This window comes from Anopheles nili, chromosome 3 (assembly GCF_943737925.1).
Source record: "Anopheles nili chromosome 3, idAnoNiliSN_F5_01, whole genome shotgun sequence".
Taxonomy (NCBI): Eukaryota; Metazoa; Arthropoda; class Insecta; order Diptera; family Culicidae; genus Anopheles; species Anopheles nili.
Window position 1 is genome coordinate 8,355,074 of NC_071292.1, and position 135,920 is coordinate 8,490,993.

The following is a 135,920-nucleotide window of genomic DNA, read 5'->3' on the forward strand; positions in this document are numbered from 1 at the left end:
CCAAAGCCCTCCGTTTGTGACCGTGCGTGTGTGTTTGTGTGTGTGAGTGTGAGTGTGTCTTGCGTGAAATATCCTTCGCGTTCTATCGCATCGCATCGCGTCGTTTCCATTCTGTGCCTACGGTAAAAGGATCGCACACCCAACTGGATAGCGTGTTTGAATGAGCCACCCCCATTGGGGGTTCCGTTTCGTCCTTCGCGTCACCCCGATTCGGGCCACCTCAAACTCTTACCACCCCGCCACCCTCACCCGGGGTCGCCCCCACCAGCCGTAGGCATGGAGGAGGAACTTCGTTGTCCGGTGTGCAAGCAGCTTTACGCCAGCCCGGTTCTGCTGCCCTGCTACCACGCACTTTGTCTCGCCTGCGCCCTGGACATTCAAACGACGTCCTCGTCATCCGCGTCCTCTTCCGCATCCTCATCCGCATCGTCCTCATCTGCGGCATCGACCGCATCCGGGGGTGCATCCGGTTCTGCCCAAGGACACGCCGCACCTTGCCATCCAGCGATTGCGGCCGCTCACCTGCAACATTCGCAGCATTCCTCGGCGGCCAGTACCGGCAGTTCGAGCGCCACCGAAAGCGTGTCCTCCGACCAGGATCAAGCCGATAAAGTGAGCATCCTGAGCGAAGCCGACTCGGGTGTCATCTGCTGCACATCCCGGCCAGGTTCGTACGCCGGCACACCGAACCTCCACGGGCTGCTGTTTCCACCGGCCGGTTCAGGTGGGTCGGTTTATTCGCTCGCGTGTCCCGTCTGCCGGAAGCTGGTGTTTTTCGACGAGCTCGGTGCCCGCAATCTGCCACTGTACCGTGCGATGGAATCGATCGTGGACCGGTTCTGCGAACGGGAAGCACTCCGGTGCCAGATGTGCGAAACTGAACCACCGAAAGTGGCCACCGTCATCTGCGAGCAGTGCGAAATCCGGTACTGTGACGCGTGCCGTGAACTGTGCCATCCGGCTCGTGGACCGTTGGCGAAGCACAGCCTCACGAAGCCACGTGGAGCGTGCCAGCTGCGGGAATCGATCTGTGGTGAGCACACGGAACCACTCACGATGTACTGCATGGGATGTAAGCTGCCCATCTGCAACCAGTGTACCAGCGATAATCGCCACCAGTCGCACGATCTCCAGTCCATTACGGCGATGTGTAAGGCGCAGAAGGTGAGTTCGTGTTTTTTTGCGGGATGATTTTGTCCTTTTTTTTTTTTTGGGAAGGAAGAGGGAAAATTGACCACTAAAAGTCACTATGGCGATGCGTCAGCTAATGAGCTGTCAAGGGTCGCTTTATTTGCTGATAGCTCATTGAACCCGTTCTGACCAACGAGGGCATGTGACCGATCGATCCTTTCTCGAGGACCTTTCTCGACGATGGATGATGGTGCCCGTCTACCATTCGATGGTTTCCTTTTCAACGCGTGCAAACGCCTGCCATGGGAGAGCGCAACGAACGAAAACGGGAAAACGTTCAGACGAATGGACAGAATTAAAATGCAGGTCACTCCAACCGCCAAAAGAGAACGAAAGAAGAAAAAAAAATGGAACCAAAAACGGTCACGGGAAACCGGTTTCTCGGATAATTATCGCGATTTCGCAGGTTTGTTTGTCCGTTCCCGCACCCACGGTGCGACAGTTCGATGCACTTTTGGTACGGTGGGTTCGAGATGCAGCGCGTTAGAAGTGGGCAATAAAAATGCACTTCTACCGGGGAGCGAAAAAGTGCTGCAGTTGCAGTTTTGTTTGTCGCCGGCAAACAGTGCAGCGAAGGGTTGCTATGGTTACGGCAGTTGCCGGTGGAACGAGTTGAAATATAAACGAGACTCGTTCACGAACCTGCAAGGACAAAATGGGGGGCTAAAAAGGGCAAAAAATAAACGGTTAAGTTGAATTTTACTAACAAACCACGTTGCCTGCTGCGGTTAAACACGAAACAAGACGCAACCACCCCCCAAAACGAGCTTGTTTGCCGTCTCGTTGTGTTATCATGTTGTAAGGTTGTCACCATTACACCGCGGGCTAACCGCGATCGATTCGCAAAACCAGGCGCCAATACTTTGCTAACATCTTAACACCTTTCCGGCTGTCACAACTGGTTGAGCATCGGCGTCTACCGGCTGATCGTTCATGACAGTTTAATTAGCCCTTTCTTGGCCCCTTTTCCAGCCGCTTTCCCGGACCCGCTTCCGTTCGCTTCACTCACGTTTATCGTCTTAATCTGCACGCCCTCGGGGTGCTCGAGTTCCGTCGGTTGACCGTTGCCCGTGAGAAAGTTTGCCCCCAAGGCGCCAGCAGTCGGTAGGGCCGGGCTTTTGTCTCTTTGCCTTTGTTCGCCCTTTCCCGAGCCGTTCGACGCGCTCATTCAAGCTGAAAGGGCGCACGGGCTTTTCGGAGGGTGCGGTTTTTGTGTCTCCCCATCACCGAGTGCCCCTGGTAACCGTGCGCAACGGCATCTTGGGCTCGGTTTCCTTCAACCCCCAGGGAGGAAAGAATCGATTGTTTCAGCGAGGGAGAAAACTCGCGCCGAATTACTGAAGGGAGAACCGCTGGGTTTATGGTCGATTGTTTAATGATTCCCTCGTTTGTATGGGCCCAATCCGGGTCGGCTGGGGACATATTTTTGGGGGTGGAATTCAGTGCCAAAGACGCGCCCGTGCTTCTCATTGAATTAAGCAATTACTGCTCGTTGCAATTATGACGTTTGACAGGCGTCTTTAGCACCGTGACGCGTGATGATAATTCGAGCGGACATTTAGGTTTCAGTACACTTCCTTTTTTTTTGAAAGGGTGAACTACCGATTTGACCACAACTTCCCAAACCAAACGCCTCATAAGAGATGGCGAAGGTTTCGACTGGGGGAGCGAAACAAAAATGCAAACAAATGTAAAAACGATCATAATTCACCAGCGTTCCGTTGAGCCCGACCCGAAGCGTCTTGTCACATGTGGGGAATGTATTTATGCATGAGTCGTTGTAAAATTCCAACGTGCGTGTTTTATGTCCCCACAGAATGCCACCCTCTTCCCGGGTATCATGTTTGATTTACACTCCCGTGGGAGCGGCGAAGGAAAATCGGAGCTTTTCGCGACGTTTTTGACCTTCTTTCCTACTTCCGCTCAGCCAGTCGCACCATTTCCTCAACATCATTTGGCGTTCGTTTTATAATTTATGTATTTATTCACAACGCGCGTCTCAACGACGATGAAAAACCGGAACAAGGCGTAGGTGGGGGGTGCCGTGTGGGCTTACACATACTTCGCCAGCAATTTCATGGCGAAACGTCGTAAAACTCCATGGACAGTGATTCTCCGTCGTGAACGGGGTTTTGCAGCTTACATTACTTTTCCGGGTACGTTGGGTGCAGTTTTTCGAGTTTATTTCCTTCCAATATTTTACTACACGACCTCGGAACCGAAAGCCCTGCCACGGGCCCTCTCAATGAGGAGAAATATTTTCGCTTATGCCCCATGACATTCGTCAATAAACGGGCCAAAAATAGAAATCCCATCGATTGGCATTGAATCGTAAAAAAAAGCGCCATCAAAGAAGGCATCATCTTTGATGCGGTCCGTCTCGTGATGCGAGACGAGATTCGAGTAGGCTGTGGGGTTGGAAAAACACACCCTCCGGAGCCGTGGAGTTTTTGAGTGAGGCTCATCATTTTGCATACTTTACAGGCGCGTTATCGATCCGCAGCCTCACATTCGGTGGCTGGTTCGCTTTGAAGTCGCCCACGGATAAATAATGCCTTCCGCATCGTTTAGGAATTGATTCGTTACATGTAGCACCCTGGCCGGTATGTCGGTCAGCCGTGTGGATTCAATTTGTCTTCTGGCTGCATACTAATTTGCATAATCGTGCCCGTGCGTCTCGTTGGGGAAGGCGCTCGCTGTTGATGGGAAAATGTGAACCGCATCCAACCGACACGGTATGGGGTTTTTTTTTGTTTTCCTCGCTACCAAAACAGCATATCTTATGCGGAAATTGGGTCGAGCACACCTGCCCCGGTGCTGCTTTGCATTTCGGGCGTTCTTCATACCATACTTCCTGAGCATGTCTGCCCGCCGGGAATGTGGAACGGAATTGGACCAGAGCGGCTGGAAAGGAACGTTACCCTAGAAAAACTGTCAAGCGAGTGAGAGAGAACGAAAATTATGTAAATTTCCGAATCACGGAACACTTGGTCGCCCGTTCGTTCCTGCCGAGATAAAGGACTCCAAACTGCTCGAAGGACGCCGCCGTGCGACTGCCACGGCCGATCCGGTTTGCTTTCGCAAATCCTGTGCCATGTTTTTCTTCGCATTTTCTTCACATTTTCTTTCCTCCCTCCCCTCCCTCCTTTCCCAACTGGGCCAGAACCAACCGGATGTGATCCGGTGGTGTAAACGTGAAATATTGTCTTGTCCTTCCGCGGGTGCTCCCGTTTCACGTGCTGAAGATGGATTCGATTTTGGCGTTTCGCTCGCAGAAGAGCCCTTGACTGGGGCTCGCTTTCGGCACGGATGGTTCCAACCGGAAAGCGGCCTCGGTGACGCATCCGTTGGTCGGGTGAAATTATCACCCGAACGGAGGAGGCCTTTGAGACCAGCAGGAGGTTTTTGGCGGCCTGAAGGGAGGCATTCATTCCACGCCATTTTGCGCCACTTTACATTCTGGTCTTGGCGTATTTTTCGGGAATGTGCTTCGTGTGCCGTTGCGGATTTTTCACTTTTCCCTTCCACCCGTTCACTGGGCGCGTTTGCGGATATCGTTGCCGTCGAGGGCTGGTAGCGGGAAAAAGACCAAAAGAGAGAATGAGATGGCGTTAAAGCAAACGCTGGCAATTTTCCATGCCTTCAAGCGGAAGTTACATCCAGGCGCTGCGCCTTTTTTCGTCTCGGGAAGACCGCACGTTCTTCTTTTCTCGGCCACGACAGAAAGGACTCGTTCCAGGATCGTCGGTAGGACCACCCCGGCTGCGCCCAAGCAGGGAGGTAGAATAATACGCCTAAAGTTTTCTTTTGAATATAAATTTTCCCTTCACCGCGTCGGATGTACATTTTCCTGCTTCCAGTTTTTTTCCATCGCCCTTTATCAAGTGCGCCACAGAAGGCCCGTCTCTGTTTCAAGGCCCCCGTGGTCCTTCCCGCGTGGCGTATGGTTTTCGTCCGATTTTCCGAAAGTTTTCGGCTGGAAAATGAACTAGACTCGTTGCCCTTGGCCGCGCTGGTCTGGTGAGTTACGGAGCAAAAGCGACGCGAGAAGGAAACCCTTTATGTCACATTGCCTCGTTTAAAGTCTTCGTTCGTGTTTTTCCTTCTTTTTCTTTTTATTTTATCTGGTTCGTTTGGTGGCGCGGCCTTTGAAACGAAAGTTACTAGATTGCGTCGCCCGTGCCAAGAAGTCAAGTTGTTTCGGTCTGGATGGCCCGAACGGGGAAAAAGTCGAGCCAAAAGTCAAGAAAGACAATGCCATCCAGCTTGTGGCCATCGGGAACACGGAGATAAACGCCGTCGGATGCACGTTTATCGTTCTTTCTGGGCGCGCGAAGCGATTTAATAAAGTTAACGTGTGGAAGCAGAATTAGCTTCAAAGTGGGTTTACGCGTTTCGTCTCACTGAGTGGCCGCTTTTATCCCGGAGCTGGTAAAGGGAAGGCTTTTAAAAGGATGGCTCCAGCGTGGGGGCTCCAAGTGGTCCGGAAATGTGAAGCTAATTTGGCACACTCTTCGACGCTGATGGGATTGTATATTACATTCGGCTCGTCGCCGGGGGTGGCCAGACAAAAAAAAAGAGAATTAAATAAGCCTCGTTTTACAAGCTACAAGAGGCTCGTTTCGACGATGACCCACAACCGAGCACCGAGTGGGCTGTTGATACGCGTTGAGTACGTACGAACCAATTGTCACCCGCAAGCTGGATCGCGGAACCGGCCAATCATAATTCATAATTGGGTGTAATTGAAAGGATTGCTTTTTAAGTGCTAACGGTCTATAAGAGGTGGTGGTGAGTGAAAAATGTGCATTATTCGGTGAAAAAGGGTTGAAGACGCCGTGGTTCATCACTGTTTTTGTTCGGAAAACTTGCTAGTTGCTGGCGCTGTAGTTATTTGTTCCGTTGAGGGGTGATCATTGAGAGCGCGAGAATCGAAGCAGTTGTTGAGAGCAGTTTTGCCTCCCGGCAGTTGCAGCGAAACTACTGAAGAGGTCTTAAACGCTACAGTGGCTTGAGTTGTTTCGAGTTGGGGTTTATTATTGCTTCAGTGTGAAATAAATTGGCCCTTCTAAGTGCACATATTTCGATGCGAACGGGTTTCTCTTCAGAATACATGGGAATAAAATTATTGCCAAACTGCCGGCCAGACTTATGGCGGGAAAATGAAGTTTCCCGACCATCGCCACTCGAAGGACTTCAGCGACAAGTGCCACAGTGCTGAAGTGCTCCTCCGAGTAGCCGAAGCGGGCAGGAAATTGAACCAAATCAATAAGAGAAATTACGTTTGGTAACGTTTCCGCAAACGCGTCCCTTTCAGAACCATGCCGGCATGGTTCTTGCATCCTGTTTTACATCTCATTACATTACATCGGCATGAGAAAACAAGCATGGTCCAAAAGAACGTTAGAGCAGAGAAAACCATGCCAAGTATTGCACGCCATTCTCCTAACGAATGATATTCCAGGTTGCAGTTTTTTTTCGTCCGCAGGGATGCAACCACCACGATAGGATGAGAAACGGTTTTGAGGAAGAAAAAGCCTCTACCCAAGAATGTCTGGTGTGCTTTTTCGTTTGTTTTTTTTTTGCGAAGACCATCCAGCGCTTCATGAAAGCCTTCTCGAACGTGGTCCAAAAGCAAGAAGTATCGACATAAAAACAGACACTCGGGGCGCGGCTTTGGACACAACAATAGAGTTTGTACAATTTGCAAGGAATCCTATTATGCTCGAGCGTAACAAAAGCCACACCGGAAGGTTGCCAGTGCGCGAGAAAGAAGAACGTGAAGATGTCCTTTTTTTCTCTCGCTTGCTTGCATTAATTTCGAGCCCCCCGTATTCGGGATCCATTCCCACTGTTGGTCGTCCTGGTGGCAGGGAAAACCTCTACCTCATCAATGGTTGGACACCAACACCAAGAGGTAGAGAGAGGGAGATGTAATTTCGGGTCGGGAGCAAAACTCAACCCCTCATCCCATCTCACGTGGGGCTGATAGTTGGCATTTTCTGCAATCCGGAAAATTGTGCTGATTCGGCTGCTGACCGGAAATGGAGTGTTAGTTTGCGAAGGGGAACGCCGATGACTTCCGCCACGCAGCAGCAGCAGCAGCCAGAAGGATGCCGTCTTGCAAGGTTGGCTTTTCGCAAATAATTGGATTAGAGTGTCTGATTGAGTTTTCTATTTCGAGCACTCGGGGCGAAATCGCGTAGGGTTTTCGGGCGTCGAGTGGAAATGCGGATGATAGGGTTTTTTTGTATGGGTGTTTTTTCTCTCTCTCTCTCTTTCTCTCTCTCCTCTTCGAGCAATCAGCGGTTCGGTAGGGGGGCTTAGAGGGTTTTATTGATTGAAAGTGTTAATGAGTTCATCAACGAGCATCTCGAGGGTTGATGGGGACTTTGTTTCCGAGGCAGAATCGGAGGTCCTTTTGGGAAGTGCCTTTTCCGCCTCGGAAAGGGTATTCGGCCTGCAATTGTAGCGCTCCTTTCGTGAGCAACCGTTTTATCTGCAGGTAGGCCGATGCATATCTCAGCAGGGCCTGTACATTATTAATCCACCGGCTTTTGCAAGTGGAAGGTCTCGGCGGACCGATAAACCCTTTAGATGAATGGCAGGAGAATCCTTTTTCGAATATTAGAGCCAATGAAGCTCCTCGGAGGTAGATTGCGCAGATACAACTTCAAATCAATCGTTGCACCGGGTGTGTTTGCGTGGGTGAGCAACAGTCGAGAGTTGATGAAACCGAGGTACACGCCGAAGGGTGGTGAATAAAACAAAAAGTGTGGCGGAGAAGAAGAAAACAAAAAAAACCAGGACACCCGGCATGGAAAGCCAGTCACTGGCGGAAAAAAGGGCGATGAATGTTTGGCTTTCAGCAGCTATTCCGGGCGGTCCCGAGGTGACTGTGTCCTGACGGAAGGGGCGAACACACACACACACATACACACAGAATCGTGTTCGAACGGGACTTTCGGGATGTTAGGGCGTTTTTCCGACAGCTCGACTACACGCGGCGCGCCCGCAAGGGAATTGAGGAAGTGCTGAAGCCCATTTGAAAAGGGTCTCCCGAGGGCCCGGGATCTTCCCCGGTGTGTCCTGTGGTGTGGACGTGTGTTGTGGCCCCGGGAAGGACACGGAGGGAATGTGAAATCTGTTCCGTTTTGTGCCGAGGGCTTTTCGGGTTCGCTGCTGGCCCGGTTACCGCGAGGGAGCCTTAAAATGCACACCCGAGCCCGCTCGCAAAAGACCCATTTTCTTTGGGCACGGGAGAGGAAGATGAATGCTTTCAGGATACGTGCAGGGCGAGTGACGGTGGAAGCGAAGGGTGAACGCTTTATTACCCGGTTGAAATTACACTGGCACGAACAACCGGTAATGGGGTCAATGATCTCGAATCGGCCCGACCCTTCGAGGCAAGCGAGCGGTAAAGTTGCCTGTGAGCAACGACGCAAACGGCACCACCGGAGGAAAATGGCGTTTTCCCGGGGAAAAGTGCATTTTGCATAACATGCTGCGAGGTGTATTTTTCCCTCGACATGCAGATAAGACGCAATAGACCGAGCGGACGTCGTTCGATCGCCAATTTAACAGGGAATTTGACATTCAATCGATTGAGTACGGTGTAAAATGTCATTTCCGTACGTTCAAGTTGTAAAGATGTAATGTTTTAACTGCACCTTGTTTGATTGATTGCTTGTACAAAACAGGTTCCTTACACGTTTATGTTGCGCAAGCGAAAGAACATTCACCGTACCGCAGGAGCTGTAAATAATTCCGCAATGGGTTGTAAACCTCTTGCCTCGTGTGCAATTGCTATACGGCTTCCGGCCTTCGAGTTCCGGGGCTCAAGCGTGGTTCATATTTTCCCTCCTTGATCCTTTTTTCACCGCTCCGCCATTTGGTGCTGCACAAGACGGTGTCCTCGTACGACGTTCCAGACCCGTTCGGCGCGTATGACGTGCTTCCAGAAATTTCCCATCGTACAAGTCGGGGTAGGAAAAATTCCAAACTCGCCTCGCATCTGCCGCTGCTGATTTTTCCGGCCACCGGAGCCGCTCAGGAGGTTTCTCGTTGCCGTGACAAGTGTGTGTGTGTGCGCGCGCGCCATCCTGCGGAGGGATAACATTTAGGTCGTAAGTGGGTTGCCGTAAGGTGCGCCTTTTCGCTGCTGCATTGCGTTTCGGAGGCCGCGTTTCCGGGTCGGTCTAATGTAACCGGGGCCGTGATGCTCGAGAAGGGTGTCCTGAAAGGCGCACCACGACGCAACCGAGGGATGAAAACGGGCCCTCAATTGCTTCGTGCAACACTTGAGGGTGATTATTCGTGGGACATAAATTGTTTGTGTTCGATAGGACGAATGATTGCTTGAAATTCTGCCAAAAGGAAGCGAAGGGTGCCGGTGAGTTGATGTTTTTCGATTCCGTACCGAACTCGGGACACGGCAGCTGGATTGTGTTGTTGTTTCCTTGTCAGTAGAAAGAGAGAGAGAGAGAGAGAAAGAGGGGATGAGGGTGTTTTCTGGGAGTGGGTGGGATTGTTTTGCGTTAAGGACGAAGGATGCGGCCACCCACGTGCCCACGAAAAGATAACGATGACGATTGTTACACGCTCGAACAAGGACGAGTTGGGACAAGATTCCCAAAATACCTCCCGTGCCACGTGTGTTTTATGCGATCGATGTCATCATTCGGGTTGATATTTTCGACGATTGTCTTGGGCGCGTCTCCATCTCCTGTTAAGCTGTGTATGTGTGTGTCTGTCTGGTACTCCAAGACGAATCATCAATCATTATGATGGGCTGAAATGGGAAGTTTAAGCTCTGGTGCACGCTGGTTTCAAGAGAAACAAAACACAAAACCAGAAGATGAAGAAGCATTATCCTTTCCGATCTCAAATTGATTCATTATCTCGTGATGCTTTCCGAGCCCCGGCAGCGACGCTTGGTAGGAAAAATCAAAATAGACAGAATAATCTGCCAAGCATTAATCAACGATAATTGCTTAATAATGATCCTGGCACTGGATCCTCGGGCTGCTCGGCCAATCAATTACTTACCCTGTTCCGGGTGCGGCTCCCCGGAAGCAGCATTTGTTTAGTAGAGCATATTGTTTGCTCGAGCATCCTTGCTAGTCGCCTTGGGGCGGGATTTTGTTTTCGGAGGCACTGGCATTGCCAACGGGCTAGAAGGCTTTCCTAGAACTGGGTCACATCGTTGCAAAGCGAAAGGAGATATCTCGCTGGCGGTCGTAGATGTGTTGTTTTTTTTGTTGTAGTTTTTCCTTCCCTGTTCTAGTTGGGGAGTAGCTCACAAAGGCAAAAAATAAAATAGCTCCTAGACTTGCTAATGCTAATGTGTCGAGGTGGAGCGGGACGTGCGCAATGGGCAAGTATTATCCGGAACCGGTAATGATCTTACTCGCTTTTCCACCGAGACGCTACTGCTGTTGCTCGGCGATGAAGGCGTTCCTATCGGCATGTTGAGCAAGTTTGTGGGATGCAGACGAGCTCCAAACGGGCAGGATATAAATAATATAGTTAGCTGAGCAAAAGGGAAGCAAAAGAAATGAACAGAAAAAACCCCGAACATCCACACAAACACATATATAATTTCAATGAATGGAACCTAACCGAAACAATGCCTAACAAGGCGCAAGGAGACTACAAAAAAGCGACCTCCTCCGGAACAAAACTAATGATGAGCGGACTCGTTTGTTTTGGCTCGTGCAAACCGTCATTTCCGTCTCGACCGTTGTGTTCTTAAGGGATGAAAATGTTTTCGATCGATGGTCGGTGATAAATAAGAAGCCGTTGTCTCCTCAACCTAGCTAGTTTCAAAGCGGGATAGCTTCAAAGTGGCCACCTCGAACCGGCGAGTGGCTTCCTTGGCTATGATGTCACGTACGCGGTGTCACCATTTGCTGCAAAACACGCGTGTGTCTGAGAGAACGAGAACGTGATATTGGCAGCAGACGGGGGATGTAATTTATTTGTTTTTCTTCTTTTGAACTGAAAAAAAAAACACAACATCCCCTCGAACGCGGAGACACCGCGGCTGGATGATAAGAAGCCATTTCCGTTGCATTATCCATCGGTATTTCCCTCCTCAGCAACTGGACCACAAAACAGAGCCGGATTATATCGATTTGTTTTCTGTTTGTGTTTTTTTTTCGGTTCTATTTTGCTTCCTCTTGTTGCGCAGCTGCCCGGGGGATGCTGTGGTAAAGTTCTACTAGCCCCCGCGTTATCAGCCCATTCCGGGAAAAATGTGAGGGAGGCTTACAATCATATTTTACGTCACGCTGCTATTCCGCTTCGGATGGTATGATTAATGTGATTTATTGAACGAAATGTTTCGCCTTCGGATTCCAGCTGTTTTCGCGCTGACTAAACAAAGCAGGCTGCTATTTTTGGAGTGAAATTAAATCGTGGGTAAAAATAGACACCCGTTCTGATTGATAGTCGGTTTTCAATTAGATATGACACCACGTGACAAAGACGCAATCAAACTGATGTTCTTGATTCCAATCGGACAAACGGTGTGTCAACACACTAACTAGATCGCTCACAGATGGGTGTTGATTTGATTTGTTTTGCCCACAACAGCGATAAGATGTTGGTCAGATGAAAACGAATCCAGCTATTGAAATGAGAACTGTTTCAATCATGGCAATTGATTTCCCCGCGATGCGCATGTTTTAGGGGTACGTTTTTTGTGACGTTTTTCTTGCTGGTGGTAGCATCATAAGTTGCCATCATTAATCATCGTTAATGGGCATCATGCTTCAAACGAAGTAGCTTTAAAAAAGCTGATTGCTGTTACGCTTCGTTCGATAAGCATATGAAAGGACATCTCAGTTTCCTTCGCGGACTGCTAATGATCGTAAGAGGCCGATATTAAAGAAACGAAAAAAATACAAACGAAATCAATCAATCCACAAACGCACCCCTTAAGGCGCACACCGTGGTTAACGCAACCAATCGTCAGTCGGGTTTGGTTCGGTTATCTTTATAGTTTTTAATGGAATTTATGTCCTCCTCGTCCCAGCGAATGCACCCCGGACCCGGTACGCAATACCAGCGCGATCAATAATTCATGCCCGGCCCGTTTCTGGCGTCCGATCGTGATTTAATAGCCTCCGTTTTGCGTTTAACGGCGCGTGCAGTTGGCGACTTGGTGACAGCCTTTTGGGCACCACATGGTCGCCTCGAAACGCCTCCCACCGCCCATAAATGACGTCGTATTAACGGTTTTAATCGAGCCGATGATAAATCCCACTGAATGGGTCCGATGGGTGAATGGGTTTTGGCTTCTCGGACGGGTGCCACTTTTGCCATCTCTCCTGCTCTCGTGCTCGGGAGGCGTTATGATTTCGGACTTTTTTCTTTTCTCTTTCTTTTCGGATTTTCTTAATATGATGATTTATTGCATTTGCGGCACGGGTACCCGGGGTGGCTATAAAATCGAATGCGTCCAAAAATCGGGGCTCGTATTGAGACATTTTATTGATTCCTGGACCGCGGTGAAATCGTCGAAGCGAATGCCGCTCCAGTGATGGGATTAATTCTCGCAACAAATTTATCCAATCGGGTTTTATACAACAAAATGGATTTAATGTTTCTCCCGTTTGTGACAATCGCGGCGCGCGTTTGTGGTGTTGGATAGTGAGTGGTGCTTTCTTGTTGTGGTGTTGTTTCCCTTCGTGTGAAGAAGGGCTTCTGAAACTAAATCAAGCAAAAAAACCTTATCCACGCGCTTGGTAAGCTGCATCGTTTGCAGCTGCCAGCCGATGCATCCGGTGCATCTTCGTAAGGGGAAGGCTCGATGGCCGGCACGCGCCGATATTGTCCCGTCAGTGGTGTGTGACCACCACGAAAAGGGAAAAATGGAAAATGAAAAATGAGAAGGACCACAGAAATCCTCGAACGCGTGCTGTTAGAAGCGCCGCAGGCTGTCGAAGAATGTAAAGCTGCAACATAATGTGCGAAAGGAAGCAAAGGAACGCCTGTGTATGTGTGTATTTTCAATTATGCTGCGTCAATAGAGGCTGACGCTGAATTGCTTTCTCTCCACGGTGCCAGATTAATATCACGAGCCCAACTAGTGCGAGGAAACGGCGTTGACCAGGCGTAGAGATTAAACGCCTCGGAAACGCTTGCAGCTGGCGTCGCTGGGAAACGGCTGTTTCGTCATGTTAGAGAGAGAATAATTGCGACACATATCCGCCACATAATGCTCGCGTTCGTGTGGGTTGATTCAGTTCATCTACCACCCTCGGTGCGGCTTAATGGCGTTCGCTTCAAACGCTTGAAGCTTCGCTGTTTGACGTGGCATTCGAGGCTAATGATGTTTACCGGCATAAAGCTTTATAACGGGCATTTGTTTTGAATTTAGCAACGTCGAAACTATAAATATGTATACCCAATTTGATCAAAAGTCGCCCTGCAGCCGGTGTGCTTTTGAGCGTGTTTTATTATCCACCCATAAAAACAAAATCGAAAGCTACAGAAATGCTGGCCACGTATCGATGTGCAGCCGAACAAAAACACCCCGAGCCCGAGCTATTAGTATGCATTATGGAGGTAGAGCGGCAGAATATAAAAAAGCCATTCTGCAATAAACACTTGCAGTTTTTCACCGCGCGCCACGTATAATTGCGAGCTATCATTTACGGTCCGCAATAAACCTCGCGCGCGTCGGCATAGCGATCGCGGAAAGGTTCACTACATCCCGCAGGCATTTAATTAGGAGCTGGATTTACATATGTGTTTATTGAATTTCGCCATAGAAGCGTGAAGCGCTTTCGTTTTTTTTTGTGCTCCCTAAAAATCGTCAAACTATGCAATTCCGTTCGTGTGTGAGGTGTGTTTTTTTTTCTCGTGCGCTTTCATTTAATTCCATCCCTTCCCGTCCTGACCGGTCGAGGGCGAAGTGCCCGGGTTTGCGGTACGAGTAGCGAGTAGCAAAAAACGACTGCGAAACATAAAACGGTTTGAAAATGCAAAACGCGAAATGCAAACGCGCACGGCGAAACCTCGCTAAAAATACCAAAAAAAAACGTTGAAAACCTACCGTGCGATGAAAACAGAAACAAAAAGAAGAAAAACAGGGAAGCGGAACCGTAAACAATTTCACTTAATTTCGGGAAGAATTTTCAATATCCAATATTTCCAATTTGAGTGCACAAGTGCAGCTGGGTCGGTGCCGAAGCCCACACACCGTGGGTGGAATGTGAGGGCCGCAAACACGGTGTCGTGCGGAATCTGGCGGGGAGAGAATGTGGCAATTATTTTCAGTCCCGCAGGTCCTTACCCAACCGGGATGGGGTGTTTTTTGCGTGTGTGTGTCGTATTGTTTCTGTGCTGATGAGCTACGTTTGAAATCATTCTACGTAGCAAACAGCGACAAGAAAGGATGCGTGCTTTAGTCCGCTTTAGTTCGGAGAATAACATTGATGCTGGAAACGTTAGTTTGAGGCCGCTTTTGGTCTGCTGCATCCACAAACGGTGGATGTAACGTTGGAGAGCGAGAAAATTCACGAATCGCTAATCATGCCCTTAATTGACGCGAATGTCAGCTCATTAGCCTCCCGCATTCCGTTGGTTACAGTTTTCCGAAATGCTTCGGCACATTCCGAAGCCCTTCAAAAGCGAGTGGACGGTTTTTAGACACTCATGCAGCAAAAAAACCGCAACATTCTCGCTTGCCGAATGAGTTGCATAAATTCCGACCCACTTGCGATCGCCGGGAGGGAATAGTGGCAGATATTTAGCGCCATTTTCGAACTCATCCGCCCATCGAATGAATAATATATCAGCGCTGCATGTGTGCGACATTCCGTGCGGCGTCGTTAATTAACCACCGCCATTAGTAGCAGCGGAAGACGCACAAAAGAGCGTGATTGAGAAATATCCGTCTGTTAACAGTTTAATCAGTGGATTCGCAAATCGATATCACTCCCGCTGGCCGTTCGGGAAGGTTGAAAGGGCAGCTACTTTCAGGCTACTTCCTCACGGACGGCCTCCGGACGTCCCGTGGAGTCCAGCTCGGATGCGAAATATTGCCGCAAGGGCCCCTAGGGAAGGCCCCCACGTGGGGCTCTATTCCATCTCCATGTGTTGGTTCGAGAGAGCAAAGGTCCGGCAAACCTTTGTGGTCTCATTTGGTATGTACATTTCTGATGAGACAGGCGGGATTTTGGGCTTGCTGGACATCATGCCGCCGGCTCAGGACGGTTAGGTTCCGGGTTACCATGCGAGGTGGCTCACCACTGTGGTTGTGGTCGTGGAGTTGCATGATTTTTTGTCCTTCAGTGCTTCTTCATCGCTCGGTATTAGTCATCTTCAGGTCCTTTCGAAAATCGGACGGATTATGCGAGTCCTCGTGTGAACCGTGGGAACCAAAACTTATGCCGGTTGACAGTCGGAACCTTCACCGCAAGGCCTTCTATAGCCTCTGTTATCGCGTACGGACCGCCGAATGTTCGGTAGAATGGTGCGATTAAATTTTGGAACAGAACACGAAACCCTACTTCCAGTGTGTGTGCCGTGCGTGAGAACAATGACGGATTTCGGGCAATGATTTCGTTTGTGGAAGCAAAACAAAGCACCGCATCGAAGAAAGGCTTTATTAATGCTCAAGTGCGCCAAACATTCCGCTCAGGATCCGGTACCTGTAATGGCGACGACGTCGTCGTCGTAACGCCGGCTCAGGATAAAGGTTTACAAACAAGCCCAGCAGACGTGGCGTTTGATTTTCATCTTCTCGTAAATTCTTACCCACTCGTCACACTGGATGCAGATGTCATCAAGAACAGCGCAATTTGAGCTCAAACGCGTTCGTTAGCTATCCATTCAGATCTCACGGAGGCTCCGATGAAAGTCGGAATTACTGACCGTTTCAACGCCGGCCGGTTTCCCGCGCAAACACTCGCCTTCTAACACAAACGGCGCGTTCGGGGTTTTTTTGTGCCGTGTGCAAACGCTCGTTGAATAAACCTGCACCTGCAGCCGGTCTACAATTAAGTTTGACGTGCCCGGAACTCGACCGATGTCAACCAATGTCGCTTGCCGGAGGAATTTCGCTTCATCCAATAACGGTGGAATGTTTCATAGGATGCAGAAAGGAAAGAAAAAACAAATAAATGAAGAGAAATGGAGCCTTCCTTTTCAGGATACGTTTTTGATGAATTTCCGGCGCTCTAAAATTCGTGAGAGTTGACATGGTTTTTCAATGCACGTATATTTGAATGTGCTTTTCTAGACTATTCTGATGATTCATGCAACTGCAGCCCTGAAAAAAGTACAATCGTTCATGAAAGCTCCCTGCAGAGTGGAGGACAATTAGTTGGTCTGTCTCCCGTGGGCGCCCTCGCTGAGAAGGACCACAAGAACCGACTACGGATTGGAACCCAGAAGTCCCGGTCGATCCAGCTACCGGTGTGGATCGATAATTTGCTGACCGTTTTTCATTGCACCGTGCTTCTTGCCCATATCGAGCCACGGCGTGTTCTACGGTGCATCATTATCGATGGTCAACAGCGCCGCTGGTTCGAAGGGTGTTTTTTTTTGCAGTCTGCCCCCACCTGAAGCGAGTCACGCCGAGTTCGCCTCACTGGAGTGATGGTTCTCGATGCATCAGCCCGGGAACTGTCCGGTTCCATACGAGCGTCGGGAAAGGATATCAGGTTCGCGTGTGTGGAAAGCCCTGCCCGGGATTGGGAGGACATGGAACGGAATCGAAATCACTGCACAACGACGGTGACGGTGCGGTGCAGTCGGCCACAATGCACTCATTAAGCTTTCGTCTCAGCTTTGTCCCGGCAGCTGCCCTTGCGGATCGTCGGGAACGATATTTATCATGCGCCGGTCAATCGTGCTGGGCGCAATATCGTGACCAGGCCGAGGTCCGCTGACCGCTGGTCGGCAGGACACCTTTTATGGGACAACGTTGTCCCTTTCCCTGGCGGCGGTTTGACCGTGACGCATTTTTTGCGCTCTCCGTTAGTGTTCGAAAACTAAACCAATCGGTGCAACGAGCATGCCTCTCGGTGTGCTAGCGAGCGCAGATAAACGGAAAGTGATCCTTGTTAGCTCAACTTTGTGACAATGGCCGAAAGCTGGGATCAGAATCCGTTCGCTCGTGAGTCAGTCCATTCGCGCTGTTATTCACAGGAACAAAAAACTGTACACATTGTACGCAGGTTGCTGGAAATGTGTTGCAATGGGTTATGAACTATATCTAGATGGGTTTATGGTTGAAAATCAATTTATATATGCCCATGTGCAGCTCCATTTATTATATTTCAATTTTGATATATTTGTTTTGCTAATGAAGCCTGCTGTTCGATGCATTTCCACGCCAACGCCATCCGTTGATGGTTGTGGTGCAAATCTGAACAAAATAAACCTACTGGGTGTGTTGGACCACAAAACGGGGGAGACAAATAAATATTTAGTTTATTTTCCGTACCACCCGCTGAGGGTCACTTTCAACCCATCACAATCCCCTTTCAACCCTCATTACGGGGCTTTCGCGAAAGCCAACGCGGCGTGTTGATTTCGCGTTATTGATTTCCATCGACACAAATCGGTAACGGATCTGATCGTCCCACCGCCCATCGGTGTAACCGATCGGAAGGGCGCCTTAAATCGATACCCCATGGTGAGTGTTAGAATCGCGGAATCGCCGAGGTCGATGAAGCGAAAGCATGCCCTGGAAGCAGCGGATCCGTGCCAATCAGCATTGATTGATCGGCGATGATTTATTGCTCACTCTCTCTCTCTCTCTCCTTCTCGCATCCATTGTCACCGCGTGAGGGTGTACTTGGTTCAATGCTGGCCAACCCCGAGAGCGATGAATCCCGGCGGGATGGTTATCCGAAGTTTATGCGGCCATTTGGCTGGCCGTCTTTGCAGTCGTTCCGCGGTCCGTCAGTGACTGGCGCGACCCAGATCGTTGTGATGCGGTGACCGATGGGCTCGCGAGAGTTCGTTTGATGTTGTGCTTTCGCTTGTGCACGTTCGCGTCCGCGGGATTGATTGATTAAAAGCAACCCTCCGGGGCTCCAGATGGGTGTGAAGTTTCTTTAGCCCTCGAGCCCGAAGGCTTGCAGGCCTGCGGACGCGCGTTAGTGAAGATTGATGAAATGGGAATTGGAGTCGCGAGCGAGCGCGTTACTGATAGGGGAGTACCATCCGATATTAATCGACCGAGCAGCGAGTCCGAGCTTGTCGGGAGGGCAAAAAGGGGCCTTGTGAAGGTGTGTCTTGAGTGCGGGAAAGGATGGCAATACCCGACGGAGAGTTATAAATTATGATTACTCCCACCTGAGCTGCTCAATTCCAGGAGATACCACTGGAAGGCATCAGTAATTGAAAGGGAGGATCGGGCATAAATATAACCTTTTTAATCTAACTGAAAATTACCCTCAGGCTACATGAGACTTGCAGTGTTATATTTATTTGGAAAATACAAACTGTTTTTATGGGGAACGTTTTCTCCACAAAAAAAGCTTCAAAAAAAGGGCAAACTTCCCGCATGTTCTAAGTTATGCATTATTGATGCCAAACAGATCGAAATATTTCGAAACATCCGTGAAAAACCGATGGCAGAGCCAGGGTTTTCCTCCCCAGCGCCTGCATTAGCATTCTGTTTGTGGGCAAAACCAGCCAACTTGCTGCCCTTAAAGCCACTCCGATCGATTTCTTGCGTGGTCAAAACTTTATCGAGGGAAACCAGCGATGCGAGGCGAACGACTAAGTTCAAGAGCAATTATTGCAACATCATGGAGCTTCCTTCGGAGTTGCAGAGAATCGAGGATGAAGCTGGACGACATTGCCAGCGGTAGTGTTTGATAAATCATCTTCTTGCTGGATGTCAAGGGTAGCGCGTGGCTAGCATGTGTCCGGTCCGGGAAATGGCTGGCTCGGTGCCAAAACTGCCCCAAACGGGCACCCAAATCGATCGATAATTATGGCACAAGCAACCTATCACCGCTCGCCTTGCTGTACTGCGAAATTTCTTCGATCAATTTTTAACCGACGACCTGAAGCTCAGCTCACAGGTGGGATTTATGGTAGGGCGCAACGTGGATCCCATCCGACTAATGTACGCCTGCGGATGTAGCCATTTATCAGCATCGAAGCGGAGCAAATAATCCGCTCGAGTACACGCTTGCTCGTACCATCTTGAGCCTACGTCCCAGAGGGCGAAGGATTTGGTTAGCGATACGCTTCGCGAGCATCGCTCATAACGCCCCCAATTCTCGAAGGGTCTTCGGCTCGGCGGCGCTCTTTGTGCCTTATCTGCACCGTCGTTATCGTGATAGGCTTACGTGATTTTATCTGATCCATTTCGATTGTTGCGCGAGCGAACGTGTTCGGGATGAAATCAACACCGAAATGGCCCTCCGTGACCGATCGAAAGCCAGATTTTCACTCGAATGGGTTATGATCCGCGTTGGATGCTGTTATCAGTTTCACGTGGATATTCGCCCGTAGAACGGTATGCAGCGCTTATAAATCATCGTAAACATAAACATCCACACCTGGAGGGCTAGCTCGTTGGTCGGTTACTTGCAGCCCTCAAAGGGCTTAAAATCATCCCTCGAAGGATGAGCGTAGACTGATGCCATCATCTGAAGAAGTCGCTGGCGAAACATGAACCCAAAAGAGGACGGTGGCCGACCATTGGACAAATCCAGGGCTCCATTCTTCGCTTCCACGCCAAGGGACCGCCCTTGAGTAATGATGATTGATGCATCTCCGGTTGCCTCGCGTACTGCACCGCGGTGTGCGGTGAAAGGTAAACAATGGATCATGCTGCGTGCATGCTGCTCTTAATGGTGGATAATTTTTCTCCATTTCTACGCTTTCCCCGCCTGTTGAGTGGGTTGCTGGATCCGGCTGCTGGCTGTCGGAAATATTCATCGCCGTTCCACCGCAGAAGTACGCTGGCGAATGAGTTATGGTCATGAATGCAAAGCACCGGTGACGGATGGCTAGTTGATGCGCTCTCGCCCGCTTGTGGGTGGGTGATAAGGATGAGGCACACAACAAGTGGTACGCGGGTGGAAAATATTTATCGCTGTAGGGTGACATCGCGCGTGAGGTTGAAAGCATCCGTGGCTCCTTCCATTCTCGAGTGGATGCACACGATGATCTATATTTGGTTGTGTTTTTTTTTCATTCTTTCAGTTTGGTGTTCCCGTTTTGGCTTGGAATACGTAAGCAAACTTTGGAAAACTCTATACTTTAGCACAACAAATGGAGACGCTGTACACGTGATGAAATGGTAATCATTAAATGGGCATCCCAACGGACATCAATATGCGGCAAAACAAGCCAGCTAGTGTTGGCTGTATTTTCCAGTTTTCCGTTAGCTTGTTGCACGACAACGACTTCTTTTTGGCTTGAGGCGGACCGTGGACTTATAAATAAAAATAGAAACAACCAGCTTCGCCTCCCCCTCGCGACGACATGAGGCATTTTTCTCAGCGTTCTCTGAATGTTTGATCGAATTTCCCAGCTTTTCCTCCAGCTCCGGCTGTGGGTTCGGCGTTCGGTTTATTTATTATTTTCCCAACCACAACAACATTTTCCCATTTGCTTCCGTTCGCGGCAGCGGACCACCCGATCGCGACCGTTTCTTTCGCGGGTAGTTTTCCTCAGTCGCGTGGAAATGGTACCATGTTTTGCGCTAGGACATTGACGGCAGAAGTTATCGGTGGCAAATCCTCACGAAGGCCACCGCCATTCGGTGCGCTTTAGGAAGGATGCTTGCGTGCGATTTTTCCGCGAAACCATTCGAACAAAACTTTCCAATCGGTAATCGGCGTGGCTCGCGAAAAATGCTTTTTTCTTCTGACGGTTTTTTGTATGTCGTTTCCCGCTGATCGTAGTAGCCGGTGCCAACAATTTCGAATGCTTTGTGGAAAGGTCTCTTTGGGGGTCATGGTTTGCAGGGAAACCTAAAGAAGACATTCATGTTTTTTTTTCTGTAAAGATATGCGCAGCATTTAGCTCAAATGTCACCGGAAGACTCGAATAAAATTGGAAAACCCGCCCGAAGGTGGGCTCCCTCCTTCAGTCGATGGTAGAATCGTACGTAAGAAATGGGAACTGGGAACGTATCCAATTTCGGGAGTTTTCCTCTTAGCCATGTGCTGGGGGTGGGTTTGTTTTTCCGGAGCACCGGGCCGAGCGATGGTAGGCAAAGTTGATTGGGAAATTCGATGAAAATGGACTTCGGGATGGTCCCGGGAAAGGCGCACGCTGAATGAGCGGGTGTTTGTTCGGAGGAATCCCAAATATGCTTCAAAACGGATTGGCAGCCGGTGAGATGCCTTTTGCTTTTTTTTGTGCGCCCCCGATTGGGGGGACGATATTTGTTTTTCCCGACCATCCTTCCCCCACGGAACGGGGTGGCCCGCGGTTTGGAGCTGGCTTATTTTCCGACTGCGGCATTAGGACAGTGCGGGAGATTTATTGTCGCGTGATTGATCTTAATAGATTTATGGGCCGATAGTTTGGTGTGATTTAGTGTCCAATAGAGCCAATTAGGGGGGTGGGGTTTCACGGGATGGCGGGTAGTTTTTACAGAGCGCCTTTTTGTCCCCTGCTTCCCTTTCGTAACTTCATTTTTCACTCGCGTGCATCAGGAAGTGAGCAATAAATTTTGGGAGGCTATTTATTGCTAAGTGATCAATGGAGACAGTGCTGGTGGATAGTGCACGAGCAATTAACCCAGTTCATGAGGCGACAGTGATTGGAATGCGGATGAGATTGCATTTTTACCGCTCGCGTTTTTGGCAGCCCTCGAAGGCAAGAACATTAATTCTGGAGCTCCAGTCCGCTAGTAGTCGCATTGTGTCGTGCATGCTTTTCCCAGGACAGAGTGGAAAAATAAGTAATAGTTTGCGCACGGTCCTCATTGATGGTTGGTTGAATGGAATGGAACTACGGCTGAAGGATTCATTAATTTAAAAGATAACGTCGGGCGAACATCCGGCTGATAGCACTTTGCAAGGAGACATTCTACTTTTCTTGGTGAAAGATTTTCGAAATTAAAAAAATATCTTTCCTTCGCATCGAAGCGCGTTAGCGTTCCTTCTTTTCTCGGTCGAGGGAAAGCGTATCGTTTTTCTCGTTGCTCGAAATGTGCCGTCATTTCCATGCATTTCTGGACACGAACCCGAGCGCGCTGATCTAGCGCTGTTTCCCAACCGGAATGGTGTGAAAAATACAACCAATGGGAAGGAAAACATCGTTTGCTTTCCGTCTATTCCTCCCGATGGACCGATGGTGCGGTGGTGTGCAGATTATCCGACCAGTTTCCGTACCGGGTTTCCCGGGTTAGTGCTTCCAAGCGCCGGAGATAGCCGCGTGCGAAAAAGCTGATGCGAACGTTCTTTAGGGATGAAAAAAAAGCAGAAGAAGAAAAGAAACGCTGTGATGCATTTCCGCGTTTTTTTGCTAGTTATTTTGCTCGTTCTTTAGCTTGATCAAACGAAACTGGATGAGATTCGGATTTTCGTAAGCTCGCCTCTAATCTCCAGTGGATAAAGGCGAGAAAAAGAGGAATTGACAACGTTGATGGAATTACTAGCGATTTGTTGAACAGAGGCAGACCGGATGAAAGCAGCTTCGTGGGTTTGTTATGATGGGAAAAACCCGTCGGAAAAATGCATTGGGAAATTTCAATTCCAGAAAAGTAGTTTGACGTTCTCCAGAGTAGTAGTGTCAATGCGGTAAATTGATGACCATTTTGTTGGTTTAGATCTGTTGTGATTTTATCTGCACCCATTTATCAGTATTATTTTCTTTCTCTCGTTTCAGGTAATGTCTTGAAGTTGGTAGATCGTTAGCATTCTCTTATGGCTGTGCTTCTCCGGTAAGACGCTGCATTCCTCTCACTCGAGTGTTTCATGTGATCCACTTGGCTTGTTTACATTTTAATGCTTGAGGTCAACCACGTCAACATAGCCGGAAAAGAGACACAGAATATTAATTTGAAAGTGCAAACAGCGCCAGTACAGTTGCTAATGCAAATAAGCTGACAGATGATTTTCTTGCACTTGCCGCATCCCGTTTCTGCTACGTGATCCCGGCCACTCGGTTCTCGGACGCGTCCAACATGAAACGGCTTCATTGCAACGATGGAACGTGCCGCTTCGCTTCTTATGTATATTAAAATTCCATCAATGCACTAAAGCACTGCACACTACTACTCCTGCTGCTGTGCATTCAAGGGAATGGTGTTTCGGAGGGAATGGGCTTCTTATAGAAAGAGCCACTTTTTCCGGGCAAGATTCTTGCAAGTGTAGATTTTTCCTTGCTGTTTGAGCGTGCTTAAGAAATGCTTGCTTTCGCGACTGCAGGCACAATTGTATTAATTCCAGTACGCGCTGGTAAATTACATCGTCGAGCTTTTCTGTCCGCTGGCAGAAAGCAACGGCATTGTAGCGGGTGGCGTTCAAATTTCAAATTCCATCTGCATCCGTCGGCACATCCGAGTGGGATCTGATGGACGGAAAATCCGTTTACCTCGGTGCGCTTTCCACGCGCCCCGGGGGGAGGGAGACCAACAATCGCGAGTGTCCTCGCGGGATGCCAAACGGATCCCAGCCGACGAGGAAAGAGTTTGTAATTTTTGCTCGTTATGTTTTGCTCGGCTTTAGTTCTGTAGCAGTTTGTATGGTGTTGGGCGTTTTCCTTCTTCACAGTACGCCTGCACGGTGCCCCACGCGGTGACTTTCTTGAAAGGAATCTAATTACGAAAAAGTGGGCCCCCAACTGCCACCCGGTTGCTGTAAATGAAACAGCATCCGGTTGGCTGGCAAGCGTCCTTCCGTTGGCTGCTCGCGAAAGCTTTCCGTTTCCGTGCAACAGCTGGTGGTTGGTGGTGTAAAAATAAAGTCGTCGGGAGCAAAGTTTGCTTGAATAAATCCATTTATTTGATTTTGAATGCATTCCGCTTTCGCTGACGAAGCGAGTGCTGCCTCACTTTCCCAAAAAGTTATTACACCAAGCGGCATCGAAAAGATGCAACTTTTCGCGAAGTAGTTCACAGGAAAAGCGCCATAACAGCGGATGAAGAAGTCGATCGCTACCGCCATGTCTTTAAATATGAACGCCTGTTCGGTCCGAAAGCTGTCAGACATCAAATTAACTGCAGCGTTCTTCACGAACATGACACCACGCCCCGTTGTAGGAGGCACGACGCTGTGTTAACAGCTTCCGGACGGGGTTCGGCACCGTGCCTTTAGCGATCCCATTTGTCTTACTTTCACCGCTGGCGCCAATGCCCGCATGTCCTGCGTGACGTGCCACGGGAGCGCATTAGCTCCTTGCGGTGTAGTACGTTGCCATTTCCGCTTCGCATGAAGCTATTTAAAATTCCCCAGCGATCCACCGGCGCCGGGAAAGCGTGGATGAACAAAGGATAAACTGGTTCGCACCAGAACCACCGGGATGCAAGGAGCCATTTTGTGGCGCAGTGCTGCGTGAAGCGTGTCCATTCTAGTGGTGCCACGTGACAGCAAGCGAAACCGATGGAACGTGTGGTTTGCTCGTTGTGTGCGATCGAAACTGTTGATCAGGTCGGGCTCTCTGCTGCTCGTATGTATCACTTAAGGTGGCGCTTCAGCTCGCACCAGAGGAGATTACTATTTGTATTTGTATTTTTTTGTTACTTCATTCAACCACCGATACGGCAAGGCAAGTCGCAAGAAATATGCGGGTCCTGAAGATGTCGGCTTGCTCGCGCCATCGTCCACGGAACACCGTTTCCGGATGGACTCGAGTTAAACGGTTGGATGTGTGGAAAAGCCATTTTCCCTTAACACACACTCACTCGCACATACAGCAACCCAGCCACTTCAGAACGAGGACGTCTACCCTCTCTTATTCGACCTCATTTTCGCTTCCACGCGATGGCACCGGAAATGGAATGGAAACCAGAATTGGGTAACGGGAGTGAAATTGATGGAGCCGGGCTCTTTCCCGGTCGGTCCGGTTCGGTTACGTTGCCTCTTTTTTGCGCTCGCTGCTGCTTACAGTTTCCACATCATGAATATTTGAGGACACTTTAAAATATCACTTTTCTGAGCTCCCGCCCGGCCCACTTTTGTGGGCAATCGGTTGGGGCGAGCAGATGGTCCTTCGGGTCGCTCATCCATCCCGGGTGTCCTTTCTGTCCCTGCACGCAGTGGAAGAGAGAAAAAAAATCCGGTCATCGAAATGCGGGTAGCCAAGTCCTTTCGGTAAGGACCCCCTCTTTCGGAGGAGCCGAAGAGCTTTGAAGCGTTTTTATCTCGTGTAACGTATCGTGTTACACTATGGGAGTACGGATAGCTTTTTTTGGAGCTAAGTTGGGGTGTCCTGTGTCGATGGGCTTTAATTAGAAAACTTTCCCCGGAAACGTACGCCAGCTCTGTTTGATGGAAACAAGGGTGCGAGTTTGAAGTAGTGTTTTTCATTTCATTAAACCATCAGTAGTGGCCTTTAATGTCGTATTATCGAGCATTTTAATCGCATTCATCGTTTGTTTTTAAATCACCAGCTCGAGAAATAAGCTCGCTGAAAGCGAGGAAAAGCACGCATTCGTCCTTGCGATGATGTAATGAAAAATTCTCTTTATGGTGCCGGTCAGCCGGAGACTCATGAATTAGTGAACAGCAACTAGGGTCATCGGAACAACACTCACTGGAATTGGTTGCCATGGGATCTGGGTGGTCGTAAAGTGGCTTGAAATATTAGTCCAGAAATTATTCGCAGCCGCCTCTCGGTGGAATAATTCGATAGAAGCTCGTTCACCGTTCGTGGATGGCTCGTCGCTCGTTGTAAGGATATACTAGCAGGTTGAGCAAACGACTGTCATTGAAAATTAGCCGAGCATGAAGGTTACCGTTATCGTTGTACCTATCGTCGGCTGTCGTATTTTGTCGTAACGTTAATTTAACACGACTGCTCGGTGAGCATTGATTTAAAAGAACACGACTGAACACTAGGACACCCGGGACAGGCATGCCCTAACTGCCTTTAGTTACATAAAAAGAGCGGCAGAGCGAAAATGATAATACTCCCCAGACAGCAGTCCGCTCGGTCGGGTCCTCACGAAAGTAAAAGTGGTCCTGCGAGAAACCGACAACCTGTCAAACGGCGTCTGTAAATCTCGGCACGAGTGACAGATTCCCGCTGAAAGGTGACCCACAAACCGCTTCGCTGGAAGCGTGCAAGACGAGCCAAAAGCCCGGCGGGGAAAAAGCGTGATACGGCGTACGATCGCATGATCGAAACTCGCCCTGAAAGCACGGTGTGGCCGCGTGTCGAAACTTGATATCTTCTTGACAGCTTCAATGCCACGGTGCATATTGATTATTATCGTTTCAACAACGGATTAGCCGGCATCGACGGTGAAGCCGACAGAGAGAATGAAAAAGCGATAACCATCGGAAAAATGTGCGAACGAGTTGCGCTCGGGTGGGCTGCGGCAGAAAATAGATTACATGCACGAAGCAACTCCGGTTGGTTGCGTGATAAACCATCGGATAACATCGGATAAGCCGGTGGTGGTGATTCACTTTCGATGCAACGCTCGTCTGCACCCGATCTGCTGGTGGAGGATTATGCTACACGATGCGTTTTGCTCGCGAATTTCCCCACCATCGTTTGTGCTCTTCTCTTTTGGCTTTCCGTACGGTTTCTGCGTTACCATGCGTTTATTGCAGACCGATGAAACTCGGTGGCATTTAATTTGTAAATTCTTCACTCAGCGTTCAATCCAATCCATTTGAAGGCTCACATGAAAACATACTTCTCACAGCTTCCGACTTGATGCTAATGGTGCAGCACAATTGTTTCCGGCATTTTCCAATTAGTTTCCCCAAATGAACGCGTCTCTCGCCCGGATGGGGCGATGTTTAAGTCCAGTAATTAAATGACGCCCATCAAAACCCATAATCCGTGATCATCAATTAAACATCTGTACGGCCGTTCGTGAGTTGAGACGACTCCACCGGGAAACCCGGGGCTCATTGCGCCTGCAACACCACTTGACATCGCTTAATTATTGATTATGTTGCATTGCTGCAAAAGGTTTCGCCCGAACGTCGAGACCACCGTCGAGTTCCCGACAACACGGAAACGGGGCTTGATATAATTGCAAATTCACCCTCACCATCGTTTGGGGTTGATCCCCACCAACGACCCCGGAGGTTGATTTCGCACCAGCCTTCACCCCATCCGTGTCCGAGTGCCATTTTGTGTCAATGCATACGGCTCCGGAAACGCATCGGAAACCTACATTGGGCGGAGGCAGGAGCGAGCGTTTTACAAGCCGTTGAGCCCTTGACCATAATTAGACGACGCATCAACATCCGATCGGCTACGGGCTCCCGGATGGTGTTATTGCTGTCGAGAGTCGACTGCAAGGGTTCGATCTAGCAGCCGTATTTGCTGCAGCACGCGGTCAATATTGACCAACGCTCCGCTGGGTTGGGTCGGTTGTCGGGTGGTCCGTGTTGCGTGTGTGGGTTTTGCGGTTTATCGTCCACCAGGTCGATGTTTCGCTTACCAAACAAGCTCTGTGCCGTAGGTTTAGCACGCCGTTTCTGACCATTGTTGAGTTTTGTGAGGCTTTTCATCGAACTTATGATTGAAATTACAAGCACGCTAAAAGGACCATTATCGTTAGTGAGCTTCTAAAGCGAAATTAACACAGTTGGCGCGCGAAATGGATTGACTCGAAATGTAACCTGGAGCGAATTCGGTTCGGCAAGCAAACACCCACCCACATTGAGCAATTTCCCGCAGGTCTTCCAATATTCAATAAAAGATATGATCGAGTGATTCGGATTACTAATGACTTCCCGCGTACACGGGCGCCAGAATGAAGCGCGAGCCTCCAAACTCACTTACCTAATGAAATCGAATTTTGTTTCCATAAAATTTTACGAGCTTCAACACTGGTGCACCGCGCCATCGATAGCCCATGGGGCGCGGTCGTCGATAGGCTCGATTTTTGGTTCGCGTAAAATTAGCCACCCGCCAGGGCTCGAGGCTCGGTGAGCCGATCGGTGAGCGAATCATGCCCTCGAGGCAATCACTTTCCCATTACGGCGGCACTTGGGGTACTTCCGCGTGGTTAGATTTATTTTATTTTGCAATTTTCCATCCCCATCCGGTCCGTTCACCGGTTGTGGGTGTGGAGGAGAATGCAGCACACCTTCCATTCTCCGGGCCCCACGCATCACGCGAGTACGCCGTCACCTGGGAAAACGTAATTATGGGCGGAAATTGAAAATTTCACTTCAGTCAATTTTTGTGCCCCAACGGTCGTTCACGTCCCGTGCGCGCGTTCACTGACCGGAGGACAATGGGGGGACAAAACCCGTCGGCCAATATCCTGGGAATGGCTGGGAGACGAGAAACTGGACGATTTGAAGGATTCGATTCAAGCGGGAACCGTTGTTCTATATCGCGCAGGTTTCCTTAGTTAGGATCCTTCCCTTCAAGGCGCCGGACGGCTCGAATGGATAGCACGAAATTTGCAATTAATTTCGCCATCAAAATGTGATAGCGACTAATTGAATTAAGCCGTCAGCGGCCGCGCGTCCCATCGGCATCCTGGTATGGAGGATGGGCGCGACAAGTCATCGGGACACTTTCGGGTGCGGGAAAGTGCCACGCGGTTTTCCACGCGGTATGATTTCCACCCGCGTACCGAAGCTAAAGTTAATTAGCGTCGTTTAAACGGCATTTTAATGAGCTGAAGAAATTGACGCGCTTCAGCAACAAGCGAACGAGGACACACTCAGAAAAGGGTGTTGGACTGGGTTCGGGTGGGGTGGAAATTTAGTCGAGCGAGATGGAGTGGTGTCCTTGCTTAGGGCTCATTGACGGTTAATGTCCGTAATGGTTTTCTTACTAGAACATCTCTTTCAAGCGGGACACGTGTGCAGATAACGAGCTTAGGATAACGCAAACACATTCGCTACATTGCCCGTAAGTTGCTGTTTTTCGTCATTAGGGAAATTGGGCTATGAAGCATTCAAATGAGAGCCTTAATTAGTTTTCCACCAAACTTTATCGCTATCGTGCATTGTGTGGGCTGGTGGGATGTGAATTTACGCAAACAGTTCCCAATTAGCGTGGCAACTTATGGTTATTCTCTCTGTAGCTGCGTCTCAACTTGTCCTGAAAATGTTATGGGGCTTAAAAACAGGTCACCCAAAATCGGCACGCATTGTTTCCAGTGCGTTCGAAGGTCCTGCGAAGGTATCTGTTCCTTTTGTCCGTTCACCCTTGAACCGTGCTCCTTCAAAATCGTTCATCATGCGCCCTTCATAGCGTTGGTCGATAACAACGCGCCTTATATGTGAATCTCGTCAACCAGTCCCGCCTTCTCGGTGTCGATCGCCATCGGCAGCAAATCTCATACTGCACCAGAGAGTCAGCTGTCATTTGGTGCGTCTTATGTTGAGCGTGCCAGCGTGCCGAATGTTTTAAAAACCGCCTGCGGCATTCGAAGCGAGACCCACGTTCGTTCACCCGACTGGAAATCCATTCTCCTTTTACCAACCGGTACGCTTCCTGCACCGAGTGGATGGTCCTTGGCGCCTCGGGGGCCCCGAGTTTTGGCCCGAAAATTTTTCTTTCACCGCAGCGATAACCGAGCCGTGGAATGGCTTCTTTAAAAAAAATGTCTTAAAATGAAAGCCCCACAAAGAGTGAAACAATGTTGCTTGACCGTTTGGGGTGGCGTTAATGTGTCGTGCAAAGTGGCGTAATCGCGTCTAAGCCGGCCTACATTTGGCAACCAAACTTCTCCTCGGCTTGCCAGAGAGGGAGCCACATGAAAAGGCAAAGCAATGGACCCTGTGCAAATCCCGCGACCGTGAAGGTCGTAAAAAAGTGGAAAGCTTGCGAAAAAAAATAACATCTTAAGGCGATGACAAAATTAAGATGTCATCCCGTCAAGTGCCGTTAATGAACGTCAATGGAACGTGAGCATGAGATAGAAGACGGGGAAAATACTGGTACTTCGATTATTAGCCGTGACGTGAAGTGTACAAAAACAGACGCCAACCACCATATGATATTGGGATAAAAAATGGAACAAGTTTTCGCCGTCACCATCAGGAGGATTAGCTGGATTGTTCCACGCTGAAGCCGCGTTTGTCGTCGATTAAGGCGTTTTAAGTTGACGGAAAAGGTCACGCAACGCTGTTGGAGCTGTGAATTTAATCGAAAGCTTTTCGGAGCAAGCGCCACATCCAAGCACGTTCAATTCACTACGCTTTCGTTGTTGTTTACGACCAATACTTCACGCACATACGAATCACGAACATTACTCGCTGTCTTTATGATGAATGCCTTACAGAGCTCGGACAAGGGAGCGCGATTTAGCAGTGGTTGTTTTAAATTAAATAGCATTATTTATCATCCTCGTCCTGGCTCCGGGTTCATTCAGCCATGCGGATCATTATCCACCTTCGGATGGGTGCGTCCTATATTTAGCGGCCGAGAAAACGATGTTCCTTAATTGATTGATTAATGCGCACTATTAATCTTCCAACGCATGCGAGAAGTCGTCTTTCTGATCCTGTCGGCTCATCCGCACGCTCATGCACACGAATTTCAAAGTGGAAGTCACCCACGTGCCTGACCGTATACCTGTCTGCTGGGAAATGGGTGGCATTTTATGGCACGTGAGATGGTTTAAAGAGGTAGATTTATGTATTTTTTAACCGGAATATGACAGGTTGAATAGTGCTCATTTATTAGCGTGTTTGAGGTAAATCGCACGTATTGGTAGGCTCTTTTTGCAAAAGGATTTGATGATCTGAAATAAGAATAAAGATCGAGACACGGGAAGCTCTCCAAAACGAGCGATTTTAGTCATCGGTTGTTTAACATCAAACAACAAAGCTGTAGCATGCCTTATCAGATGCTAAAGCTGGTTATCCTGTGCTTCAAGAGACTGTGCCGTTTGGAGGAGAAATTAATGCTGCCGAGGCGCCGATGGCGTCATGGCACAAGAGCCCCCATCAAACGGTAGGTCACTTCGTCAACCCAACCGCATGCACGTGAGCCGACGTCTAGATGGCACCACAATGAAGCTATAAAGAGCCCGGACGAGAGCGTGATTAAACGATAATCTTTATGCAAGCGCACGGCACATCGGCTCGACGGTGTGGAGGATCATCGCCTCGGACGAAGGAGAGCCCAACCGATCGACAAAGTCTCCGCACACGGAAGATCCTGGGACGGGTTTTGAGATTATCTATCGCCGAATGAATGTGGTAATAAAACGAGTCATGGCGTTCCAGGCTCTCGGCGTCGTCGTCTTCAGATGAGACGCATGGATGCATATATTTTTGAATGAAGATGTTACGATTTTGCAGAATACGACCGCTGCTATCTCGGCACGTACCGTTTATATGTGCCACCCTCGGCTTGGTGGCTTTGTGTTCCAGGATCCAGAAGCATAGCGAATCGAAGCGTTATGGGAAGGATTTATGCAATTCAACCTGGCAGCGCCTGGTTTAATGACAACGAGATTGAATTGATTGAGTTCATAAAAATGATGTCAAAATGCGCTTCAACAAATCCGATTTTCTCTCCTCGTTTTCCCAGACTGCGTTCGGTGCGATGGCGTTGGCAGAAATGTAGCGTCCTTTGTTTGCGTTTGCTGCAATTCTAGAGTGTTGAAACAGCTCCGGCAGCATGACACCGACATAATAAACCGGCATGTCTTCCGACGCCACGGACAGCAGTGATCTTCGGTGCATCCTTTCGTTTTGTGACGCCTCAAGCCACGCCATTCGCAACGGTACGAATCCGCAAAAAAAGGTTGTGAACTAAAAAATCACTCCTTGTGAGATGGCCAAAGAAATGGATTTCTGCTTGTTGCCTAGTGGATTTTTTTTGTTTCTAACCCATGCCCACTGTTGACAGACTTATATTATCCCTTCGGGTGGCGGGTTCGGGAGCACAACCGGAATTCGTACGGATTCTGGGACACAATCAAAAACGTGCCGAACGGTTCCAGTTGCCATTCCAGACCATCCCGTTCGGAATAACCCTACGGAATCGATAACGAGCAAAGCGAAAAAGCACATAAAAAAAACAGTGAAAACAAAAATAAATAGAGCCCGTGCTGGTGAAGTTTGACGACGGAAATTGAGAAATTGCAACCGACCCAACGCCGCTGCACGGATGACAGGAGTTACATAATACGGTTTGCCGCAGGGCAAAAGTTGAGCGGAATCCGCTCGAGTGGATTCGTCGAACGCTGCGCCACGGATCGCTAAGCATTCGGTCTTATCTCGGTGGGTTTTTCCTTTCCCATTTTGCTGCTGCTCTCGCTGTGACAGAGCGAACCGGAATGAATTGACATATTTTGACGGGTTTGTTTAGACTTGTTGATAATGATGTTTGCTCACCGTGCGTCAGGGTGGTTGGGAAAATGCGACCCACCGTCAAGGACCTTGCCAGGGCAGGTGGCAGGATTGATTTGGGGATTTCGACCCTCGGAATGCTGGCTTGAGTACAGTGCGTCTTGCGCTTCGTGTTTTATGGGTCGCGCGTTAATTTATACATTCCGTTTGTTTCACTCGCGAACGGATCCTTAATCTCACCAGCTGTGCACTCGATTGCACACCCTCCAGGGAACATCCATCCGGTAGGGGTTTTGCAAACGTGCCGGCATTAGTAAACTAGCCATCGGTTGATGCACGCCGCAATCCGGCTGAATCAATCGCAGCAAGCGAATTGAAAATCAATATTTGTGTAATTGGCAAGTCTTACAGCGCGCGCGCGTGCGTGTGTATGTGTGGGGGTATTTTTTTGTTCTTCGTCGTCCTTGCATTCCGCGAACCCTTGCATTTGCGCTTGCAAGGCTTGTCGTGCGTTTGTTCAACCGCGTTCACCGTTCAATCAGCCCGGCGGCCGAAGAATGCATATGCCAGTGCTGGTGGGGTGAGTTATGTTGCCTTTAAGCTTCCGTCCAGCGGCATGTTCGTATAGGGTTGTGCCTTAATCGTATAGGGTTGTGCCGGACCGCCTGCTGCATGGCTACAGCACCGTACGGATGCTGGCCATGGAATCATAATATTTACACTGATTTCAGATGCATAATTTTATTTACATTTCCTGGAGAGGAGATAAAATTATTATTACCGCTTCTCCGCTCGCCCTGCTGGAGACGTGGGTGGATGTGTTTTTGAGGTGGCGAATTGGGGAGGGGTGGGAAGTCGCCATATCGTCGTGGACGCGTATTGCCGTCTGCTTTTCGCGTTTGCGTATGACGATCGTGCTCACCGACGGACGGACTGGCTTCGAGTGATATGCTTTCGGAAGAGCAAAAACACTCGCGTTCCATCGCGGAGCTGGACGGATTCCTTGATGATGATGATGATGATGATGATGATGATGATGATGTTGTTGTGAAGAGCTCGATGGCGAAAATGTGAAGTTTAAACAAATTTGTTCACTCGCCGACGCTGGGCGCTGTACGTCGGGTGGTCTCGAACTGATTCACGCGAGATTTAGCTGAAAACATTCATATGCATTTCGTAATTATTCGCCTTTGATACAGCACAAGCACAAATGGTGATAAAATAAAATACATTTTGCATCGTATAAACCGGCCATAAATTGATGAAATATTTGCCACGTCTTGAAGGGTCTCTCATGACTGTTTATGTTTGCTAAAACTCGAAACCGGTTTGAGAATTCGTCAGCTAATGTGATGGCAATTTAATGTAAAATGTGAAAACGAAACAAAATGTAATGTTTATGGAGCATTTATATACGCTTAAATGGCATAACTTTATGGCTTACCGTTCGGTCTTAAGGAGGATTTTCTACGGCGGCTCGAAAATCCGGGCGGCTACGAAAGTTTTGAATTAATGATGTTCTCACGCGAAGTTTCGCGCTTGTGGTTTTAGGTTTTATCTCACCTTAGGCGCTCCTTTTTGCTTACGCAGCTTTACAGCTGCGTGAGTTATTGTGTTGCGTTTTCTTTTACGGTAGAAAACATAAAAAAACAGCGGAGTAAAGTTGACGAAGCTGTGAGTTTGTGTAAGAATGTTTGCTCTAGCTCACTTCTGAAACACATTTACAAACAAATCTGGAATGAAGTCAGCATGGATAATTTTACGCCCCTTACGCTTTATTCGAGGTCGAGTTTTTCTTTTCTACTTTGTGTTTCTCACTCTCTCTCTCTCTTCCTGTCCTCTTTCTCCTGCTTGGCCGCAACACTTAGCCCATACGACTTAATGGCAATACCAGAGACCCTTTCCGCAGGGCCGCACTAAGTAAGATCGAAGTATACCGTCGCTATTTCAGCTCATGGCCATAGCACACTGGCACAGCGTCAAACGTTTCATAAATCAAAAAGCTTGGCTGGCTGGTTCGCAGTCTCGAAGTTGACTTTGGATGCCTCCGACGGACTAACGAAAGCTAACGCTAGTCGAGCGGCCAAATATGCTGGTTGGGTAAATAGTGCCCTTTTCCTCGAGCAGCATAAGCGCCCATATTTGAATGCACATCGGATGGGGATGCAGGCTTGGAGCTAGCCGTGTGCGAAGGCAACATTTGCGAATGGAGTGAATTATGGTCCGATTGTGCCATTCGACGCACTCCACCAATGAGGGCTTGCCGGTGGAAGGGCCAACGCTGGCAATAATGGTTGTAATATTTGCATGGAATTTAATTACGCTAATGGACTTTTCTTTTGTTGCGGGCCGCAACACGCCTTGAGCTGCCACTCGGGCACCCGAAAGCCACCGGCACTTAATGTTCTTTCGTTTATTTTATTCCTTCTGTTTTTTTGCCGATGTTGCGAGGTTGCCACATCTCCCCAGGGTGGCTTTACGCCGCGCGATCGGTGGCAATGTTTTTGTTAATTACATTTATTGCTTTCAATGTCGCTTCGGCATGGAGATGGATCTCTCCGGGCGGTACACGGGATCATCCTTCCGACAATTCGCAATCCCAAACCTGCAACATTTCGCGTGATTGGGATTCATCCATGAGTGGTTGAGGATCCTGGAAATGAGGGGCAATAAAACGGAATAACTAATCAGGCACTGCGACAACGTGCCTTCGGGCGCAGGTATGAAGCGTCTAGGTTGCTGGGCCTTATAATGTATCAATTAATTGCTTATTCATTAGTTTATTAGCCACGTCAGCGATATGTAGCCAAGGAGTGCCAGTCTTTGGCTCCTATCTACGTGAGATGATTACTGCAGGGAATGATAATTTCTGAGCAATATGTACCATAATCATAATTAGTAACTTGCAAAAATACGCTTTCTCTTCGACATACATGTTTACTTGATGAATTCATTTATGCACTCCAATGCTTCACTGGGCCTTCATCTTTGTTGCGAATGAAAGTAAGCAAGCTGACATGCTGGCAGCTACGTCTGCTTGAAGACGGGTCTGACTATGAGCCACATCAACCATGCCGATGTTTGACATAAAACCCACTATTTATAGCACCGTCCGGGCGCGATTGTGGGCACAACGCGTAAATAATATTTCATCTGAAAAGTAAATACATTGCCACCCCGCTTGCATCCGGCTTTCCGAAGGCGTTTCCATCCGTGCCTCAATCAAGCGGAAACAGCCAGTCAAGTGTCTGATGATGTGCGACGTCACCCACCCATCCACCCACACTCGTACGATGATGACCATGATGAGGAAATGATTCGATCGGACAGGGAGCTAGCTAAGGCAGCTTACAAGAGCACCCGGACAAAGTAAGACAAGAGTCGAGCAAATGTGAGGACTACCTATCCGGCCGGCTGGCCAGCCGAGCCTCATCGATGCTGCCAATTATTATGCTGCATCCCTCGGCAGCACGTGCCGTCCACGGTATTCTGGTTATGGCCCACGTGGACGCCCGTCATGTTTGGGTTGCTTTCGTTCCCTTTGCTGTGTCGCTTCGAGCCCTTTCTTTCCATTGGCGCTGTTTACATCTTATTACATTTTTTCCATATTTATGGGGCCGTCGTCGACGTCGTCGTCGTCGTCGACCGGTCGGATGGTTTCTTCTGTTCAGCCGCGCGTTCAGCGTCGGGATGGTTTTGTTTTTCTATTTTTTTTTTCTTCTTGTGCGCGCGCTTGACTTTCGATGCATCTCGGCGGCCGCCGGACGAAAAATCCCTCGTGACGCCCCATTGTAACCCTTTGCGCATTGCCGACGCCCTGGCTCTGGTGGGGATGGGATATTTGTGTTTTGTGGTTTCTGGTTGCGTAGAACACGAGTGTGTAGCGAATGGCCATTAGGGTCGTCATGTTTTCATAACGCCAGATATTACGGGGTGCTATTGGGTGGAATATCAATTGTATGATGTTGATCCAACGAACGTGAAACGTGACGAGCGAATTCGACGACGCGCGAGAAACCCACTTTTGGAGCCGGCTTTTATTTAGCTCTTTATCATCTGTTGGCACTAATTTTTCGTCACTGTTTTCGTATTTGCGGACCATGTGAGAAAATAATAACCGCATAATGGTATGCTTGGCAAGCTTCCCTCGCGTGGTTGAGGAGAATATATCAATGGGCCGCACCCAATCATCTTGCAAGTGCAGCAATTTGCCTCGAAGAACCGTAGGGAAAAACGCCTTTGGTGGCCACCGGTTTTCCGGCCTGTGGTAGGCGGTGTGCTTTGTTCTGCTGTTGGTTTAGAGTTGTAAATTATCGACCGGTTCGTGTAAACCTTCCTTTTTTTTCCTCGCGACCTATGTAATGGGAATGAAAGGACGGTACTTTTCCATGCATAATACACGGGATCCCTGTTGCCCTGAGCCACATAAAGTACCCTTAGGGCGCCTAATTGCTATCATATGTAACCAGGACAACGTGTCTCGTGTCCGGATCGCGGGCCCGAAGGCAGCACGCGAGTGGAGTGCATTAAGATATCAAAAGGGAGCAGCAGCAACAGCAGACGGACGATCGTCTGACGGCGGCTTTTAACGGCTTAGTGGAGGGGTTTTTCCACTCAAATTCGGACAGGGCTCGTGGCGTGTTAATACCACCGTGGTATGATTTATCCCGCGTGCATTTGTGTCGGAAAAAAAGCGTCAAAGAAGTCGAGGGAAAATTCACCCTCCCAGTTCGACAGCTATTCCAGCGATGCGGCAGACGTTGCACTCGATGAAGACGTCAGGCGAAGCATGAATAATAACTCGCGGCACTTTTCCTCCTGCGGTTGGGTCACGCGACACTCGTGGCATTTCGGAGGACGAGCAAAACGAGAAAAAAAACCCTTCTCAGTGAGGCGTAACTGCAGCGGCTCCAAGGCACGGTCTGGTTTGTGTTTTCCCGATTCGGATAGACCGTAGAACCGTAGGGATTATGAACGACAGTGGAGTGATTCGAGGTGATGCATGAAAACGAAAGTATCTCATCGGCAGACGCCTCAGGGTGGACTTAGACTCGGTAAAGGTGACACACAATGTGAGATCGAAGAAGAATCCATTACAGGACACGTCCTCGGAAATAAATGAAAAATTACACTCTCGACTTGGGCCGATTTTTGACTCCGACATCAGACATCTTCAGACCGTTTCGAGAGGCCGGTAGACCTGATTGACGGCTGATCGGTGTCGGTCCCGCAAACGAACCGCACCGAATCGCGTTTGGTCAGCCTGAGTGGCGGCATTCCTTTGGCAGTCGCGCAGGCTAATTTAATATTTGATTCAATAAATGGCCCCGCTCCGTATGCTGGTTGTCCCCGGTGGTGTACGGGAAGGAAAATTAATGACGTAAATATGGCCGGTTCCTATCGCTTCCTAGCGACCGTAGCTTGGGACATCATAATTTTCCATCCGTCGTAAACCTCGAAAACGACACATTTACACGTCGTTTTAAGCCGATCGACCGGCCAAACCACTGGCAACGAACTGTGGCTAATGTGACCCGGCGTACAGCCAGCGGCTTTCGGGAGCACCATTAAAATATCCGTCTCCGTTGGTACCCAAGTGAGGCAATTGACGCAGCAGCAGCAGTCAACAAAAAAAGGTGCAACCGGACCCGCTTTTTTACGAGTGGTACCATAAAAATCTTTTATGAGCGACGGGTTGGGTTTTTTTACCATTTATTTATTTCGATTGCGGCGCAATTCGTTGCGGAAGGATCGTGGTATGACCGATCGGTATCCGGGAATAACAATTTATTTAAATTCTCGCTGGCGCTGTGTTTGGTGTGGGCTGCAATAAATGGACCATCGCTAGCGCGGACGAACAGAGCTCATTGATGTGATAAATAAAATTAAATAAATGAGTCCCATTTTTGGTGGGAATTGAACGGTCACTCGGACTTTCGTTGGCTAAATATAAACTTACAAACGCTACCGTTGGGCATTTCTAGATAGCATGCGAACGAATTTATGTTGTATTTCTGTGTGTGTAGCTTTCTTATCAACGGTTGCGAAGTGTTACCTTTATCAATTAACGAAATGTGTTGCACATAAAAGCAAGGATCCGGTTTTGATCGAAGTGGCCACCATCAAATTGAAGGAGCGGCTGGCGACCTGTTGTGTGCCCGCCTGCTGGAAAAAGGCCATTTCTAACATTTCCATTAATTACGCTCGATTTTCCCTGGGCACCGATTATCGCTGGCCGTGAAACCAGGGCGCGATACGAGCCCGGCAAGATTAGCTTCGGATGCCGGATTGGTGAGCTGGCGTTACTTTTTCGGGAGGGGTTTCCCTTTTGTGGGCCTAGCTGGTGGGTGAGCTTATCGAAGGGCCTTCAAATCACATCGTCGCACGCTAGCAGTATCGCGAACGACGCTTCGACTAAGATATATTACTCGCTGGCTGAACGGGCGAGAGAAACGAGCATACGAAACCCACCGATGGTGGAATTGTTGAGCTTGAACCAAAAAAAAAATACATGAAAACCGAGCGCATAAATTTGCTCACGATTCCAATTTATTCCATCGTCCCACGAGGGCGCGGGCGGTTTGATATGTTGCCGTGCGCCACAGTGGTTGTGACGTTTCCGAACGACGACCCACCGGCAAGGCAAGATGGTGGCCAGGGAAAGGCAGTGAGGGCGACGATAAGCGCCACGCTTCGCCCTTTCCGTTACAATATCGCACGGGATCGATTATGCTTTATTTGATTTACCTTATTGCATTGGCGTTCGCTTTGGGCGGAATTTCATTCGATTTCGCTTCCCTTCGCGCCCTTCGGACGCCGTCCAATTGTGGTGGGGTAATCGCGTTTGGGTCTTGCTCGAAAGGGCAGGAAGCCCGCTTCGTGGAGACAGTCGCTGAGGATCCGTCAGTCAGTACCGACGAGCCCGTGTGTCTGTGAGTTTAAGGGTGGCGTTTGTCGCGTGATTTACCTACCGGGAAGGGCGAAAAATGGCTCCCGCTTTGTGACCGCACCCTTTGGAAAAGCACGAGTGGCATGGTGAAATAAATTAGAAGAAAAATATAAGTAAAAAAAACAGATAATCAACCGAACACGACCACAATCACAACACACCCCGAGACGTGAGTCGCTTGGAAAAATTGAGTCTCGATTAAGGGTGCTGTTTCTTTTTTCAACCAATCGCTGCGGTGTTTTTGATCGGTCTGTTTCCGCGTAATTTACATGCGACGTCAATTCATTTGCATCGAACATTTTCATTCCCCATATCGGCTACGATCACCTTCAGCCTGCACTGTTGCACGATCGTGCCTGTGGGTTGATCGTTACAGCGTCGATTTATGTAATTTTAATTTGTTTGATTGATGCTCACGATTTCAGTTGGGTTTTGATCGAACGGATCGCGCTGACGGAGCTGATTTAGAGGCCTTACCTTTTTTTTACGAACACACGCTAAAACGGAAAGAATAGCGATCGAATCCTATCAGTTTCAATTATCAGATTAAATTTCCGTTGATAATATTTCTTTTGGTCAACGAATCGGATCAGACAACACGTTCTTGTATGCCTGGAGGAGATTGTAGCATTTCTGTACACTTTTCAAGAGAAGTGTTTTATGCCGCTTGTAGGTTTCCCTATCGTGATACCCCATTTGAAGCCATAAGTAATGTAAGTACTTCGGTGTTATAAAAACATATTTCAGTACGATAGGAACGCTCGAGCCTCCGTTGAACGCTCGTGGTATGTTCGATTGACTGGCATAATGCTAGGGGGAGGCAGAAAAGAACGATTTTTCCGACCGATGGTCGATGGCAGGAAGTGAGACAAAGCCTCCGAAAAGGAAAAATTATACACCTTTTAACTTTTACGACCGTGTGTCACGAAAGCCCGCCTGAAAAGCGAGAACACCGCCTCGTGGTGGGGTGACCCAACGCGTTTACGGTGGGTCATTGCCGTATTTTCGGCTGGCTGGAATTTCGGGCTGGAAAAGCTTCCATCGGTCGGTGTGGTGAAACTGGAGAATAGGGTTCGGGAAAGTTTATCCCTCGGACGATTTTCCCCATATTTGCGATACCGTGCCACGAAGCAAGGTACCGATGGCAGGCGTGTAAACAACCAAACATAGGTGGAGCCTGAGTGGAAATTCCGATGGGAAGGGCATGTTTGTGATTTGTGTTGGTAGCTTGTATGTTGTCTTTTTTGTTCTTCGCCCATTTCTTCAGCCGTACCTGTAAAGCAGCCCCGTTTATCTTCTATCCTATTTACTAACTTTCCGATGTCATAACGTCACCGGGAGGCTCACTGGAACGGTTCGCCTAAAGGAACGCGGAAACCAAACGTTCGTGAAGCATGATTGCGCTTTCTTTGCGTGTTTTTTTGTTTTTGTTTCGTCTCTATTTCTTTTGTCGAAAGTTAGTCCAAACCCCCCACACAGTGCAGGGAACTTTTCGCACTTCATCGTGCGTAGCTCAGAAGTCGTGGCGCCACGAGCGTGGGCACTCGTTTCGATATGCTCCAGTTTCGCACACACCGAAATTGAGAAATAAAATATGAAAATTTAATTTATGCCTTCAATATGAACTGCGAGCATTCTCTCTGGATCTCTCTCTCTCTCTATCCTTTGTGAAACAATAGCAATCGTTTGCTCCTTGTGGCGTAGACATCCTGGGGAGGCCGTCGACAGCTGAGCACACAAAAAGCCCTCCGTCCTACCGATGGGGCCTACTCTCGGGGGAGCCATTGGCAAGGTGTGCTTCGAAAGTATGCGGAATTATATTTTATGGTCGGTTAGTACGCCCCCCGACACAACCCTCCAGTGGTGTGTGTGGGCGTGAGACAGTTTTTCCGGAGCACAAAATCGCTATCCCACCGCCGACCTCGGGAAAACCAAACGCCCACGATAGTGGAACCGTAAAGTGACGCGTAGATTTTACGGGCTATGCATGTTGCACCTTTTGCTGGGCGTACTGGTGGACCAAAATTTTCATAACAAAATGAAATTGGTAAGGCCCGGGATACGGGCTGAGGGGACACGCTTTTCCCGCGGTGGGTGGTCACTGGAGAGTGTTTTATGTTTGGAGAGAGTGTTTTATTGTTTCGCTGGTTTTACGATCGCCCGCTCAAGGGTATTGCTGGCAATGAATATTTCGTCCATATGGTGCTGCTGGCAGATGGTGAGGTTTAAGACGTCTCAACGGCAAGAATGACCGGAATGTTGCGTATTGCGATATTAGCGCGGAAGACGCTGGGTGGTGCTTTCGAACGGATGCTGTTACTTTTGATTATCACTTCGAATAGCGGGTGGAAATTAAATTGCGTTGCTTATGGTTTGGTTTAAATTGAGCTAGAAAGGGCTTGCATGTCCTTTTGAATGCAGGCATATCCTTGCAGTTGATTGCTGTATCAATGATTTATGTTGTTCTTATGACTTATTTTTCATAATAAAAAATTATACCATACACCGTATTTTCATTGGAACAAGGATTCATTAGACGATTGGTCAACTAATTCAAGCTGCTCAAAAGTAACGGCTCACTAATGGCACAATTTCCGACGATCGTATACTGAAAGTGACGGAATGGCTTTCCGTCTGGGTGTGATCATAGCGCCTTCCAACATGTTCGAGGACAAACTTTTCCATTCAGATGTGGGTGCTGACCGTCGCTGGTGGTCACCAACCGAACATCCTTCCAAACGCGGGTCGACAAAGTTTTTAATGGCCCATCCTCTTACCCTTTCAAAAAGCCCACTGTTTACTCGTTTTTAGTTCTCTTTCTCTCTCTCTCTCTCTCTCTCTCTCTCTCTCTATCTCTCTCTCTCTCTCGCCCTTTCTCAGTCGCGCTCGGGTCAAGAGCCACGGCTCCAAGTTGGCAAAATGAACCAAAGTTAGGGTCGTTTATATGAACCCACCTATTCAGCGGGGCCGCCATTATTGATAAGGATAATGCTGCCGCACGCGTTCCGAAAGGATTGGTGCTCGTTTTTCAACGCCTTGTTTTGCGTGCATTAAAATGTGATATATTTTTGCAAAGGCCCTCCGTGTAAGCGGTGGTTTTATGGTGGTTGCAAATTATGGTTAATCAGTGAAGACGAGACTACAAACGATCGGGTACAAGAGAAAGTCTTAACTACAACGCTACAAACGGGCATGCTCTTGGGCACATGGACGTCGCTCAACACCGCACAACATTTTCGTTTTGCTTCTCCGAATGCCATGTTTTGAGTTGCTTTCCGACCCGATCAGTACGAGAATCGTAAAAGTCTGCCTCATGACGACATCGCTTCCGTTTAGCATCTACTCGGGATTTTTCTCAGCTTTTTCCGTCAGATCGGCGAGGCGTAACAGGAGCTGTCATGCACAAATGCACACATCACCATGCATCACATGGGAGTTTTTAATCGCAAATGTTTAAGCAGAGGCATAACTATCACGGCTTGGAGATACATAAAAGGGTAGCATGTGTGATCCTCGGATCATGTGTGATTATTGTGTCTATCTTCTTTTTGTATTTAATTTTTAAATTTGTAAACGTTGACTCAAGCACTGACTGGAACAAGGACTCAGGACAATGAGTGTTGGAATTTTTCTTCTTCACTGGCCCCCATTCACAATTGAGCACGTCGTACTGACATAGCCTACCTTGCTAAGCTTAGTCAAGGCTTTCATGACTTTTTTAATTACTCGTAGGTGGATAGTCAGTCCTGCGTACGAGTGGGGCTCAGACGAGATTCGATCCCGATACTATATCGTGTGTTTGTGCCGCACTAACGCACTAACGCTTCGGCTATCGAGCTCCCCTCGAGTGTTGGAGTTGTGCCTCGTAAATCAGTGGAACGCGATGGAAAATATACCATACACCATATCTTATACCTTAAATTCGAGGATCAATCTATACCGGAAGCTAGAGACAAAAGGTTCAACCCCATTGAAACACGTGGAATACAATGTTTTATGGCTAGTTTTGGTGTAGTATAACCATTTTGTCAATTGTGTTTTGTCCATTTCACACTCGACGATTTTGCCAGAGATGGTGAATTTCATCCACGACACCAGTTATTTCCACGACACCAGTGTCGAATTTAATTTACTGTTTTAAAATCGGTGCATTCTTTGACGAATAGACGAAGCTATTTCTTTTACTAACGAATGCCATCTTAATTTAGTTTTGTAAGTAAAACACGTTTTATTTGTATTGCAAAAGGGTAAGATTGAACGTGTGATATTCAGCCAGTAGTCGCAAAAGAAGTTGATTAATGCTCTGATATTATTGGTCTAGTTCGGATCTTTGGGACCAAGTCTATGACAAGCATCGATGTCGGACGTCGCAGTCATGAGCGCTTGCATATTTTTCACCTTACGAGAATATAAACAGCCTCCAAGTCGGTTGGTACTGGCCTTGGCCTCAGACTTGATAAGGTTAAACAATGCTTCTGTCTTGGAAACTGTCTTCTTCGCAAGCGCCTTGTAGTACGAAGTAATCTGAAGGTATAAAGTTTGACGTATTAGAAAAAAATTCTTCGTTAATTCGACAATAGCACACTTACGGATGAAAGGCACGCTCCAGGTGTGGTCATTGTGTTGCACGCTGATAAATTGCTATACAGATCTTCGAGGTCAAAAAGCACCGTCGTCAATAGAGCAGCAGATAGATCAATGAAGTAGTTCACTCGGAAAACTTCCAAGCTAAAGCAAGCTTCCACGTCAGACACGAGCAGTGCGTAGAAGTTTATCAGTCGGGGCTTGTACTTGTAGAAACAGAACTGTGAATTTGGACCACCCGATATTAGAACCTCGATGAGATAGGTGATCGAATCGTAGGAACGGGGAACTAGTGCCAGTGCGTACTGCGTCAAGTATGATCCAGCGTCAGTGAGGTACTGCGTGATGACCTCGTCGTTAATCTTACCGGGATAGCTTTGTAACTTATCATAAGCATCTCCGTATGATGAGAACGTATCCGAAACGCCGACGTACTCTTGTAGAGTTTCGAGTACCGTTACGGCACCTGATACATCGATTTCATCTAGCGTAGCTATGGTGTTTCCAATATTACCTACAATACTTGTCCCAATTTCCCCCACAGAATTGGTAAAATCAGTGAGATAAGTGTTAAGATTGCTTCTCAGTACCGTGGACAGTTCATCGAGATCCACCAGGAACGCGTCACTTAATTCGACGTTATCGAGCGTAGAGTGAACGGTGTACCTTACAGGCAAAATCGTCGCTTTCAGGAGCGAGATTGAGGCCAGTAAATTTGTGGTGAGATTGGGATCAATCTGAGCCTTTCCGGATCTGATGACAGCCGTTTGGAGGGCAGTTTTCAGCTTCTGCAAGTTGGTGTCGAGCTGCACGAGAGCGTTGCGCATATTACCGAACACGTCACCGAACAGATGGTTAATGTCCGTTCCGTAAATATTGGTAAGGGTCGTGCGTGTGGAAGCAACTTCCCCATCGATGAAGCTCTTCATCGCAGAGATCGCGGTTGAGATCGGATTGAAAACGGCATTGTAATTGCCGTCGTTTTTAGGCACACCCGCAACGATGGCGTTCGTTATCGGTGGACCAAGCGTTGCGACCTTTGTGCCGAGTGATTCCATCAACGGCAGTAATGTTTTCAAGCGATCATAATCCGTTACAGGCACGAAACCGTTGTTGTCGTCTAGCTCCTCGAACAGTGGACCGATGCTCGCTGCTGCGGTCTTGATCGTCAAACTCGACTGGACCAGGCCGACAGAACCAAACTCGGGACTTGGTGCGGCGTGGATATACTGAGAACGGACATAATGAGGCACACACGTGATCACTGAACGTAATTATGTTAAACTTTACAAAACTGCCTGGAGCAACTAGGTTACCTGGAGCACAGCGGTTATCAGGATCAGTAATGGTGGACTTGTACGAGCCATTGTAGCGAAGAAAATGGCAAAAATTTGAAAATTATTCAACTCATCAACTAAGACGCACCTATATAGGGAGTGTTTCGAGGTATGCAACGCCACGCCACCTGGATAAACAATTGTGCCAGACAAAACACACATATTTTTTTGAGTAGGAATCTGATAGAACGCTGCCAAACCAGCGTGAAATGTGTTGTGAATTTGTAGATCAGCTTTGCCGCTGGGAGTTTTGGGAGAAAACGCGCTTTATTTGTATTGCAAATGTTTAAGATTGGATGTGTGATATTCAGCAAGTAGTTGCAAAATAAGTTGACTAATTTTCTGATATCAGTAGTCTAGTTTGGATCTTGGGGACCAAGTCTATGACAAGTATCGATGTCGGACATCGCAGACATGAGCGCTTGCATATTTTTCAGCTTATGAGAATATAAACAGCCTCCAAGTCGGTTGGTACTGGCCTTGGCCTCAGATTTGATAAGGTTAAACAATGCCTCTGTCTTGGAATCTGTCTTCTTTGTAAGTGCAATGTAGTACGAAGTAATCTGAAGGTGTAAAGTTTGACGTATTAGAAAAACATTCCTCCTTAATGCGACAATAGCACACTTACGGATGAAAGGCACGCTCCAGGTGTGGTCATTGTGTTGCACGCTGATACATTGCTATACAGATCTTCGAAGTCAAAACTCACCACCTGTAATAGCGCAGCGGATAGATCAATGAAGTGGTTCACTCGGAAAACTTCCAAGCTAAAGCAAGCTTCCACGTCAGATACGAGCAGTGCGTAGAAGTTTATCAGCCGAGGTTTGTACTTGTGGAAACAGAACTGTGAATTTGGACCACCCGATATTAGAACCTCGATGAGATAGGTGATCGAATCGTAGGAACGGGGAACTAGTGCCAGTGCGTACTGCGTCAAGTATGATCCAGCGTCAGTGAGGTACTGCGTGATGACTTCGTTAGTAATCTTACCGGGATAGCTTTGTAAATTAGTCAAAACGGTTATATATGGCACAAACGATTCTGAAAAGCTGCTGAATTCGGGTAAAGTTCTAAGTAACGTTGTTGGATCACTTATATCGATTGCATTTAGCGTAGCGAAGGTGTTGTCAATATTGCTTTTTATGCTTGTTCCAATTGCCCCCACAGAATTGGTAAAATCAGTGAGATAAGTGTTAAGATTGCCTTTCAGTACATTGGACAGCTCATCAAGATCCACCAGGAACGCGTCACTTAATTCGACGTTATCGAGCGTAGTGTAAACGGTGAACCTTACAGGCAAAATCGTCGTTTTCAGGAAAGAGACCGAGGCCAATAAATTTGTGGTGAGATTGGGATCAATCTGAGCCTTTCCGGATCTGATGACAGCCGTTTGGAGGGCAGTTTTCAGCTTCTGCAAGTTGGTGTCGAGCTGCACGAGAGCGTTGCGCATATTACCGAACACGTCACTGAACAGATGGTTAATGTCCGTTCCGTAAATATTGGTAAGGGTCGTGCGTGTGGAAGCAACTTCCCCATCGATGAAGCTCTTCATCGCAGAGATCGCGGTTGAGATCGGATTGAAAACGGCATTGTAATTGCCGTCGTTTTTAGGCACACCCGCAACGATGGCGTTCGTTATCGGTGGACCAAGCGTTGCGACCTTTGTGCCGAGTGATTCCATCAGCGGCAGTACTATTTTGAAGGGTGCATAATCCGTTACAGGCACGAAACCGTTGTTGTCGTCTAGCTCCTCGAACAGTGGACCGATGCTCGCTGCTGCGGTCTTGATCGTCAAACTCGACTGGACCAGGCCGACAGAACCAAACTCGGGACTTGGTGCGGCGTGGATATACTGAGAACGGACATAATGAGGCACACACGTGATCACTGAACGTAATTATGTTAAACTTTACAAAGCTGCCTCGAGCAACTAGGTTACCTGAAGCACAGCGGTTATCAAGATCAGTAATGGTGGACTTGTACGAGCCATTGTAGCGAAGAAAATGGCGAAAATTTTGAAAATATTTCCACTTATCAACGGGACGCACCTATATAGGGAGTGTTTCGAGGTATGCAACGCCACGCCACCTGGATAAACAATTGTGCAAGACAAGCCATTTCTGGAAATTGATGGAACGTAGTCCGCAAGCGCACCAGCGCAAAATAAAATGTGGATTTATAAACAGCTTTACTGCTGGTTTATTCAGATGTTCTGCATCCAGTTAGTAATCTAAACCAAGACAGGCACATGCAGGGATATATAAGTATACATCTGTCTGTAGATAATCGACGAGTATAATAGAAGATTTTTGTGGTACTTCTACAGAAGTGGATTTTTCAGTTCATTTCATATCATCTTCTGACTAGTGTACAAATTACGCGCATTATTCATTTTTCAAATACAAATAACATCAACCGAAGTTATGATGCTTGCTGTAGAGAAACAAAAATCTCATAGGCGTAACAGAATCGTTTGACGCATTTCTTACGCTCATCCTAATTCCCGCATTTGAATGCTGCATTGAAACACGCCCAACGAAATAGTCCATCGAGTTAACGACGGGCGTGGCTAAATGGGGCCCAAAAACAACGAAACCTAGCGCTCAAAGGTTGTTGCCGTGAAAAATTTGTATCCAGTCGTGTTTAGTTGCCTTAATTTTCCAACGGGTCATTTTCCTAGTTTATCTGTCCGCTTTGTTCGTGTTGCTTGGACTTGGCTGGCGTGAACATTTTGCGAAGTATCAGCCCGTTCACCACGAACTGTGCCAGATCTTGTTTCCGACTGTCCGTGAAAGTGGCATAATTGTTTGTTTCAAAAGAATAATTTGGAATTTCGTGTCCATCCGCAAGAATCGGAGTGTCTTATCTTTCGGAATTGATGCTCCAATTCACGCCACAGAACATTAGGCAGATTAGACTAGGGGTCCGCATTAATTTCTGGCCTACTTTAGGTAAACTAAAGCGAGACCGTTGTTATTCAATTCGCCTTCGTTAAGTCGTTTCTTAAGTCGTTCGTTTATGAGTTTAGTCTTGTATTTTTTTAGTGCGCGAAAGAATACAATCCACATGAAAGTTTATGTTTGAATCTACAAATAGACGTACATTGTTAATTGTTCGAAAGAAGAGAAACTGTTACCGTTATCATTTTGTGCGAAACTAAGTCGTAATTTGGTTGTATATGGCATGTGAATAATGTACAGCTACACAAAAAAACAGGCAATTCTCCTGATAACCATTTAGATAGCACTTCTGTTATTAGGTTTGTATCGAACTTTCGTAGCATATAATTCCTCTCTCGACTGCTAGAACTGGTTGGTTTCCGTGATGCTAATCACTTCCGGAGCATGGTTTTATGGTACAATTTGCGCCAACAGTCGGTGGCATGGTCTGAAGGGCCAAACATGGCATCATTCTCCCTCTCTGGTTTTCCCCACGGCAGAAGCTTATGTGAACCAGCATCATCCAAATTCGGGACGCATCCATCCATCCATCGGTGCCGTGTACGCAACAGCCTGCCGTGAAGTGTCTGCGCTGCCATAGATGGCTGACGGCTGACGACGTTGGTTGCATGTAATTTCAAATTAATGTCTGCAAACGCATGCACAGGGCCGTAACGGAATTGGGGAACTCCGACCACGGAGGGGTTGCATTTCCACTCTGCAGAGAGTCATCTGGGAACCGGCCGGCCCCGGCTGTACAGACATGCCGGTCTAATTTTATTGATGCTGTCTGGCAGCTTAATTACTCGCTGCTATATTCTCGCTCCCCAAGTGGGACTAGCTCCTAAGGATGCACCTTCAGATGGCACTTGTTTACCTGTGCTCGACTAACTAACCTTCATTAAAACGAACGGACGAAAGTGTTTCGGAATGGTTTGCAATAAGTCTTATCATCGATTTTCTTTTACCCGATGTCGACACACTGTGTGACATCGTACGTTGGGTGTTTATCTCGTAGCAAATTGAGATAAACAGCAGCAAGTTCTGATTGGGGCAAGGCATTGCAATTCATGCATTCATTCATTGCTGTTGGGATAGAAAATTCGGCAGAAGAACGCTATTGCTACTATGTGGTCTATGGTAGGTCCACGTTGGGTTACAAAATTTACTAACATCGCTGTGTTGCCATCAGAAGCACTCTGAAATGATAAATTTGCAATAATCCGCTGAACGAAGGAACGAAACAATCCGAGACTGGGATGGTTCCCGGTCCGGTTCGAAGTTGATTAAACTTGTTTAAAATGGAGCCTCCTTTTCCGAAATCACCCTAATGCGTGTTTATTTTTCCCTTTTACATTAATTCCGCAGACTGAACTATCCCACAACCTACAGCACCTGTCGGAGAAGGCGCGTTCGACAACCGAATTCATCCAAAGACTGAAGGGAATGAGCGACAAAGTGACGGTGAGTATCGTACATGTGACCCATTCGGATCCGGCCAGTCCAGTGTCCAGGTACCGAACTGTGGTTCACTCTCGGGATTGCGTAACGAGGTTTCTCTGCCAGAGACTGTTGTTTATTTGGCAACGATCCTCGTCGGTCCCCAGGCATCGAACGGTCAGGACATCCGATTGCACTGGCGACAGGGTCCGTTCCCGTTGTTCAGCCAACGCTAATGGTTAGGCTGGGCTTTTCCCACCCGTACTCACACACACACACACACACACACACACACCCTACGACTGACGCTTGTTCTACCGTTTCTCTACCACAGGATTCGTGCATCGAGTTCGAACGGCTCGTCACGGTACAGTGCGAGACGCTGATAGCGGCCATTACCGCCCGAAGGGACGTCCTACTCGATGTAATTCGAAGCGATAAGGAAGCCAAAATACGCACGCTGAAGGTAAGATTAATTTTGTTTGGCCGATGCGGCTGAGGGTCGGTTTGATTTGCGATACTGCAGGCTGCACGTTCATCGACGTTTGATCAACATCCGCACGCGTAGGCAGCAGCGCTTAATGAACGCGATCGCATCGGACCGGATATGGATTTTATGGCGGAAAAGTTTAGCCGCTTATTGTGAAGGGAGCAGGATGCCCGTAATGTGTAATCGGTACCGATTTGATGACTATTCGTTGTTTTCCCTCCCGCAGGATCAACAGGCGAGTTGCACGGGGAAGCTCCAGCAAACGACCGGCCTGATTCAGTTCTGCATCGAAGCGCTCAAAGAGACGGATAGTGCAGCATTTTTGCAGGTAATTTTCAGCAGCGTTTTGTTTTGATTTCACATCACACCAGAGCAGTGTTTGGAACCGGTTTTGCAATGCCAATGATCTAGGATTTTCATTCACAAGCAAATAGATTTACAGTAGGGTTGCCAAATAGTGCCAGGATTACTCGTCCGATTTCGATATCATTTTATGGGGCTTCGCTTGAAAGCTCCAAACAAAAATCGCCACCCTACCCCAGATGTCCAGACGGATAACGGACCGGCGCCTCGACGGGAGCGCAGGCGAAAAAATCCATAAAATATTTAAGAACACTTGAGCAACGCTTGCCGGCTTATATCAGGTTCTTGAGAGGAGAGAAGACAGACAAAAAAACAACAGTTTGCTTTGCATGATCGGGGGTTTTGTTTGTTTCCATGTTCGGGTCGTTGGTGCTTGGAAGTGGAGCAGACCGAGCAGCCATAGCATATTGCACGTTTTATTACCACGGATAAAACCGGCACCAGATAAATTCATGTTTGATGAAAAATAATAATTTATAAAACATATAGCTGCTGCCTAACATATGAAAGGCTGCATTTTTTTAAGGCAGATTTTAAGCTCCTTACTGCTGGGTAAAATGAACCTTGGCCATCGTCAAAGTTTACGTGGTTTTATTTAGAAGATTATTGTTGAAAGAATAGAAATGAGTTGTTAAAAGGGCGCAAGAAATGTTCTATTCTTTACGTTTCCCAACGATAGGTTTTTCATTCAGGGTTTTGTCTTTTTCCTTCCGCGAGCATGTTTGCTTTTGATAGCGCGAACAAAAACGGGTCAAACAACTCGCAGGCAGTTGTTTTTACTCCGACCGGATTCAGTGGAGAAGTTGGCGTGTGTTTTTTTCTTCGTATTTCGTGGCTACAGAAGTTTTACAGTTTGGGGAATTCAACCCGGGAAGCGGTACACCGGAACAAAACCGAAACCCGGTGGAAAATAATGCCGTCGGATTCGTATCGGAAACCGACACTAACCTCAGGCTTACACCGATACAGAATCGACCCCACTCCCAGCCGGTCTACCAGCCTGGGGTTTTACGTCGGCATTTCACGTTTTCCCTCACATCAGCGGCTCACTCCTTGAAACGCCCAGCCGGAGAGATGGAGTTATCCGCTCGCACGGCGAATGGAATCCGCAGCTGAAAAAAGAAAACACACATCAAAGCGAACTCTGGCAAATGTAAAAACCTTCTCATCCGTTCGTCCAGGGAGCTAAAACTACCGCGAGTGGAGCGTGGAAAACGGAATGTTAGTGCTGTTGTTGGTACCGTGGTGGCTTCCGTGTCCTGTTGGGCGAATATGAATTCTGTGATGAAATGTATCCCAGCAACTGGCCAGGCATATATGGCAATGCAATATCAAATGCCTTCTGCATATGCCATGTGTAACGATCGACAAGCAAGGCCGAATCGAACTATTCAAACAAAAAGGACTCTACCCGGTCAGCTGGATGTTGCATTTTTATCATTCGGTTTTCTCGTGCCCGTTTGACATAAGTTATAGTGAAGCCATCCGAGAGCTATCTGTGCGCGAAAAAATGCAAAAAGGTGACATATTTTTACGGTTGTGTTTTTGCAAATGTTTGTTGGGTTTTGTTATGTGAAATATGAGTAACTGATTTTATTTTCCATTTTATTTTCCACCTATGTTTTATGCTCTTGTACTGTTCACAGCTCGTGTTTTGACTTGAACATAGTATAATGCAACAAACGCAGGCTTAAATGTCCCCAACTTAACTACTCTCTCAACAAATTAAGCCCATTGATTTACATCATCAACCGCTTCCGATGAGTTTTCCACATCACGACACAGGCTATTTCCCATTCCGATCCGAGTATTGACAAAAAAGAACCGCCCGGTATAATCCCTCCATCAGCACCGAAGTCGCGACCCACCGGGCAACTAATTAAAATGCATTTTTAATTCCCTTTTATCTCCGACTGCACTCGATGTGCCCGAGCGGAAAACGATGTGACTCAGCGCGTTTTCGCGTGTGGTGGAATCTCGGGAAGCAGGATCGGAGCGTTGCCGGTTTCGGTAACGATTCGCGAGCTGATAAATTCGCTCGAATGCACCATCGACCGAACCACCCCACCAAGTGGGTGGGAAAAGTGCAACCGACGGTACGGAATCAGCGAAGCGGCACGGTGCGATAGATTTATGAGGTGCTAAAGAGCCATTCCTCGGTTTAGCGGGTGCCAAATGCATGCGCAATCGTTCATGCGGTTGATTTGTTTACAAAATCTGTTGCAACTCGCTCCCAAAAATAAAAAAAGGATACATATGGCGTGTGAAACACGTTTTTTTTTTTCATCCGACGAGATGCTTAGCATTGCCGAGCATTTATTGTGTGCCGTTTAGTAGAGCGTCACGCGTTGGTTGAATTTGATAACGAAGCACAAGGATGCCCATAAATCGCTGCTTGTCCATGGCCACGCACCAATGCCACTCACATTTCACCAAAAAGTTGAAATTCAAGCGTCTCGTTACGGCTGACAGCACCTTTCAGGCTCCCGCCATGAAATATTGTGCTTTACTAGACTAGCAAACTCGGCCGCCCATTTCCAGTGGAGACGAATGAATTGAAAAAAAAAAGGATGACCAATCCGGCCTACCATTACAGGGTGCCGGAATCATGTGGCAATGTTTCCCATTAGAGCGTTCCCGGGTGAAATCACGGGCCACCGCAAAGACGTTCGTTCCAAAGGCCTGTCAGGGTTCAGGCCACCGCAAGTCACGGTGTTTTGCTTGATCCGTCACCGAGCCCTTAATGGTGGCCCATCGGTTCCCGTCGGAATGTGCTCTTTGAACTCGGGCCGGGCTGGCAATCGATTTTTGTGGTCTACTCGGACCGGCGCAGTATCGGCCACATCGCAGGCCTGACGTGGTGGTCGGTTGCGGTTTTCAATCTCCCGCCCAACCATTTAGGGTTGCGTGTGGGGTGTCGAGGTGGAACGGTGATGGTATGGTCGCCACCCAACATTATTAGGAGCTTTAATTACTCCGGTTTGGTTTGGGCCAGTCCGCTGGACATGGGTTGGTGGATCGCCTGTGGCATAAAGTTGATTTGTGCACTTCGTAATGGATTGGAAATTGAAAGCTGTACGGCTGTATGCGAACGAGTATCACGTACATTGGAAAGAGGATCGTTTGAACTGTATTTCCCATGTTATTCCCATAATGTAGATTAATTTTCTCTCGCACGTTCGCGAGCAGGTTGTGCGGCATTCTCTTCTCGAAAAGGGATTAATTTGAAACAAATTCAATATCACTCCGCTAGTTTGCATAAATTTGCCTGCCCTTCGTATCGCATCGTGCCGGCCACGCAAAATCTCCATTAATTATGGAAATAATCAATGAATAGCAGATGATTCGCTCCAATCCGACCGGCTCGCGATTGTACCGCAAATGGAATGTGCTTCGATAGTCCGCCTGTACGTTGTGTTCGATGAAACCATTTTCCGATCGTGGCATTCGCCATTAGGCTAATATACACAAAGTTTATTTTATTTGCGACCACCATAATTCCACCGAATGCGCTCCGGTTTTGGCGATTGGGGTAATGGGCCGTAAAGCAACAGGGACGCCTTTAGCCACGGCCACATCGGTTGATGGATGGTGGAGTTTTGTTTGCCAGCATCGTAAGCATCTCGAGTCCCGTAGCTGACGCTTCATTAAACATTTCGTTGTATCAAAGCACCGTGCGTTGATTTATCGCGTGAGCACGAGAAAACCGGCACGATGCCACCCATTTTCGATTCGGCTTTAATTCGTCATCGCCAACATTGCGGTTTGCATTGTGAGCCATCCGCGCAAGTACGGGTTGCGGTTAGCAGGTGGCCTTTAAGGGACCATTTTCGTGTTGGGTCTTCTCCCTCTGGGGGCTCGTGTGACCTTTGACTTACGGAGACGGAGCGATACTGCTTGACAGGCACATTCAACGCCTCCACCCTATATGGTCTTGCCGACAGAGACCGGATCGATCGTGTCGATGATCTGCTGCTTGGCTGGTCGGAGGAGTGTGATGGCGCCGGTTGAAAAGGTCACAAAATAAATCACATCGACGTGTCGATGCTAAAGGTGCAACAAGTCAAATGGAAGAAAAAAAAAGGAATAGAAGTCAGTATTCAAATAAATCCATCTGTTCCACAGGACAGGTCTCAGCTAGCAACAGCATAGGCAGGTTATTTGAGTGCAGTTGCACAACCCCCAACATGACAGCGTCAAGCCACCGTTGTGGCTCTACGGGATCTCGTGGCACAGCTTAGAACCGTGGTATTGCACGATGCCACGATGCGAATTCGCACGCAGTTTCCATCTCACGAAAGTGTCAAAGTTGGCAAATAAAAACATTACTCAGCCCCTCAGCAGCTCGTAAGCTCGGTGCGCGTTCGCGTGTGTAACATACTCATCTCTTCTCGAAACGTTCTCTTCTTGCAGGTTGGCTCGATGTTAATTAACCGCGTCGCGAACACGGACATGACCTGGCACCAGGAGGTCACGAATGCGGCCCCGCGCGTATCACCAATTATCGATCTCACGCTCGACGACTCGTCGGTGGTGCGCGCCATCGATAATCTCAACTTCATCCAGATGAAGCGTAAGTACTTGTGCCCCCTCCTTTTGCGGTGGGTTCATTGGTGGGTGGGGGTGAATTTCCTCCTGCGAAAGGGATGACGCGGTGACATTAATTTATGCAAGGCGCCTGTGCGAGTGTTCGTGCTCAATTAACGGCAAACCTGAGACTGCGGCTGACAACCGCGTCGTGTCGTGCGTGTGTGTTTCTTGCGTACTTAAACGAGCTTTTACGCGCTTTTTCGATGGCGATCGTAATCGGATCGTAATGGTACGCAAGGCAATCGAACTTATTGAAATGGGTGCCAGAATTTGCGGCCGTGGTTTGCGCGTGATTACGTGGAGAATCGCCAATCGACACAATTTTTACGCGCTCAACGAACGTGGAATCGTTAAAATGGATCTTAATTTTTTGATGGCGTTTTGTTAAACCAAAAAGCCACGCGTTGGCAGGAAACAAGTTTATTCAACATAAAAAGGAGTGCGCGCTTTCGGCAACTCCCCAGCGTGGTGAGAAATGGGATGGGCATTAATTATTCGCGACCCGTCGTGAAATGTACTATTAATAATGGTACGGAGCCCAGAATAACCCCCTACAGGCGTGGCGTCATTTGCGCACCACGCCAACGGTGGTTGAATTTTAATTAACTCCATAAACCCGGCACTGTGCGGGTCCACCTTGTGCGGGAGCACAATCACCAGCACACAATGCAATACAATAAAACGAATACGTTAATTGCACCGGCACCGATCGAGTGGGAAATGCAATCAGAGAAAGGTGCAACACTCAGTGCGGCACGCGATCGGATGCGGGTCAACTTGTGTGGGTGTAATCAAATCTTATCCTTTTCATCTTACCTATCCTCTCGTTTTCCCTCGTTACATGCAGCTGCCAAGGAGGGCGAGGAACGGCTACCGGCAGGTGAGAATCAGCGCAACATATTCTCCTCACTCCTCATTTTGTCGGTTTTTTTTTCTCTCGTGATTTTCGTTCGTGAAGCAATCAAAGTTTTATGTCCTTTTCGTTATTATGCACGCGGTGTGAATGGGTTTATGTTTTCATGAAGCAACTACGTACATATTTATGTTATAATTTAATCCCATTTGTCTGTTTGGAGTTGAGAGTGTTCATTCCAAATGGTTCGCTCTCCAAAGCCGCGAAAATCGATCAGACAGACATGGCGACATCGCTTGCAACAATCTAATCCGTTCGACAATGTTGTTCGCGTGCGTGGAAACCGACAATCCCGAAACCCGGGTGTGGTTGTTGTTGGTTGCCACTATGCCTTGACAACCGACTCGTTAGTGAGGTACGTAGGAGGACGAGAATGCAACAACAAAAAAGGGCAGAAAAAAGCGCCGACCGAACGAACTTTTCCCCGAGGCGCGCCAAAATCGGATGCACTCCATCAGAGCGAACAACGACACCAACAACGGTCGAGCTTATCGTGTGTGGGTGCTTCAGCGTTTCACAATGTTGCCATCGGCGGGGTAGCAAGGACACTTGAGAGTGCGTGTGAGGGTGTGCAACAAAAACATCCTCCAACGGAAGGGTGTTTTCCGCACAGTGTGCCGTTGTCTGATGGCCTGTTCGCTCGTATTCCGCTTATCGGTAGAGGACTCCCGGGAAACCGGTCTAACACCCCACGGAGGCTTTTCGGAGGGTTGCCACTGTGGACATAAACACCCACTTGACACCCTCCGGTCGATGAGGTACGGGCCTGTGTGTGTGTGGATACCCACTTACCGGTCCGTGTTCGATCGGAGTGTCAACATTGGCACGGTGGACTGTGCAAATAGGAACCAGGCAGCCTGGTTGGCTTGAAATTAGACCGAGCGTCCTCGATCGAAATTGGATTCAATTTGCAAATCCGCTCTGGCGTAAACTTCTTGCAGGTCTTTGGCTTCTGTAGTCTCCTTCACCACGACTCGTGGGAAATCGGCTTGTCGGCATGTTTTTTTCCTGCTATCAGGAAAGAAAAGTGAAAAACGATTGATTGTTGTGTTACGGTGTGAAAGCGGTGAATTTTCAAATCGCGTAACAAGTCAAATGGAACGTGCAAATTTTGGCACAATTGTATGTAAACTACAATAAACGGATGGACAAATTTCTAGGCAACCAGTAATGCGCCCATAGTGGAGCCACACCCTTTCGAAACTCGTTACTAGTTACAGGACCTTCCGGATTGTCAAATGAGAAGTACAAACTCGCTTCCATCGTCGCCATGGTAGCACGTGTGGGGTGGGTTTTGGGCAAATCGAAAGGACCTTATCAACTCGAACGCATCAAGAAAAAACCGCACTGATTGTGGCGCCTTGGTACCACTTTCGGGAATTGCATGTGCATCCATTCATCATGCACGTCAGAGGTTTCGTTGTGAGGACGATGCTCTTCGATTAACCCACCGAATCGAAGGCTTTTTTTTGCTTGCTTGCTCTGTGGTTCTTTATCCTTCCAGCCAGACACAAATTGCTGTTCACTTTTTTTTGGTGCACGCTATGGTAAGCAAAACGCATCCATTTATGCTCGGACTAGAGGCGCAGCGGTGTCGTGATTTTGCGATACTAATCGGTATCGTTTTAACGACCAACGGCGAACCCTAATGGTGGCCTGTGGGTGCCAGAGCGTTATATCTCTCTTTTTTTTTTGTTCGCAACAAACCGGAAATTGGGGAAAAAATAAGCCGCACTCTTTGCAGGCTTTTAACGGAAACCACTGGCGCATGGTAACATTGATAACAGCAATGAGCGAAATGGTAGGGAAAACCCACTAGCCGCCCTTAATGGACGAGGGCTTACGATCCGTAGGGTGTGAGTGCCCTGGAAAGCGTCCGCAATCTACCCAAAAGCCCGGATGTGATGAAGTGTGAAACTACAGGACATTGTTGCACTATCCGTAGGCCTCTCAACGCGTAACGGGTGCGTATTACGAGCTATCAACTGCACCAGTGCACCGCAGTGCATATAGCGGTTGCAGGTCGATGCAAGCAGCAAAAAAAATCCGATTTTCCATCAGTGTGTTTCATGTGTAATGCAGGCGGACCTGAGCGTGTTTTTTTGCGTTTCGTACTTCCGCAGCCTTTCGTGGGTGAGGATTTTTGGTGTTCGTTTCACCCACAGGGACAGGTGCTGTCGGGCGCGTGATTTATTGGCCAGTCATTATTGAACCATATATATATCGTACGCTGACCGAGCACTTTAGCGTCACCAGCAGCAGCACTTGGTTCTATCACACTCGCAGTAGGCCGAGTACGGTGTGAATAGCAACATTGTAGAGGCGAGCTTGCAACATGGTTGCGAACTTAACACAATGTTCATATTTCCATCCATGCCTTTGCAAGCTCTTTACATTTTTGAAAATTTATGCATGTTCTCTTAATTATGCTAAACAGGTTAATGTTTCCAACAGAACTCAATCCTACACAACACAGCACATCAGATGAGTTGATGGTGAAACGTGCCTTAGTGTGAGTTAACTCTGAAAAAAAAAGTCACTAAAAATGAGTTGGCTGCCGCTAACACTGTTTGGTGGAAAATTGAGTTCAAGTGATTTTTTACAAGCAAAATAAACTTTCGCCTTGCTTCGTTTTCGTTCGTGCTTCTCGTGTTTTCGCACATTTCCGCCCAGTTGTTGCGAAAGCACACTCGCAACCCTCACCAGATGTCGACGAGAGGGCGTTACCCATCCAAACGAGCATAGTTTTAAAGTATTTATGATTACGTTAAAATTTTAATTACCCCATTTACGTTCGCCTTCCATCGCGCTTTCCGCGTTTCCGTTCACCGTGCTGGAGCTGAGTCAGCAGCGAAGAATGCTCTCGATACCGTTAAAAATTTAAATAATTCATCTCCCATTTCATGCCATTCCATGCTAATGCTCTGCGATCTCTTCTCTTATCCCGTTCTTTTTTTTTCTTTCTGCCTGCGTTTGCTCCCATTTATGCTTGTCATCACCCCGTACCCCTAGTACCCCTAGCACCCGTCATCATTCCGGAGGACTGCTCGGCGGAGAACAACTCCGTAACTGTTGCGTGGCAGGCGCCAAGCCACTCGTTCGTGCAAGGATACGTGCTCGAGCTGGACGACGGCAGCGGCGGCGAGTTCCGGGTAAGTGTTGGCGTGCAGCACCCCATTTCCCATCGTCTCCTGCAAAAGGCAACGAAGCGCTAAAACCACATCAGTAAGACAGATGCCGTTCGTAATCGCTTGTGTGGAAGCGTACCGACGGTGCTAGGTGAGGGATTTCCAAGCCAGAGAGCGTAGTAAAGTGTCCTTACGGCGATCAGTTGGGGTTGGGGAGTTGATTTTTCGATCCCAATCGGCTTCTGGTGGTTTTGAGCGGTATCTCTCCCGTCGATTTATCGACCTGACTACGAAAGGTCCTTGCTGGCAGCGACCAGGGTGACTCAAATCCTGCCAGCAGTTTGTCGAACGAAGGACAATGCGTTTCGTTTCGGAGAACGGGTGATGCGATCCCGCCCGGCGATGATGAGTGTAATCGAAAAGCTTCGTAAAAGCCATTGGCTGTGTGTGGGGTGGAAAACGAGCCCTCTCTGGCTTTGATGTAACCTGAGTCTTCTGGTGCTGTGTTCATTAAATCCGCACCCCAGACGACATACCGGGCTCGACTTAGGGTATTAATTTGTGATCGTACTTCACGCAAGCGTATTGCAAAGACATCACAAAGCTTAAGAAATGCATTCACATCAGGAAGTGGCGAAGTTAGCGTTTCATGAACTACCTACGAATGATTCGCTCGTTCAGTCTGAATGGGCTGAATGGGTGATTAATTCAACTATCAAACCAACCTTTTTCCCGCAGGCTGTTAAGCTCTCATCACGTCAGCTTAAAACTCATCAATTCCACAAAATGGGCACGCGCAGAGAGCTGTAAACGTTTGAATTGTCCTTACAATCATCCGGGCGGAAGAGGCGCCATTCGCACGCTTGGCCCCAATTGGGGGGGGAGTGAGCAATAAAACAAGAAATCACCACAAGATGAAAGCTCGACTCGGGCCGCAATTCCAGCCCGTGGATGGGTGAGTGGTTGGAAAAACCCAGCCAGGCAGCATCAGCACGGACCTCCCATCCTCGTGGTCGCGGTCCATAAAATCTTCGCTATCCCGAGCATTCAAATATGCCGGAGTGGAATGAATTCCATTATGGTGCGTGTCGTAAAGTTTGAAATCCCACCGGAAATCCCACCCCCGCGGTTTCTGTTCCGCGCCCCATCCTGGACCGGCATCTTTCGCATGCGTCGAAATCCTTCGAAACCCGAGCCCCTTTTCCGAGCGCACATCAAAGTGTCACGCACGCATGTGTGTGTGTGTGTGGGTTTTTGGGGTGCAGCCAGCCAACGAAGCCGTCCGGCATGGGCTGGAAAGGAGTACGACCGCCTTCATCAAACCATACAACGGCTGCCGGTTATCAGAGGGCTCCATCGCGCGCACGTTTGTCCAACCGGGAACTAGGGAAAGGGACTGACCTTTTGGCTGCCCATCAGTGGGGAGGAGGACCACACGGATCATTAGAGGCAAAAATGCACATAAATTGCTCCGTTCTAGCCCAACCGGTTCCGAACCCCCCTACTCACGGAATGTTCCCTCGGGAAAAATAGCTTCCGGGGTTGGGACGAAGGAAAACTAACGCATTCCAACTGGCGGTGGCATTTGTGGCGCCCCAGGTCCAAAGGCACGTTGGCCAACGAAAATTGTCCCTTCGTTCGTTGCTCAACTTTTCCCAACCGAATGGAATGGGTGAGTCCGGGAACTTACACGCGCACGAAAACGTACGCCTCCATTGTCGCGTTGGTAGTGGACAACTCCCCAAAAAACCGACCGAACACGGCAAATTAGCAGCACACCCTGCTTTTGCTCCGTATCCCCCACATGGGTGGCTTGATTTTTTTTCTTACATTCGGTGCTAAAGGACCAAACCCCTTTTGAAAGCCACCGCCACCATTTCGTAAGTAGCCTTACCACTTCCGGTGGGCCGTTCCGTTGAGTAATGGCGACGCCGTTTGTGCCGTTGCGATAGTGGCCGCTTTTTCCATTGTCACTCTCGGAAGGTTCGGGGGCAGTGCCGGTCAATTGTCACCATTGTAGGCAACGTGACTTCATTATAGGGACCCTTGGGTTCTTTCTTTCTTGGATGGGGCGGTACATTTTCCTTCGCAAAATCGCTTCACCACTCTCCCCACCAGAATGTACTTACGGTCGTCGGTTGGCGTAATCTCGTTTTGCGTGTCGAGGGATTAGGCGGGAGTATTTTTCTATGACTCGTGTATTTTTTTTTTGCTTTTTTTTTGGGAGGAAATTTAATGGCATTTTGGTGATGCCTTTTTAGAAATGTTCTTCGTACGCTCAGAATAATACATTCATAAACTGGAGCTTTTCAAGGGAGAGAAAGAATACGGGTTCTGCTGTTGGAAACTCCACGGCTGAAACTAGCCGTGTATGCTGTAGTGTGGAAAGCCATAAGGGCAAATTTCGGTCCCATTTCTCATGCACACCGCAGGAAACTCGTTTCAAATCCAATTCAAGCGGCGCGTGGAGAAACGCTGAAGCTGAACTTAAGTTGATTTTCATCCCGGTAGACAAACAATCGTCGTCCCGATGGCATCCATGCATAAAATGCTTCATTTTCCGTGCCACAATAATGCTTCGTGCGCATCGTGCGGATGTCTCTATCTCGACCGTAGGGCGAAGGTAGTGTGACATTCCTAGGCACGATGGCTAGAGTTCCCTTCCGGTGGGAATATTCACACAGTTCCTGACACATCACGCACGTGGTACTGGCCACCAGAAGCCATTCTATCATGCCGGTTCCGGCACTCCATCAGCATTGGAACGATGCCGGCAACAAAAGTGGCAGCAAAAAAAAAGCTAACATTTCGAAGGGGAAAAGGAAAAAAAGAAGTATATATTGCACATCCAGCCCCATACGGCTTTAATACTATACCGTCATTCCGCCCAGTGGAAGCGACCACACGGAAAGCGATTTTCATATCTTATGGAATGCCGTGCCGTGGGCCGTTCCGTCTTGTCGGTCGATTTTTTGGAACCATCGCCTACCGGCAGCCGGTGGTGTAATAACTCTGCCACGGTAGACACCCAAACTGAACACATTCGACCAAATGCTGCAGGCCATGCACCGTGCCAACGTCATGCGGTGCTTCAGTGAGGAGGCACTTTGCATCTTTCGGCTGGCTCTCGTCTATTCGGCCAGTTGATAACGCCTCTCGTCCTCGTGAGAGAGCGAGGAGTTTTTTTGGACGAGTTTTTCCGTAACGACGCCTTATCGCGATTTCTCACTCCGTGCACGCTACGAGTCATTTACGCTCGATAAAAGTGGAAGTTGATATTGTTCCGTGGCGAGTGTACGGTAAAGTAGGTCGGAACTGCCACACTGTCTGGCGAATGATGATGGTTTATGTGATGTAGGAGAAAATGGAACAGAATGGTTAGGCTTTTTTAAAGGGTGCACTAATTTAGCTGCAGTGAAAATGGTCACGGATAATAGTACAATTTAACATTTTCTTTTTGTTTCTTAAAGTTTACAAATAAAGAACGAAACATGTCAACCTCAAAATGATTAATGATTAACGACTCCTGAATCTTTGAAGTTCTTTCCAATAGATCATAGCATTGTTGGCATTCCTTTCTTCTCCAATCATGCAGCAAATCATTAAAACTCGAATCTTTCCGTCAGACTCCGCTTGTCATGGTGCTCTCGTGGGGTGCAAGGATTTCGATAAAAATAGAATAAAATTTACATGACTCACGGGCGCCATCCATTACCACCGCGAGCAACCCGTCGGTTTCCTTTTTGTGCACCGACGGAAGATTTTCTGCCACCCACTTGGCTCCCGTTGGTGGAACGCGAACGACTGCAGGCATTCGGAAAACGGAACGGCACCGGCTGCCCGCGCGCGTGTGTGTGTGTGGGTTTCTGCTGGTGGGAATTAAAAATTCACAACGTGTCGTCTCCTGCTCAATCGTCCTGGGACGAGCTGGTGTTCGCTCGGTGGCGCTTCGCTTCGTGCTTTAAAACCCGGCAGTGCTTCGACAGCAGCATAAATATTCATTTCATGGCCACCAGCACCAGACGGTCTTGCGCAATTGATGTGACTGGCCGTTCTAGCAGACTCGTGTTTATTATGAGGAATTTTCTTTTCCATGCATTTTATCGCCATTACATCAGAGGATGAGAGTGACGTTAGGTAGTCTTTTAAATAATGAAACCAACATAATGTGACATCAGCGCAACATCGTCTTAAATAGACTCGCTCGCTTATTTTGTACCTCTACATATATTTCGCTCCATTCGCTCAACACTGCATCATTATCCTTCCGTGTTTTTATTCGCCACGTTTAGGAGGTCTATTGCGGCAAGGAAACGATCTGCACCGTCGACGGGCTGCACTTCAACTCGATGTACAACGCGCGTGTTAAAGCCTTCAACAACACCGGTGAGGGTGAATATTCCGAGCTTATTGGATTACAGACGGCAGAAGGTAAGTTTGTCAGTCTTTCGTACCGCGCTTGAAGGAGCACAGACACAGATACACATTCATCGCGACACGTGGTTGATTGAAATAAAGTGAAGAGCAAAGGATACACCCAAGCGTCGGGGAGGGAACTCGTGGATTACCCGGAGTTAGATGAGTAGCAGTTTTCTGCCACTGCATCACGGGCATCTAGTGGATGGAAGGACACCAGGGAACAGTGTGTTCCGTGGTGTCCTTCTTACGGCTCAAGCCCACCACTGAGGCGGCTGTGTTTTGCAAACACAGATTAAGCACTTGTTCGCGACGGAAGCTAAACCCTCGACAGCACGTGTCTGTCTGTTTTATGGCGGAGAAAATTGCTTTTTTTTCCCCCGTAGCTGTTGAGCCAAGAGGACTCTGGGTGAATGAGTATCCTTGGGAGAGAGGACTTATGTACGACAAGATGCAAACCGCTGTGTCGGAAGTATTCCTCACAAGGACATAATGGTGGCCGTTTTCTTGTTAGTGGTACATTTCCTTCGCTTTGAGCGGAACGGTGGTCCGTGCATCTCGCTGAATGTTGGGTAATCAAAGAAGCCATTGGACGAAAACTCACGCAGTAACCATTGCCAGGAAGCAGAAGATGCAGTATCGGGATTGTCGGCAACTGAAAGTATCATCCATCTCGGAGAAAACGGAAAACGTTTTAAATTTTCTTTCGTGCTCGGAGTCGCATCGTGACAAAGATGGCGTACGCCACCCAGCGTCGGTTTCTCAGTCTGGCGTACACGAACGAGAATCCGAAGTTGCCGAGCCGGAAGCGTAGTGATGCGGTGTTGAAATCGTACAGCTCGTGCTACGATACCCGGGCCTGGTCGCTTGATGCGGTGAAACAGACGCAGTTCATCGGTGACGTCGCCAATCGAGCGCTAACGCACGCGGCTAAAGCTCCACTACACGTAAGGACACACGCCGGGGAAATCGATGGAAATTCGTGGGAATCGTCGTTGTACTTTCCGTTGGTGTACTTTCGTTCAAGTCCTTCTCCGGTGCGGAACTTACAAAGGAGATCCTGGTGCGCTTGGATGTGGACAATTTAGCCGATTACATTCTCAGCCTCCGGAATGAGGTGAAGCAGAAAGTCAGCACGATTGAATCGCTCCAGGAGGCCAAGGCAAACTTGACGAACGAAACGGAGGAGCTCGATGCTAAACTGCAGGATCTGACCGAGCGGAACCTGCAGCTTGATGCAGAAATTGTCAAGTGTCACGAGCGGCAACGTGAAACGAACCAATTCGATGAGCAGGAGCTGGCGGAAATAGGTCAGATGATTATCGACCTGCGAGATCGGAACGAAGAGCTGGAAGATGGGATGGAAGCACTGCAAAACCAACTGCAGGAGCTGCAGACGGCCGCCGAGTCGCCAGTTGGGGATTGCGTGCCGGCCAACGTCGAAGCGGAGAACAATTTTCTCAAGTTCAAGGCGAAGGATTACGATCGATTAGAGAGCGAGCTGGCCCTGTTCAAGGGCGAGTACGATAATCTGACGCACCAGCGGCGAGATTTGGCCGAAGAGCTCCAGCGAGCCCAGCAGTACCGGCATCGAGCGATGGAGCTGAAGCACGAGCTAAAGGAAGAGTTGCATCGCCGGGAGATGGTCGAGGAGCAGATTGAGATGCTAGTGGTGAGTTGTTGGTGGGCAAAAAAAAAACAACCATCGCCAAATGCTTGCGCTGGGAATCGATTTTACGGTACTGTTCACTTTCTCTCAAAACTAGAACATGTACGAAGAGCAGTCGATTGAGCTGAACCAACTGAAAGATCAAGCTCGTACGCTCAATCGTCCTTTACAAGACCGGCTTTTCGACGAATCGACGATGGATGAGTCTCAAACTGCGCTTAGCGAGATTACAAGCCGTGCAGAGGAATCACAGTTGGCCGCATCTACATCGCAGTTGACGTCTTTACAAGCGCGAACGCTGGCGGAACAAGAAAATGTCGGTCAGGCGTCTCCATCCTGCAGCGTTTGTCCGGAGAACTTGCGCCGCATTGAGCTGCTGAAGCAACAGATCGCGTCTCTGCAAGAGCAAGGACCCGTTGCCGACGAGTCCAGTGCTGCTTCCCAGAACCAACAGATAGCGGACCTGCGCCGGGAGCTTGATGAGTGCCAGCGCCAACAACGGGAAACAGCTGACAAATATGCTTCCCTTCGCGAGACATCCACAGCCGACTATCAGGAAATGGGCCGATTGAAGTTGCAACTGGAGCAACTAACCAGTGGCATGTCAAACGATGCACCTTCTGGTCAGAAGGAGCTGGCTGAAGCAAACGAGCAGCTGCGTGTTTTACGAGACGAAAGCGAAACACTCCGGAAGGATTTGACGGAGAGCCGACGGCGTGTCGCAGAGCTGGAAACAAAACTGCAATCTCCGGCGGATCCGTCCACACAGAAAGCCGCAGGTGGTGCGGAATGTTGTCCGGAGAAGGCGAACAAAATTTCCGAGCTTGAGCAAGTCATTTCCGGGTTTAAAGATGCAAGAAGCCCTGAGCCACAGCCATCTGACGACGCTGGTTTGGTAAGTTTGCGTGAGGAAAATGCGAAGCTTGTGCAGAGAATCAGCACGCTGGAAACCGAGCTGGCTGCTAATGAAAAGAAAATCAGGGATTTACAAGAAAATCCGACAATGGTCAAGAGCGAACCTACCGATGGCGCCGGTGTTGAGGGTGCAGATGTGAGCTCGCTGTTATCGCAGCTAGAGGAAAAGAATGAAACAATCGAAAAGCTTCGATTAAAGCTGGACACTCTTGAGGCGGGTGGTGGCGTTGGTATCGGGTTCTTGACGGGCACCGATGATGATGCCCGTGCTTGTCAGCAAGAGCTAGCCGATGTGCGTGCTCGTTTGGAAGCATGTGAACAGGACTTGCAGAACCATGCACCGCTGGCAGAGGGACAAACGGTGAGAAAAAGCGTCCGTATCAGTGACGAGGTGGAGCAGTTTGAGGCGCTTTCCGCCAAAGAGGAGCTGGGCAGTGAGGAGGACGAGAAAGAAACGGAGGAAATTAAGGCCGAACCACCGGAGGATGGCGAGGACAATGCGTCGGAAGCGTCTCAAGCGGAGGACGAGCTCGATGAGTCGCTCGAGAAGCTCGAAGAGCTGCAAGAGAACATCGACAGGCGGTGTTCATTGGCAGCACGCAAATCAGCAGCCCTGTTGGACGGCGAGACTCGAGAATGCGATTGTATCCGGCTGATAGCCGCCAAGGTAGCCAAGAGTGGTCTAGAGATGCTGCTCGTGGCGGAGCTGTACGTGCTGCTGCAGGAGATTTGTAGTGCCATCACGCGGAAGAACGCCGTGCTCGGTCGAAACGTGACGGTGCTGGCCAACAGCATGACCAAGTGCTGGCAGGTCATCACGGATGCCCGGGTCATGATGCACATGGAGCTGATGAACCGCACCAATCATCGTACGGTACCGACGAACGACGAGATGGCTGAGACGGTCGAGGACAATCGCGCATCCTGCTACGCGGGACAGTTCGGTCGACTGAGCGTTCGTCCGTCGCACGCAGAGACAAGACCTTCGCTTCCGGAACATAGGTCGCAGGCGATGGAAAGCGACGATAATAGGCTTTCGAATGCGCTCAACTGCGAGGTGTCGAGGTAGGATGTTTGGGGACTGCGTGGGATGGACATTCCATCGTCGTCGTCGTCGTCGTCGTCGTACATTGTCACCATCGGTGGTTATCTGTATGTTGCAGGCGACGAACCATTAAATGGATGGAAAATACGAAAAGATCGAGCCGCTGACGATGATTTGCAGACAGCCAGGAAGGCCAGCAACGGATTGCTCTCAACGGGTTTTGTCTCGGACGGAAACGTTTACTAAATTCCATGAAGAAAATTTCGGAATAGAAGGAGCGTATGAAAGGATTTTTTTTAAATTTGGTAGTATTTTTTACAGTCTCTAGGTTTTGTTTGTTGAATAATATTTTGGGTGTTAAAATGGCTGGAAACATCAAAGAAATATTCCAAAGAACCGAAAGGAAGGAAGCATTTTAAATTGCACCCACAAACGCTCCCGGTCGCGGTCTAGCCATCGACGGAGTGAACTGACGAGTACGCATTCATTCCTTCCTATTTCCAACCATAATCGATGACACGTCTACCGAGTGCAATGGAGCGTAAAACGAGGCGGAACATGGCTGCTGGCTTGCTTTTCCATCGAAAGGTGCCTTCACACAGATTGGACCAGCAATAGTCGCTTTTCCGACCAACCATTTATGTTTCTTTTTTCCCGATTCAACCCGCTACGGATAATATAACTCTTTTCAGTGGCAGATTTGGCGTATTTCACCCTCCGTTTGCCGATGGGAAGATGTATTCGTAGCTTGAACGCGTTTTTACGGTGCTCCTTGCCAATCCACCCACTAATTTTCCAGAAACGATTCCGTCTGTCGATTGCAGCTATCGCCGTTGGCCATTTCGGACTGGATGCCTGCAGGAATTGGTGAAAAAAGGGCGGTTTGGATAGGGAATTTGGAGTTGTACGATGAAATAAATTTACACCTGGTGCTCCTTTGCTGGATGCTGCTGTTGGTGGAAGTAATTTCGTTAATAGCTGGAAAGTGCTGTTTCGAACAGAATTCAACGGGTTGAGATTCGAATGGGGTCTAACGAATTAATGAGTTGTGCAGCGCTGGAGACGAACGTTTGTGTTACAGCGTAGACGAATTATTTCCAGTGGAAGCGTTTAATTTTACTTCGTCATTCATTTACAGTTACGATTAGACGTTGTAATGGCGCTTGAAGAGCTCGGTTTTCCAGAGTAGTTTAATAAAAAAAAACAACATTAAGTAAACCACAGTCGCATGGTGTCTGCTTCAAGGATTCTGCTGTCTAAACCAACAACCAGCCGTAACGTGGTTTGCGTTTCTTCTCGTTTCGTTACAGTCGCATGGTTCACATTCGATTCGGTCCTCAGTGGTGGTCCCTGTTCCGGGCTAAACTTCTCCGGTGGCAACCAGACCGTTTCGGCCGACGGCTGGGAGCACCGGGTGGCGCTCGGTTCCGTTGGATTCTCGAGGGGCGTGCACTACTGGGAGTTTACCATCGACAAGTACACCGCCGACACGGATCCGGCCTTTGGCGTGGCCCGACTTGATGTGGCCCGCGATAAGATGCTCGGTAAGTTGTGCCGCGACGTCTTCTTAACCATCAGTGATCCCTTCCAGCTAATGCGTACGTTTCGTGCTGTCCACAGGCAAAGACGACAAGGGCTTCGCGATGTACATCGACCGGCAGCGGTCCTGGTTCCAGCACAACAGTGTCCACGAGCGTCGCGTCGAGGGCGGGATTTCCACTGGCAGCACCGTCGGTGTGCTGCTCGATCTGGAACGGCACACGCTGCATTTCATCGTGAACGAAATGCCGCAGGGTTCGGTGGCGTTCCGGGACCTTTATGGTGTGTTCTACCCTGCCGTCAGTGTCAACCGGGGCGTCACGTTGACCCTGCACTCGGGTATGGACGCGCCACGCATGGATTATCACTAGGATCGGCGTTCACTAGTTCGTTCCACTAGCGCCACGGCCCTTCACTAGCTGTCACGGTAAGGGGCGTGAATCACGCGAATCTCCCTTGCGTGTTGGGGTCGTACCAGTCTTCAGAAAGACAAATAGTTGCCATAGCGAGAGAGAGAAAGAGAGAGGGTGTTTTTTTATCCCGTAACTTAGCATCCTTCAAACACCACCGGTGAAAGGTCACAAGCGCTTAGAGGGTTTTCTTTTAACGTTAATTCCAGGGTGAGAACTTCGTTTCGAGCCAACATAGATGACTAATAGCCGCAGCTTCATCGAATGCAAATATCGAGCGATTTTGTACAACCAGAGCACGAGTTACAAGCCCAACCAACCTCGTGTTCAGAAGAACTGAAGCCATACTTTGTGAGCGTGTGCTTTTATCGGCCAGTTTCCATCACAACCCACGACTTTTCCGCATGCGGCGCGGGCTTCGGGTTATAATGCTAATAGAAATGTACCACGTTTCGCTCCCTTTTCGAGCGGGACAGTTTTGATCTGTACCGGTGCCGTGTAGATTCCACCGGTGGATTTGCATTTTGCCATCCCGACCCTGAAGGAGGTCAATAGGTGAGCAACAGCAGCAGCACGTTTCGTACATCATGGTACAAAAACGGCGCTACAAATCGGGCACTACTGATCGTTGCGAGAAACTGCTTGCCACGAGGAGTCAGCGCGATTGGTCTCGCAAATTGGTCGTCTTAAAGGCAGCTCCGGTTTTGCCAATTAATGCAAAAATAATACACCGGTACGGATCGTGGCTGATTAGCGGTATGCTAATAGCGAGCACGAGCTGGACCGGTGTTTGCACGCGGGATGATACCGGATAAGGAAACATTTGCATACTTCTTGCTTGCGAAAGGGGCGAGCAACTGCCCAACAACCAAAGAAAGGCTCATTTGGAAAACTTGCCAACCGTCGTCGGTATGATAACGTTTGACTTGTCGACCGTGTCGTGTAGCAACATTTTTTTTCCCACATTTCCCCAAATTGTTGCGCTGTTTCGTACCTTCACGCGCGAAAGCAAAGGGTTTTCCTACTGCAACCACCCGCGAATGCGCGTCATTAAACGATGCCCGATGAAACATTCAACATCCGCCACGCGTGATAAATGCGCATATAACGAGAACGAAATGAATTGGTTTCCGGTTTCGGGTACACCACGATTGCGCTGCTCACCAAGCGAGTCATTATTGAAATGAGCCGTGATGGGGACGGGCGGGCAAAAATGAAATCACCGGAAAATGAAATACTTTTCCGCGCAGCAAACCAACGCAACGGGACATGGAGGGATGCACTTGAGGTGCGAAATCGGTTGGAAATCGATTAACGAACTCGCACTATTGCCGTTTGCCACTGGCCGTGGGAATTGGAATCAAACAGTACGAAACGAAAATCAAAACCGAAAGCAACAATGGAAACTGCATATTGAATTAACGTTCGTTCCGGGGGGTTCCCATTGCGCAGGGGGTCAGTAGTAAGACCAGGAGTGGAGCAGTTGAACCAGTGCATCCTTTTTTTTTGATCTCCCTCCCCCCGGAAATGTTGCAATGATTTTTGTTGTTTCTCTTTTTTGCCTGTATCGATCATTATCATCATCATTTGTCGGTGACAAAAGGTGACCCCGTTTCAGATCGCCCGCAGCGCAAGTACTCGATTATTTGTGGTTCATTATCGCCGTTGCATCGATCGGTGGTGTTGGAGAAGTAAGTGAGGAAAAAAAATATCGCCAGCATTTATCATTAGTTGTAGGTACGTGACATCGATCCTTGTTTGTTGGTTTTTGGCTCTTACACGAAGGGCTACAAAAGCAGCTAGATTATTTATATTGCGCACGCTTTAGGTTGCGTGGCTGGTATGTTTTATTTATTTTGTTAACAATTTTATGCATAGCTTGAAGCCGGAAAATCCTCCATAAGAGACGAACAACGGGAGAGTGAAGTTTGGTGCGATTAAAGTGGAACGCTTATAATTGTATTGGGCATTGTGTATAAACCATCACAAACAATCGAAAGTGTAAATGTTTCTTCGTTTTAACCCCCCTCGAATCCATCATTTGCACTTTATCAAAACTTCTGCACAAGATTCGTAAATGGCGCGATAGGGACACAAGCAACTAGACACACTGTATAATCGAGATGAACCCTTCACTTTGATAGAACCGCTCTAGCACAAAAAAAATCAAAAGATAGCATTTTAGGCGTACACCCGCTCGATAATACTCGATTAAATGAAAACATAAAATTAAAACAAACAAATTCTATCACGTTTGCATACATGGGAAAGGAACGTTTTAAACCAGGCACGGTAAGTTGAAAGCGTGGGTGTGTTTTTTTTGTATCGTTTTACCAGCAAATAGTCACATGTATGTATAGTTGACACTGGCGAGCGAACGAAAAACGCAAAAATGTGCATCGAAAAGCCATTGATTTGTACAAAAATTGTAAAGTTATCTCTACTCCTCCAAAGTAAGTTATTTTATCGACTAACCTAGCGTAGATGATGTAAGCCGCGACGAGACGAAACCCGCTTATTCAAGAAAAAATGGCGCGGGGAAAACCAGAAACAAAATTATAATACTCATCCTCGGAAAAGGACACGTAGTCGCGCTAAACTTCTCATAAAGCGAAGCACACAAACCTAGCACCTGGTGGGATCCGGCACTATGAAGGGGTCGGTGCAAAAAAAAGGTCGAACTCATATTTGTCTCGCTTCGTAATCATTCGATCCCCAAACTCCACTTGTGTTATCATTCCCCCCAAATGGAAACAAACAAAGAGCTTCTGACATTGAACTAGACATGTGAAAACCAAGCGAAACGAAATAACGAAATAGATTTTAAAGTAACTAAGGAATTTCGAAGTAAAGTAAAGCAACTACAAATAACGAAACACATATTATCAACAATGCTAGCAAATGAAGGAGAGAAAATAAAAGAAAACTCGCTACTCGTAAGACACAACGCATGGAAGCGGTCGAGAGCGATCAGGTGTATTCCGCGGACGAGCCGTCCGATTACAGATGCCGGCACGTAACCGGTAGAATTTAATCGTACGTTTAGAAGTCAAGGTCACAAAGATGCGCGCACTCGAAGGCGAGTGCGAAGGGAATTAAATCCGAACGATAGATAACACATTCACCCACACACACACCACCCCCAAACAGTGTAGTGCTAATCCTTTGGTAATACATTGAAGAGTAATAAAACGTATGTAAGAAAAAAACAACAACGAAAACGTGAGTCGCATCATCGTAAAGCATTGAGAAATTGGCTTGGAATTGGTTTAAACACGCTCGTAATGAAAGGGCTTGGTCTGCAACGGAATGTTGTTTGAAAAAAAAAAAAACGCTGCCCCATAAAGCTCATCGCGTTTAATCCTTATGGCAAATGGGAAAATCCGTCCGCCTGTCCCTGCGGTTTGCAACTCGAATGTGGCTCCCGGTGTAGGTCTAGCCCATTACCAGAGCCCATGTTCGTGTTCCGCGGCCCGGGAAAAGCAACAGATAAGACAGATAATGCGAAGTGCACCGGGGTGTAAAATTTCATTTCATTCTGCGCCGGCCTGGAATTACGTTTTCCCACACTGTGCGAACGGGCGCGTTTCTTATTTGTCTCCTCTTGCCATTCAGCTAGCTTTTACGCCGCATCTTTTTTTTTATTATCACCAACACGAGGATTCGGAAGCTTTGGATTGGAGCCCTCGAAAGCCGGCGGTGGTGACCGGTGGTGTGTTAAAATCTACATTAATCCGTTCTGCTCGGTGCCGGTGGCCTATTCAAAGGTCCAGCGCAAATGAACAAATGTGACCAAACTGCCAGCTCCCGTCGAGCCTCTCCACTGGGCTCTTACCGGGACGAATGGGAAATGGGAAAATTTTCTAATAACATTGACCTTAAGCTAGCAAACCCGGGATGTCCTGTGGCGTCCTTTTTTTTATGTGGCGTCCTCTCTTCTTTTTTATTAATATTCTTTGTCTCCTCCAGCACCAACCAATTGCCGTTGGCTTTTGGTTTAACACGAGCAATTTAGGGCTCGGTGGTAAATTTGACCAAAATGCCGCGCCTACCGTACGAGCAGCCAATCCAACGTAAGGCACGGCATTGGCCACCGGCAGGGAAGCTGGCAGGAAACAGTCACATTAAAGCCAGCACAAGTGCCCTTTCGGTGTGGTAGGGGTTTTTCCTTTGTTTCGCTCGCGTGGCCCTTCAAACGATCGGTTCGTCCTTCGCAACCCACGGACGGGCCAAAGGAAGCTGGGAAAATCCATCTCCACCCTCTCCAGGGCCACACATTAACCGAAAACACATCCAAAAAAAAGGGCGGAAAATGTTTGTAATCCAATTATGAGAACATGGGATTAGGGCGTAGGTTAGGGGACAGTGTTTTTTTTTGTTTTGCTTTCGCTCCCTTAAATTGTGCGCCCCGTTGTCTTGGTGCTTTTCCCGATCGTCCTGTCGAATGTCGTGTGTGTGCGCGTGGGTGAGTTTATCCCCCATTTCCGATCGTCCCTTCGCTACGTATCCCGCGCCATTTAATAATCTGCCCTTATCGGGAGGTCAGGTTGTTTTGCCCCTGTCGTCCTTTTTTTCCTCCGATTTTTCTTTTCATGCCAAACTCACGTGTTTTTTGTTTGGTGCTGTTGTGGGTGTTCTATCCCACGACGGTTTCCGCGCAAGGATATGGCCGCTGAACATGTCCCAACGGTCGGGGGTCATGTAGCACGCGGTGGTACATGTTTTTGTGTGGTTTTTCACATTCCAAGAAATTCAGACCGAACCGCCTCTCGCATCGTGCTGAATCGCTTCTTTAAAAGGATACTGGACAGCGGACGAAAGGGCGACTTTCTTCAATAATACTCGTCGGTTTTGGAACGTCTTCCCCATGATTTATAGACGACAAAAATGCAATTACTGCTTTCGTCTTATCGTCAACATCACCATCAAAATTGAATGAAATCATTGCGCTATGAGCCATTAATGAGCCAACCATTGCAGCCCACGCCACGGGAAATAGGAAACGGTTGAAATGGTAAAACATAACTGAAGCAACCATAATTAAAGTTTTACTGTCCCGCCCATCGCGACAAACCCCATCATTGCCTGCAGCTGTCCAAGCGTGGCAGCTTGCGAACATGTTCCGCCCAATGCCCGAGCCAAAATACCGAATAACCGATAAAATTGCGAGGGTGTAAAGTCACATTGTGATAGGGGTTTCGGTTATGGCTGCCGCTGCTGCTACTGCTGCTGCTGCCGGGTACTACGGTTTCCCAAAAACCACGGCCCAAAACCCCATCGTTTAAACCAAGCCCTACTCGTCCGGAATGCAGCGGAGGACCCTCAGGGATCCGGTCAGAAATGGGTGGGAAATTTATTGGACAATTTGTCCACATCGTCCCGTGCTTATCGAGTAACCCGTCCGCAAGATGAGCCCGGCGTAGGCGGATTGTATTGGCCCCCTAATGAAGGGATTTTTGTGCGCCGTGAGATGTAATTATGATTAAATTATAAATCAAAAGCAACGTACCGGGAAAATCGCACCGGTTTTTGGGGGTGGATGCTGAATCCAAGAGCCGTTGGTGCTGTCACTGGTATCTCGATACCGACGATGCGGATGTGTAATTTATTTTTCTTCCCCATCCGTTGCGTGATGCGGCCCGCGTTGGAAGAAGCAGTAACGAGGGGCAAAACGGGCAGATAATAATTTCGGGCGGGTGCAAATGTGGGTAATTACATTGGCGAATTGTCACATGTCAACCGCAGATGATGTATATGTTTGGCGGTGGCGAACCGGCGGCCAGTTGGCGGTTTGTCATTTATGAGCGTTTTCAGCGAGCTATAATTATCGCCAAATTGCGCTGCTTGGAAGATACGATTGTCGTACGAAAATTGGCGGGTTTATCGTTTCGTGGATTTGGTGTCGTAGGAGAGAGATGAGAAAAACGCGTTCACAAGGAATAAAGGATAACCGTTTTTGCTGGCGGGATTTAAATTGGTTTTTCCATTCCAACGGTTTTCCGCACCCAATATTCATTCGAAAGAGATTTGTCCTTCTCCGTGCGACGCCGTACGCCTGCTTTGATGGGTGTGGATAATCGTTACGGCAACCGAGTAGGCCGTGAGATCGATTTCGTGATTCGAAATTCTACTGCGAACATCGTGCTGCTGCCGTACACGCGGATGTTTACGCGCGTGCAATGTAGTCCCCGGCGCAATTAAGCGCAACAGCTGGTCGTCCTTGCCAAAAGGAAGCTATCATCCGGAGCCCCAGGCGTTTGGTACACCGTGTTCCACGGCCATTATTAAGGTCCCCTCCCGGATTCGTTTCGCTTCGGTGTAAATAGCGTCCCAATGGGACCGAGAGAAGGCGCCTCCGGAGTATGATAATCGACTCACGGTTCCCGGATGGAAAGCACATAAAATCAAACCCCGCAACGCCACCAGCGGCTTCCAGCCGTGCGTTGCTTTCGATTTTCGGTACCAGTTGGTGTTTGGAAAGCCCGCATCCGGGATGAGTGTTTAAATTTTCAAATTTTAAGTAATTTTCTACGTCCCCAAAGAACCCGCAAACACCTGTGCGCTCGCAGATTGCTCGCGATGAATCGGCGGCTGGCGTGGGTGGGGGGGGGGGAAGGATTTTCCGAAGGACGAGCCGCGTGATTGCGTACCGCACCCAAGGATGCTGATGATGATGGCGCTGGTGGTGCCAAAAATACCGCCTGGTGTGGTATGCCGGCGAAGACGACAGCATGTTTCAATTAAACTTTACATGCTTTTCGGGCGGGTTCCACCGATTCCCTTCGCGTGGGCGATTTCCATTCAGCCTTTCTCCTTGCCCGCGTTGGGTCACAGAAATGGAGGAGGGTATGTTTCCGAACCCGGAAAAAGGGGGAAAAGTACCAGCGCACTTTCACCAAGTGCTAATGATGTCACCCAACGCCCACTGGAGGGAGGAACTTCCACGCCTACCAAAAGCACCGCGAAAAGCTTCCTCACACGGCAATGAGCATATGTACCGCGTGTCTAATGGCTGGAAAAGCGGTTCCAAATCGGCACTTGCACACTAATTTCGGCACCCTCAAACCTACGCCGATGCGTTGGGTGGAGGCGTTATGAACTTCACTCGATTCGGATCGTTTTGTAGCGAATTCGGGATCGGAACGAAGTGTGGAAGAAATTCAAGATTTTCCAGGAATCGGCGCTTTCTATGTATGCGGGTCGGAGCGTAATTGAGGCTTAAAGAGGATATGCTAGGGAAGGTGTCTTTTATGCTGCAAAATATCGGTCTAAGCGATGGAGTGTGGCAATTAGAACCAATTTCAAATGCTGTAACATCCAATACAGCTCGACTGCTCGAGATGGTGCAGTTCGAATTCGAGCAGCTTCGTGTCACCGTTAATCGAGAGCTAAGTTTTTCTTTTTTTTTTCTCAAGAAAGCGTACTCCGTGTGATCGACATGGTAGAAGTAGATTTTCCACAGGATTAACTGATTTGAAACTTTTCTCAAAACCACACGAAGGTCTCGTTCGATGCAGCCGTGGTCATGGAATCATTACCAAGAACAGTGTAGTGTGTGGAAAATCTCACCAACCACTGGTCTGGAATGAGGTCGGCTGTCTATTCAAAATTAAGCACGTTTAACCGCGCACGCTCGCAATCTCGCGCATTCAAACCGTATGCAACTTTGACCATGTTATTTCACTTCCCGTCGACCGTTTGCTTCCGTTTGACGCAAAACCTCCCCCAACACCTTGTGTGCGTTTTTCCGACGGGAAAAGTTTCGAGTTGAAGCGAAAATTAAATACTATCCCTTGCCACCGTCACACGGGGGGACCGTACGGAAAAGGGTCACGGCACGGGATGCCCGTCAAAAGTTGCTGCGGGAAAACAGTCAACTGCAGTCAAACCAACGGTCAACGGTCGAGGGCTCCATCCCGATTGGATCATGCAAAACCATAAAGTGAACGAATGGAAAACTTCCGCTTCCGGTGGCGAACTGCAACGAACGAGCCGGGCGCACGGTAACACAAACGCTCCGGTTCGAGGGACCGAGGATAAGCTTGCCCTTCACGCTTGCCACCGACCAGGTAAGAAGGATATGTGTATGTATGTGTGCGTGTGTGTGTAACCACCGACTCGTGACTGGCCGATGGGTTCCACAGGATTCCTGGAAAAAAAGTGGGTAAAAATACCACAGACTCCCCGGACGGCTCGGAAACGATCGAGGAGGAAAGCCACCGGCAGGAAGTTTCACCGGCGAACGAATGGCCACCCGATAATGGGGGCTGACATACGCGTAAAATAAAAGTTTCTACCATCCTGTCCGGGCCGCGAAAGGACTCGCCGGTTTGCACACCCTCTGGTGGGAGCAGCGCGTGCTAACGTAATACGACAGTTTTTATGCGCTTTTCATGCCGGTTCGGAATCGGTTCGGAATCCACGGCAAAAGGATGGTTTACGTTTCGCGTAATGGCGAAACATTGCAAAGGGTTTGAGTTTGAGAGACGCATTCGTGTTGATGGCGAAACGAAACGAGGATTGCGCAAATCCCCAAACACACCCGTGCGTGTAAACACATCGGTGCATGAAAACGTTTGCATAATTATGAGTGTCCTGGCCTGAAGCAAGAACCCCCACGAGCCTTGATTAACCCCTCTCTTGGGGTCCCAACTCGGTGCAGGGAAATCAAACAAACACTCTCGCACGAACAATCCAGCCAGCCCAGCAGCATATGCAAATGGGTGTTCCGTTGCCCATTCCAAACACCCGGGGCAGTCGCATTCTCGGAGCCGAAGGAAACATGCTGGAATAAATTGCCATTTACACTTACTAAATCATAAGTCTTATCGGGCCTTACGGTAGCTCGCCAGGACACCTCCTGCACCAGCCGTTACCGCTGCCGAGACAATTCCCAAATGGGGAAAATGCATGCAAGGAACGGTAAATTGAACAAACAACGTCTGCTTTTCCTCGCAGCCCGTCCGGTGCAGTTTCCCGACCTCTTTACACGAACCTGCTGCTGCTGCTGCTTGCTGGTCGCTTATTCTAGCCGACCCCTTCAGAATGGCTGGAATGCATAAATCTTCACCCCCGGGAGAGGGAGAGATTGGGAAGCGTCACAAAGAGCGACACCGGTGGTAGGACCCGCGTGAAACTCGGGAAATTTATCGTTTCCATTAATTTGTCACAGTGCGATATAATTTAGTGAAGTATTAATTAAGTCCCACCGGCTCGGTGTGTGATTGCGTTCGTACGGGAGCCTCCGAGGATGAGCTTGGGCTCTGATAAAAAGTTGGCCAGTTGGCCAAACCGACCCATCCCACTCGAGGTCAAGGGTGGGGTTTTAGTGTGCCGATGGCGTTGGGAAAACTTGCACCAAAGAAACCTGCCCGTGGGAAGGGAACTAAAACGATTATGAGCGTCTTGTGATTTACTTATGCTCGGTGGAGCAAATGTGACTGAAATGCCATTCCGTTGGATGACTTGTGAATTTGTTTTTAAGGAAGAGTTGCATCCCTTCAGTTATCAATCTTTTGTCAAATAACACCCCATCAAAAATACATCATCAGTTATGAGAAAGAGCCCATAGCACCCATTATGTTAACGACGTAGTTATCGTGCTTTATATATTCACTGTTTCACATCCTTATTGATAGAAAATAATCATCCACATTACCTTCTGACGAATGGCATCCTAAAGCGGCCATTTTTGATACCATTTTTCCTTGACACCTTATCATATTCTCTCTCTATCTCTCTCACACCTTCGCTCATCTTTGCGGTGAAGTTTTGCGATTGATTTCCCAGAAGCATCTTTCACCGGTTCTCTGGAGGATGCGTGGTGAAAAATAATATTACTTCACCAACTGCCCCAGTTGGACGCGCCGTGCAGGTGCAACCCTCATTTCGCGTCCTTCTCGCCTAAGCATTTTCATTTTTATGGAGGCAATATTTCATCGTTTTCCACCCCTCCGAAAACCACCCACCGGATGTGGGTATCTTCCATCGGTGGCATCTTTTGTCTCTGGTCTGGCCCTTTGGCGGAATGAAGGTGGCAGACACTTCTGTAAGGTACGGCCTCCTACCAACCACCCACACAGTTGCCTACTGCCAGTCATTGCGGCCAGAGCAGGACCAACAGGATGTAGCGGGTCTTGTTTGCATTCGTAATTAGTTGAAATTTATTTTTCGCTCACCTTAGCGAGGTTGCCAAGCGCGCCTTAAAAGAAAACCCCTCGGCCCTGCTCGGAAAGAGCAATAAAAGCGCCTTAAACCATCACCCCACGGCCACACGGTGGGATGGATAAAAACACCTTCCACACGGTACGCACATTTCCACGCGAACAATCAGCGGTGAAGATAAGTTTAATAGCGCAAATAAATCATACGCTTGGGCGGTTGCCCATCCCCGTGATTGCGGTGTGCGGTGCAGAGAGCGGATATTTAGGTGTTGTTTTGTTACGTGGAAATATATACATTTTTCGGACCAATTTTCCACGCGCCACAGGGCATTGGCCCGGGCCGGTACGAAGATTCACCGTACTCCCGGCTGGGAGGCTTAGCGTGGCGATTGTGTTTTTCATTTCAACTTTTGGTAAGCTCAAATCGAGCTTATCACCTCGTTTTGTGGTGTTGTTGACACTTGATCCTAGCGCAGAATATTGAGTTGATGTGGCGCTTTGGTGAAATTGAATCAAAGTTGTTTATTGTCAGATAGCGCTTTCTTGGTGTGGGTTTTACGCAAAGTTAAGAGTCAAATGAAATATAAATTTATGCTCCGTGTGTTGTTAAACGGTGGCTTGAATATGAAATTGAGAGCGGAGGGTCCTTTACAGAGCGTAAATTCCATACAAAATGACATCAAAATATGATTTGTTTCGTGATTCGGGAAGCAGAGGTCAGTTATCTTCCTGCTCGTAACACGTGATAGATTTGATGGTCAAAGCAACCCATGCCGCCAATTGGTCACCAGGGGAAACACATTGATCTTTCACTGAACAGTAAGCGTGTAAACATAAAAAATTCCCAACTGTCATTTTGAAAGAAAAACGAACGTTTTTTGAATCACTCTCGTGTAGAAGAGTAGAAACCACATTTTTAAAGCCCTCCAAAACCGGGGGGAAAAATTTCCTCTCCACACTAAACGCAGCAGGTACCGGCGGTTTTGATTGATGTCGGAAAAATGGTTCCACCGTTTGGCAAGCACTTTAAAACGTTAGCAAACCATCCTTTGGCGCATTCGGCACAGACGACAAGCCAGGCCAGCCACCATCAGCCAGCCGGTTTAGGTTCGTTCGTTCCGGTGTGGCTTTAAAGCCGCCAAAACCCCCGGCACGACACGTGACCACCATTATCAACGCGTAATGAGTTTTGCATTTTCAATTAAACTTCCCAACCGGCGGCTCATGGGAGAGCTCGACGGTTCGCTCGACGGTTCGCTCGCAAACGCGGACGATGATGGAAAACTTTCGCCTCGCACACAAAAAGCCGACCGACCGGCCTTTTCGCTTCGTGCAGGAGAAGGTGCTCCACTGTGAAGAAAGATTAAAGAAACGGGCGCCTTTTTGCGGGCATAAATCCGGGCGCCCTTCTTATCCTGCCGACCGATCGGAGCGACCTAGCCGGGCCGATTATCGATCGCCGCTTTGGTCGTGTTTGTGGTGAAGAGGTGCCTCCAGAAAACGGAGAGCGGGATTTTTGTTTGGAAAATTTTGTTTATTTACTCTACCTTTCAAACCTGCAGCTGCGCTGAGTGATGGTTTAATGAGCCACTCGTGGCACGCGACTTCACCCGCGGTCGTTCAAGTGGTCTGTCAAAAACGTTTCGGTAATCCGATAGCGGAATACTCCTGGCCCGGTCCCCTGCTGAACGGTCGCAGGTGCCGAGGCAAGTGAAGTGTGCCCTCCGAACAGCAGGGAATGCGAAAGAAAACACTTGTTTGAACAGCAAAATAACAGGATAGAAAAAAGGGTTTAAGGATTTCAAACATGAAGTTGGAATATATGTATATAGATAAATAGCCCATTTTCTCTATTATTGCTCTGTGCCTCCCAGTTATTCTCAATGTCCGCTTTCTTTCATCAGCTTTGCTGCTGAGAGTTTTGGAATGAAAACGCGTTTTATTTGTTATACAAACGAGTAATATTGAACGTGTGATATTCAGCCAGTAATTGCAAAAGAAGTTAACTAATACTCTGATATTATTGGTCTAGTTCGGATCTTTGGGACCAAGTTTATGGCAAGTATCGATGTCGGACGTCGCAGTCATGAGCGCTTGCATATTTTTCACCTTACGAGAATATAAACAGCCTCCAAGTCGGTTGGTACTGGCCTTGGCCTCAGACTTGAAGAGATTAAACAATGCCTCTGTCTTGGAAACTGTCTTCTTCGTAAGTGCGATGTAGTACGAAGTAATCTGAAGGTGTAAAGTTTGAAGTATTAGAAAAACATTCTTCGTTAATGCGACAATAGCACACTTACGGATGAAAGGCACGCTCCCGGTGTGGTCATTGTGCTGCACGCTGATAAATTACTATACAGATCTTCGAAGTCAAAACTCACCACCTGTAATAGCGCAGCAGATAGATCAATGAAGTAGTTCACTCGGAAAACTTCCAAGCTAAAGCAAGCTTCCACGTCAGATACGAGCAGTGCGTAGAAGTTTATCAGTCGGGGCTTGTACTTGTAGAAACAGAACTGTGAATTTGGACCACCCGATATTAGAACCTCGATGAGATAGGTGATCGAATCGTAGGAACGGGGAACTAGTGCCAGTGCGTACTGCGTCAAGTATGATCCAGCGTCAGTGAGGTACTGCGTGATGACCTCGTCGTTAATCTTACCGGGATAGCTTTTTAAATTATTCAAAACGCTTAGGTATGACACTAACGATTCTGAAAAGCTGTTGAATTCGGGTAAAGTTTTAAGTAACGTTATTGGATCACTTATATCGACGGCATTTAGCGTAGTGTGGGTGTTGTCAATATTGCCTTTTATGCTTGTCCCAATTTCCCCCACAGAATTGGTAAAATCAGTGAGATAAGTGTTAAGATTGCTTCTCAGCACCGTGGACAGTTCATCGAGATCCACCAGGAACGCGTCGCTTAATTCGACGTTCTCGAGCGTAGTGTAAACGGTGTACCTTACAGGCAAAATCGTCGCTTTCAGGAGCGAGATTGAGGCCAGTAAATTTGAGGTGAGATTGGGATCAATCTGAGCCTTTCCGGATCTGATGACAGCCGTTTGGAGGGCAGTTTTCAGCTTCTGCAAGTTGGTGTCGAGCTGCACGAGAGCGTTGCGCATATTACCGAACACGTCACCGAACAGATGGTTAATGTCCGTTCCGTAAATATTGGTAAGGGTCGTGCGTGTGGAAGCAACTTCCCCATCGATGAAGCTCTTCATCGCAGAGATCGCGGTAGAGATCGGATTGAAAACGGCATTGTAATTGCCGTCGTTTTTCGGCACACCCGCAACGATGGCGTTCGTTATCGGTGGACCAAGCGTTGCGACCTTTGTGCCGAGTGATTCCATCAACGGCAGTAATGTTTTGAAGCGATCATAATCCGTTACAGGCACGAAACCGTTGTTGTCGTCTAGCTCCTCGAACAGCGGACCGATGCTTGCTGCTGCGGACTTGATCGTTAAACTCGTTTGCACCAGGCCAACAGAGCCAAACTCGGGACTTGGTGCGGCGTGGACATGCTGAGAACGGACATAATGAGGCACACACATGATCACTGAACGTAATTATGTTAAACTTTACAAAACTGCCTGGAGCAACTAGGTTACCTGGAGCACAGCGATTATCAGGATCAGTAACGGTGGACTTGTACGAGCCATTGTGGTGAAGGCAATGGCAAAAATTTGAAAATTATTCAACTCATCAACTAGGACGCGCCTATATAGGGAGTGTTTTGAGGTATGCAACGCCACGCCACGCCAGCTGGACAAACAATTGTGCAAGACAAGCCATTTTTTTTGACTGGAACCTGATGGAACATAGTCCGCAAGCGCACCAGCGCAAAAAATGTGGATTTATAGACAGCTTTACAGCTGGTGTATTCAGATGTTCTGCATCCAGATACAAATCTAAACCAAGATAGGCGCTTGCAGAGATAGTTAAGTAAACATCTGTCTGTAGATAGTCGACGAGTATAATAGAAGATTTTTGTGGTATTTCTTTTTAAGCGGTTTTATTAGGTAATTCCTTATCATCTACTGACTGGTGTAAAAAGAAGGCGCATTATTCATTATTTAAATTCAAATAATATGTAACATCTGTTGTCCTGAATGCTGCCTTGAAAAACACCCAACAAAATGGTACACGTTCCATCCATTGAGCCTACGACGAGCGGTGCTAATGGGGGTCCAAAAACAACGAAACCTGGCGCAGCCTTTGAGGAAAGGAAAAAATTGCCATCGAAAAAGATATATATGTATACCAATTCAATACTTTTTCATGTTTCGTCAAGTTAGGTTGACTTTTGAACAACAAATCCCCGTGTTGCATTAAACTCATACCGAGGAAAATCAAACATTAAAGATGTGAAGAGCAAAAATGGCTGCGTTTAAAGGAGCTCATGTCTCACCCGAGTAGTTGCTTAATCCGCTTCAAATCCGTGCAAAACTTTCCTACCAATGCGCAACGCCCACCCAACCACTCGAGACACTCGATACATCGCTCGCGTGAAACATATGCGCTCGAAAGCAAACCCTACGCAAAAGCACAAACGTATCGCATGACCCAAACCCGCTCTTGCCCTTTTTCAGAAACTCGTAAAAACCCCTTTTTTCTTTGTCGTTGCCTCCGCGAAACAAATCACTCAAACCCATTGTGCGCTTGGTAGCTCGAGTGAGGAATGGAACCATTCACCCAACCCCGGGAAATGCATCATAAGAGAGCGAGAGAGAGAGAGAACTGGAAATATAATCCAGCTGGCGTATCCTTTTCGGTGTCCTGTGCCCGTCCCCTAACAGGGTTGCTGCACGATGATGCACACCCCTGGCGTTGGATGGGATCCTTGCCACGGGCACAGGATGGTCTCGTCCGCAGCTCAGCTCCGTTTGTTTAGATTTTATTTATTATGATTAGCTTATGAATATGAATTTCATGAAGAGTATTTTTCAGATCATTCCCAAAATCCCTACCCCACGGGATTCGATTTCCATCAACGGAGCGAGGGAGGTCCTCACTGGGAGGGAAATTCGTCCCGCGCCCGTTCAATATTTCATCGACTTACCGTCCGCTTTCCGGTGGCCCCGGAGCTCGCCTTTGCTGGAGTGATGGATTGGATTAAAATTTATGTACATTCGGAGATTAAGAGTCGTGCCCGAGCAGACTGTGGGGTTTGGTTCGCTTGCCAATGCACGCGCGACTCTCCCGGTCCCGGTGTTCGGTGTCCTGGACCGATTCGGTTTCATCATTTAAAAACGCTACCCCCTTGCGGGCTGAAATCAGTTTGCGGAAAAGCGAGAGGTGATACAGATCATAAATTATCCAGAAATTAATTACTTCACGCTATCAGCGCATCGATTCGTCGTCCTTCCGGTCGGGCAGGACACGCAGAAACCCGAAAATGGCAGCTGTGGAAGGAAAAACATCCGCGGGACAAATCATTGGTCACTGGCACGAAACCGTGCCGCTCACCGTGCACACGCAACAGTGGAAATGAACGATGATAAAGCACGCCAGCCCAAACAGGCCTCGTGGGGGTGGGGAGCTGAAAATCCGATCTGGAAGAGATTAAGAAAATCGCAGGTATTCCCTGTGATCCAGGGTGCTGGGTGAGGATTATCGTAGAACTCATGAAATGTTTACCAATCCGCACAAAAACACACACCGGATGGACGATTTCATGTCTCGGTTGAGAGGGAGCATTTCTGTATAACATCAAAAATAGTTGACAAAAGAGAAAAAAAAGGGAAAAGCGGGAAAACATTTCATTCCCTCAAAAAAAAGGACGCAATGACGGCGTTGAGTGAACCCCACCCAAGCACACCCAAGTAGGCGATGAGCTTTTAACCGACTGCTCGTGACATAAGTGACCCTCTTCTTGGTTTGCTTTGATTGAAAATGGGGTTCGCAAAATTAAAAATAACCTCCAAAATCTTTTGTGCACACACATACATACCAGCCCATGCCCAACCGATGTTGGCTGTCATCTTTTCCATTAATCTTCTGTACGATATCGTGAATCGAGCGAGAAGAAAAAGAAAGATGACAAATCGTTATGACCATTTCGATGTGGGTGCTTCCGGAAGCCGCTCTCACTTTGGACGGCTGTCTGGCGTGTCCTTCGGCTACACCCCGATGGGTTTTTCTCTTGAAAAGCAACAGCATCTTTTGCCGGGTAGACCGGTGCAAATTAACAAAAAAAAAGTGAGCTGCTCGGCACGCATCGAGCCCCGGTGGAAAGTCACTTTAATCCAAATAAATAATGATGTCGCTTGCAGGCGCGAGGCAGATATTTTAATCTCGACTCGTGCACACCCCGGCACCAGATTGGCACCGGAGCTGTCTCTAATTGCACCCCAACCAGCCGCCCAACTGCTCGTCCAGGGTTCGTTTCCGTCGAAATGACAAATGGGGATTTAATTGTGCAACTATTAATCCCCGCAGACGGTGCCACCGGCTGGTAGTGCAGTTTCCACGCTTTCCACGCCGGAAATGGCATCGGGTGAACATCCGAACCGGCTGGGTTGAGGCCGAACGCGCCAGCAGCAGACATGGGCGCTATCAATTTTCCACCGGCACCGTGCACCGGGTTTGCAAGCGTTTCCTCGCTTGAGCCAACACGAAACCGGCATGGCGTTTGTATCTGTGCAACTCTGCTCGTGCTCTGGAGGTACCCACCTGCATCAGGTGTCAATATTTTTGTGGAGCCGGTTTGAAATTGATTGGAGATTTAATTTTCAACTTGATTTTCGTTTTTTTTTGGTTTCAGTGTGCTCCATTTGATCACGAGCCCATCTGGAAATGGCCGTGAGGTGAATCCGTACGGATTGTGAAATGTGAGCCGAATGCCATCATGTGGAGTTTTGATAGAGATAAAGTGTTTGCGGGTTGATAAAGTGAAATGTTTCGTATTATTTTACTGTACCTATTTGCTCCGATTGAATGCTGCTTCACGTGGAATTGCAAATGGCTGTGTGATTTTTTAGTCGCCCACACCGATTAATGGTTCGTCGAGCGGTACGATAGAATCAAGAATCTAAAGCCCGAACGACATGAGTAGATGGCCTGAGTTGCATCATTAAAATCAGATTAGGATTTGTTCCACTTTGGCAGCAGTAGCAGCGTTCATGTTCATGCTTGATTGGTGGTTCATAAAAATACTTACTCTTAATTAGCAATGGTTGAGCTCGAGTGAACGGTACCACGAACGTAAATTGTAGTTGAATTAAAAACCAATCGATTGTGCGTACCGTACCGTCTTATGAAGCGCTTCGAGCACTTGTGGGACCCTTCGCACAATCGTTCATGAAAAAAAAAATGCACTCAGCTCGTTAGCCACCCGGGTGAACAAAAAAAAATAATTACAGAAAATGGGTCTATTTTTCTGTGATTTTCAACGTAATTTAAACCACCGCTGGAAAAATGGTTCTTTGCTTGGAAAATGTCGAATCTACCCGGTTCTTGTGGGGGTTGGTTGGTAAAAAAAACTTTAGCAATAAAAGCTTTCCAGCAAGCACTCTCGCCCGATGCAATTTCCCCCGAATGTGGCCGCAAAGGCGGTAAATGGACGAACTTTTCGAGCCTGGTAGGATTGTACGCACAACATCGCCCACCCAGTGCCGGCAGAGCATTAGCATAATTGTGAAAACACGTGCCTGAGAGCGGGGGTCTTATTATCGCCTCCCCCTGTCCGAAAATTAGATTGTAACCACCCGCGTGCCGTTGTGACGTTCAATCAGCTGTAAATCGATTAACGAAACGTTTATTTACGGTTCGAGTGAATATGAAACCCATTCGTGTTTCGCATTGAAGTTGTCCTTCCTGGGTGAGCCTTCCTTCCGATCAAAGGACGATGGTAAGTGGGATGGATGGCTTTTTGTTTTTTATTGGCATCCTTATTAATCGTCCTGTTCGTGGAACTTCCAGCTGGGAAAGGCTTTGTTCTTGGGTAAATGCAATGCTCCCGGGAGAGTGCCTCGAGGGAGACAACCCTGCAATTACTATGCAGTTTGTGCATCGTGTCTAATTTGCTTATGCTAATATTTGAACTCGGCACCATGGTCGGTCGGTGAGATAATTATCCGGCTTAATGTTGCATGGGATTATGCGTTAGATTAAACACGATTGCAATACAAAGAGGAGATGTGTGTGTGTCGCGACATTACATACGTTAGACCCAGAGAGGCCGTGTTAAAGAAAAGACTAGAAAATGCTCAACTAAAATCAGAAAAGAAAAAATTGGCATCAGAAACTTGTGAACCAAACCCGCTCTGGAATGTGTTTTTCCTTTGCCTAACTTTTATGAAGAAAAAAGTTCCAGTTGTGGTTGTTAAAAATCGATAAATAACGATGATTCCACCCCGGGCAAATGTTTGTTTGTAGGCTTTCGTTTTTTTTGCTAGGCTTTTTGACTTCTTGAAATTTTATTTACCTGCCTCATACCTTTTTTCCAGCCTTTCAGAAGCTCTTCGATCGATTTGCCACCCGCCGTTCTCGCGAATTTCTGAAGCAAACATAACGGCAAGAAAAAAAGCTACCACTCTTCTATTGATCTTTGGCACGTGGCATGGAAGGCTTTCTGAAGAAGGACCAGCCGACCACTGGCTTCCCTTGTGCCACCTTCTTTTCTCGTGCTCGTTTTTTTTCTCCCTTTTTTTTCCGAGTCACCGTTTGCAGCGGGTAATGTTATTTTGTCTAGACGGCTTGGACCGAGCCGGTTTATGCCCGTTTGTCGCCGCCGGCGAGGATGAGACCCCTCCACAGACGGACTGCTACAAATTGAATAATTTATTGTCAAACAGATTACGCCATGCATTATAGAAATTGCTAACACTCTCCTCCTGGCCACTCACCCAATCGCCTACGGACCGACTTGTTGAGACTTGCAGCTATTGAGGGAGGGTTTCTTTTTTTCGCCAAGCGGCCTTTCCCTTTCGTTCCGAGTTCGTAGAGGAAACCGGATCGGAAAAGCTACGCCGCAAAGCTCATTGAAGCGGCTGGTGCACTTTGCGCCTCCACCGTACGGAACGTTGTGGGAAAAGTCCTCGAATAATCGTCGTTTAAAATCGTCTCTTGCAAAGCACGCTTGCACTGGAACTCGCAGGAAAGAACCCTCGTTTGATTGAGAGGGAAAAAGAAATGCTCTCATCGAACAACTCCTCCGTTGTTAGCTAGGCAGTTCCATTCTGTAGCCTTCGTTTTCAATTAGTGCGCCCATTGTTGGACGGTATCAAATTTGCATTTTGATAAACACCTTCTACCCGGCAAGGGGTGCCGTGGGAGCGAAATAAAACAAAAAAGTGGGAAAAAATCGAGAGCCAACCCACGAAGGGGGTCTGAATTCCGTAAAACGAATTCCGATGGCCAAAAGCTTGCTTCGGTTGCGGTTAACCCTAGTGCAAATTGCGCAAAACCCACAACACACCATCATCGCCATCACCACCACCATCATCATCAGCGCCATCATCAGCGCCATCATCTGGCTACCATTCAGAGGAGGGGTTCTCCCACAGGACTTTCCCTCGCGCTCAACATCACCGCATCCGGCCGACATGGCCGCAGGGCTCGAGGCTGGTTTGATTTAAGCACAGGCTCAAACAATGGAAACCCTCTATCCCTGTTCGCGGTTGGAGATGATTTTGGGATCCTCCAGAAGCCTCCACGCATGCTTGTCCTCCTTCTCCACCTCACTGAAAGGCTTCTCGGAGGGCTAGAAATATGGTAAATGGCGCACGGTGCCGCATTCGATTCGGTCCGAATGGATGGGCTGGTTTTTAGCAATGGTCGCCCTTAGCAGCGCAGCGCTTCAGGAAAAACAATAGTCAAATCAAGAGTTTACTCCATAATCAATTTGCATATTCCATTAAAATTTTGCCAACCATTTATCGTGCTCGTGGCGCTCATGCGTTTGGGTGGTGTTTCGAGGGCCTCCCATTGAGTCCTTCGGGGCGTCCGGTGGCGAGCTTTCGCACATCGAGCAGTTCCGTTCGGTGGGCTTTTGTTCCTGTTGGACGTTCGATTCGGTGCGGCAGAGTGCCCTTAACGGTGGTTGCCAGAGTAAAAGCGTATTCGAATGTACCAAATCCGCATCTAGAGATTGAAATAATACAACGGAGCCAATTCCTATTACGTGCTGTGGAGCTTTTGAAATGTGTTCGTACACGTAAATATATTTATTGCCTTTGGAATATATTTAAGTGATTTCATTTACGTTTTATTCGGTTCTTTATTCAACGTTTTCCCGAACAGAATCGCACAACATCAGCCAACCCGCCAATCATGCGTACAGCACTGTACAGCCCTAACACGCGCTCATCCGTCGTCGACGCAAAATAGCTTACTTGGATGAAAGAATAATGTAATTGATTTTATGTTAAGCACCGTGGAGCCATGGCGCGCTGTACGGCCACGGAAGTGCGCTTTCGAACGCGCTCTCGTCCGGTTGTTAGGAGCTGTCGAATGAAACTTTTTAATAAAATCAATTACTACAACATACCTGCACCTCCCGGGTGCCCGACCCACCGGTTGGCACTCACGCGCCACGAAACATTCTGCGCACTGTTCGATCGGAAACTTTTCCGGTTGATTAACGGAAGGAAATGAATTAGTTATACTTCCTTCCTTCGCTTAGGCGCCACCGGGCGCCATGGTACCGCATTGTGATACGACGGCCCGCATCGCATGGCGATGGATGAATGTTTGCAAGGGCGGATACAAACAAAACCCCAAACTCAACAAGCAATGAAAGTGCCGGAACAAAACCAGAAAAACTAAAACGCACAAACACGAGATGAAAGGCATGCCGGTGTTGAATTTCGCATGCAATTGTTTTTGTGCCAGCCCTTCACTGTCGGTAGAACGAAACTGCGGCCAAGGAAACGGAGCACGATGGTTTTAGGAACAATAAAACAATTGGACCACGTCATTCCGGCTCGTAAAGAACGGCGGTCGGTAGAAATTTCATAACTTCTAGCTTGCGCAAAAGCCATTCCAGCACCGATGCACCGATGTTCCAGGGGCCACGGAGAAAGCAAGCAGACGCCTCCAACGGGGTGGGCGAAAGTTTCCTCGGATTTTCCTCCGGATGCAGCACAAAATTCCGGCAGCCGGAACCGGGACCGAGAGGGGAAACTTTTAACTGTCTCATAATTACGGATGACACAGAAGCGGGAGAAAATGAGCCGGTCGGGAATGCAATTTTGCCCAACGCAACCACCTTCCGTGGACGACTGCTATCCTTGGGCATCTAAAACAAGGTAAACTTATTATGAAGCTCTGAGAGCGCTTGATGGTGGCAGGGAAAATGTATTAATATTTGATTAAAATTCTACGCAAATTGAAAGCCCCTGCATATGCTCACACGAGGAATGGAAAAATCACACACATTCCACGAGCTCGTCTCGAACACGATGGTGGGGATTTTTCCCGGTTAATCTGGTCAGCAGCATCTCTGAGTTGGAAAGCGACCTAGAACGCGATCGCTTGGACATTCAAATCGCGTCACGAAGGGCTACCGCGTTGCTGCGTTTAATTAGGACATAATGAAAAAGCACGACACCATTCCGTCGACCTCGTGGCTCGTGGCCACTTTACACGTTCGCATCGGACGAACGGACTGGTATTGCATCCTGGATCCGACATCCGGTTTCGAAAGCAATCGTTTGATTCAATTCCCACAATCCCCGTCGTCCAGCGAGGCTGATTCTGTTTCGAGCAAACGAACCGTAAACGGGACGATTTGTGCTGTATCCTCTGTTCCGCCACGGGCTGTTTTTGTTCACCTTTTTTTTCGTTCGTTTTCTCTTTTGTTTCGTTCCTGTGTTGATTGCAAACAACATGGAGCGCGTGTTGCTCGTTCGATGGCGTGAAAGGACGGAATATTGTCAGTGCGATACGCCGATCGGCTGCTGCGTATGAGCAACGCTTCGCTGGAGCAAAACCTTCACACAAAACAAATCCCGGAAGCGAAAAATCACCGCCAACTGCGATCCGGTCACGAATGGCGTCGACACAAATGCGCTTTCGCTTTCTCTTTCACACACACACGCAAACACGCTCTCTCTCTCGCTCTCTCACTCACTCTCGTTTTCTGCACATCGACTCGCCGGAACGAGGAATGTGGCGCGTTGTTTTGCTTTGGCTTTACGCCGGAGGAAAATTCGATTTTTCCGGCACAACTCCTTTTTTTTGTGTTTGGTCCTGTCCACACGGAACCGGTCTAGGCCAGCTTTCAAGCACCGATCGCACTTGCTTTTGACACCACGCACGCAATAACAGTAAATGACTTTTCCTGGTCAAATCAAGCCCAGTCATCGAACCCTGCCGGAGCTGTGGGCTTTTGGGCCTGGACGCGGATGCAATTGCATTTTAACCGCGGTCAGCTTTGGCCGCACGGCCACGATACAGTTCGTTCTGTTTGTGTGGTTTCTTTTAAAAAATATAAATGAATCATGCCGATCCGAATGGAATCGATGGCATCGAACGAGAGCCGGTGCGTGATTGGCATGCGATTTGTATATTGTATTTCAATTTCCATTTTTGCTCGGTGGTTGAAATCGAAACAGACTCGGTTTGTTTGTCTTACGGTGGCTCTTTGTAGAGCTGGCTGAATGAGGCGAAATTGTATCACATTTTGGTTCGTTTCGGAGGTCAGTTTGTGGTGCTTTTTAGTGAGTTAAATGGCCCTCATTTCACAGATATTATAGCAATAACGGTGATGGAATGTTTTATACCGCACATTTTGAGCTTTAAATGTCAATCTTGCGTTAAGTTCAACGGAAGCGCATAGCCTCGGGCAAGGGATTAATGTTAGATAGAGCTCAAAATCCGTGCACAATATCTTCAAATCGTCACTCTTTCCGCAAACCGGAGGCGATGTGATTTGCATCCTAACCACGACCACGGGGCAATCTGTTAACACCTTCACCTGCTCCTGGCCACGTGCCACCCACGTGGAGGCGGTGGAAAATTGCAAAACGATCATAAAAACGCCCACGACACGGCCCCGGTTCGGAGGAAAACGACACTCAATCAAATTACCCGCCCGGCGGAAGTTCCGGACGATAGGAGCCTCCCACTCCCACTTTCCGAACCAATGCCGGTCCGTTATCTCACCTTCCTACCGGAAAAAGCCCTCCCCGGCCAATATGTTGAGGTTTTGATTGTAATTTCCGCACGACCGTTCCCTCGAGAGCCTTCGCAGTGCGGTGAATTATGATTGGCCTGCTTTCGTCTAATCTCATAGGTCTCTGGAGAGAAGCTCTTGGTGAGACAATCTTGAATTTATATTCCTTCTTCGCCATCATTAAATTCGGAAACCGGTGGACGTGATTGAGGCCACCGGTGCGTTCCAACGGAACGAATGTCCACCGGTGGAACGTTTTTAATATTCTCCCCCGGGGGGCTTCGATCAAAACAGGGCAGCGATGGACTTCCGGCCATTGGGATGCTTAGAACCGACGGAATGTGGCCGAAGCAGACAAATTAAACATCGAAAGGCACCCGAGATCAAAGGGACTGGCTCTATGGGGCTAATATGGGTCACCTTTGTCTTCCTGTTTGCTTCTTCAAGGGCAACCAAACACGAGGGTGGGCTTTTGGCAAACAAATAGAAAATTTAATATCGCTCCTAGCGGCTGGAGCGAGTGCGCTTTTTGGGGCATTATCGAAAGGCGACTTTAAGGTATTTGATTTAGGATGCTTTACCTTTCGGAACAGTAGCTTATCTTCCGAGACAACGCTTACCCAGTATGCTAAAAACACTTTGAAGCGATTGTCCATTTCCAGGCAAAATACGTCCGGAGAAAAGTTTTCTTCCAGCTTCCAGCACAAATGAAAAGCGACTTCATTGCGGATTGATGAATCGATCGTGGTGGGGGTTTGAGAAAGAACGCTTAAGGACGAACGATAAAGGATGCGAGAATGTCTCCTAAATTGCTTTTCACTTAAAACGATTCCTTCGCATCGTCTCAGAATCGGCCAAACTCGTTCTGATGATAGTTGAATGAGTTTTTTGGGTGGAGCGTGAAAAGTTTTCGGCCCGAATGCGCGCTGATAACCGTGCAAAAAAGTGGCACTTTTACACCCCACCAAGCAGGGAGTGACCGAACACCAAACAACCGACCGGGTGGAATCATTTCAGTTCGAATCGAGGCACAGGCAACGTGAACCAACGGCAAACAATTGCCCAGCCGTTTCAACGTTTGACTTTGATCGCTCGTTTCGACGGGCTCGAATAGTTTTCCCAGCTCCAGGCCAGCGTTGGCGTTTCGTTGCGAGCCGGGAGCTTTGTGACAATTACAGTAAATTCATTCAATCCAATAAAACCCGGCCAACCACCCATCCACCCACGCGCGAGATGGTGAACAGATTTTACGCTCCAACCAGCGGTCGCCCTACGGAATACGGTTTCTCACTTCTGCAGCGCAATTGTTGCGCAAACCGAGCGAGATTGGGATGGCCAGACGTTTGCACTTTTTGGCATTCGAAGCGCCACCGACCGACTGTGGACTGTGGGCGGGGAAGGCAACCCATTTGCATACCGTTTTTGGTGCCATCGAGCTGCGTGCTAACTTTTGGACCTAAAGGAACCCGCTTTCGACAGTGGGTCCTGCAGTTGCTGCACATCGGCGTTGCACCCGACTGGTGGTGGAATTTAACTTTTGCAATTGAATTCGGTCGATTTGGCATGGCGCTGGCGGCTCCTCACGTGGGAGCTGGGATTTTGCGCTGGCTTCGAGGGGTCGTGGTAAATGGGCTGACGATTTGATTTTAGTAGCGTAATTCGGCCGCCTCCAAACTCGCTGCTCAACGCTGGTGGACACATGTTGCACGGTTGGTGGAGTTGCCTCACCACATGGTGGTGATGATGGGCGATTGTGCTTTGAGCGATAGAAAGTGAGATTTGAATGCCTCCGAGCCACCGAGTAGCGCGAGGAATGTTTAGAGCGCAAAATTGAATTTTAAAGCGTTTAGCTAGCCATAAAACAGCTTTTAAGATAATTATCGCCAAAGCAATTCGATAAGCATAAACGGATGAAATTTAATTTCAAAATGAACCGATAATTAGCCCGGTTTAAACATACTTTTGAATGTGATGGAGACGCCTGGTACTTGGTAACATGCGATGGAGGCGCCCAGTACTTGGTAGAACGATTTTAGCGAAAAACACAAACTAAAGTTCATTCAAAAAACAATTAAATGGAATTGTTAAATACGAGTCTTAAGCTCGTTTTCTTATTATTCAGATAACCTGTACGGCAATCAGCCCTCTTCAGGATGAACTTTGCAGCGCTAGCGATGGAGTGGAAATTTCAAAACAAATGCACAAATATTGAAACTCGTGCCATATTGTTTCCAGAAACACAAGCACACCATTGGATGTGCTTGTGCTTGTACGGAGGACTCGTTTTGCTTTCAAATCCACCCGTCCGTGACACGGGATCCAAGCAAGCTGCAAATAATGTAAAACTTTTACCCTTCTGTTTACACTGACGAAGTTCAATACTTTCAGCATGCTGCAGCGCCTCTCGCTAAAGGTATCAAATATACGCATGCAGCAAGCAGAGGTTCCTTCCAACACCCCAACAGCTGTGTACACAAAAATGCTTCATTGAATTCTGCCGCCCCCCACCCCCACGTTTCACGATTCTTATACGAGAGTTTTCCTTTCCCTTCCACCAGGACGCGGGTCGTCGGGACACAATAAATTATCCCGAGACGCAGGATGCATCGAAACATATTTCATGTCGTGCATGTGTAGCGTCACTGTGTGTGTGTGTGAGTCTTCCCACAAGGGCAAGAATGGCGCATTGACGAGGCAAAGAATTGCCACAGATACAAGAAGGATGCTTCTGCAGCAACCGTGTGCATTCGGGCGTGATGGTATTGCTCTGAGCACGTGTGTGTTTTTGTACGGGTACGTGTGTATGTTTATGAAGGCAATCGGTACATCGTTCCACCACCCAACCAATTGAAGAGCAGGAAAAGTTTGGCAAAGGAAAGGCCCATGCCTGGGTTCGTTGGGTTGTGTTTGCAGCTGCGTCTACGCTTCGAGTAATCTCCACAAACAGTGGTAATCGATTCGATGTGCAGCAGGAGATTAAAATGTTCTGTTTGTCGAACGCCCCCAACTGCGGTGGGGTGTTGGGTTTGTTGCACGTTTTTCGAACCCCGTCAGTACTAATCAGATTTAAGATGGGAAGAAAATGAAGTTTTCCCCTCAGCGAACGTTGCTCTCTTTCACTCTCTATCTCCCCCGCCCTTCAAGCATGGTGTTCGCGAAGTTGTCATTAGAGCAGGGAACCGACTTCCGCACACCGACATCGGCAGGTGATGGGGCTTTGGGGGAAAAATGTTGCCAAACAAAACCGGCTTGTGGAATACGATGCAACGACGATAACAGCGTTCGTTTCTGCGCTTTTAGAGTGCTGTACGGCGTGTAACGCTGCAGAGGCACGATACGAGCTACGCCTGGGGCAGAACGCGATACCATGGCGATGATGGAGGCTGCTTTACTACGAATCTTGGCCCGTGAATCGTTCTGGTGGTATGAGTGGCACTCGTCCTTTCGAACACGAGAAGAGCACTCTAGAAGAATCGGCTACGGTACCGCATAGTACCAACAAGAAGCACTATGCACGTCGCATTCCCGTCGGCGTGTGTTCCTGTCGGAATATTTTACGCTTTATATGGAAGAAAACTTTGTTAAAGAACGTACGGATGCAACAGTAAATCGCGAATGAAGCGCAAACGTGTTTCGTTAATTCAGTCCCTTCCGTAGGTCTTAAGTGTTGTTCATTTAGCTCATGTTTGTTTTACGTTTCATTTTCCGTTTCTTTTTTGTTCTCGAGTGTAAAACGATTCAACGAGGAATCTCTTACCGGCCGTTAGCTGCAGCCGATGCAGAGCAATGCATTAAAAATAATTACTACATTATTCCAATTACTGCTATCAACGCCAACACGATCGTGCACATTTCGCGTGCTGGCAGTCTCTCTCTCTCTCTCTCGCTTTCGTCCTTTTTCACTCTTCAACATAAACACTCTTCAACCACCTTGCTCCAGCCAACACCACCCGACCAAATCGACTCCCCACCACTCTCAAGGGACTCAATATTTCACCACTGCCGGCGGCGACATGTGTACGAAATAGTCTACGAAACAGGCCCACGTCCCGGCCATCCACCCCCGCAGGACATACACGAGACTACGCCCAGGCGTAGCAGCATAATGATGACATGAAAAGTTTGCTAAACAATGTAAAAACACCCGTTCCGTGTCTCAGTAGGCGGCGCGACGAGTGCATCGCCTGCTGCGATTCCCTGGTGTGCGCGAGTCGTCGTGGAAGCAAAAGGCGCGCACGAGAACGCTCGATACCAACGCCGGTTTTCGTCCTTTTCGACGTGTTTTCTCCCCCCAGAAGGAGCCCGACGGAGGTGCTCATCACACGCCCTGTTCCAAATCCCGCGCATAAGCGTATGCAAATACTCTCGCGATGGTTAAACATTAAAATCGAGTAACGCCCGCTCGGATGCCGGAAGAAGAAAAAAAACGACACCGAGACCGGGAGGGTTTTCCACTCAAGGAAGTGCAAAGAGTGAAAATATTTACCCACAGCCGTCGAGGGTGGCGTACTTTATTATTAATTTTCCCTCACGCTATTTTCCACGACACATTCTGCGACACGTACGCGGGCAAAGTTCTCGTACGGTGTGCACACTCGCATCCTGCATCCTTATGTGCTGATCCTTGCGTGGAGGAATTCTACGGAAAATGAGCGATTGCAGCACGAACAATTAAAGCCAGCACGGTCAGTCGACGATAGCGAGAGGGTAGTTCAGCTTTATTTTTCCTTTAAACGCCTCTAAACGTGTCTGTGAATAGCGTGCGGTAAAGAATGTCCTTCGTATGCAGAAAGAGAAACAGAGCACGGGCGATTGTTTCGCAGGATGCAGGAGAGTGTTCTGAAGTTGAAATAAAATCCGGCACACGTCTAGTTAGAATGCAAATTAAATTACTCACACGTAGAACATGTAGCCATTCTACCATGGAGCCATGGCCACGATGAACATCGAGATGCACTAGCATCGTACTGATCGTATCTTCAAACGATGCAAGTGCCGGTAGACGCAATGTTTGATGGTGTTATAGAAATTTGGAATATTTTTCCGTTACTGAAAGTACCTGGTTCAAACTGAAAAAGGATACTCGAAATACATGAAATAAGGCAATAAATTAGAAGCGAGTTGAAAACGCCGATTGAGCCCAAGACTTTCAGGTCGTTTCGACGGTTTTAAGGAAGAACTGAAACATAAAACATAAAACCCATAGTACCCCCTGGCCCGGTGACGGGTTGCACGCTCGAACCAAGCCGATCAATAGCTAATCAGAAAGTTTTAATTGAATCCTGCCCGGAGCACCTGCCGAGAGATAAGCCGTCCGACGATTGAGCGTGTGAAGTCATGCATAAGAAGGGCTCTCTCGTCCATACGAGGCCGTCGTCGTTAGAAAGGATACTTCTTTTCTTTTTCACCACCTCGACGAGCGGTTCCGGCAGAAGAAACCAACAAAAAAACACCAGGAGATACAATTGCGATCCCAGCTGGCAGCTTATTTCGTTTCTCGGGAGCTTCCCAACCAAATAGGGGGGGTGTGTGTTTTAATTAATTCAAGAACGGTGACGTTTTCGTGCATTTAGCAGAGAGAAACACATGTCGTCGTGGTACGGTGGCGAGGACAGATTTTAATTGCTTCACGCAAACAAAAAAAAATGCAATTACAAGCGTATAAAGTGTCCCCAGGTTCGATGCACGGAATGCACAGCCATTTTCCCGCCCCTCGATTCGAGGGTGAAGTGCCAGAATCGTTAGCATCATTGAGGTTCGGGACCCCATTGTGGTTCATGTTTGTGCAGCGAAGGGAAAAGATTTCCTGCTCACGTCCCGGCAACCGACCCGAAGCAGGAGCCTTTTAAGGTAAAGAAAATATTAACACAAACTCACACCACATGCATCCGACCGGCTACTGGATCGGTTGCCAGAGCAACGGAAGCGAACCTCGTTGTAAATGCGGCAGAGCAACGGAAATGAGATGATTTGTTCCCCGGATCCCGGAGAGCTGGCGAGGACATCTATAATAAGACGGTGGTTCACGGCGGACACCGGGAAACCGCTCGTCCTGCCCAGCCGCCCTGCGGCGAAGGAAGTTTCTAATTAGCAATTATTTGTGGGACAAACAGCGGCTTCAGGGTGCACTTCGCAGGTGGACACAGTAGAGTTTCGTCAGAGTCGAGAGAGGAAAAAAGAAACGAAAACAGGATGTGTGCTGTGGACAAAGGAAAAAAATACAATCCCCAGACACAAATCTGAGTCGTTTAAGATGTCTTTTTTTCACTGAGTTGTTGATAGAAAAAGGTTAATACAATATTAAAGCGTACGTATCTACAGAACACAACGAGGCGTGATTTAATATAAAAAATTTCTTTATTTACAAAACTATAACAACATCATTTATTTGAGGAAAAAAAACACGAACAGAAAGAAATGGATCGTAGCCATAAATGGAAAACAATTATGCACTTTTCGTCTTCTACGCAGCGACCGCCCACTTACAGTGGAGCCGCACGGAAGCGGTCTGGAATACAGCGTCCTCTCTTTTTTCGTTATCCGGACCGTGAGTTATCCATAGCGCTCCTCGAAATTCTCCCCTTTTCGCTATTGCAACATGATTCATCAAATTTATCCTACTTACATGCTAGTGTATCGGCCAGCTGAACATCCTAATTCTGCTACACCGCGCGCCCGAACCGCATTCCGATTCGCTTTCGTACAAAAGGAATTATTTACAGACCGCCCTATGTCAGCTCCGTTCGACGGAAGCCGGCAATCTATCAATTTGCCTATCAACGGGTGAAATAATCATCGACGATCGCGCGTTCGCGCTTTGCTGCCATTTCTCTGCCTGACTATAAATCTGCGTTGCTTTTATTTTTCTCGCTCTATCGCAGGATGCAATCGGGAAAGAAAGAAAATTATCGGACTAATACTATCCATAAGAGACTGTGTCTCTTTACACCAGCGAAACCACCAAACGTGAGTTCGTTTGGCGTAAAGCGGCAAAATTAATATCGTACTGTTTGTGAATGTGGGACGTTAACTTATGCATACTGTTATAGCAATACGATTAGAGGATTGATTAGGTTGCATTGCACAAGGCGACAAAAAAGGATTATAACTCTGTGATCACAATTGTTTTCTGATGGAACGAAAATGAAAAGAAAAAAATATATATATTATAGTATGAAATCAAATCGATTCCATGATATGTATACGCTGGTGCGAAAAGCGACCGAAGCAAGTATAAGCTGTAAATGATTGGCTAAGTCCTGAAAGGATTGCTAAAGGGTGAAGTGGAGAATGCAATATAGAGCAAGCATCCACACTCGGAACATGCGCCCATCGATTCCCAACTGCGAAGCCACATGTTTCACACAACACCGGTTTCTGTACAGTTCAATTCGTCCCATCATTTTCCTCCATTTTCTATGCACGCTTTAGGTCTTAACTGTACACTAAAGTATCACGTTGTTTGTAGGAGAGAAACGACAAAAAATAAATCAACAACACAGTACCCTAACGCACTCTGATTGCATCTTCCATCCTCGTTGAGTTTGTACGGGACTCAACCCTGCCAGCTGTGCGATTCGATGGCAAACACTCTCCCGGACAGCCAGTAAAAAGACACACCGCACACCGCATACACCACGCCTGGCCTCCTAGCTAACAATCTCCCCGCCACAATCGCCCGGGGGTGGGACGATTCCTTCCTTTCACTTGCGCTTGCTCGCTCACCCTTCAACGGTACGGTGCGGTCTAATTGTCTAATAAATTCATTACTATCTAACCCGTTGCGCGTTTGTCGCCGTGCAGGTGAGACGCGCCGCGTCGAGTGAATGTGAGAAATTTGCTGATACCGGCCACGATGGCACTCGGAGGAAGGACTGTTATATCCGCCCTTCTGCCCGGTGCCAGGAGCGGCAGCACGGCAGCTATTTGTTTCTACTACTCCTACTAGCACTTCTGCTACTATGGCGTCGCTGTTGAATCACTACTCTTGGCGTCAGTCTTCGTTGTGCTTGCGCGTTGCTCCTCGGACAGCTTCTCCTTAAGCCCAGTGACGGACATGAGCGTAAGCTAAAAAAACGTGAGTGAATAAAAGTACCATTAAGCAAACTGTCAGCAAAGGGCGAAACTCGTTGCAGCGGAACGTAGAATACCTCCAGATCTGGCTGCTCCTTGATGGCTTTGATGAGCTGTTCGGCTTCCCGGGTGAATAGAAACACCACCGGAATTTGCACGTCGTCTTGTCCGTCACCGGACATTGCAAACATCTGCTGGTTGTTGATTGACGTGTTTGGCGTGTTGTCGTAAACTATGGCTGCCGCAGCACCTACAATTGAGTGCACAATTGGGACGCGTAAAGTATTAATTCGTCTGTTTCACACAATCAAGGAAAACAACGCTCGCTTACCTGCTGCCTGCGCACGTCGTGCTTTGTCGACAAATGTGCACTCTCCGCGCTCGATGATTACGATTTTTTTGCGAATCTCATCCGCATTCTTTAAATCTGTAGCAAGTAGACCACCCATGTTAACATGGCGCAACCAAATGGATATCTTCCAGGAGCCCTTACCTGAACACACTCTAGCGGGTTTAGCAAAGACGGCCTGCTGCACGACCGCTAAATCGTTGATCAGCTCTATGCCGAAATGGCTCGGGCCGGCTTCGAGGATCCGAAGCTCCTGATCGCCTTCACGCTTGAAAGCAACGGCCTGCAGCTGCGTGTTTGGGATGGAGTTCGAATTCGAAAGATCCACCATTTCACGCATGAAGATAAGCCCCCGTTCGGCGTCTTCGGGAGATTTGGCCTGAGACAAGAGTGACAGAGTAAATGAAAACTTAAATCTCGCCAAACAATTCGCGGCATAATGCTTACATTGTGGAAGCTGTGAAGCAGCTGCACCTTGCCATCACCTAGAGAAACCATCGTAATGCCCATGTCATAAACTGTTCGTAGATGATCCGTATTGCTTGCCTGAAAGTCAGCCGCTCTAAGTCGTTTGGCGCTCGATATGCGCGGACAGACTCCCGTAACGAGGTCACGGAGAGGGCGCCTGACTGTTTCAGGAAATAACTTGTTCGGACTGGGGCAAGAGCGCATGTAGTCGAGCATGTGCATCTGTTCGTCCTGATCGCGCACACCAGCTGAAAAAGGAACGAGGAACCAATCAATACCACGTTGCTCTGGAGGACCTTCGCCATACCCGCAAAGAATTCGCACTTACTAAAGGTCTGGTTGCCTAATTGTCCCAGCGTGAGTGGCAGCAGGTGAGCCTCGGTGGTGAAAATGAAATCCTCAATGTTGAGAATCAGATCAGCCGGATCCGAGAACAGCAGGAAGAGGTACTTGAACGTCTCGGAGAGCACGTACGAGTCCATTCGGTCCTCGTGCTTACCCGTACGAACATCGTTCACGGCAGCATAGCCACAGGGCACCTTGGCGTGTTTCTGCAATGCTTTGAGGGCTTTTTTGCCCGCCTGGAGAGTAAGCGAGTTGAAGAAATTAAAGGTAGTTGAGAATCTTTTCCATCAACAGGCACGAAGGTACGTACATGCAGATAGTAGTGGTCACCAGTGGCACGATAAAGGAAGTACGTCGATTCAATAAATTCAGGACGAAGATGATGTTGACCCCAGTGAACCTGCGGGAAAAGAAGCGAAGTTTGTGATAACTTTTTCCTAAACCACATTCCTAGTTTTGCTCTCCGCTTACCTGGAAATCAAACGTAAATGCCTCCGGAATGAAGGTGTGCATTTGCATCACCTGGTAGAGCATCTCGTGCGTCTGGACAGCCGGTTTGAGATCACCCGAGAGCACCTGCAACCCGGGCCAAAACGCAAGCAGCGCGTCCATGAAGTTGCGCGTCTTCGTGTGCGGCCGATGCATCTGCACGTCGAGTAACATCGGGCCTTGGCTGATGTACTTCATGATTGCGTGATAATGGCGGTTGAACCGAGCCAGATAGCGCTCGTCTCCCAGCAAAATGTACGATTTTAGGCAATACTCGTAATATGAATCGATGCCAGCTCCGACGCCTGATTCGCGCCGTATCCAGTCGCCGGAATGCACGTTCAGAACCGTCCCCATCAGCTCCGAGCTACGATGACGCATCTTCCACAGTGCGTCCATGGCAGCGTGTGCTTTCACCTCGAAAATTGGTTCTCCGCTGAGTCGCGAGAGAGCCGCAAACTCCAGCAGTATCGTTCCGGCACACGCGGTGCATGTTTCTCGGGAATGTCGCAATGCTTCGACCTTCATGCCGTGCTTCAAATTGACCTGCAAATGGGAGAATCGAAAGAGGAACTTTCATATTCAATCTGTTTCATTTCACCAACTCTACTTCATGTTCCTTACCCTAGCATGCGGTATTCCGGTGGAGGTGTTGAAGGCGGGTAGCAACCGGTAGCCGAGGTCTTTGGCCATTTCTAGCAATTCCCCGCGATACCAGGTCATAACATCTGCTTGCTTCTGGACGTACTCCGAGAGGATATGCCCCGAAAGGAGGCCGCTAAAACAAGCACAAACAATTAACAAACTGTAACTCTGCAATTTAGCAACGAGTTTGTTCGATGCCCTTACCCGATCATGCGAATGTTGGTCTCGAACACCGACACTATGATGTCGTTATCAAATTTAACATCCTTTATCACCAATTTGACGGCATTTTCAAACTCCTCTATGTCACCCAACACCACCAGCGTGTCCAGTGTGTCCACAAGGGTCATGGAAAAGCTAAAAAAAAGAAAAAAACGTTACTAATGTGTCCAAACAAAATTATTACGCTTCGTTGCACGTGCAATGTAGGCCCGTGTTTGTGTACAATCTAGTAAATAGCGTATCGCGTTTAATGCAAGGTCATGAAATATTCGATTAACACGTTCGTTTTTTCCTCCTCGATACGGCTTAGTCATAAGTAATTCACATCAGATGTGTGTAAATACGGCCCTCGATTCAAACGAATGTCGATCGTAATTTACAACTAAACACATTATTGCTACGAATTAATAGCACAAAAAGTGCTTTAAAAAGAATAACATACCCACAAGAACGGGAAAAAAAGTAACCGTAGCAAAAGAAGACACATTTTTGTCCTACAAATGTAAGATTGGATCACGTCCCAAAGCATTGCAAGTCCCTACACTCGGTTAACTCGTAACACATGCTTTGTATTAACATCAAAGCGTACGTTTAACCAACTGGCACAGGTTATCTTTAAGGGGTTTTTGGCGAAGTTGCATGATAAGCACGTATCGCTTCGTCGCCATATCGCACACGATGATAACAGCGAACAAACTCTCTTCGCCTGTCTGCGTATACATAATACTCGAAATAAAAAATTAACCACGCAAGACTACGTCGTCGGAGTAGCAGAGCGAAAGAATTGATTCATCATTTACGATTATTACACGTCAGCCCTGTTCCCTGCGGGCCACTCGGCTAATTAACTTACTTCCCGAGTGTATCGTCCAGGTCGCCACGGGACGGCGTCACTCCCCGGTAGCGGCCAGTGCAGCTCAGCGGCATCAGCTCATCCGCCGGATAGGCATTGTCCATGTACGCCCGGTACGCATGGTAGAACATTTCCCTGGCTTCCTCTCTGTCGGGTGCATCGTGGTGGGTCCGATTGGAATGTAGCGCCGTACAATGCGTCTTTCCGGGCCCGATTCGGACCCGGGAAGGACGAACCGGGGTGGAAAATTACAGGAGAAATAAATTAATTTTCAATTCTTCAATCCTACCACCGCCAAAGGGCACACGTGTTCGGGTGGAGTCTTACTTAAGCTCGTTCCGTTCCTTGTTGGACATGTTGTGTGTCGGTACGGTTGGAATCTGGTCGGACGACAGGGCCGATGAAAGGGCAGCCAGACCCACCACACTCGTTACCAACGCGACGAAGGTAAGCAGCTCCGGCGTCCATCGTCGGTGGTTTGCGGCCGTCCGCCCCGGGATCTTAACTGTCCGCATTGTGCCGCTTGCACGGAGGGCTGCCGTTCGGTTGACCCTACACTTTCGACCCCGTGGAAGGCCACCGTCTTCCTTTCGCTTCCGGATCAGGTTCTGGCTCGAACAGGCTTGCCTTTCGTGACGCCCGTTACTAAGCGACGACGCGTTGGCAATTAGATACCACGTATTTTCACGCTGCCACGCAGCGTGCTCTCTTACGCACAAGCACACACGCGGGCTTGATGAGCCGTTTAGAATGATTGTTGTAACCGATGGGCCTTAGCAGGCAGGAAAATCCCGTTTATTTCCAACCCCTCAGGTAGGTGAAGGGTTGTCTACGGTTGGGCGGGTATTTGTTTAGGTGCAGTACTCATCCGCTCGTTAGCAGATGCCTCCACGAGGGAACTCTTGCGCCACGCGAATCAGTGGCACAACAAAACACAGCAGGCGAGCTGAGGGTTTGGTCTACTCGTACTGTTCTTCTAGTTCTACTACCGCGCCTACGGCGATTCCGAACCACAACACTAGCCCCCCACCGCGGTCGCTGCACCGAGCATCGATTCTTTCACCATCCAAGCACATCCACTGGCCAGTGCACCCGTGTATCTTCATTATGTGCACATCATGCGATCATTGCCATTCTCCAACACCTCCCAGTGGGGCGGCCCAGCCCCTTCCCTTCCCTGCTCCCCCTTACACCACGGGCACTATCAAGAAACGGAACGCACGGGCATGCTGTGGCCGCGAAAACACTGCGTGCAGTTATGCCGAGGCGCGTAGAAAGGCACGGTAGATAGTCGTAAACGGCGCTGCAATTGCCACTGGCTGCTGCGGATGGCGAGATGCCCTTGTTTCCGCGATGATGACGCTTTTTTCGTGTTGTTGGCGATTGGGCAAAGATAACGGCACAGTAGCAATCACTTGAGGACGAACGTCGTGTTTTCTTTTGCTCTCTGCACTGGTGGAAATGGCCGCACTCGAAGCGAAACACTGACGGGAATGGTGGGACAGCTGGCAGGGCGAAGCTGGTGCACTCGATTTGCCAGGGAAAACAGGGGTTTTCCTTACCTACGCTGCCTTGCTATTGTATTCCCGTATCGCTCCGAATTTTGTCACGGCCTTTCTATTCGTGCGTGAGTGTGTGCTCGACTATTTTGTCATGTCAACAACTGACAGTTTGAACTGACATCCCGAACCGCACTGTGGGCTAGGGAATGGGTTAATAAAATCGTTACAAGTTGTTTGTTTCCCTTTATTTAAAAACCAATGAAATCTTGACAAATTTAAAAAAATATATAAAATTTTACTCCAACTTCATAAACTTTCGATTTCAAGGAACACGTGTTTGTTTGCAATTCAAATTCATCTCACTATCGAGAGAGTGAGCTGCTTCTCACTATGTGAGAAAAGTGCGTCAATTTGTAATGTTTACGTTCTCTCCAACAAACGTCAAATAATTGCGTTCAAATCACACCGGCGGGAAAATACGCTGTAACAAAAATACGGTGTGCTGTGTTTATTATTCTCTGGGTTTTTCGAAGAGATAGCTATTAACATTAAAATCCTAGCGCTTTTGTAAGGAACACCGGTACAGATAATGGTGAGAGCAGCAAACGACCATCCAGTGCAGAGTTGTAGTCATAAATCTTGTGCAACTAATAATCAAATTGTATCTAACTTTCAGCGCAAAAGTCTTGGGTCGCGTAGCTTCCCGTCGAACGCGATCAATTCCCCCTTTAAAAGTCCTGTAAGCGCGCAGAAACGAACGCGAGAATGCCGGGACCGGGGTACGGAAAAGGACAAGGCAGAAAAGCCAACGAAACCAAAGATGTCGGTTTCCGCATACGAACAGATGATTGCGAAGATTCTGAGTCAACCGTTCAAAGTACCGATTGCGAACTACGTCCCCGAGCACACCACACGATGCTTGGGCATGAAAAGATCCGCACCTCGACGGGCCATGCACGATCCGTTCGCGTGTAATGCCCTCGTTCTGTTTGCCCCGCCGGAGCTAACCGAACACGATAAGCTCAAGATGGATAAGAACAAGATACAGGTGCACGTGGTGGTTGACCCTCTGCTCGGTAACATTTTGCGGCCACATCAACGCGAAGGGGTGAAGTTCATGTACGACTGTGTCACCGGGGTCAAGGGTGACTTCAACGGATGCATTATGGCCGATGAAATGGGGTAGGTAAAACGGAAACGCATGTGGCAGAGCCTTTACAGTGCACGTTTCTTTTTCAACAGACTTGGTAAAACGTTGCAATGCATCACGCTTCTGTGGACGTTACTGCGTCAAAGCCCTGATTGCAAACCCACCATCAATAAGGCCATCATCGTGTGTCCCAGTTCGCTGGTGAAGAATTGGTACAAGGAGTTCGACAAGTGGCTTGGCTGCCGGGTGAATTGCCTCGCGATGGACGGTGGCTCGAAGGAGCACACGACGAAGGAATTGGAGCAGTATATGTGCAACCAGAGCCAACGGCATGGCACGCCCGTCCTGATCATCAGCTATGAAACGTTTCGGATATACGCGTCCATACTGAACCAATCTGAGGTTGGGGCGGTGCTGTGTGATGAGGGCCATCGATTGAAGAACTGCGAAAACCTTACGTATCAAGCGTTGATGGGTCTGCAAACAAAGCGCAGAGTTTTGCTTTCCGGCACGCCAATTCAGAACGATCTCACGGAGTATTACAGTTTGTTGCATTTCGTCAATCCCGGAATGCTTGGTTCAACGGCCGTAAGTGATCGATTGCGAACTCATAGAAACTTATACCGCAACTCTAATCGCTCTCTTTTTTATTGCTCCTCTCGGTCTGCTTTCGATTGACACCCACAGGAATTCAGGAAACAGTTTGAGAATCCCATTCTCCGTGGACAGGACGCAAACTCGACGGAATCGGAACGCGAGAAGGCAACCGAGCGGCTGCAGGAGCTAACAGGGCTCGTAAATCGATGCATGATTCGACGAACGAGTGCCCTGCTCACGAAGTACCTCCCGGTGAAGTTCGAGATGGTCGTATGCGTGCGTATGACCGACGTGCAAAAGGAATTGTACAAAAACTTCCTCAAGTCCGACTCGATCCGACGCAGCATGCTCGAAAAATCAGCTCCGAAAGCGAGCCTCACTGCGCTATCCAACATTACCTCGTTGAAGAAACTGTGCAATCATCCGGATCTCGTGTACGAAAAGATACAGGAGCGTGCCGATGGGTTCGAGAATGCGGCCAGCATCTTGCCGGCCAACTACAACCCGCGCGAGTTGCGACCGGAGCTCGGTGCGAAGCTGATGTTGCTTGATTGTATGCTCGCTTCGATCAAGGCGAACTCCACCGACAAGATCGTCCTCGTGTCGAACTACACCCAGACGCTTGACTTGTTCGAGAAATTGTGCCGCAAGCGCGGCTACGGTTACGTGCGGCTCGATGGTACAATGACGATCAAAAAACGTGGCAAGGTTGTCGATGAGTTCAACCGGCCCGATTCGAAGGATTTCATCTTCATGCTCAGCTCGAAGGCGGGTGGCTGTGGGCTGAACCTGATAGGTGCGAACCGGCTCGTAATGTTCGATCCGGACTGGAATCCGGCCAACGACGAACAGGCAATGGCACGTGTGTGGCGTGATGGGCAGAAAAAGCCCTGCTTCATCTACCGTCTACTAGCGACGGGTACGATCGAGGAGAAGATCTTCCAGCGTCAAACGCACAAGAAGGCCCTCTCGACGACGGTGGTTGACAACGCGGAGGATGGCGAGCGGCATTTCACCCAGGACGATCTGAAAGATCTGTTCAAGCTGGACGAACAAACTTGTTCGGACACGCACGACATTTTCCGCTGCAAGCGTTGCAGTAACGGCGTGCAGACAAAGCTACCGCCGGATGATAGCGACTGCATGTCCGACCTGGTGCACTGGTACCATTGCGCCAATAATAAAGGCATTCCGGACGATATCCTGTCGAAATCGTGGGACATCACCAGGTGCGTATCGTTCGTATTTCACCATCGCTCGAATTCCGCCGTCGTCGAACAACAGCTGGCGGAACAGAAGCGCCAGCAGGCTCTGGCGGCCGAGCAGGAAGAGAAAGAAGAAGAAGAGGACAAAGAAAACACGAAGTATGAATCCTGCCCGGAGGAAGATGAGGAAGAAAAGGATGACGAAAACGACGAAGATTTCGTTCTCTAGCCGTACGTGCCTGCTACTTACAGCCGCCTAGCGGTCTTGGCATGCTGCTGAAGAAACTAGAACAGGAAAATAAACGGAGAACTTAAATTATGGTGTCGCGATTGTATAATTTTTATTTAAAAACTAATTAATTCTTAACTCGTTCCGGTTTTGTATTTCATATGTAAATTACAAAAAAAAGAAAACTTTCCTTCCATTGAATAAACCAGACTTTCCTCCACTTTCATAAGTTCACTGTTCTGCCGTCTCGTATCTTCCTGCGCGTCCTACTTCGGTTTGTACTTAAGCAACGTTTCGTGCAGCTCGTCCGCCTCTTCGGCTGTCTTCACGCGCAGCAACACCGACGTTGGAGGCGGCTTTGAGTCGGGCGTTGGCAAGCAGATCATCATCACGTTGTTCTTGCCCATGCGCTGAAGCGGCACCGATTCGTTCAGGATTATGTTGAGTAGAATGTTGCCTAGGTTCGTGTCAGCCCGCACGAGCACCTGCACCTTGCTGTCCACCTGCTTGATGTGTACCGTACCTACGCCACGGTCCGAGTACGACCCGTCTACCTTGACGAACAGTTTGCAGCGTTTCGAGAACAGACTGTCCTTTTCCTCCACCGGCGTAAACTCCACCTTCGGCGGTTCGTCTTCGTCGGCGTCAGCGTCACCGGTGGGCTTATCCCCAGCGACACTACTGTCCGGTGCAGGAGGTTTGACCACGTTACCGAACATAAATCCCCCGCCCAATGGTGTCGTCGTGCCGACCGGTTTGCTACCGAACATAGTCGCACCGGAAAAGAAGGAAGGCGAGGAAGTGGCCACTGTCGATGAGCTTCCGCTGAAGACATCACCGGTGTTGTTAGTAGTCGTTTTCGAATTCTGCGGGGATGTGGTAGATCCCCCGATGGGATTACCGAAGGAGAATGGTTTCGCAGCACCGAAAGTGAATCCCGCACCTATCGAAGCGACTGGCTTCGGTGGTGATTCCTTCGCCACAGAACCAAAGCTTTGCTTTTCGTCATCTGCTTTTTTGGCCTCTTTGCCGCTCGTCGTTAGTTGCTTGTTCTGCTCCTTCGCGGGCTCGCTTCCTTTATTCGTAGACACTTTCTCCAACGAATTCGCCTTAGTAGGGTTTAATTTTTCTGCCTCCATTTTGGCGAAGAGTTTTTCATAATCCCGAAACACGACGTGCAGCTTACAGAATGGGTTTTCTTGAACCTTTTTGGTTATCCACGACACGAACGACTTGTTCAGCGTGACGACGCTTCGTTGAAATGATTTATCCTTGTCGGTGACCGTTCCGGAGGTTTTCGCTGCACCCGTGGCCGGTTTCGGCGCTGGAAGGGGCGCAAAGGAGACCGTTTTTTTCGCCGCATCGTCCTTTGCCGGAACCGACGGCGCAAAGTTGAACATTTTCTTTATCGCATCATCGCTGCTTACCTTCGGTGACGCTAATATGACTGCTGGTTTATCCAACGCACCGGCATTTTCCTTCGAGGATGCCGGAACGCCGAATGAGAACGTTTTTTTCTCGGTATCAGTTGCGTTAAGTTTGGCAGGTGGAGATCCAAAGGTTTTACTGCCGGCATCACTCGCACTGCTTTTGATGGGTTGAGATGATCCGAACGAAAACGTTGCTTTCGGAGAAGTTGCGTTTTCCTTCGATGCCGCAAACGATCCGAAGGTGAAAGTTTTCTTTTCCGTATCCGAAGTGTCCACTTTCGGTGCATTAGATCCAAACGAAAACATGGCCTTTGGAGACGTTATGGCCGTATCCTTGCCCGTAGATGGAGATCCGAAATAGGAAGTGCTCTTTTGAATCGTGTCAGAAGAATCCGATTTTACTGCGCTCGATCCGAATGTAAACGTACTTTTTGGGGCTTCAGTGGTGGCATCTTTAGATGCGGGCGATGGTAGACTACCGAACGTGAATGTCTTTTTTCCCAGCTCCGTTGCATCAGATTTTGCCGCATTCGATCCAAAGGAAAACATTCCTTTCGTTGTGTCTTTAGCCGCTGTTGGCGAACCGATCGTCGAAGCATTTGTGTCCGGTTCCTTCGTATCCGATTTAGCAGCAATCGATCCGAACGTTGCCATCGGGAATGTAGTAGCAGGCGTCGTATCTTTTGCCGCGGCCGGGGAACCGAATGTGAATTTTTTGTCCGGTACTGCTGAATCTAGTTTAGGCGCTCCCGAGCCAAAGCCGCCAAATGATGTCGATCCGGATGATTTTGCTGTCGAGGTGGCAAAGCTAAAAAGATTGTTGCTTGAATCCGCATCGCTTTCCTTGGACGACGATACGCCCAAGCTTGACGTTGGACTTTTGGCGCCATCAGTACTGTCCGCCTTCAAACTGGACGGAGATCCAAAAGTGAACACCTTTTTGCTCGAATCCGAAGTTGCAGCTGCACCAGCATTGGAGCCAAATGAAAACATTGGCTTCGAATCTCCGCTCGTGCTACCGCTGGAAGAAACCGTGGCTGTACCATTGTCGTTGGTTTTTGCCGCACCTAGGTTAGCAAGAAACGAAAATGTTTTGATACCAGCCGGCTTATCGTCGGCTCCTTTCGTAATCGGTGTCGATGAGAATCCTTTGAATGCACCGAACACGGACGGGGCAGCTGCTGTCGATGGTGTGGCTCGGCGGGCTTTTTTTATTACTCGCTGCTTTAGCACTTCGTCACTGGCCTTCGCGAATTCGCCGATCTCTTCCGGTTCTTCGGTTTCGTTCCAGTTTAAATGATTGAGCGTCGACTGTGGACCACGTTTCGACATGATGCGTTATCTATCCTAGTGCGGATTAGCCGTACGTCGTCAATTGCTAATTTTCGAAAGAAGTTTTCTCGTCTACCTCTCGACCGATCGAAACGCGGGGATAACAATCGCTAACCTTCACTCGATGCCGCTAATGTCAGCATTGCCGTCACAAATGTCAAGAAGCATATGTGCTAAAAAGTTTTTAGAACGAACCATGTGTTGTGAAATTAGTACACGTTTTAAAATGTAAGTCTTATTTGATAAACATGTAATTTTAAGGATCACAGGCAATATTATTGATATTTCTTGTAGCAATCAGGTAGATAATAATATTTAAAATGAAAATTTTTGTAAATCTCTACATTTACCGGCTGCTGTCAAAAAACCGCCAAAGATCAAAGGCTGTCAGAGAAAAGGATGTAAACAATAAACATTGCCGTGTCACAATCGTAAGCAACGAAAACGATTCTGTTTCGCAACGATAAGTTTATTAATTCTATTGATTTGCTCAACCAAGTCTACTGCTCCGATAGCTAGTTAAGGCTAGTTCGGCACGTGGGATGTTAGCTTGGTTTTTGAAATTGTAAAATATGTGTGAACAACTCAATTGTGGTCATGAGGCCGATTGCAGTAACGATACCAAACACCGCACACAACCCACGATTATCAGCCGTTGATGGATCTTGGTAAACGTTTATATGATTTTCCAAGGTTTTGCGAATCGGTTCAAGTCTCTTCTACGCACCGCCGAGTGCATAAATATTGTTTGAGTTAAAAGGCTCCTATTCCACTGCTCCACAAATAACCGTCCGTCATGCCGTTTCGCGATTGGAAGATTGTTCGTGTGCTGGCCGGAATCGCTATGCGAATATGGGCCGCTAGCGGAGCTGCCTTGCTGGCCGCAATCCTAATATACGTTATATATGGTGGCTTTTTTGCTTTCCTATTGCTATTGTTCGCCGTTTCGGGTAAATGATTAGAATTGTTAGCAAGACATAAGCAACACCTGGATTTATACTGTATTTTTGATATCATTTTTCAGGCATTCTTTACCACGCTCAAGACAACCTACTGTACCATCCAGAGCTGCCAGCCAATTCGCGGATATTTATTCCGGTCCCGTCGATGCACGGTCTGCCTTATGAAACGTTACACCTGAAGATCCGTGATGGTGTCTCGCTGCATGCCTTCTGGATCCGACATCCGGGTGATAAGGGCCGCTACGTACCTACGATAGTGTACTTTCACGGAAACGCTGGCAACATGGGCCATCGTTTGCAGAACGCCGGTGGGTTTTACCATACGCTTCAGTGCAACGTGCTGATGGTGGAATACCGAGGGTACGGTCTGTCCACCGGCGCGCCTAGTGAGAAAGGATTCTTTGCCGACGCCCGTTCGGTGTTGGATCATTTATTCAGCCGGCACGATTTGGACCATGGTCAAATAATTATCTTCGGCCGGTCACTCGGTGGGGCCGTATCGATCGACTTAGCCGCCGATGCCGTGTACGGGTCGAAGGTGATGGGGGTGATCGTAGAAAATACGTTCACCAGCATTCCCGACATGGCCGTGGAGCTTATACACCCGTGCGTGAAATATTTACCGTATCTACTGTATCGGAACCAGTATCTGTCGGTGGACAAGATACAATTTATTTCTGCTCCGATATTGTTTGTGTCCGGTCTAGCCGACACCCTAGTGCCTCCAAGGATGATGACGATGCTACACGCCAAATGTGGAAGCACCCGCAAACAAATGCTACAGATTGTTGGTGGATCGCACAACGATACATGGGCTGTGAATGGGTAAGTAGCGAGGTCATTAGTCATTTTCTTAACAACTGCCTCAGACGTGCTTTTTGATTTTGGAATTAGATAAACTACTTAGCCTCATCAGAATTACGATATACCTTAAAGCCACGCATTTAGTGGAAGCTCTCTCCGCTTGAATTACCAATCATGTATCATATGCAATATATACTTAATCATTTTAAATATTGTAGATCGCGGTTCGATATGTACAATATTTAAAACTAATCATTTAAAACGGCTAGTCGGTGAACAGAGTTTGACAAACCTGGTATAGATACAAATAGATTGCATTTTTATCCAGCTGTATGTACAAAATGCCCTTGAATGTTCAGTCACGCAGTACCTTACCTGGCTAGAGCAAACGGTATCCTTCTACGGATGATAAAAATGTCCTTGAGCTGTAGCATTTGGATTAGTTGATACAGAAAACATAAAATGAAAATATTTGTTAAATGTGATGTTATTGTAACGGTGTAAAACCATTCCCTTACCAATTCTCGGTCACTGGAAATTTTTTATGCAGACAAAAGGATATGGTACCCTATTTCGTAACCACCTAACAAATATTCGCTCAGTCATTGGCGCAATGTGTTTGCTCTGTCACATGTGCACCAACCGCCCGGCCGATTATTCTCGAAGACGAAAACTAATGGCATGAATACGCTCTTGACATTGGTTACAAATTTCCCTGCCTATATAGCCAGCCCGCCGTCAATGTAAACCGCGAAGGTGAAGTGTTTGCCACTGAATCGTTTACCCCAAAAACATCCGTCAGAGTGAAGCAATGGAAGGGGACCACGCGGGCAGGGAATTGGCTCCATGAACAACGGTTTTATCGTTCGCAACCTCCCAGCTGCTTCTGGCAATAGCCTTAAGGATTGCGCCGCATATCTCCAACGAACGTGTGACAATTTCAATCCTTCTTGGCATATTCGTTCGGATACGTTCGTCCATGTCGGTTGCGGCTGGTGGTACAGTATCCTTCGAAGCATGCTACATGCTGTGTTGGTGAATTACGCATCTTTTTTAAATTTTTATACGCATAGAAATGAATATTATCGGTGGTTGAAGGATTGTTCAATATTTGAAAAATTGAAACCCTCTCCGTGTGGGATAGAAAGACTTCTGTAAGGCAATGTTTTTGGCATGCACTGTAAATGGCAACGGCGATGGTATCAGTAGACGACGAAGTTGACACCACACCGCCTACTGCGTTTCCTAGACACAATGCACAGTGACGGTTTCAGTTTTCCTTTCGAATGCCGCCAAACTCAGTCGCACCGCTCCAGATCCGGCCCCAGTGTCGGGTGATATTTATTTCAAATATTAATTACGTTTTGTACGTTTCGTGTCGGTTTCATCCCATTTTATATTTTTTGACAGATGGATCAGCGGCTTCTCCTTACTGTTTGTAGGCGAGCGCTTCGAAAGCCGCAAGCAATTTTGTACGATCGTTGCCACACCACCGAGGCTTATGAGGTTGAGGAACGATTTTCATACAACCGGCTCTGCTGCATCCTATCTTTTCCTATACACATTGTTTTCTTGCTTTGTGGCTTCAATTTTCAACTATGACACATGAAATTGTAACGAACGAATAGACTGCTTCCTGCACAACGGTAATTAAAACCGGTGTAGTTGGTTTGCGTTGCGCTTGGCTCGCTTCATCCCCGGGTGCTTCAGCAAATATGCCATGGCTTTTCCGGCAATACGGTCTAATACGCCGCCAGAGGACGAGGGACAATCCGTTAATGCTTCCCCAATGCAGTCAATGCGGTCCGTCGCACCGTATGTTCGCTCATCATCACTTCGTCCTTCTACTGCCAGCTCCTTCCGCGATCCGGCCCACGTGGTCCGGGGCGCTCTCCATGACGATTTCCGGCACTTTGGTATTGATGGGATTATTCTACATCACTTGATATCCTCTTTTACATAAATTGAAATGATTGTTGTGATTTCCCTTTTTTCCGCTCCAGCGGTTGCGTGCGTGAGTGTGCGCGCGTAGAACGAACGAACACGCGTACGTGCCATCCCGACCGTTTACCGATCGGTGGAAGGGATTCCATCCTTCCTGCGTTAATGTGCCAGGTTTGTGGGGTGGGTTGGGCGTGTTGTACGGCAGCAGCATACGTTTTAACTGCCCTGTTTGTTAATGGCGAAACACGGTGACGTTTGATGGCATTAATGCTGACGAAGGAAATTTCTGTCACAAAATGGGAAACCGGCATCCTTCGTGCCCGGGCCTCATCCGCACGTGCACCTTGACGAAGGTGGGGACCGTTGTGGGAGAGGAGAGGGCGTTTTATTTAGCGCATTTATTCCCGGTGCGTACTCATTTCCGCAACCATGAACCGTCTCCGTTACGGACGGGGGAAGAGCAGTGCAGTTAGATTTTGGTACGTGCCGGAGTTGTCCTGTGGGTGTGCCGGCTTTACAACACTTGACGGGATTAATTTTACATTGTTCACTGTTTCCGGTTGTGGGAGAGAGGTTGGTTGCGGATGGATTTGAACCCATTTTTCATCATCAAACGTATTTCTACTTCGGCGACCTGGTGACAGCACTAAAGGCCTCCCGTTGCGGTTGGGGAAGCCAACTGAACAGCGCCATACAATGGCACGCTAATGGAGACACTTTTTTTGGGGTAGCAATGAGAGCCCGCAGCAAAGGCGAAAGAAGAAGAAAAAATATGAAGCAAATATCTAAAGGGATATTTCGTCTGCTTTCGTCCTTTATGGACAGGATTTAATGGGTTCCCCTTTTGGTTCCCCTAAAACAAAGCCAATCCTTTAGGTGGCAGCATCGTTTTTTTAGGAAAGCTAGCACATCCAACATGAGAATTAAAGTTGTCCTGCGCTTGAATTAGCTACGGTGAATGAAGCATTGGTTTGAAACAATATTACACCGCATAATGCACGTCTGTGTAGTTCTCGCGCATTGTCTGTTATCAGCTCGCACATACACACGGGCACGGGCTAATGCGCTTCCGATTGTTTCAATCCCGTGGGATAATAATTTGCTTAGCGCTAGATTGAAGGTAGCCCACAAGAGAATTGAGTCTTCGATTCATCAAATCCACCCTCCGCTAGTGGTCTGGCGGCGTATCGGTAGCCTCGCAGCCTCGCGGTGGTTTCCCCGGTTGCGGGTGAATAAAATATCAAACATTTCGCCGAAACGCCATCGGTAAAGTTGCTACCCTGCGCCAGCTCTAGCGTCTAGCAGGACAGCTCGAAATCGATATGGCTTCGGGCGGAAATCGGGCCTTAACATTCACGGGATATTAGTACGTGGAAGGGAGAACACACACATCCACACGCGCTTGCCTCTTTCTCTTCATTCATCCACCCACGCCTCCCTGTTTGGCGTGTGTCCGTGTGCTTAATGTACCGTGGCTGCGGTCTAGCGTATACGCATTATCCTAGTTAATGTGCATGCATCAGGTAATCGGATTAGACCGGGGACGGATTCGCATCCCTTTCCGTTCCGCGGGATGCATTCGTCGGATGATGATCGGCGGTTCCGTTTCCTTTTGTGCCGTAAGTGCGAGATTAGTTCATCGGTTGGAAATAATTCCATTCTCGCGTCGCTTTGTCTCTCTTCTCGCGGTTTGAGCATAGCTCTAGGTACTGGCCATGTTACACGGGACGTGACGTTCAGTTAGCTATCAGCGAATCTGCCTGCGGGGAAATCATTTCGAGAAATGGTGTACCACGTGGCTCGGGCAATACCGATGGAGACGCCTGGTAGCTGGTGTCCGAAATGGTCGTTTGATTTTCTTCCCCTTTCGACTCCGGACACCCATTCTCGCAATTCCCCGGATTCATCATTGTCTGCTCGTAATCGTTTAATCTTGCATTGCGCCCCAAAGGATAAGCCACGCGGCCCAAAGGTGCCATATGGTTCGAGGTGGTTTCTTTCGCATAATTTTCATTAAGTAATAGCCCCGTCCTCTTGGCGGTTCATGCGTGTAGCATCTTCCGAAAATTCGCGCGATTAATTTTATAATGGGATGATTTATACTGGAAATTAACTTCATCCGCACCGGCGCCGCGTTCGGTTGGGGGCCGGAAAAAGTGATTTTCTGGCAGCGTGATTAGTAGACCATCGTTTGTGGCCGACCGTGTGCCATCCGTAGCCGCGGGTAGGCTCCGAAAAGCGTGCGCTCGCGGTGAACGATGGGCGATGATTAATCGTTAGCCATTATTCAGTTCAACCGGGCGCGTACTTTCCACCGAGGAGGAGCGGGCCTTTTCTAGGTTGGGGATTATTTTCGAGTGAAGTTTCTCTTTTTTGCGTTCACCTCACAATCATTGGTAGCCCCCGTCCCTTTTGCACGCCCAACGAGTACGAGGTAGCTTGTTCCGGGAGTTTATTGCGTTTGCCCTTGCTGGTGGCAATGCATGCGGGCTTATTAGGGAAATGGGGACATCATTTAAATATGAATAATGCGCCGTGATTGTCACCTGCCACGCACCAAAAACTTACTCACTACAAAAGCGCAATTTTCTTGCTCCCTGCTCATCATGCTTTCGCTTTTTCCCGTTTTTCTTTACAGGTACTACCAGGGCGTAGCCCAATTTCTGAAAGAGTGTAGAGAAACCAAAGGACCACTGCAGACGGCCCCAGTAAGCCACAACGTGTGGCCACAGATCGAGGAGGTGTGAGGCGCACGATGTTGGCATGGCATGACGCTTGCCAAATTCGGGTGATGGATAGAATAGCAATTGACCCGTAATGATGATGACTTAACGGGATTTTGTTGACGGGGGGGAGCGACGGTGGAGAACTTGCCTAAAGAAGGAGTGGAAGGAAACTAAGCCTATGAGAAAGCCGAAAAAAAAAACCGACATAACTTTTCGAACCTCTCGCACTGTTGGGTGGAGGGTTTTCCCGTACGGCACCAAACAATTACAACCCAAACCGGGCTTCGGGACAGGTGTAAGCCACAGCGAACAAACAGCACAAGAAGCCCCCCAACACCAGCAGCACTACTTGCACCCGTACCAAGCGACCACTTGGGGCAGCGTAATGAGGTGCTTTTAAGAAAGAAAGAAATTAGACGAAGGAGAAAAAAAAACAGCTGTGCTTGGTTCCAGCAGCATCGCAACTCGCCACGACGACGACCGCCGCAAGCAGTAACAATAAACGGTTAAAATTTTGAGCATTAGCATAATAACAATATTAAAATAATAAATTAGCGTTAAAGTATTTGCTGCTGGCTTTCGATCGTTTTATTTATCACCCGCGCCCGGTTCACCGGCTCGTTTGTGTTATTCAATTACCGTATCGTAGGCTGCCGGGGCCTGGGTTTCGGTGTGCCGCAAGGTCGGGAAGATTTCGTACGGCGATTTTTCTTCCGGCCAAGTGAAGCGCGGCTCGAAAACCCGTGCCCGTGGTGGTACGAGAGCCGGAAAATTACATAAAATTCTTATTAGCTACCAGGTGCGGCCAGGTTTGTGCCACCCGTAGGCGCGCTGCTTCGGAAGCAGATCTCGTTCTTTGCTGCCGGCACGGCCTCCCAAAGAGCTAGACAAGATAAATCGACGGTGCCGGTGCCGCAGGGTGTCAATGATTGAATTTGGTGCCGGAAGAAGCACGGTTCCGCACGCACAATCGATCGCAAACCGGCCGTGGGAGGCATCGATCCTTATTAAATATTGACGAGTGATTCGTTTGCCCGTCACCGTGTAATGCTATTTATTGGGTTCGATTTTTCTTCTCGTTCTGGGGGAGTTGGTGTTGGAGGTTTACGGAGAAGGAAGATGAAAAAATAAAGGCTAGGAACTTGATGCTCGTCGTGTTATCAGTGTTTCTTCTGCATCACTCGATACGGGCTCGTACACGGTGGTAGGTGAAATTAAACTCCTCATTGTCGTATTGTGCTTTGTCACTCGAAAGTGCGCCCGGAAACGAACTGTCTGCAGGGAGGAATTTCAACTAGAAGAAACAGCAAACCGATCGTGCCCTGTGGATACCTCGTTTGGGTGCCATTGTTTGCGCGTTGAACGAAACGTACGTGAACCTTGCATAATTCTTGCCCTTCCCGTGACAGATGTAAAACGTCGTCAGAGGTGTTGCAATAAGATAAAAACGACGGCTTTCACTTTGAATAGAATGGGCAGCAAGTTTGAATTTTCCTTCACGCGCTTGTGCGCGAGTTTCACTTGTCTTTCGAATCGAGATGGCGCAAGAACTCGCAATTGCGCCCGTATCCATTGTACCGGAAATGAGAGGAAAACGGTGAAGAAAAGAAAACATTAACATTATTTGCGTTGCCGAGAGGAATCTTACACCGCCCCAGCCACAATGGCGATCGTAAGGGTGGGCAAAAGTTTCACAACCGCTTGTTATATTTTGTTCGCTCAGAGTGAGTGAGAAAACGTACCGCCTTTCGATTCCACTGCCGGTAGATCGACAATCGTTTTTGCTTGAAAAAAAAACAAGATACTCGTTGGAAAACGGAGAAAACCACAGGCGTCTCCATTCATACACTGAAGGGAACTTTTCGACCCACCGGCACCAAGGGTGGACGGTACTTAGGATTGCGCCCATTGCCCTCCGGTGGCAGGTGTGCTTTTGTCGAGAATGACCACCCTTTTCTTACCACCCCGTGAAACACCCCCGCGTGTCATTGTCATCGGTCCCAGGTTCGGATGTTGGACGGACTTTGCCGGTCCGGATTCAACGACTATTCGCCCAACGACGTCGCCAAGGGGGAGAGAAAATATATTACAATTAATCCTTTTTTTGTGATGCAAGCGCTCATTTTTTTATTATTTCTTTGCGCCACGTTAGCATTTCCTTTGGGAAGCTTTCCATGCGCCGCCTAGGGGTTTGGGGGAACGCGCTGGGTGCGGCATGCCAATGAAAAACTTTGCCCTTGTAAGTCGTCAAAAAACGAGTGCACCCGGCAGAGGGACCCTCTCTCATCTAGCCCAATCATGCGGAGCTGTTGCATTTGCTTCAGTTGGTTCTTTTGCATGCTTTCTCTCTCTCTCACTCGCTTTCCCTCTAATTCTTTCCTTCCCACGCACACCCACACGTTCATTTTCACCTCCCAGTGGCCGTGGGGTGGTGCAATTTTTGAAAGGACCCTCTGAAAACGCCACCGAACCGGCAAAACAGAAGCTCCCAGGGAATGGATCCCGTTTCGTATGAATTGGCCTGACGCTGGGTAAAACAAATTTTAAGCTTCTTTTGATAATGTTTTTTTATTTTTCGTCCATTCTTTTCCCCATTTCTTTAATGCCCTTTTCACACAACTTTCCCTCGAAAGGCAGACGCGCGCGGTTTCCGCTTGTGAGTTATTAATGCTCCACCGGTACACGGTCTGCGTGCATCGACATTGTGTGCGCAATCAGGCGCGCTTATTGAAAGTGCAGTCGGTGCTCCTGTCCAAGGTCCGTGGCCAACTTTCCACTCAGCGCCAGGCCCGGGAGTGGTCGACTTTTACACGGCTTTGCTTGCAGCTCGGGCGAGTTGTTTTAGGAGAAACCACAACGAAGGACCTGGGCGCGTGAATTAGTGATGGCGCTTCCTTTAAATTTCGCGGTGAAGCTTTCTTTCGCTTTTGCGCATTTTTTTTGGAACTCTCTTCAGGACCCTCGCTGGCAATGCATATTTTATGGGACGGTTCGGAAAGTTGCACCGAAGCAGCTTGGGAAGCTCGGGGAATCAATCTGTGTTGCGGTGTGTGTGTGTGTGTGCGCCAAAGTCGAGAGAAACATGACTAATCGCATCAATTCACCGGTTAACGGTAACTAGCGGAGAAAAGCAAAAAACAAAAAACAATGAACAAGCAAATTAAAAGCAACCGAATGTGATTGCTGTTCAAAGTTTTCCACCAAAAAAAGCCGGCGCGAACCAGCGCGGTATGAGTTATGGAATTGTTGATGCGCTTTTCAGATCCATTGCCGGACAAAACACAGTTCCCGGTACTCATATGGAGCTGTTTCCGGCTCCACAAAAAAAAAGGCAGGACACTTACATCGCACTGTTACAACTGCAAAACAACTCCACCCAACGGAGCATAAATCAATAGGGATAAAGTTCGGCTTACCGGGCCGGTGTCCGGCACTGGCCAAAAGGGGGAAAACATGCTTGTTTCAGCGCAAATTAGTCGTAGCTTCATTTTTAGGGGGCACCAGCACATGAACCCGCTCGAGCGCTCTAGTTATTATTATTTTCAGCATTTTTTTTTCCAACTCTCCAACCCCGAGAACATGTTTGCCGGAAAACTACCCACTAATGTTTGCCCTCCCAATGGGTGGGGTAAGGACGATGGCAGAGAATTATCAAAGCTTTCCTGCCGTACCACCCCCACCCGATTGCACGCGCTGTGAAGTGCCCCTGTAAGCATTCTAATTAGTATCTTTTGCGATATATAAAATAAACGCATCCTCAGCAGCCCACAGCGGGTGCTGCTGTGTCGTATTGGGCTGGTTTTTGTTGTACCTCGCCCAAAAAACTTCTCGACGGGTTGAAAAGTTTTCCCCACGCTCTCGGGTCCCACCCAGGCCATCCTCCAGTTTTCCCGGGGAAAAAAAGACCCGCACGACCGCAAACGGACATCTCGGAAAGCGCATCTCCTGCCGGTTCGTTGTGCGGGTGCGAAGGGAGACGATAAAGCTGAAAAAAAAGCCAGTAAATAGTTTCTCTATTTATGCACCACCGCAAGCGTTTTATCCTGGAATGAAGACACACACACACACATGCACACGCGTATGAGGGCATGCGGGGAATAAAAGTTAGCGTTTTGGTTGGCAGATTTGTGTGAGTATACTACTTTTTTTTTGTTCAAATGCAATGTGCAATTTTTTTTTCTCAGCATGCAACGAAACAAGCTGCTGGTGACGTGAGTAGTGCCATTATTATTGCATTCAGCAAACTATTCGCCCCCGCCCTAATTGGTCCGGCAGTTGAGGGTTGGTTTCGTTTGATGTCCCCTGGCGCGGGTTCGGTAGGGAAAAAAAGTAACGAAAACTGAAGTGGGACGCATTCGCCAGGACACCGGCGTGATACCCACATGATATCCAAAACCATCCAACGGGTGGAATGGGTGCGATAATGGGCGGAGGCGGAATAAGGGCTGCTACAACCGACTAAGCAACTAATTGGCTTGATTATTCGCTCCCTGCAGCAGCCTGCAGAAGTGTTTCGGGGATGTTGTGTGCAATTATGTGCGCGATGATACCTGAATTATCTACGTTTAAAATGAATTGAACGTACGTGCGAGCAGCCGTCAGTAAATTGCCAACCGACCAGCAGCAGGAGTGCACTCGTCACCGCTATCGCCACCACCCGCAATTAGACCGGAATGTGTGTCAGTATTTTTCGGTGCGCATTGCAAGTAATGCACCAAAGTTGGCCATGCTTTCTGGTTTCACCGCGGTAGCGCTAAGGCAACGTTTACAACCCGAGAGCCGGGAGTTGGGCGCGTTTGATGTAAAACGCATCAAACTTTCAACCGCCCCCTCTTCGAGGGCTAAGGTCCGGAAAGGCAGGACTCCGGTTGGACCCAAATTACCGAAAACCCCAAGCGCATCGAACGGTAAAACAGTTTCCAGCGCACTGCCCCGGGTAATTGCAGGCCGGAATTGATCGCGCAGGATGCATCCTCGTCCACACACGCACGCGTGAAGGCTTCATTTGCCGTCGACGTGAGGGTGCCTGGCATCGAGAGTGACCGATTGGGACGGCACGGCACGAAACCCGCTGCTGGGGCATGGAACCGAAACGGAATGCACTGATTAAATTCACTCCCCTTCGGATAAGCACTTCCGATTCGGGACCGAGTGGTACCGAGTGGCCGACACGCTTAAAGGGGGTTGTTGTGGAGGTGATGGCCGACCGAACACACGGCATGTCCTGCGTGTGCCCGACCGGCAGGATATGCTCGAATTGATCCATCTAATTGAAATGTGCATAATACGCTGCGCTGCTGTTGCATCTCGATTGCACCTTCTGCGGTTCGTCGGGTTGGCAACTCTCCTTGCTTCACATCCCACTCTCTTTCTCTCCATCCAGGGTCCTCGTACCACCCAACCCCGGGAGCTACACCATCCGGTGAAATAATAGGCACGATGTCAGAATTAAAAACCAATCAAATTTCATTCAACGACAGCAAACAGTCAATGTAACCGCAGGACCACAGGGACAAATATCGGTTCGGAACCATCTGACACGGCGTCGAGGATGCTGCATTTCGGTTTTGCACTAATGAAATGGGGTTTTCGCAAATATTCCGTCCCCGCCCGTGAACGCACCGCATCATATTGCAAGCGAACAGTTTGTAGTCGTTTCCCCGCGGGGACGAGTTGACAATAGTGTGAAAACTAAAAATGTTTTGAGCTAATTAGCCCAACAAATCAGAGAGAGAGAGAGAGCTGAAATGCTGATAATGCATTTTTACTTGTTATATGTGTGTTCTAAAAAATAAACAACAGCAGCACCCTCATTTGCTGTGTATTTAGTGCGTTGTGTTGTAGATTGATTTATGGCGTGTATTTAAAAGGCACCCTTGAATCGAGCTAATTGTGTTATTGGTTGTGGATGAAAAACACCCACCCCATAGCGGTCCACTGTTTATCGATGAATATTTGCCTAATTGGTAAGCCCCCAACCGGTGTTACAGCTTTTACCCGATGACGAAGCCGATAAGTACTTTTTGACAAGCTGCATGCGTGCAGTGTGCATGTTTAATTAATCAAACTCGCGCCACACAATCGCTGGTGGTTGGGAATGAATCCCAAAAGCAAAAAGGAAAAAAAGCCCAACAAAAACGCAGATAAATTGTAATAAACGCTTCACAAATACGGCGTGTGTTATCGTTTCACCGCTCAGCTTCGGTCCGTTTGGTTTGGTTTCGGGTATTGTGTGTTGGTACCAGGCGCCTCCATCATCGGAACCGTATCATCATCAACCCGTCCATCGCAGCCGGGGGAAAAGCGGTCAGAGCCAGTGAGGAAGGGAGGCTTTTTTCAAATGAAACTTTCCCATTTTCCGAGCACAAACCGACCTCGCTGTTGTTGGCATGCGGTGACATTGCATCCAGTGCGGTGAGGCCATCCAAAAAAAAAAAACACGCGGAATTGATGCACATTCCCACGAACACGAACGCCGGTCGCAGCGGGATGTGGTATGATTTGTTTTTGAATCATTGATTTCGGGACTTTTGGATGCGCTAGCAGAGCTGCAGGAAACATGCGGGACATGAGGGTTGCGACCGGAAAGGCTTAAAATGTATCGAACATGCGCGACCAAACCAAACCAACGCCCCATTACAATGTGCCAGGCTGAAAAGCCAACCCCAGCACAGCCAAGTGTTTAGCATCCACCCATTGCGATTGCGAACCAACCGACACCTGGGTATTTATTTTTCCCTTTTCGGACCGCTACCTCAACTTTGATTATGAAAATTAAATTAACTTTCCGACAGCAAATATATGTCCCGGACCGGCGCGCACCGCTGGACGCAGCGCGGACGTCACGAAAAGTCAATCATAATTCCTCGCCGGTAGATAAATTCCACCGGGCTGAGTTTTCCGCATTTCCGACCGGGACTGCCTGGACTGCTGCTGCTGATGCACTGCGTGGCATTTGCTTTATTAAAAGCGACATGCTGGTTGAAGGAGGTGGGGAATGCAAGCGAACTAAACAAAATGGTTGGTTTACTTTCGAGCGTTAATTAATGCATTCGGAGCACAATGGCAACATGCCAAGGGGAGTCGAATGGGAGAAAATCTGGTTTGAGTATGGAATAGATGGAGTTCTTTTTTGTTCAAGTTCATTCATAAACAATTTTCCCTACCAACGCCTACTCTAACCTCGACAATAAGGGCATCTCGGTTTTGTTCCATAAAACCTCGGAAGGGCAAAACGGGGCTTAAAAATCAAGTGCATATTGTTTCTTCATTACGTCGTGTTAGGATGGTATGTGTTCGCAAACAACTCGCGCCAACTATTTCGCGTGGCAGTCGCTTTAAATCATCCCAAGCATTTTGCACTGTTTGCGAACTGTTAGTTTGCTGAAACGAAAGCGAGAGAAAAAGGTATTTACTGCCCAACTTTCTCAAGCTGTAACACGCGGGGCTTACAACGCCAGAGTGTAATGTCAAAGTTGGATCAAGTAGTCGGGTATCTTGCTGCGACTACGAACCAGCCAGGACGAATGTGCAACAGGACCCCTCCAGCAAGGAGACGAAACAAAACAACAACAAAAAAAGAAAAAGCTCACACCCAGTACACGTTGCGCATACCGTTGTGTCGTGGCAATTAGAAAATTGAATCTTAAACACAGCTCCCTGTTTCCAGTTCGCTTTCCTTCGAACGGAAAGGGGCGCGTTTCGGGTTTCGGAGTGCCTGGTGAAAAAGTTAAATACGAACTTAATTCCATTTTCGTCCCCTTTTCGTCCGCCTCCGGGCAGTGTTGGCTTTCCGAGCGATGCAGAACGCACGCCATTAATTGGCGTCCTTAGGGGCACCGTCCTCACCGAAGGCGATGCATGTCCTGCGGTCTGTTTGTGTGGTGCTGTTGACGAGAAGAAAAAGAGTTATTTCTTGCAGGACGCCACTTGCCGCCGTCAGCACGCTTGCCTCTTGCGGTCACGGTTGGTTGAAGCAGGCACGCTCCGGCTGCTGGTGCATCGTTTTTCCCGGGGACTCTCTCGAGGGAAAACGATGGAAAAGCTGCACCACACTGCGTCCACACCGACAGGCCGGACCGTCGTGTCTTGTGGTACCGCTTAAAGATTGGACACGTGCTGCCGCGACCGCGCGAGCTGGGATGAGAACTTTGAGATGCAAGAAGGAAACTTCTCCTTTGATGGGTATTTAAAGTTTTTTTTGTGCTTCGCTTCTTACTGCTCAACCCATCATTCGTTCTCCGACCCAACAGGAGCGTTGTCCTGGCCGGGATCGGGATCGTTCGTTGTCGTCGTCCTCGTTTACCGCCTTTTTTTACAGGCGCTGTGTGGTTTGGGTTTTTTTCCACTGCATTTTAAAATGTTGCTCCTTTGAAACTGTCCTGTTTTCGGAGGCACACGCCCGCTGCTCGGGTTTGTCGCACAAGACACTAATTAGTGGGATCGAGTTTGTAATGGAGACGTGTAATTGTATTACATTGCCCGTAACGAGGGTGCCGCTTGTGTGGCGAACCTTCCGATAGGATTACCACCGGTTTGTTTTCTCCGCCTCGCAGCCAGCACAACGTCACGGTGGCACTTCGCGAGCCATCAATTTTCCCGGGATACATTATTTTTCGTGCGTAATTACCGCCGGTAGCTGCGTTGCACCGACTCACGGGAAAACGGTAGGGAATTATTGTTTTACTTTCTACCAATCACCTTCCGGGCACATCGGTAGGCCTGTTTTCCGGGAGTTTCAATCACCCACCACCGGGCTGGTGGAAAATTTCCCGCCCACTCAAACCCGGCAGCTGACGATACTCGCAGAAGCTGGCGCTTGACACCTTTCGGGGTAACTCTCACACGCGCTGCCGGTGGCAGTTGTGTAATTAATTTTCTCCAATTTTATGGGCTTTAATTAATATTCCCGTCACACCTATTGATTAATTTATTATAGCAATCGCAGCAAGCGGCGATTGTGAACCGTCGGTGTGGCGCTGTCAACAGTTTATCCACGGCCTACTTCAATCGTGGCGCGCCAAGAAAGCAAGTAAACCGTCTTTGTCAGCTTGCCTTCTTTTGCCGTGTTTGCGAACGTTTGGTTAGTTTAGGAAAGTTTCTTAACATTCCATTCACCGTCCATTCAGCTGCTCGATTGCTCGAGACGGTCGGGCATAATTTTTAGCCGTTTTTACGGCTGCACTTTTGCATAGGAATGCGTAACCTGCCGATTAAATTCCGTCCCGCCGGTGGTCTGCAGTTTGAGCGCTTTCAGCACAACCGTTGAGTAGTTTTTGTGCTCTCAAAATCCCAAAACCGGTACCGGCCGGTTCCGGCCCGACGCCGACGACGACGACGACGACGAGAAAGGTTGGCGACAAATGTTTCCCATATTTATTAACATAATTAGCACGGGAATCTGGCCCGGACTCTGGGCCGGCCATTTCCCTCGCGTCAGTCGAATCGGGCTGGAAATTATGGATACGCCGCTCCGTTTCCTTTAACGTTAATGTTGTGCTGTAAAACGCCCTCGCCGACCGGCGTGTCGTTGCCGCTTCGGGAGTGATTTTCCACGCAACCAGCCGTTTTTCCGGCGCTCACGTCAGGCAGGGCGTCTTTATGCTCGAAACGTCGGAACGAAATCTTAACTTTAGCCCTTCGGGAAGGGCAAATATATTTAATAAGCCCCGGACTCGACTCGGGCACCGGCTGCCGCAGCTGTTGCGATTGTATAATTGTATAATTATCGTTACCGCGTCCCCGCGTCACACGCGAAAGCTTTTCCCAGTGGCCTGGGAGTTTCCACGGGCCACGGGCGTGCGATTTTTCCTTTCCACACTTTCGTCAATTCCATCGGGAGTGGGCCGTGCGCCCTCTCCAAACGGGTTGGCGTTTGGGGAAGTTTATTTGCATTCGCCGCGCACCGGGCGCTCTCGATTGCGATGCAGATTGCGTCGTATTGCTTTGGTGTGGGTGGGTGAAGGCGCGCGTTTAATATTTAATATCACACCGAAGCTCCCCACGCCGGAATGGGGGGCGCTCCATTTTGCGCGCTAAAATGGCACCGTTACGTGTGTTAGAATTGCGTACCGGAGCGCGAGCATTGATGCATATTGAATGGAAAAGCGAACGATAACGCCATCGCACACTTTTTGGGGCATTTTTGTCGATGCTTTTAAAGAGTACCCGCCGATAAGCCAGGTAGGTTCGAGAGAAAACAGAACGGGGAGGACTTCCTTTAATGCGTCCGCAATGGTGGGACTTTTCCGTTTTTTTGTGGGTGTTGTTTAGATCACTTCAAACCACCGATCCGGTTTGTCCGGTCCATCACGTAATAAGGTTAATGAAGCTGTAAACGTGAGCAAAAAAAAACCCTTAACCCTCGCAAACCGACCTGGGAACACGTTATTCAATTACCATAGATAAGCGGCAATTCAAATGGTCAGCTCAAACGATGGTTGCTGCTCGGGAGACCCGTTAAAAAGGAAAAGCGAGAAAAAAGCCAAGAGAGAGAGAGAGAGAGAGAGGGAGAGAGCCCTAATCCTTTCGATTTTAACCCGAAAACCTTAATTAGTGGCTAACTAAAAAAGTGTAATGACCACCGCCGCGAATGGGCGGCCGGGAAGTAAAAGCACCTGCTCCACCCACCCACTCGTGGGAGGGAGGAAAATGAAACTGAGCTAAACTTCATCCCTCAGCCCAGGCTACAACAGCAACAACAACAACAGCAGCAGGGGAAAAAAAGTGTGCTGAACCAAAAATCGAAAACCGTCCGAAGTTCGCGAGAGTAAAGGGCTGAGTCGAATGAAAGAAAGAAGAAGAAAAAAACACACGAAAAATAACAGCATTAAAATATAATACAGCATTCAACAAACCCGAGTCCCGAGGGCGAATCGCGACCAACTTTCGCTCACCCATCCCACCCACCCATTCGCCCACAGGACGAGGTGCTGGCTGTGCGCTTTCATTAAATATTTATGTTTAATTTTACATCCACAGGCGATAATAACAACAATAAAGGCACATAAAAGCAAACTCAGCCAAAATATAACTAGCTCGCCGGATTTTCCCGACCTCAGCCGCCAGGTTGGCATGGGGCCCCGAGATTGCCAAGCTTCACATTCACTTTTATCATCCGCTTATTTGTCGGGTTGGGTCGAGTTTCAATTGCGACGAGCGAAGAGGGAGTGGTGGGGGAGAAACAAAACTTTCCGCCCCAAACCCCACGGACACTTTCCCGCCCGCCAATGGTGCTTGATGAGTTTCCTCCTGCGGACGAGGAAAACGACCCTCCTGGCCTGGCCCATCGGTGGAGATATTTATTCTGAAAATTCTTTTTTATCTTTATTTTCTCTCCACTACCCCCATACTCCCACGCGTGAATCCTCGCGGGAGCCGTGTGCACCGGACTCGAGCGAATAATGATGCCATTGCCCGTGCAAAAGGGGCAACTTTGGAGCGGATCCTCCGGTCTGGCCGTGGAAAGATAGCCAACTTGCGGATGCCGACGATGAGGGCCACGATGGCCACAGCTTCGGTCCGAACACGGGCGTGCTCACCGGGAAGAAGAAAAAAAAAGGAAGAAAAACAACCCGTACCAGTGCACGAGGGGCTCTGGACGGTCGAACTGGACGGTAAGGATTTACAGCCCACAGCAAAGTTTGCCTGTGCCGAGGACGAGCCGCAGCAGCAGGAACGGTGACCGGAGAAACGCACATGTTCGTGCCCGGCGACGGTACAACGATGGCTTCCGGTTTGGCTCCGGGCCGGTGCAGGGAAAATATGAAAAACAATAACGAGCCACGGTGAGAATGTGTGGAATATTAAAACACATGCAGCTTCCGGTTACCGGGCCGGCTATCAGCTGCATCGTTCGTGTTTCAGCAGCACGACAAATGTGGTCCTCTGCACGGGCTACTACTAATGAGCAGTCTCCCCGATGGGGGCAACTTTTCTGTGCGCGTGTTGGCGTGCTTCCCTGCGCGAGGAGGCCAGAAAGAACACCCAACACGCCCTGTATAATATGCTCCTGTTTGCTGCAAATTGAGTCACAACTCCGCTGTTCATTTATTATGCAAACGTCGATTGTAAACTCGCTGTGTCTGTGAAAAGTTGCACTAATTTCGTTCATTTTCACAGTGTCCTTCATCTATCGGCTCGTAATAGGAGGCTCACGATGGCACATGCAGCACATCCGGTCTGCTCCAATGACTCATAACTCCGTACGCTGCTGACGGCGCTCAGCTCTGACGCGTCTATATTCGGCCTCCACTTGCCGGATGCGTTCTTCCTCGGCCAAACGCACTTCCTGCTCAAGATGCTGCTGCTCGGCCTTCGCCGCAACTCGCCGAACCGTCTCCAGGTGATCCCGGAAGCCATGCTCCAGGAACACATCGAATCCGACGTCCGCCGACAGCTTGCCCTTGATGCCGGTTTCCTTCGCCAGTTGACCCCAGTGTTTCGCCTCCAAGAACGGGCACTTGAGCTGCTCCATCACGTCCAGATTGGGCCGGAAAGCTTCCACCACCTGCACAAAGTGCTCGACAACGGCCAGCAGTTGTGGCTGGTCGCGAAAGGGCGCCATCAGATCCTTCAGCGTATCATGCGTCTGCTGTAGACCTCGTCGAACGGCTCCGAGGTCGACGCTGGCCAACGGATTTCCAATCCAGGTCTCTTCCAGCTTCAGGTAGTCGGCTGCCGTCGTCCAGAGCTCCCGGTTGGCGCCAAAGTTGTGCTGAAGCTCGTATAAATTATTCAAGCTAATCGGTGCCATTTCGAACAGCTCCTGGCGTCGGTTCATGGTGTGGCCCCGGTCGATCAGCTCCTGCAGCGCCTTCCAGAGGCGTCGCACTTCGACCGACATTTCCGACACCTTCGACACGTCGTACAGCGTGGTGAACTTGGAGATGTACGCGTTGATGTCTTCGATGCTGGCGGTAAAGGCGGCTTCGTCGGCAAACTGTTGCTTCCGGAACCGATCAACCTCGGACTCGAGAAACTCCCGCACCGATACCGTCTGCTTTAGCACGATCCGCGGGAAAGCCTGCGCTTGCCATTTCTGCTCGAAATCGGTGTCCGGCAGGTTGTACAGGAAGCCTTCCAGTATCTCGTACTCGTATAGGATGCCTCGCATACGATCCTCGAGCCGTGACACTAGTTCCGGGACGTCTTCCATGTACGCCCTGATGTCGTAGATGTGCTCGATCGAAACCGGCTTCTGACAGACGCGCTCGTTGATCACGTTGTATGCTGCGATCACGTCCGCTGTCTTGTGGCGCAACTTCTCCGTTAGCAGCTTCAGGAGAGCCATCGTCAGATCATATCGCTTCTGGATCAGTGCCTCTCGCAATGGCTGGACGTTGATCCAGAACGGACCTATCACGATGTGCTGTGGAACTGTGTGCTCGAGATTCTCACGCATGCGAATCTGCAACGCGATGTCCTCCTTTAGTTCGGAGGACGTTTTATCTTCCGTTCTGACGTGTTCAATAAACTCCTTCACATTCGTAAAGAACAGTTCCTTGAAGGCACCATACCGAGCGGCGTAGGCTTGCAGGGGTAGCAGAGATTTTTCATAATACTCCACCAGCGATCGACGCCGCTCGACAATGATCGCATCAAGCAGGCCAACGGACGAAAGGTAGTGATCCTCGGAAAATATCAACGACTGCATCAGGGATGGTTCGATAGTGTGGATGAAATGACATTCGGTCAGTACGGTGTCCATAATGGACCGCAAAAGAACAGGAAACGTAACAGGATCTGTCGAGTAGTACGGAGCGTCCTCGCCCATCTCGAGTTTGAGATAAAACACAGGAGCTCGCTTCGGTTCGAACGGGCTATCGATAAGATTCCCATCCCAGGAGTAGTCCTCTTCTACCGATAGTATGGCAAGGCAATCGTTCACCAGCCGGTGGACGTACTCTTCCGTCGTATCGAGCAACAAATCCCGCAGAGCGTCCTGCATCCGGAACAACACCTGCTCGTTCAATCGGTTCAACTTCATGACGAGGTAAATGTCCCAATTTGAAACATTCACGTTAAAGTCTCCTTCTCCGATGCGAGACAACAACCGGTGCAGCTGCATTGTCGTACGCTCGATCCAGGTGTTTTGCAGGTACTTAAGCGTTCGAGTGGTTTGCGTTTGGTTTTGCTTCTCAAAGTCTTCCAAAGGAATAGGCCTCTCGAACGAAACGATGAATAGCGGCAGCTTTCGAACTATTTCGCACTCTTGATTCACGAGGCGCACAGCATTGTACACGTTCCGGGTGCAAAATAGTGTAGTGCGTGTAAACCGATCAAGCAAACGGTCAATGTTGACCGTAGGTAAGGATATGACAGATTTTTCCGGCATCTTGTTGTCAACCATCGGTGGCTTGATCGCCATAGTACCGTCGCGGGAGAGATGTTTTCTCACCGCCAAAGCCACGTGATAGTCTTCGTAGATGTTGCGAAATATGGCGTACACCTCTTCGTTCGCCCGACGCAGCATGCTTTGTTCGAGCACTCGACCCGGCCCATAGGAACCGTCGGAGAAAATATGCCTGCAAAGAAACCGAAAACGGATAGCGTTCTCTGCGTTCTGGCGCGCCTCTGAGACCGCCACAATGCGGCTGACGAACTTGTACGGATCTTCAAACGGAAAGTAAAGGTAAAGCCGTGGGACCCAATGGATAGATCTGGTCATTTTGGATTGATCGAACCGCTCGACCTTCCAGCAGTTGGTTGTGACTTCATGGCTTGCTACGGTGACCCGCTGCCAGTGGTTTGTCGATGGAAGGAACGCCAACGCTTCCATGTTCTTCCAATAGACCACCTTTTCAGAATCGAACGAATCAAACTCCCAATCGTCGAATAGTTCCAGCGAGAGAAAGGAAGCTCTACTGTTGAGTGATATCTGCTCCAAATTGACACTGGGACTCTTGAGCATGGTACTGTCGATTCCCGAGTGCTCCAAGATAAGCTCCAATTCCGTCGGTTCCGTAACACGACGGATGGTTACGTTTGTAATGAACTGATATTTCTTGCATTTTGGAGCCTTAGGAGCAAAATATGATGATAAATATAAAGCTTTGATGTACATCTCTGGACGAATGTTTGACTCACCCGAAGAGCAATGCTCAGAGGACTTCTTGAACTGTGCGTTAGAAGTGCTTTGTTAGTTTTCGATTTTTCATCTTGATAAGATACGCGCCAGGGTAGATGTTCTATGTTCTGAGTTTGGATGGCCCGTGAAGGTTGTCTATTCATCATTTGATTAGATTAGATTATTACTCTTCGTTATTTGTACGCATACTGCATGAAGTTTGAATTGCCTACTACGATGGTCGTTTTGACTGTATAGTATGAAACCATAGCCTGCTTATTGTTACACCATTTTTTTAATTAACAAAATGCTACTCATAGTTTTATTACTGTCTATCATTAGTTATCGATTTAAATTTGAAAACACGCCAATCGTTTCTTTTGCAAAAATCGGACACTTTGAGCAGTTAAAACACAAAACACGCAGAAGGCAAATATTGTTAGGCACACTTTGAATGCGCAGAACACGGCCTGCTTTAAATGTTGGCAATCTTTTGATTAAATTAGTTTAACATTATCCCACCTCCCACTAAACCTTGCCGCAGGCTTCCAGAAGGCTCTCGATGCCGGATGCGCCATACTATTTTCACCCACATCAAACGATCGGCCAAGCCGGCGGTCAGCAGGCAGAGGCGAGTGAATAAGCGGCAGGGAATATTTATTCTATTTCTTTTGAGTTGGTTTCTGCGGTTGTGTATTTTAGCCTTCTTTAAAGTCGTTTTCCACTGGGCTTCTCCATCCACCGCCACTTCAGCCTACGCGGGCATTCTTCTGGCTTGCAGGCCCCGGCAGCTGGAGAGCCTCAGGAGGAAAAAGTAAACCCAACGTGCCTCAACAATGCCAATCAAAGGATGTCCATTTGTGGCGAAACATTTTATATTTTCTTTTGGAGCTGGGCCTTTTGGAAAAAAAAATATCTGCGGACGAGAAGGACGGGCCAAAGATAAACGGATCTTGGGCGGAAGAATCTTCCGTGTTTGTTGTGGCGATTTTCCTTCATCCCTTTGTTGCGGACGCCATGCGAGCGCCGGTGTGGCCGTTCGGTTTTCTGCGTCTGGCACAAACTTTCCGACCGCAAAAATGGTCAATTTTCTCTTTTCTTAAAGTGTGTGCCAAGGGTAGCTGCTTTTTTTCATCTTCTCTTCAGCTGTCTCCCTTAGATTGCTCTAATCTTTCGTGTGGTTCTTTTCCTCTGTGTGTGTGTTTTTGTTTCATAAATGCCATGGGCTTGGGAGCTCCGGTAACCGCAGCCCGGCGTCCGTTTGGTTGATTTCTTGACAATGGGTTCGCTTTATCCGATTAGTGGAAATGAAAGGAGGGATGGAACGATGAAACAAAAAAAAACACCATTGCACAAAGAAATGAATCTCGCTGGCATATCGCGGCAAAACCGGGCACTAGAATTTTGCGGCAAAAAAAACCCCAGCCCTGATCCGGCACGAGGTCGGGTTTATGTGAGTAATGTGTAGAGTCAGCAAGCAATTGCGAGGGAGGAGAGATGAATTGAATAGTTTCTAATTAATCTGCACGTTTCGCTGTTTGATATGAGACGAATGAGAAATTGTTGATCTTCCTTTAGAGTAGTTGACTTCAAAATGGTTCGGTTTTGGGGATTTTGTTGTTCAATAATGCTCCATTAAATTCAACTCAGTTTGTTAAATCATTATTAAATATCAATGAACTGTTCTTCTATGGGTATAATAATTTGTTCTTGATTGAAATGTGTTAAACTCCCAATACACCCAATCATACGACATCGTACCTGTGCATTATTAAGCGCAATTCATTTACCAAAACGATGGTTTGTAGGGCGTAAAACATCACATCCTTTCGCAGGAAGGATCTTTCACCATCTAGCGAATTGAACCACCCCCAGATGGGTGACGTCTCGATCTCGATGTGTGCTACAGCGGACTTTTCCCATTCATTTGGCAGTGCATCAAACGAACTTCCCCGATACGGTTTCCCGGAAATCTGGCCCATTTCCGCCCGATGGAGCTTTTCTTATCCGGCCGCTGTTTGCCCATCATTCCAAGGGATGCTGTCCCATTCACCCGGCCAACCGGTGGGGTGGGGTGGGTTTACAGAAACGAAACAAATCGTCAAGAACCGACCGTATCAACCCGGATGGCGGTGAATCGAACGGCGAAACTTCTTCTTCAACGCCCGCCCTCCATCAATGCTGGATTTTCGATTTCGAGAAGTTGGAAAATTTAGTTTTATTAACTTTTCTCATATCATTCATATCGATTATGGGGTTTTCCGTCGTTCCGTCGTACGGAGTTTCCGGTCCGGTGGGTTTTTTCGCTAGCACAAGCTATGGCTCGTGCCGCGTGACATCGTTCCACCGGTGGAAATAAAGCCGGGGCTCGACATTTTGCAGCAGATTTAGATTTTCGCAGGAAAACCGCACCACCACCACCGGTGTCGTCACCATCGGTTTTGCCATTGTTAACCGGATCGATTGAGCGATTTACAAAGAAAGCCTTGCGACCGTTGCGGTGTCTTCTCTTTGGCGTCCGAGGGGTGGTTTTTCTGGGAGCTCGGGTCGCTTTTGTATCGCCGTCACCATGTGTGTGGGACGTGTGTGGGTGTGAAGCTAAGTGGGGAACGGGCAGCAGGTTTTGTTCGGCGCCGTCGTCTCTGGTGGTTTTGCAAAGTTGTCCCGACAAAAAGAGGCTACGCTCATCGAATCGACGTTCCAGGGGGCCTTTTTTTGGTCGGAGGTAGTCGGTGGAACAATAATGCTTCAATTAGCGTCGTTCAAGCAAAATGGGTAAACGCAAGCAGTTTTCGCGACGAGTATCAATCATTCCGCTTCCGGAAGTCGTATCGGTGGGAGAGGGAGATGAAAAGCTATGACACGTGCGCGCTTTTCTTGGCTCGGGAAGGAAATGGAAAAAGCCTTTCCTTCACCCTTACACAAGCCATGAT

The 135,920-nt window shown here is 48.4% G+C and overlaps 6 protein-coding genes across 6 annotated transcripts; 3 read left to right on the top strand and 3 right to left on the bottom strand.

Annotated features, from left to right (window-relative positions):
* The first annotated feature begins 276 nt into the window (after nucleotides 1-276).
* On the top strand, nucleotides 277-69,273 carry LOC128723164 (E3 ubiquitin-protein ligase TRIM9). Its single transcript, XM_053816879.1, has 10 exons — nucleotides 277-1,164; nucleotides 49,763-49,858; nucleotides 50,169-50,300; nucleotides 50,551-50,652; nucleotides 55,101-55,260; nucleotides 56,125-56,157; nucleotides 59,203-59,342; nucleotides 63,611-63,749; nucleotides 68,674-68,907; nucleotides 68,984-69,273. The coding sequence occupies exons 1-10, from the start codon at nucleotides 277-279 to the stop codon at nucleotides 69,271-69,273; spliced, it is 2,214 nt and encodes a 737-aa protein (XP_053672854.1).
* A 29,706-nt stretch (nucleotides 69,274-98,979) lies between these two features.
* On the bottom strand, nucleotides 98,980-104,554 carry LOC128722545 (ER degradation-enhancing alpha-mannosidase-like protein 3). Its single transcript, XM_053816215.1, has 12 exons — nucleotides 104,367-104,554; nucleotides 104,040-104,186; nucleotides 103,169-103,321; nucleotides 102,944-103,097; nucleotides 102,302-102,865; nucleotides 102,141-102,230; nucleotides 101,814-102,066; nucleotides 101,465-101,733; nucleotides 101,162-101,396; nucleotides 101,000-101,095; nucleotides 100,746-100,918; nucleotides 98,980-100,662 (listed from the first exon to the last, which is right to left on the bottom strand). The coding sequence occupies exons 1-12, from the start codon at nucleotides 104,552-104,554 to the stop codon at nucleotides 100,555-100,557; spliced, it is 2,430 nt and encodes an 809-aa protein (XP_053672190.1). The 3' UTR covers nucleotides 98,980-100,554.
* A 235-nt stretch (nucleotides 104,555-104,789) lies between these two features.
* On the top strand, nucleotides 104,790-108,722 carry LOC128722551 (DNA repair and recombination protein RAD54-like). The gene is made up of 4 exons (XM_053816222.1): nucleotides 104,790-104,798; nucleotides 106,218-106,723; nucleotides 106,784-107,279; nucleotides 107,379-108,722. The coding sequence occupies exons 1-4, from the start codon at nucleotides 104,790-104,792 to the stop codon at nucleotides 108,720-108,722; spliced, it is 2,355 nt and encodes a 784-aa protein (XP_053672197.1).
* Nucleotides 108,723-108,918: 196 nt separating this feature from the next.
* On the bottom strand, nucleotides 108,919-111,484 carry LOC128722556 (nuclear pore complex protein Nup50). The gene has a single exon (XM_053816228.1). It carries the CDS (start codon nucleotides 111,482-111,484, stop codon nucleotides 108,989-108,991), a length of 2,496 nt encoding a protein of 831 aa, XP_053672203.1. The 3' UTR covers nucleotides 108,919-108,988.
* Nucleotides 111,485-112,280: 796 nt separating this feature from the next.
* Nucleotides 112,281-118,381, top strand: LOC128725834 (protein ABHD13). The gene is made up of 3 exons (XM_053819606.1): nucleotides 112,281-112,434; nucleotides 112,509-113,271; nucleotides 117,833-118,381. The coding sequence occupies exons 1-3, from the start codon at nucleotides 112,281-112,283 to the stop codon at nucleotides 117,939-117,941; spliced, it is 1,026 nt and encodes a 341-aa protein (XP_053675581.1). The 3' UTR covers nucleotides 117,942-118,381.
* An 11,732-nt stretch (nucleotides 118,382-130,113) lies between these two features.
* LOC128722560 (dynein axonemal heavy chain 1) lies at nucleotides 130,114-132,984 on the bottom strand. The gene has a single exon (XM_053816231.1). The coding sequence runs from the start codon at nucleotides 132,982-132,984 to the stop codon at nucleotides 130,114-130,116; it is 2,871 nt and encodes a 956-aa protein (XP_053672206.1).
* Nucleotides 132,985-135,920: the final 2,936 nt, after the last annotated feature.

Bases quoted from the DNA above. Each gene is read 5' to 3' on its own strand.
- LOC128723164 (XM_053816879.1), top strand. From the start codon at position 277: ATGGAGGAGGAACTTCGTTGTCCGGTGTGCAAGCAGCTTTACGCCAGC. The intron at 49,859-50,168 runs GTGAGTATCGTA...TCTCTACCACAG, and splicing joins GAATGAGCGACAAAGTGACG to GATTCGTGCATCGAGTTCGA. The intron at 56,158-59,202 runs GTGAGAATCAGC...CCGTACCCCTAG, and splicing joins CGAGGAACGGCTACCGGCAG to TACCCCTAGCACCCGTCATC.
- LOC128722545 (XM_053816215.1), bottom strand. From the start codon at position 104,554: ATGCGGACAGTTAAGATCCCGGGGCGGACGGCCGCAAACCACCGACGA. The intron at 102,866-102,943 runs GTAAGGAACATG...TCCCATTTGCAG, and splicing joins CCGGAATACCGCATGCTAGG to GTCAATTTGAAGCACGGCAT. The intron at 100,919-100,999 runs GTAAGCGAGCGT...ACTCAATTGTAG, and splicing joins ACGACGTGCGCAGGCAGCAG to GTGCTGCGGCAGCCATAGTT.
- LOC128722551 (XM_053816222.1), top strand. The intron at 106,724-106,783 runs GTAGGTAAAACG...CTTTTTCAACAG, and splicing joins ATTATGGCCGATGAAATGGG to ACTTGGTAAAACGTTGCAAT. The intron at 107,280-107,378 runs GTAAGTGATCGA...TGACACCCACAG, and splicing joins GAATGCTTGGTTCAACGGCC to GAATTCAGGAAACAGTTTGA.
- LOC128722556 (XM_053816228.1), bottom strand. From the start codon at position 111,484: ATGTCGAAACGTGGTCCACAGTCGACGCTCAATCATTTAAACTGGAAC.
- LOC128725834 (XM_053819606.1), top strand. From the start codon at position 112,281: ATGCCGTTTCGCGATTGGAAGATTGTTCGTGTGCTGGCCGGAATCGCT. The intron at 112,435-112,508 runs GTAAATGATTAG...ATCATTTTTCAG, and splicing joins GCTATTGTTCGCCGTTTCGG to GCATTCTTTACCACGCTCAA. The intron at 113,272-117,832 runs GTAAGTAGCGAG...TTTTCTTTACAG, and splicing joins GATACATGGGCTGTGAATGG to GTACTACCAGGGCGTAGCCC.
- LOC128722560 (XM_053816231.1), bottom strand. From the start codon at position 132,984: ATGTACATCAAAGCTTTATATTTATCATCATATTTTGCTCCTAAGGCT.